At 42.1% G+C, this 144,179-nt stretch overlaps 1 protein-coding gene across 1 annotated transcript; it reads right to left on the reverse strand.

Moving 5' to 3' along the window:
* Positions 1-27,449: 27,449 nt before the first annotated feature.
* Positions 27,450-119,307, reverse strand: LOC126455708 (uncharacterized). The gene is made up of 7 exons (XM_050091476.1): positions 119,180-119,307; positions 89,771-89,834; positions 50,299-50,363; positions 47,645-47,680; positions 37,343-37,487; positions 28,190-28,254; positions 27,450-27,681 (listed from the first exon to the last, which is right to left on the reverse strand). The coding sequence occupies exons 1-7, from the start codon at positions 119,264-119,266 to the stop codon at positions 27,646-27,648; spliced, it is 498 nt and encodes a 165-aa protein (XP_049947433.1). The 5' UTR covers positions 119,267-119,307; the 3' UTR covers positions 27,450-27,645.
* Positions 119,308-144,179: the final 24,872 nt, after the last annotated feature.

The following is a 144,179-nucleotide window of genomic DNA, read 5'->3' on the forward strand; positions in this document are numbered from 1 at the left end:
AAACAACACAAAATGTGAAAGAAATACAAAACAAAATACGGTACACAGTTACATACATGCATGCAACCACCCAGATTATCCAGTATTTTCAAAAACCAAGACATAAAGATAGCCTACCAAACCAGTAATTCAATTCAGGAATATTTCCCAAAAATAACAGGAAAAACTGATATATATCAGAAATCAGGAGTATACCAACTGAATTGCAATACATGTGATGGAAGGTACATCGGTCAAACCAGGAGGACATTTGACACCAGATACAAAGGACATGTAAGAGCGTAGAGGTATAGGACAAATCATTCAACTTTTGTAGACCACTTATACCAACACCGACATAAAAATTATCATCAGAGACATGAAAATCACAAGGATATAAACAACATTAAATACCTCCTCACCTTACAACAAAAGTACCACAGTCAAAAAATTATTAAGGGAAAAGAAACAACCACCTTGGTAAACCACACACTCTTTAAACTGACGGACCACTTAATATAACATTAAATACACATGTATAACGACGGGATCCATTTCCCACTACCATCCACTCCCTGATTCTGCCCTATAATCAACATCCAGACCCATCCCCACTCCCCGCCCCCCTCCCCCCAAAAAACAAAAAAATCTTGCAGTCAACCGTTCCCCTCCCCTAACTGGTGCCAGATCTCTCCCTAACGTACAAGACTTTTTCACTAATTTACACTAACTTTCAAAGTCACAACATAAACGAAAACAAACGAACAGACTTAAACACTTTTACTGTGCAGAGTGAGAAACACACATAGCTTCAGCTCAATTTACAAAAGTGAAGTGTATATAATGCAGCGCAAGAATTACTGCAGAATGGCAAAAACTGCCAACTGTATATGTGAATCGAAGTCGTTCGACGTCACCGTTCCCATCAAGGACGAAAGTAGCAGAATATGGAAAGAAACACAGTAAGTACGTAACTTGCACAAAATCTTTAGAAACAAAACGCTGTATTTAAAATACAGCAACCAGAAATTTCCAAATATATGTATCCAATTTGCAGAATAACCACGGAAGATGCTTTATAAATAAAAGCGAACGCATCTGGTGTAATTCTCGTTAATTAAACTCCAGTAAGCTCAAGACGGAAAATCAGCAATAACTGATTTTAACAGCTGCTGCGGAAGATGGACATGCAAACATACGCATTCTGTTGTACTCAGTGTTCTAAATGAGTGGAAAGACTTTAACGTGAGCTGTTTCTTAACTCAGAAGAGATTCTTATGTCGACTATCAATATTGTAACCTCAGTAGTATTTAAATTCTTTGACTTACGATGCATGTACATAATTTTTCTCATTCTGTAACATTACGTAATCTTGAAATACTCCGTAAACGTCTTTTACCAATATTCATCACGATACGTTATCTATGTGCTAAACTGTAACGTATGTAACTCGCTCACGCAAAGGAAATTTAGTATTTATGTAACAGAAAATATGGAGGGAAGTCAACCCATAGCGAAAAGGTTTAGGCGGAAGCGAAGATGTGGAAAAGCACGAGTTTGTGTGCCTCGTCTTTCTGTGGCAAGGGGTCTGTGTTTAGCCTTCGAAGAATAAACATGCTGAGAGAAGTGTGTATTTCTAGAAAACTGAATAAACATCCCTCCGATGTGAATTAGGATTAGTCGTTGCATCATGGCAGTTATTGGATTACTCTGAAATTTTCATTTCGGACGACAAGAAGAAATATTCAGAGCGTCATGCGGCATTATTATATCGTCATGAGGGTTTGTCTCCCCATCCACTTTCAGATAATAGTCAGCCCAAACAATTGCTGCATGGACTAGTATTGGAATGAAGTTTTCACACTGTAAGTGGTTAATCTTAAATGTGTGCCACGAACCTTGATTTATCCTATATCACTTTGATAAGATCTTATTTCTATTCCAAAATATTTGCAGTTTTAAAAACATAGTAAAAGAGTCGCACTAAATTACATAAATTATTTAAAAGCATTGTTAAGGTCCATGGAGCAATAGTTTTCGGAATAGAAAGCAGGCTTTCGTGTGAAGTTCTCAACGTGGTAGTGATTATTAACTACATACTAGGCCATAAAAGATCACAGGCATGCGACGTACCTCATTATGTAACAGGTTTGTAAAAGTGCTTTTTTGTATTTATACTTATGTGTTTTTCTTGTTATTGTTTTATGGTGAAAGTGTTAGTCATGTAAGTCTTGTACGTTTCGTGGCCTGCAGCTTTTAGAAATCGTAAATATATCATCTTATCAATTAATCGTCCGACAAAACTGCCTTCTGGTAGTATTTTATTTTACCGTACTAGTTTCTGACGTTGCCCATCATCAGCTGTATCTGTTTCTTACAATAAGTTATTACAGATATATTGTAGAGTTTTATGCATCTGTGATTTTTCAGTTCATTGTAATTCTACTTCTCTTGTGTATCCCAATGAAAATATTTCGTAATATTAATGTAATAATCCTTCCCCCACCCCCCCTCCCATGAACCATGGACCTTGCCCTTGGTGGGGAGGCTTCCGTGCCTCAGAGATACAGATAGCCGTACCGTAGGTGCAACCACAACGAGGGGTATATGTTGAGAGGCCAGAAAAAAGTGTGGTTCCTGAAGAGGAGCAGCAGCCTTTACAGTAGCTGCAGGGGCAACAGTCTGGATGATTGACTGATCTCGCCTTGTAATACTAAGCAAAACAGCCTTGCAGTGCTGGTACTGCGAACGGCTGAAAGCAAGGTGAAACTTTTTTCCGAGGCATGCAGCTTTACTGAATGGTTAAATGATGATGGCGTCCTCTTGGGATCTACGGATCGAAGCGTAGAATGTCACAGCCCTTAATCGAGCAGGTAGGTTAGAAAATTTAAAAAGGGTAATGGATAGGTTAAAGTTAGATACTGTGGGAATGAGTGAAGTTCGGTGGCAGGAGGAACAAGACTTCTGGTCAGGTGAATACAGGGTTATAAATACAAAATTAGATAGGGGTAATGTAGGACTAGGTTTAATAATGAACAGGAAAATTGAAATACGGGTAAGCTAATACAAACAGCATAGTGAACGCATTATTGTGGCCGAGATAGATACGAAGCCCACGCCTACCATAGTAGTACAAGTTTATACGAAAACTACCTCCGCAGTTGACGAAGATTGATGATATGTATGATGAGATAAAAGAAATTATTCAGAGAGTGAAGGGAGACGAAAATCTAATAGTCATGGGTGATTGGAACTCGAGAGTAGGAAAAGGAAGAGAAGGAAACGTAGTAGGTGAATATGGAATGGGAGTAAGGATTGAAAGAGGGAGGCGCCTGGTAGAATTTTGCACAGAGCGTAACGTAATCATAGCTAACACTTGGTTCATGAATTATAAAAGAAGATTGTATATATGGAAGAAGCCTGGAGATACTGGAAGGTCTCAGATAGATTATGTAATGGTAAGACAGAGATTCAGGAACCAGGTTTTAAATTGTAAGACATTTCCAGGGGCATATGTGGACTCTGATCACAATCTATTAGTTATTCACTGTAGATTAAAACTGAAGAGACTGCAAAAAGGTGGGAATTTGAGATGAGACCTAGATAAACTAAAAGAACCAGAGGTTGTAGACAGCTTCAGGGAGAGCATTAGGGAACGATGGACAAGAATGGGGGAAGGAAATATAGTAGAAGAAGAATGGGTAGCTTTGAGAGATGAAATAGTGAAGGCAGCAGAGGGTCAAGTAGGTAAAAAGACGAGGGTTAATAGAAAACCTTGCGTAACAGAAGAGATTTTGAACTTAATTGATGAAAGGAGAAAATACAAAAATGCAGTAAATGAAACAGGCAAAAAGCAATACAAACGTCTCAAAAATGAGATCGACGGAAAGTGCAAAATGGCTAAGCATGGATGGCTAGAGGACAAATGTAAGGATGTAGAGGTGCATATCACTAGGGGTAAGATAGATACTGCCTACAGGAAAATCAAAGAGACCTTTGGAGAAAAGAGAACCACTTGCATGAAAATGAAGATAGAAACCCAGTTCTAAGCAAAGAAGGGAAAGCAGAAAGGTGGAAGGAATATATAGACGGTCTATACAAGGGCGATGTTCTTAAGGACAATATTGTGGAAATGGAAGAAGATGTAGATGAAGATGAAATAGGAGATAAGATAATGCGTGAAGAGTTTGACAGAGCACTGAAAGACATAAGTAGAAACAAGGCCCCGGAGTAGACAACATTCCTTTAAAACTACTGACAGCTTTGGGAGAGCCAGGCGTAACAAAACTCTACCATCTAGTGAGCAAGATGTATGAGACAGGCAAAATACCCTCAGACCTCCCAAAGAAAGCAGGTTCTGACATATATGAAAATTATCGAACTATCTATCAGTTTAATAAACCACGGCTGCAAAATACTAACACGAATTGTATACAGACGAATGGAAAAACTGGTTGAAGCTGTCCTCGGGGAAGATCAGTTTGGATTCCGTAGAAATGCTGGAACACGTGAGGCAATACTGACCCTACGACTTATCTTAGAAAATAGTTTATTGAAAGACAAGCCTACGTTTCTAGCATTTATAGACTTAGAGAAAGCTTTTGACAATGTCGACTGGAATACTCTCTTTAAAATTCTGAAGGTGGTAGGGGTAAAATACAGGGAGCGAAAGGCTATTTACAATTTGTACAGAAACCAGACGGCAGTTATAAGAGTCGAGAGGCATGGTAGGGAAGTAGTGGTCGAGAGGGCAGTAAGACAGGGTTGAAGCCTATCCCCGATGTTATTCAATCTGTATATTGAGCAAGCAGTAAAGGAAATTAAGAAAAATTCGGAGTGGGAATTAAAATCCATAAATTCGGAGTGGGAATTAAAATCCATGGAGAAGAAATGAAAACTTTGAGATTCGCAAATGATATTGTAATTCTGTCAGAGAGCAAAGGACCTGGAAGAGCAGCTGAACTAAATGGACAGTGTCTTGGAAGGAGGATGTAAGATGAACATCAACAATAGCAAAACGAGGATGATGGAATGTAGTCGAATTAAATCGGATGATGCTGTGGGAATTAGATTAGGAAATGAGACGCTTAAAGCAGTAAATCAGTTTTGCTATTTAAGGAGCAAAATAACTGATGATGGTCGAAGTAGATAGGATATAAAATGTAGACTGTCAATGGCAAGGAAAGCGGTTCTGACGAAGAGAAATTTGTTAACATCGAGTATAGATTTAAGTGTCAAGAAGTCGTTTCTGAAAGTATTTGTATGTAGTGTAGCCATGTATGTTAGTAAAACGTGGACGATAAATAGTTTAGACAAGAAGAGAATAAAAGCTTTCGAAATGTGGTACTACAGAAGAATGCTGAAGATTAGATTGGTAGATCACATAACTAATGAGGAGGTATTGAATAGAATTGTAGGGAAAAGAAATTTGTGGTACAACTTGACTAGAATAAGGGATCGGTTGGTAGGACATACTCTGAGACATCAAGGGATCACCAATTTTGTTTTGGAGAGCAGCGTGGAGGGTAAAAATCGTAGAGGGGGACCAGGAGATGAATATAATAAAGAGATTCAGAAGGATGTAGGTTGCAGTAGGTACTGGGAGATGAAGAATCTTGCACAGGATAGAGTAGCATGGAGAGCTGCATCAAACCATTCTCTGGACTGAAGACCACAACAACAACAATGTAATAATACGATTACATGAATTATATGTACATATATATAATCAGCGTAAGCATTTTTTTATGAAGTATACGCAGCTGTCATTGCATATTGCTTAAATGCAAAGATTACTTTTGTTGTACATCGTAGAATATGTAGTTTGTATTTCTCATAAGAATCGTCAAGTGCATTTTCTCTGTTCTTTCAGCAGATATTTACAACTTCGCCTTTGCGTTGTGTAGCTGGAGTCAGACCAAACAATTATTGCGCATCGCGTCAAAGGCGACGTCCAGTGTCGATGGAAAACTTTGGCTTGTTTCCCGCAACAAAGGAAATGATTTTTAAAGCGGAATTTTACGTGCCCATTCGATAGGGCATTACCAGATTGGTCTAGCGCGATATTTGTTTTATCGCTATGTACTACAGCGGCAGTAAAACGCCAAGAATAACCAAATCTCCAGCAGAGGCAGGACTACTATAGCCCGCGCTGACTGTTACCGCCAAGCATGCAGCTTTACTCAGTCGCTGCTGGACAGTTGTATTTTACTCTTGTTTTACTGCCCCTATTAGTACACAGCGGTAAAACGAATATGGTACTAGATTAATTCTGGAGCATTCAGTTGAATAGGCTCACAGAATTCTCCAAGGAAAGAAACAGACGGACTCTGTTGACAATGGTCGTCGGATGAGAGCCGTGACAAGCATTAATTGTTTGAGTTGACTCCAACTACACAATTTAAAATCAAAATGGCAAGTGTTTGCCGAAACACATGAGAAAATTTTCCTTACTACTCTTAGGAAACACACCCAGTATAAGGCTACTTCTAATATGTATTATCTGTGTTGGCGGAGCGAAGAAATATATTTTTATTAAAGTATACTTCCGAAATTTTCGACAAACTTTTTTGTTTTGAAGATCGGTCTGTTGGTTTAACATAATGTAAGGACGTTCTGTTACGTATGTGCAAATTTCTGTTGCTTCCAAAATATTTAGTAAACTTCCTCTTTCGTCAATATGTAGGACTCATAAGCAGAAAAGCGACCGAAAATAGGTTTCAGAGTACAAAATACATCACGATCACAGATTTGTTCCAACATAGAACAATCCTACAAATTTACATGTTCAGGTGTTTTCGAGTTAAAATGCCATAGCTATGGACAAATGTACTTAGAGCAAACTACATAAAATTTCAGAACAAGCTTTAAAGAACATCAGAAACTAACTGGCGCGAAACAGTCTTCGTTTAATATACACTCAAAAGAGTGAAACAAAACAGCAAGTGACATCACAATTTCTATCAGTCCTAAATGTTGCAGAAAAAGGCAGTTTACTACATATTTAGGAAAAAACAGAAATTTTCCCTTATTTTAAACGAACAAACCGATCTAAAAACAAAAGCACAAAAAATAGTGAAAAATTAGCCAGTATATTTTAATAAAAACTCAGTTTTTTGTTCTGCTAACAGAGTTAATACGAATTAGAGGTGATATTTCTTTGATTTGTACCAAGAGTAATCATTCCAAGTACAGGAACAGCCATTGACAGCCGCATATATTTCGTAAAACCTCAGTATTCCGTTTATATATATATATATATATATATATATATATATATATATATATATATATATATATATATATATAATGTAATTGTATTATTATAGGATCATTACGAAATATTGTCACTGGGATACGCTAGAAAACATTACGTATAAGGAAAATCGAATTAAAATGAAATGAAAAATCACAAATACATTAAACCCTACAATACACCCTGAAAGTAACATATTAAATGAATGTGTGTCTTTTGTATAGTATAGGTACCACTGATGACGGGTAACTCCCGAAACTAGTACGTTGAAACAAAGTACCATCACAAAATAGGTTTTACGCGAACAGTTAGTTAATAGGGTGACATACTTACAATGTCAGCCAGAGCTCGTTGTAAGACAGAACAGTTTCGGTTCCCTCCATGCTCTAGTCATTCTTTCAGTAATTCTACGGTGGAAGTTGATGCAAAGTTCAGTTAATTGTTCGTGAAATATTTGTGCTCTTAAAATTATGAGTTGCAGTATCTGAATCAAGCTATATCAGATTCACGGCCTCCATACAAAATACATGACTTGTGCAAAGCAAAGGCTTACAAACAGTCAAAATAAATTGCGTTCATGTTAGTAAAAATAAGAGCTCTCTAACGATTTCAAAATTACTGTTTAATAGTAGTGAAGTTTCATGGCCAACCCACGTCAAAGTAATTAGTACTGTTTCCTTGCTAAGTGGCACAGTGCGGGCATCATGCTCTTGTTACACATTGTGTTGATATGCGCTGCTATAATTACTTCATAACTGGTTACTTGTTGATGCGTGCTACCGTCTCTCGTGTCCTATTACTAAACAAAATCCTTATTGAAGAAAAGCTTAATGCAGCAGTTGTTTCAACTTTTGCTATACCTTTGGCTGGAATTACTTTTGCACTTTGTAGGGTGGCGACCGACTTTAGTTTGCATTACCACAAACTTATACTCAGTGATAACAAATCTTTGGTTGGAATTCCATTAGAATAATTTTTCTTTCTTTCAATAGAGAGCTCACGCAGGAAACGAAATAAAGTCCGATCACCTTTCCATTAGCACACGATCACGATCTATTTGAAATCCTGGTAAAGGGGAGCTTTATAGGCTGGTATTGCTGTATCAGTAACGCCCCTCCCCCAAAGCGTTGTTGTATTGATTGAAGAATGAAATATGTACCACTGCAAGATGATCAGACTATACCACTTTATAATGGAAAGAGAGTATGTCGGTGGTCCAGGTTATGTGGATGCACTCGTCACATGCAAAAATGATTTCCAAATTATTACAGAAGGAATGGGTTACCAGTAATCGAATTTTAATGTTTACATCATGCAATTGCTACAGACTGTACTTGGGTAAGTCGATTTTTGGGATTTTTTCAACGGAACACAACATATTTGTTAATCACTAAACCATGAGGTGTTTTTCTTTCATGTAACAAAACGGCCACACAGAAATAATCTTTGTGATATCGAGCCTGACAAATTCCAAATGGTAGCCAGTGCTGTCACACAAATGGTGTTAGAACTTCTTCGAACGTAGTACGTGTACAAGGAAAAATAACTTTCACCGGGTTCATTTTTCGTATCTTGCTGGTGGACATACGCATTAGACACTGTATTGGATGGATTCGATATGACTGACTTATTTTAATAGGTTAGTTGGTTTCTCGCTCAGTACTACGTTGTGATCAAGGTAAAAGAGACCCAGTGTTATAACGAACATGATATCTGAAGCTATTTCTTTAATGCTAGAGCGGCTCTCGATAATGTTGAGCGGCGATTTTGTTATCAGTGGTGCGTCGTCAGTCGTCGGTTTGAAGCTTGTTGTGAATATAGTTCTGGAGAATGTGTTTTTCAATTTAACTATGAGTGTTTGAAACGTTTTTTGGATGCAAATCGTTTAAAACGTTAAATGAAAAGTTGACGATAAAATATCCAGAGTCAACTGCTGCTACAAAAAGTGTTGTGCAGAAACTGATTACTAAATTTAGAGCAACAGGTTCAGTTGCTAACGCCAAATGCAACTACAAAATAAGTTTGTTCGCCTGAAAATAATGGACATGTTCATGAAATTGTAGTAAAAAGTGCGCGGAAATTAACTAGACTCGCGTCCGCGTGGCGGAACATGTTGAAGTTGTTTCATATGCGAGCATACAAAATAAGAGTATTGCAAGCATTAAAAGCTACAGATTAGGCACAACGACAACACTATTGCGAATGGTTACGAGTGTCACTGATTGTTGTCTGGATCCAAATTCTTTCTTCAGACTATGCGTGATTTCACCTTAGTGGGTACATGAACCATCAAAACGGACGCTGTTGGCCAACAGACAAACCGAGAGAACACTTTGACGTGCCTCTGTATGATCTGAAAGTAGGTATTTGTCATGCATTTTCAAGCCAACGGATTGTAGGCCTCACTTTCCTTAACAACACCGTGAACTCTTAGGCACTTGTAACGGAATTCTTGGAACCATTAATAGCGAAGCTAACGGAGGAAGGACTAGAGTATGTGCTTTTTCAGTAAGATGATGCTACGGCACATATTTCACAGTTTTCAGTGTCATACGTCCATGAAGCTTGCTGAGAAGAACGTACAGTTTCGTAGGTTTATGGCCTCCCATATCACCCGATTTGTCTACCTGTTATTTTAATTTGTGGGGTTATTCAAAGGGTTAAGCCTACAGTAACACCCCACATACAGTTGAAGAGTTGAAAACAAACATTCGCAGTGCTATTGCGGAAACCACACTATGTGAATTAAGGAAAGGTTCAAGAAACATTTTGAGACGTGGTGAATTGTGTATTGAAGTTTGTGGTGAACATTAACAGCACCTCCCGTAAACTATTGATCTACTGAACGCTGAGTACGCTATTTTCTATAATAATCATTTTCTACTTTGTATTCTGTGTTTAGAGTAAACGAGTGAATTGTCTGTATTTGTTTATAAGACACGGAGCTTCCTTTATTTTGGACACCCTGTACATGCCTGGGTCCCTTTCAGGAGTTTGACTGAGTAGCGTTGAGATTTTGGCCACCGAATGATTGTAACTGTGCATTACAACAACCATTAATAACACAATTAAATGTATGGCTTATCGACATGTAAGGATGCACTAAGAGTTTGTCATCTATCCTGATGCTTTGATGGAGTGTTCGACAGTGCCATCTGATGCACAAAATTGTTTTGTTGGATATTGGTGGCCCCTATCTTTTAGTCTGGGTTTATGCTCTTAGCAATGAGCGTACCGAGGTATTTTATATCGAGTTTGGTCCATGGTTTGCCGTAACTTGTGAATGTTAATACGGTTTAACTGCGTAACTGTTTTATACCCTATTCTTGTTGTGGTACAGTCTTCATAGATTGCGAGTAATAGAAACGCTTAAGGAGAATAAAAAAATTAGTGGTGAAGAGAGAATTATTGTATTTTATAAGTTTCTCTGAGTTCTGAGAAGGAACAAGCTAGGTAGGGGCTATCTACTCTTCAGCTTACTTTAACAGTGGTACTAACGTACCACCTTGTTTTAGATTTTCGATGTATCTGGCTACGATGTAAACATGCTTATGTATTTATTCGTTTCTCCTAAGCAAGGGAGTGTGTTAAAAAAGAAATTGTAGGCGCTATGTGCGCCATATTGAATTTGGTGCCAAAACAGAACCTGTAAATGCGTGTTCGATCACTGAACAAATTTCGCCATGTATCTGCAAATCATCTCTTAAGTTTATGAAAATTAGTTCAAAGAAGAAGTAGATAAATTTGATATAAATTTCAAAGGAACATGTAGTGTACATTGATGATGTAATTCAATCGCATTATTATGCCTGGCATCCAGTAGCTTCTTATTGAGCTGCTAACTGTAGTCTCACTTCATATTATTGGAGCAACGAATGATCACAACTGCCTGGAGCTCTCACTAGCACGTCTCCGTTCCACTTTCGTACAGTGAGGTAGATAAGTGGCAACAGGTTTCATTATCTATTGTAATAATTCAGAATTAAATGATTCTCGCCGGCCGCAGTGGCCGTGCGGTTAAAGGCGCTGCAGTCTGGAACCGCAAGACCGCTACGGTCGCTGGTTCGAATCCTGCCTCGGGCATGGATGTGTGTGATGTCCTTAGGTTAGTTAGGTTTAAGTAGTTCTAAGTTCTAGGGGACTAATGACCTCAACAGTTGAGTCCCATAGTGCTCAGAGCCATTTGAACCATTTTTTGAAATGATTCTCATTGTACGTAGTAAATCGACATTCTAATTAAAGGTCGGGGAAAATACGTTGATTATAAATTGTGGGCTCTACTACAAAGTTTATTTAATGACACCGTATGCTTTGCGGCCAGTGCTAGGGGCACTCACAACAGTGCCTTCCGCAGTAGGTCTTCGCAGAAGTCCTAAAGCATATGCAATGGAGACAGACTGGGGATACCGGCAGTGATTTTGTCGAGGGCTTATTACCGATCATCCCGTTTTTCCGCACAGAAACAGTGTTATCGACGGCATAACTGTCAACCAAAAGTTAAGAAATATGGCACATGACGTACATATATCAGAGTTCCAAATGTAGGCCCTGACTATTATCTACTTCAGAGCAAAATTATGATTTCTAAACTATTAAAAGTCATTAAAAATCGGAAGGAGCATTATAATGAGCCTGTATGTGACGAGTCAGAATATACAGCAAATAAAACATTTCACCGAATCATCATCCAAAATGCTACTCCAGGCGGATGTAAAATTTATGTGCCCAACGGAAATAATAAACGCTAGAATGAAGATTTGGTCCTGTCTGACTATCCCCTGAAGCAGATCTTAGTATCTCTCAATTCTATAAATTACAATCTAAACATAAATGAATGATGAAGGCAACTAATTCTACTAAATGATAAACGGTGTTCCTGCTTATATATTTACTGTAGGTTAAAAAAAAAACCTTTATGTCACAAAGTTTGCATTTCCGAAGTAAAATTATTAATCAATTGCCCATCTCTGCCCCTTATTATGACTGCGCGATCTAATAACAACGCGAAATGACTGATATCACCTACGTGCCAAACACTAGAAGACACTACTTGCAAAGATGATCTACGGTGGTGTGGAACCTAAGTGGAAATAAACTAACGTAATCACAGCTGCTTAACGTTATAGCTCTAAAAAGCCGCAGCAGTTTGCGATACCACCGTAATTGCTGCGACCGGTACGTCGAAGTGATGGTTCTCGTACTCGTCTGCGACGATGGAAGAACTCCAGCCACATATAAACTCCTTCACACACTAGGACGCAGAAGACGGTCCTCTGACTAGTGTACTCCAGTACTATTTTCTCCTCTCTGTGCTCTACAGACGAGAAATACGAACTACTGGCCACAAGGACGGAGTTCAGATAACGTCTCAATGTAAGTATAGGCAGAGGAAGTGCTCTCAATTACTGAACGCTGCGTACTCAACGACGACTTCCAACCCGGAGGTGAAGTCCAGAATCGTATATGTTCGAAACAGTACAGTGCCTAACTGTTCTAACTATAAACTCTCCTGAGAGCAAAGACAGCAAGTCCGTCTGTACCAACAAAGCTGATACTGCACGACCGTCTCACACGGGGTGCTCACAACGGAAAACCTCGTCTCTCCACCGCCGGCCTCCCAGCAAGGCTCAGCTCCCCTCCGTCGTAATTCCGAAAACGAATCATCTTCCCAAAACCACGGAATATTTTCCCTCTCTACAGATTCTTCCGAACGCCGACCAACCATATTTTAGTCTTTTGTCGTCCAGTGCGGAAAGTTTGCGAGGGAGAACCCATACTCGTACAATTTTACACTTCTGAGTAAAAATCCTTGGAAATAACCCAGCCTGCGTGGTTTCCGAGGTGCCGCTTCTTCGTTCCTCTCACCTGCGTCCAAGATTTCCGTAGTTTCCGAATTATAATCCTTCGGTTTGGCTACAAGACCGGCTGATTTCGACTCTATTGTGCTCCAGCGCTTGGGTGCTACGACGTCCGTCTCCTACTTCCTGTGTTTAAGCAGGACCAACACACCTGTGTGGGCCTTCCACCCAGGGCTTGTGTTCCGTCTGCCGTTTCATTTCCACTGTCGTTCCAAACTCTACTAGTATGATAATAAAGACACTCCGTCACCTTTCATGCAATAAGCGTTAATAATTATTTACAAGGCCTATGTGACAATGTCAGTCTCATTTAAATACTCATATTTACTACCTATCAAAGAATACCTAAAATGGTTGTAAATACGGCAAAGTATGTGGATGAGTGCTTGAAAGGTGCGAAATTATAGCCACCTTACAATAAAACCACATGCTCTTCTCGAACGCCGCTGAACTTTCGGGAGGGACCTTAATTTGTTTCGTACGCAAGTCGGGACGATGGTAGATAGCGGGGAACCCAGAACAAGGTCCACAAAGTTTAAGATAAAATAGGACACAAAGCTTGAAGATACTGACAAACAAGACGTTAATTGTGAAATATTTCAGAATTAACAGTGTTGTTTGTCAGTATCTTCAAGTTTTGAGTCCCATTTTATCTTAAACTTTGTGGACCTTGTTCTGGGTATTCTTAAGTGCTTGTGTTTTTCCAAGGTGGGAAGAGACGTTTTTCAATAGCAAACGAAAGTTGCTAAGAAATATTCGACTTACAATAGGAAGAATTTGAACAAAACATCGGAAAGCGCCGGAGAAGGAAGAAAAAAGACACACTGTCCGACCAAAAATTCTAAGACTAATTTTGGTCCTGGAGTATTAGCAGAGTCATAGCTGTAGCTACCGTGGCTGCTTGAACTAACTACAGTCAGCAACAGACGTGCATTCGACGAGTCAATTGTGAGCAAGCAGTGTTAAGTAGCGGATGTGCAGCCGTAGAGTGTCAGCGTTGTTGTGTCACAAATTGCAGTCCAGAAAATTGTGGAAAACAAGTGTTCAAGACATTCGCCAGAATGACTTGAAGAAGATTTTATCCAGCACACCTCGACTCTCGAAGAAAAACGACGACTCGTGGACGCCTGCTGTGACCTGATTAAAATGCAAAACGCGGACATCCGAAAGGACTTATCTGGAAGTTCCACATGACGGTATCAACATTCTGGGCACTGTCTAGTGTCTGTGGGTGGAGTAGGGTGTGTGGGGGGGGGGGGGGGGGAGGGGGGATGGAGACTATGCAGAGCACCCGAAACATTAAAACTAATATCTGGACTTTTCTCTGTCTCAAAAGTTTCTGGACTGACAGGGTACATTACGGTGCTGTGAGGCACTGCTTCTACGGCTGCTGTGGAGTTTTTCACGTTCCATAAAAAAACTCGCTCAAAACTTTTAATGCTACTGTACTTAGTCACTGATTTATTTGTGAAGAAATAAAAAAATAGGAAAATTTGTAGATGACTCATGTCGCTTATACAGAGATTTATGTCCAACAGTTATAGTGTTGTTGGGATGGTTACTATTCTGTCCTCATGTTTAAAATATTACCTCCCTTGTTTATTTTAATTTCTAACTAATCCCACAATTTTTCTCTATTCCGCGAGGTATACATATTACATTATACACGTTTCCTTAGACAGTTTACTTTTAAGCCTCCTCGTTCGCTATCGGAGAACGGCGTCAATTTTATGCCGTTAGCGCAGTGATCTGTTTGTTCTGCACCCTGGAACTTAAGAGTGACTCAAAAAGGCATTCTGTGCTATTGTGCTACCATGCTTGTTCTTCACTATAAACACTCGACTCTATGCTCTACATTCTACAGTGTAGCTTTAAGATGTTTTCACTTGCAACGTATTAATTACTCTTCCAATCTTTGGCGCATTAAGAGTTTATGAATAATGGTTGCTTATGAGCCAGTGAGTGAGTTGTAATTAAGAGTCACAGTCACTGCGAGAACAGACCCAACTAGCACCCGGAATGTTCCTTCGAGTCTGCTTAAAGAAAATTCTTTAAAATTCTAAACACATTACTCAAGACTGTTACAGCTTAGATGTTCCAGTCCTTTCTCGTAGCTAGAGAAATTAACTTAGATTCTTACCACGTTTTCTCACACATTTGGTGTCTCTAATGAGTTCAGTCTGGTCATCATTCCGCACACAAGAATGGATGTTATTCCTCAATTCCTACGCCTAGTGTTCTTATAGATATTACTTTCGTAAACGAGTAATTGCAGTTTACCACTGTATTGCACTAGCAGGAAAGCCTTGGACACTGATTCATGTCATATTAAGCATTCGTTCTAACTGCTAAGTAGCTGTCTTACTGATTTAAGTTGCTACTCATGTACCCTGTAGCCGAAATAGGCCACTTGCTTTATCGTTCAGAATAGTTGTCAACATACTGTTTTCATGCAAGCAGCGACAAGCCTTGGATAAAGCCAAAATTTTACTTAGCTGATCTCATCGTGCTCAGTCATTTGAACCATTTGAACTTAGCTGACGTAATTTATATAGTTTTCCTTGAACAGCCTTTCGTAATGATTAATTATGTACTCACTTGAAATTATGAGAGTACAACTCAATGATCGACGTGAAGTCATGTTAACACCTGCTTTGTTGTCTACCTTTGCTAGGGTTTGATGCAGCGCTACGTCCTGACTGGAAAATACTCCCATAAGCTGTGTATCGTCTATGACGAGTGAAGGTCTTCTCTGCATAGGAAGCTTTTAGATGGACAAGAAATATACAATTGACTTGGATGTCTCTACAATCACTTTTAAAGACTGAAAATTTTGTCTCGAATATTCTTCGATTAAAAAACTGAGATGATTGCGATGGATGACATTTGTTGGGGATAGGTCATTATGTTATGAGCACTAGATCTAATATGCTGACTATAAAACTCCAGGTGTTGATAAGCAGTTCAGGTCTATATAAAGAGGTAACCAAGGAAACAGACGAAGGATGCACACCTGGTATATACTGGAAACGAAGGGTACAAACCACAAAGCAGTTTTGTCCAAACGATATAAAATTACGAATGACATCTTTGTATCTGTAGTTCCCTCCGGCCCGAACTATGGAACTCGGTGCAATTGTATGGCTTGATTGTCTGAACATCACAGAGAACTGGACCGTAGATGCAACCACATTGGAGAGATGTCTCTAGACAGATCAAATTAACATATGGCTCCAGTATAGATTCAGTAGCCTTTTCTATAGCTGTAAGGACTACAGACTGTGTGACTAATATGGCCTTGTAATAAAAGGTAACTTGGCTATCTAAGCTGATATTTTGGCACGTCTGAAGCAAGAGAAATAACAGACGGTATATTTCCCTAGGAACACTCTCATAGAATGTTACATTAAGGTGGGGTAAAAAATTTGATAAGATATGTGGAAAGGATAACGTTACAGTGGGAATTAACGAAGTGCTGTGGCAGGAAGCAGAGAATGTTTGATTAGGTGAGCAGAGGTTTACAAATACAGGGTCAGATAGGGATAATGCAGCAGTAGGTTTAATAATTAACTAGAGAAGAGGGATCAGGATGAACTAAAATGAATAGCATAGCGAACGGATTAAAGCAGCGAAAATAAGACACATATCCACGGCCACTACAGAAATAATTAAAAGAAATTATTCAGAACGTTAAACAAGTCGAAAGTATACTTTTAATGGAAACTAGAACTTCGTAGCAGGATAAGGAAGAGAAGGGGGAAGCAGTATGTGAACAGTAATTGCGAATGAGAATTGAAGAAAAATCCGCCTGGTAGTTTCTTGTGCAAAGCACAATTTAATCACTGTAAACATTCCCCCGGTAATCGTTTCAGAAGGCTGTACATGTTGAAGAGATTTGTAGACATAGAATGGAGTCAGTGACTTTTAAAATCAGATTTCACACCGAAAAACATTTCCATGGGCAGATGTTAGCCATGATCATAATATACACTCCTGGAAATGGAAAAAAGAACACATTGACACCGGTGTGTCAGACCCACCATACTTGCTCCGGACACTGCGAGAGGGCTGTACAAGCAATGATCACACGCACGGCACAGCGGACACACCAGGAACCGCGGTGTTGGCCGTCGAATGGCGCTAGCTGCGCAGCATTTGTGCACCGCCGCCGTCAGTGTCAGCCAGTTTGCCGTGGCATACGGAGCTCCATCGCAGTCTTTAACACTGGTAGCATGCCGCGACAGCGTGGACGTGAACCGTATGTGCAGTTGACGGACTTTGAGCGAGGGCGTATAGTGGGCATGCGGGAGGCCGGGTGGACGTACCGCCGAATTGCTCAACACGTGGGGCGTGAGGTCTCCACAGTACATCGATGTTGTCGCCAGTGGTCGGCGGAAGGTGCACGTGCCCGTCGACCTGGGACCGGATGCACGCCAAGACCGTAGGATCCTACGCAGTGCCGTAGGGGACCGCACCGCCACTTCCCAGCAAATTAGGGACACTGTTGCTCCTGGGGTATCGGCGAGGATCATTCGCAACCGTCTCCATGAAGCTGGGCTACGGTCCCGCACACCATTAGGCCGTCTTCCGCTCACGCCCCAACATCGTGCAGCCCGCCTCCAGTGGTGTCGCGACAGGCGTGAATGGAGGGACGAATGGAGACGTGTCGTCTTCAGCGACGAGAGTCGCTTCTGCCTTGGTGCCAATGATGGTCGTATGCGTGTTTGGCGCCGTGCAGGTGAGCGCCACAATCAGGACTGCATACGACCGAGGCACACAGGGCCAACACCCGGCATCATGGTGTGGGGAGCGATCTCCTACACTGGCCGTACACCACTGGTGATCGTCGAGGGGACACTGAATAGTGCACGGTACATCCAAACCGTCATCGAACCCATCGTTCTACCATTCCTAGACCGGCAAGGGAACTTGCTGTTCCAACAGGACAATGCTCGTCCGCATGTATCCCGTGGCACCCAACGTGCTCTAGAAGGTGTAAGTCAACTACCCTGGCCAGCAAGATCTCCGGATCTGTCCCCCATTGAGCATGTTTGGGACTGGATGAAGCGTCGTCTCACGCGGTCTGCACGTCCAGCACGAACGCTGGTCCAACTGAGGCGCCAGGTGGAAATGGCATGGCAAGCCGTTCCACAGGACTACATCCAGCATCTCTACGATCGTCTCCATGGGAGAATAGCAGCCTGCATTGCTGCGAAAGGTGGATATACACTGCACTAGTGCCGACATTGTGCATGCTCTGTTGCCTGTGTCTATGTGCCTGTGGTTCTGTCAGTGTGATCATGTGATGTATCTGACCCCAGGAATGTGTCAATAAAGTTTTCCCTTCCTGGGACAATGAATTCACGGTGTTCTTATTTCAATTTCCAGGAGTGTATTAGTTGTTAAATACAGATAAAGACTGAATGAGTTCCAGAAAGTTAGGAAACTGAAGAGACGAGATCTGAATAAGGTCAGAGAACCAGTAGTTTTTGAGGAGCATTAGTTATGCCTCACTGAAATAGAAAAAACACAAGAGATGGAAGTATAGCTTTCCGAGATTAAGTAGTAGAGACAACAGATGAGAAATTATGTATAAATATGAATCCGTACAGGACTCTTTGGATAGCACAAGCGGTATAATACATAGGGTGTTACAAAAAGGTACGGCCAAACTTTGAGGAAACATTCCTCACGCACAAAGAAAGAAAATATGTTATGTGATCATGTGTCCGGAAACGCTTACTTTCCATGTTAGAGCTCATTTTATTACTTCTCTTCAAATCACATTAATCATGGAATGGAAACACACAGCAACAGAACGTACCAGCGTGACTTCAAACAATTTGTTACAGGAAATGTTCAAAATGTCCTCCGTTAGCGAGGATACATGCATCCACCCTCCGTCGCATGGAATCCCTGATGCGCTCATGCAGCCCTGGAGAATGGCGTATTGTATCACAGCCGTCCACAATACGAGCACGAAGAATCTCTACATTTGGTACCGGGGTTGCGTAGACAAGAGCTTTCAAATGCCCCCATAAATGAAAGTCAAGAGGGTTGAGGTCAGGAGAGCGTGGAGGCCATGGAATTGGTCCGCCTCTACCAATCCATCGGTCACCGAATCTGTTGTTGAGAAGCGTACGAACACTTCGACTGAAATGTGCAGGAGCTCCATCGTGCATGAACCACATGTTGTGTCGTACTCATAAAGGCACATGTTCTAGTAGCACAGGTAGAGTATCCCGTATTAAATCATGATAACGTGCTCCATTGAGCGTAGGTGGAAGAACATGGGGCCCAATCAAGACATCACCAACAATGCGTGCCCAAACATTCACAGAAAATCAGTGTTGATGACGTGATTGCACAATTGCGTGCGGATTCTCGTCAGCCCACACATGTTGATTGTGAAAATTTACAATTTGAACACGTTGGAATGAATCCTCATCCGTAAAGAGAACATTTGCACTGAAATGAGGATTGACGCATTGTTGGGTGAACCATTCGCAGAAGTGTACCCGTGGAGGCCAATCAGCTTCTGATAGTGCCTGCACACGCTGTACATGGTACGGAAACAACTGGTTCTCCCGTAGCACTCTCCATACAGTGACGTGGTCAACGTACCTTGTACAGCAGCAACTTCTCTGACGCTGACATTAGGGTTATCGTCAACTGCACGAAGAATTGCCTCGTCCATTACAGGTGTCCTCGTCGTTCTAGGTCTTCCCCAGTCGCGAGTCATAGCCTGAAATGTTCCGTGCTCCCTAAGACGCCGATCAATTGCATCGAAAGTCTTCCTGTCGGGACACCTTCGTTCTGGAAATCTGTCTCGATACAAACGTACCGCGCCACGGCTATTGCCCCGTGCTAATCCATACATCAAATGGGCATCTGCCAACTCCGCATTTGTAAACATTGCACTGACTGCAAAACCACGTTCGTGATGAACACTAACCTGTTGATCCTACGTACTGATGTGCTTGATGCTAGTACTGTAGAGCAATGAGTCGCATGTCAACACAAGCACCGAAGTCAACATTACCTTCCTTCAATTGGGCCAACTGGCGGTGAATCGAGGAAGTACAGTACATACTGACGAAACTAAAATGAGCTCTGACATGGAAATTATGCGTTTCCAGACACATGTCCACATAACATATTTTCTTTATATGTGTGTGAGGAATGTTTCCTGAAAGTTTGGCCGTACCTTTTTGTAACACCCTGTATAATGGAATAAAGGAGAAAATGCAGCAGTGTAGCAGACTAATGGGAATACAGACATCTACAAATGATAGTGACAGGGGCGGCTAAAGGGGAAACGTGAAGCTGTAGAAGCAAGAACGGTACCGGAAAATTACTGAAAACTTTAGAGAAGAGAGGACAGGTTGTCTGCATATTAAAGGCCCAGATGGCAAGCAAAGAAGTGAAGACCGAAAGGTGGAAGTCTGTATAAAGGAATGAAACTTGAAGAGAATGGTATGTAAAGCAAAGAGAAAGTGGATGAAGTGAAATGGAGGCTGTAAAACTGTGAGATGTATTAGAAATAGCACGGAGGTACGTAGTCGAAGTAAAATATCTGGAGTAGAGCTATTAAGATGCACGAGAAAACCTACGTTAACGAAACTGTTATATGAGAAATTGGAAATAGTAAGAATAACCTCAAACTCCAAGACGAATGTAATAACACAAATGGCAAAGTAGGCAGTTGCAGACAGGTGTGAGCATTAGAGATCCACCTAATTAATAATATTATAGTTGCAAAACATTACGTAAAATGAATGGCTTTGGAATACATGTAGGAGTCCTCGAAGCAATGCTGAACCCACTGCTTCTCTTAGAAGATACACTGCAGGAAGGTAAACCTACATTACAGCATTTGTAGAATTAGAGAAACCTTTTTAGATCGTTGACTGGAACATAGAATTTAAACGTTATACGCAGAGCAAGGTGTGTCAGAAACCAAGGAAATATATGGAAAGGAAACTAATGTTCAACGAGAAAAATAAAATAATTGTTCTATCATATAGTTAAGAAAAAAGATCCATCTTTTTCAAGTCAATACTTTATTTGTGTGTATCAAACACGTCTCTTCTATTCATGCTAGGCATCTTCGGTGATCTACAATATAAACGATGTTATTGAATTATACATATTTTGATAGGAGATTTTTGTGTCCTTTTCAGGTATCCATGCGTTAGTCTGCATCTAGTAGATGCACATAGTGCAAGTTTCTTGCAGTTGAAATTTCACATTTAAACATTTCACCGCACATAACTGTGGCATAGCATACAGCACATGGTTTTGCTCATATGTTGTAGGCCTGACAGAGATGGGAACTATATCGAATAAGAGTAGAGTGAAGTGAGGGAGTAGGGATGCAGGGAGGTAGGCTCAAAGAAATCTGTGATACGTGTATCTAGTATACGTAGAAGAATATATGGATACGTGATGACATAAAATGAATATAAGTATAAAGAAATCACGAACATATATATGTAAACAGCTAATTTAAATCAATTGCCAAGAATCACTATTGCTTGCCCATGAAAATACGTATAATTAAATAACTTTTCATGTGTTATAGACCACTGAATATACTTAGCATGCATTAGTCAAACATACCTGATACACACAAATAAGATATTTAGGTGCTACATACGAGATTTCTTTCTTAAATAAATGATAAAAATAATACTGACTCCGGGAAAAGGCTGCAAATATTAACAACAGAAATGAAAGACATTTATTGATGACACTGCTATAATGCAGCAACATCAAAGGACTTACAAATCAGATATCTGGAATAATTGGTGTATTTAAAGGACGTGTAAGATGAATAACAACAAACATAATGTGAAGTTAATGTGATGTAATCGAATTAGATCAGATAAGCCCCTAAATTTAGACTAGTTTTTTTTTATTTGAGCAGCAAAATCAGTGACTATAGCCGAAGCAGAGAGGATATAATAGGCCGACTGGTAATAAATGATTTTAAGAGGAAGAATGATTTCTTAACATTCATTACAAATTTAAATCTTAGGAATTTATTTCTGAAGATATCTGACTGGAGGGTAGCATTTTACAGAACTGAAACATGAACAATAAAAATTTCGGATAAGGACAGCACTTACTGAGTCCGATATTACAGGAAACAATGAATATTTGGAGAACTCGAATTACTGATGAGGAAAAACTGAACCGAAATCGAGAAAAAATAAATTTATTGCATGGGTATAGGTCAGATGGCATCAGGAAAATTAGGAAAAGGGTGCCAGATAGCAATTCTTGTGTATGTGAGTGTTATCCTTAGCCACGTGACAGAGGACATATGAAATTTCTATAAGGATTTTAACAAAAAGCATTCGCTAGGCATATTGGATGGAGCAATGAGCAGCCTGGCTATAAACAGAGTTACAGCATTAATGCTGACTTGGATGGCGTAGAAGTAGCAACTGCACATATTAGGGTGAGTGTTGTGGTGGTCTTTGGCAGCACCAGATCAGCCATGAGTCAGACACTGCTGTGAGTGTACTTCTGACTAAATCTGTCATGAGTGCAATGCATATTAGGACAACTGACAAAGGGGATGCGCTATACATGGCCTACACTTGAATAAGAGAAGAAAAAATTAAGCAATGTACGGCGAGCCAACATCACGCAAAGCAAAATTTCTGTGATTACTGTTGTCAGACACGTATCTTTTTTAGTTTTGAGACACGATACTAACATCCTGTTGTGAAATGATTGACATCCTTCGCCATTTTGAACAGCACATAACCACAGGATTAAAGAGGTTAAATATAAAGGGTTACAATAAAGCACATTAACCACGTAGAATGAAAATGGAAGTCATTTCATATACAGAGTTTGTCAGGGGGTGCATATGCTTTAAGAGGTGATGGTACCGCTGATTCTGAACAAGAAACTTCATGTGGACATATACCCTATTCCGAATGACTTCCTAAGCACAACACATTTAATGTCAGTTTTGTAAATTTTTCTCGAAGAACTTGAAAACCGCTACAGCAGAAACGTATCGCAGTATAAAATTAAACTATATTAACTTCCCAAAAAAATCCTATTCACTTTTTTCTCTAGAGGAAATAGTCTGCGCGAAGAGAGCGTGAGAAGACTGAAAGCCTCATGCGACTAGCATGCGCAGTAGCTTAGGTAGTTTCGTAGACCAATTTGAGGTAGTTGCCGGATATCATAGTCCGCAAGTGTCCCATATCAAATTGTTCGTCTCTCACTCCCCTACACTAGTGTGCTACGTTTTAATCGATGACAATGATAGAATAATACAGAAAATAGATAACAATGTAAATTGAGGGTGTTCTTTAGAAAATAGATAACAATGTACATTGAGGGTGTTCTTTATCGGAAACCATTCGGAATCACCAATATTGTCACCCCTCAAAGCATGTACCTTTTCTCTTGACTCATCATGTATAAAGACAGAACACTACCTCAGATACATTGAAAGAAGGTGATTTGGTAGAGATGAGAACATACAAACGTATGCTAGTGAATCAATATTAAAAGTATTTCATTTTTAATTGTAGCTGTTCATAGATACTCTCTGGGAAAATTAGAACTGTTAATGAGGCTTGTGAATTACTTACTATGCTGTCAGTCAGACAACAAGAAGCAATTAACAGTCTGTGGTGATTTCGGTGTATATTTTCTAAGGGATTTTGATAGATAATATTATCTCTAACGTTTATTTATCTCATACAGTTTTAAATAAGTAACTAACGTTGCGACATGAATGGATAAAGACAGCAGAATGACTGATAATATTCTCTTTGATGAAGCTCAAACCACGAAAATATACGTATACCTAGTAGCAAAGATTTCTTTCTGATCATGAGACACAGTTAGGATAAACATGATAGTGCATTAAGCTATAGATTACAGCCAGTGGAAATCGGTAAGAATACTTAATGACTCCACGCCAAAACTTCAAAAAATAGTTTATAATTTATGGCCCGGGATGAAATGCATAGCGACTCAAAGGTAGACACAAAATCTAACATATTCCATGATAAATGCATATCATTATCGGAAAAAAGCTTTCCTCATAAATAAGAAAGGATTTTCTGTGATGTATGTAAGACTATGCGCTTATCATTTGAGGAAATAATTAATGACGGTGACTGAGAGCTACCACTTTGTTTCATTAGCTTGGAAGAACAGACTAATATTAGCAGCATCGCGAAAGGAAATCTGTAAGGACAGTATTTATCATAACTCTTGAATAACGGGTAAAATTTAGCGATAAAAGTATTCGGTGTAAATCAAAGCGCACATGTGCTGCATCCGAACTGCATTTGTATCTATCAAATAAAAAATAACGAATAATGTATCTGGCAATGGACGCACCGTGTTTAAAGAAAGAACATTCGCAGAGAATACTTGTCAACGAACGTCTAGTAGGATATGTTGAATGCTAGCTTCCGTTCAGTGAATCTGAATACAAATGAGAACAATAACTGAAGCATAACAATATCATATTATCGTGAAAGATTTACATCAAACACGTTAACTACGAAACATGATTATGGTCTATGCTCCTTACTGTGCAATGACATTTAAATTTTAATATTTACTTCGATTACTTTCAGACATTAAAATTCCAGGCAATTCTTCATATTGTAGTTAATTAAATTATTAAATTAATTAAATTTTTATATCACTAGCCGTGGTTTAAGTATTTGAACACGTATCTGGTATATTACTGACCGACCTTTAGTGCTTGTACACAATGTTTTCCTTTCATTTAAATGTTCCAATAGGAAATCAAGAACAATTAATACATCTATTAACACTCAGGTTTTGTCTCATTTTAAAGTCAATTTAAAGACACCAACTCTATTTAATTTGTCGGTAGCAAAAATGCATAGGTTTAGGGTTAAAACCAACTGACATCGACGTCGTTACTAGCGGATTTCAAGGAGCGTGCACGATGTAAACGTTTGTAACGCTGCAGAGAAATCCTGGAAAATGTCATGAGCATCATCGGCCGAGGAATTATACACAAGGCCTCTCCCGTTCTGCATAAAGTTCTGCCTTTCCCCCATCCCGTCCCTTCTTTCATGGCTAAATTGATGGAGGTTTTAGAATACTTGTGTAATGACTGCATTCAGAGACAAATGTTTAAAAATGTAACTGTTTTAAATAGCGATGGCATCAGACGCCTGGGCAGTAGCCAATAATAAGCAGTCTGCTAATGTTAATATCGCTTTTTGTGAAATTCCACAAATAAATTACATACTATAGTGAAAAGAATTAAAACTACCGTACAAACTAGTAAAGAGGGTATGTTGTTGTCGGTTCTTGAAATATTCCGCCTCGATAGCTGAGTGATGCCGGCATGGTTGCTCAGCGTGTTCGGTCAGAGGGTTTGCTACCCTCTGTAATAAAAAAAACTGAGTTCACCGATTAACAACGAACTAAAACGGGTGCCTTACGACGTCCGCCCAGAGCAGATGCAACGAACGAAAGCGAACAAAATGAGATAAAAAAAAAATGTTGTCAGCACGGTAGAATGCTATGCAAAGAGCCCGGGTTCGATTCCCTACTGGGTCAGAGATTTTCACTGCTCAGGGACTGGGTGTTGTGCTGGTTTTATCATCATATCATCCCTATCGCCGAAGCGGCGTCACCTAAAAAGACTTGTACCAGTCGACCGGTCTACCTGAAGGGAGGCTCTAGCCACATGACATATGGATTTTTTTTTCTTTGCTGGCGAGTCATTAGTTGGACTACGTTGTAAAAAATGTACTAAAATTTAAATTTTATTAAAATTTTATTAAAATTTCTTGGTAGTCAGTTACTATAAATTTCTGATAGCACAGATATCGAGTATTTAGTTATCTTGGGTCTGTGAACGAGACGGGATGTGACAGCGTGTGTTACTACTTTGTTATTGTTCATTTCGTGCAGCGGAATGTTGTTCTGCTTTAGGACATATTACCATAGTTTTTTCTGCGTTACATCAAGTGCTTTGGTAGATGTCAGGAGGGCACATATAACTCTCTGATTGGTTCTCAAATTTGAAAACGTTAAGGCAGCTTTCAGCTCTGCCCATATTCAGACAGTATATTTCCATTAACAGAAACACTCCTTACGAGTAATTGAGTCAAAAGAAATATTCGACACAAGTCGTCGTGTTTCACTAATGACGTAATGTTAATGGCTGCTGTGATGTCACCTTTTGCTATAAATATTCAAAGTTTGATTGTCAGTTGGCGAAGCCAACGAATGTGAAAGCAAAAAACCAGACTGTGGTGACAGGCCGTTCTGTAGTTAAACCAGTTTCATAAAATCACCAATAACATCACGCCATAGTCGCCATGTTGTTTACGATGTTTATCACGTGTTTCCAACGTCAACAGTCAAAGCCGACTATTAGTACTGAATAATCCTCAGTCCGAGTATTTTCGTTCCATATATGTTAGGTAACGTACGTGATTAATTTGGTGAAAGACATCTCCTAAGAGTATGTCTATAACATACAGCTTGCTTCCATCTTAAAACTATATTTTAAATAGTAGGAAGCATAGGAATGGAGAATGCAATGTTTCAGACAGACCCGGCTTGAACCTGGAAACTGTTAATGACGACGATAATTATGTCCCCACTACATTAACCTATCACTGGTCTGTACATTGTTAATAGCGCTTCTGATTAAGCCTGGATATTAATATTTCCCGTAACCATAATCTCCACTGTAAGTTCGGAGTTACGCAGCGGAAAACAGATAGGAGGTGCCCCGTTGTCTTACTTAAAACATGAGTTAATAGATATTGAAATTTGTTTGAGTTTAATGGTAGGCTATATTACTTACCGGTGACGAGGGTACGACCATACCAGTTCCCGCGGTTGGTTATGAAGAAAGTTATTTCCCGATGTTATAATAAGGAAGCGTCATCTTATGAACCGGTAATTGTTTCCATCTTTTTAGTACTTGAAAATTTAACGTAGCATCGTGATCTTTGCTGTTGACTGTGCACAGATGCCGCACATGCCGAACAATCGAATCCGCTGTGAGACAGTTGAGCGTAAGAACTTAAAATTCCATGGAATTTACACGCTTGCTAAGGAATATTAATATTTCTGTTCTTACGTTATATCTGACTTTGTAGTAACTGGGTGGCTAATGATTTCACCATACAGTCTCTGTTACAAAAGCATACCGAAAATTTATATTGCATTTGTTCACTCAAGACTGACTTACACAATCCGTTCTCTGCTTTCTGTAACGGCATTTTCTTGTATGTAACTATAAGGTTAAGAAACATGCAAATATCGCCTTTAGTGGTCTCTTACGTTCATTGAAATGGAGAGTCAGAGGTAATGAAGGATTTCTGTAATAATTTAATGAAAAATACAGCATTTTACATTAAGTATAGTTTTAATAAGCTGCAGTTATTGATGGCCAAACATGTGAAACACCTTCTCAGCTGTTCCTTCGTTCTAGGATTGATCATTATATTGTACACTCATGGCGTTATCAGTTCCATGAAAACCGCTGTTGTCAGTCAAAGATATTATGATTCCTTTGTTATGTAGCGCTTCATATTATCCTGCAAGCAAACAAAGCAGATACATTAGCATATAACTGATATACGAGAGAATCTACCAGAACATTACATATCTACATTTAATTACATGAAGAACTCATGATACAATGCCTTCAGGCTTCAGTAAAGCAAGGCGATCATAGATATCATAATAGGTCTACTTGTACGCTACGGGTTTAATACGCTGTTCAAATGGCTCTGAGCACTATGGGACTTAACATCTATGGTCAGCAGAACTTAGAACTACTTAAACCTAACTAATCTAAGGACATCACACACATCCATGCCCGAGGCAGGATTCAAACCTGCGACCGTAGCGGTCACGTGGTTCCAGACTGAAGCGCCTAGAACCGCACGGCGACACCGGCCGGCTTTAATACGTCCTAGGCATCATAAAACACTTATATCTGTAGGCGTCGACATCGTACAGTACAAACGAACTGACAGTCGTACACCATAGAGAAAAAACAGTGCATCGAAAAGCAGCTTTATGTTCATGAAAGTAGCTTACCGGATTTCCTAAACTCCGCAAGCATTTCATGGTATCATGGGAGTTGATGCATTCATCGTCTTCACCTGGAAAAGATGACAAACAAACGTGTCAGTCTCAGGAATAATTGCACAACTTGGTTTTAGATGAAGTCTCTCTTGTGACAACGCCATTTAATTATTATTGGTTTGTTTTGTTCATTGATTATTATTTATTCAGGCATCGCCAACGAGGTACAATCAAATATTTAGTATTTTTGCGTCTTTTTGCATTAGCGTGCTACAGTTTTCTTTCAAATTTGGAGTCCTTTCACTAACGAAACTCCTTCCACCAGATCATGATTGAATAAAAAAACACTGACGTACGAGAGAAAAATCTCTTTTGTAACGAACGAGAGCCAAACGTAAAGCCGTTCAACGTTGTCAGTACAGCCTACAGTATAATTTCTGGTATCACTTTCTCAAGTAAATTCCTATATGCGTTTTCAGTGAGAAAATCATCACCTAACTGAGTCCAAGGAGATCGGCAATTCGTCAACGTGGTTGGCATGGTTAAACCATAAATCGGGAATCACTATTTTCACTTCATAATAATTCTTCAGTTGCTTAGATTTATTCATTTTGATTTTAAGGCACAGTCATATCTGCTAAATGTCGATATAGGAATACTGTTAAAATAGCATTGACTCTATATACATTGAAGGGAAAAATCGCAACACCAAAAAGTAATTAATGTAGAGCAAGGAAATCTCTGGAATAAATTTTTCTAGGTATCGTATGAAGTTGATTAACATTGAAGATCAGAGGTTAATGTGAGCGCGAGACAAGCTGTTGCAAATTTGAAATGCTGTTACGCTAATAACCGGTGTAACCGCCAGACTTTTGGATGGAAACATGCAGACGTGCGTGCATTGTGTTGCACGAGCGCCAGATATCACTTTCTGGGAGGGAGTTTCATGCCTGTTGCACTTGGTCGGTCAATACAGGGGCTGTAAAAGCTGTTTGTGGATGACGCTGGAGTTGTCCTCCGATGATGTCTCGTATATGCTCGATTGGAGACGGATTTGGCGATCGAGCAGGCCAAGGCAAAATGTCGTCACTCTGAAGAGCACGTTGGGCTACAACAACGGTAGGTGGGTGAGCGTTATCCTGTTGGAGAATACCACCTGGATTGCTGTTCATGAAGACGTCGAATCACCTTACTCACGTACAAATTTGCAATCTACGCGTGATAACCACTAGAGTGCCCCTGCTGTCATCTGAAATCACACTCCAGGTGTGTATCCAGTGTGTCTAGCACGAAAATAGATTGATTGCAGGCCGTCAACTAGCCTCTTTCTAACCAACAAACAACCATCACTGGCACCAAGGCAGGGACAACTTTCATCGGAAACCACAACAAACCTCTACCGTGCCATCCAATGAGCTCTCACTCGGCATAATTGAAGTCGCAAACGGCGGTGATTTGGGATCAGTGGAATTCACGGTACAGGGCGTCTGGCTCGGAGCTGTCCTTCGAGTAACCAATTAGCAGCAGTTCGTTGTTTCACTGTCGTGGCAACTGCTGTTCAAATTGCTGATACACATGCAGTACGATGCGTCAATGACATACGTCGTACATAGTGATCAACCCTCTTGTTAGCACCGTGTGACTGTCCGGAGCCCGGTCTTCTTGCGACCGTACATTCACGTGACGACAGCTGCTGGCAATCATGTACGGTGACTAAATCCCAGCCAAGTTTTGCTGCAGTGTTCTCCGAAGGAACACTCACTTTCACGTAAGCCTATTACACTGCCTCGTTTAAACTCAGTGTGGGGTATTTGTCCCCTTAAAGGCATCCTTCCCTAACATCAACTCACCATGTCCAATCTCAAAGGTAACTAACACTCACGACCGTTACAGCCTGTATTAAAAGAAAACCAGATTTGCATCCTCATTATCATGCTACTAGCGCCACCCATATACTACACTACTGGCCATTAAAATTGCTACACCAAGAAGAAATACAGATGATAAACGGGTATTTATTGGACAAATATATTATACTAGAACTGACATGTGATTACATTTTCAAGCAATTTGGGAGCACAGTTCCTGAGAAATCAGTACCCAGAACAACCACCTCTGGCCGTAATAACGGCCTTTATACGCCTGGGCATTGAGTCAGACAGAACTTGGATGGCGTGTACAGGTACAGCTGCCCATGCAGCTTGAACACAATACCACAGATTATCAAGAGTAGTGGCTGGCGTATTGTGACGAGCCATTTGCTCGGCCACCATTGACCAGACGTTTTCAGTTGGTGAGAGATCTGGATAATGTGCTGGGAAGGGCAGCAGTTGAACACTTTCTGTATCCAGAAAGGCCCGTACAGGAACTGCAACATATGGTCGTGCATTATCCTGCTGAAATTTAGGGTTTCGCAGGGATCGAATAACGGGTAGAGCCACGGGTCGTAACACATCTGAAATGTAACGTCCACTGTTCAAAGTGCCGTCAATGCGAACAAGAGGTGACCGAGACGTTTAACCAATGGCACCCCATACCATCACGCCGGGTGATACGCCAATATGGCGATGACGAACACACGCTTCCAATGTGCGTTCACCGCAATGGCGCCAAACTCCGACGCAGCCATCGTGATGCTGTAAACAGAACCTAGATTCATCCAAGAAAATGACGTTTAGCCATTCGTGCACCCAGGTTCGTCGTTGAGTACACCATCGCAGGCGCTTCTTCCTGTGATGCAGCGTCAAGGGTAACCGCAGCCATGGTCTCCGAGCTCATAGTCCATACTGCTGCAAACGTCGTCGAACTGTTCGCGCAGATGGTTTTTGTCTTGCAAACGTCTCCATCTGTTGACTCAGGAATCGAGACGTGGCTGCACGATCAGTTACAGCCATGCGGATAAGATGCCTGTCATCTCGACTGCTAGTGATACGAGGCCGTTGAGATCCAGCACGGCGTTCCGTATTACCCTCCTGAACCCACCGATTCCATATTCTGCGAACAGTCATCGGATCTCCACCAACACGGGCAGCAATGTCGCGATACGATAAACCGCAATCGCGATAGGCTACAATCCGACCTTTGTCAAAGTCGGAAACGTGATGGTATGTATTTCTCCTCCATCACGAGGTATCGCAACAACGTTTCACCAGGCAACGCCGGTCAACTGCTATTTGTGTATGAGAAATCGGTTGGAAACTTTCCTCATGTCAGCACGTTGTAGGTGTCGCCACCGGCGCCAACCTTGTGTGAATGCTCTGAAAAGCTAATCATTTTCACATCACAGCATCTTCTACCTGTCGGTTAAATTTTGCGTCTGTAGCACGTCATCTTCGTGGTGTAGCAGTTTTAATGGCCAGTAGTGTAATTGGAATAGACGTCATCTTTCGTATGTAGAATCGTGTCTCTTAGTGCTGCGATTTTTTTCTCTCTGTGTATGTGTGAGGTTAACATATTAAGTGCCCATATTATTTCTTGTTTTCCACTTATAATAAAATGTGCTCTCGAACAAGATTTCAAAACACGTTGGGCAGATGTGTCCACTTTCCCACCTACTCTTCCATAGTGTTCAAAAAGCCGCGAATATGATGGCCCTGGTTGTCGCTCGTATTTACAAAACTTCGCTCTCGGGCATGAGGTGGTTGAAGCGGGGGCAAACAAACAGTTCGCTCAAAAGTTTAAGAGCTGTTCTTTCAAAAGTCATAACTGCGTACTATCAGAAATGTGGTCCAAAATTTCGCCAGGGGTCGTTTCCTGCGGCTGATATTTTGCGCGTGTTTTTTCTCCTGAAAATGTGAGTGCTGTCTAAGGAGACAGACGCAAAATTCGGGGGAACAGCAATAACTTAAAAATTCTACGAAAATAAGTATTTCGAAACCTTTAGCTCAAGTGTAACCAAGAAATGTGTTGCATCTGAGAAAAATCCAAAGGAAAATTCAGAAAATCAGTGGAACAATAACAGGGGAGGCACAGAGTTCTAAAAACATCCGAAATTGTAACCGATAAAAAAATGTGCTTGTAACAATGTAGAAGATAGCAACGCATTATTAACAACGTCCGCCCCTGGTAGCTGAGTGGTCAGCGCGACAGACTGTCAATCCAAAGGGCCCGGGTTCGATTCCCGGCTGGGTCGGAGATTTTCTCCGCTCAGGGACTGGGTGTTGTATCGTCCTAATCATCATCATTTCATCCCCATCGACCCGCAAGTCGCCAAAGTGGCGTCAAATCGAAAGACTTGCACCAGGCGAACGGTCTACCCGACGGGAGGCACTCGTCACATGACATTTCATTGCATTTCATTATTAACAACCATATGTAAAAGTGGACCGTCGAAAACAAACATGAAACCTGCAAAGAACATGCAATCTTTCAAACTATACCAAACTCTACGGAAGAGACGGTGAATGTGTCAGCTGTTGTCAAGCTTGGAGTGAATTTCGGAAACGTGATCAGCAATATAGTTAAAGAATGTGCCAATTCTACTATAGCTAAAGAATGTGACAATTCTACTAAAAGTGAATCTGTTGTTCTCATAGCGGAATCAAACGGTATTTGTTATAATGAAATCAGTGCATTTGTAAGAAATTGGCCAATATCTTGTAGTTGCGACTACACATGTGATAGCTAGGAATGTACCTCTGAGACCAGATTTGTATGAATAACGAAATTCGACAAACGCATAAAAAATCAAGACACTCCCACTCAAAGTTTAAAGAGGAAGGGATTTTTGAAGTCAACAGTTATGAAAAATCTAGTTTCACAAAGCAGTTGTGGAAACAAACAAACCATCGCCCTAAACACTTACAAGCAGGGGAACTAGCGAAAGGGGCCAATTCCAACGGGATCTCGCCCAATAGTAACAATCCAGAACAAGTACTGAGTACACAAGTGGAAGATGACGCCAGTATTGTGATTCGCATAGGAGAATACTTTACGTAGACTGAAACTTACACGAGAATAATCTATCACTTTTTCAATATGATGTACAGGATCTAGCAAACAAAACAGATGTTTTTGAATCATTTACCAAAGTAATGGCTCCACATGTTGTTGCTCTTACACAACATCAGATTTCTAAAGATAACGTAAAACATTTAAAATCAAAAGGCTATAACCTATCAACAGTCTACCGTAGAAGTCACACTAAAGGTAGTGGTGTTGCCATTTACTCAAGAAAAATTGCTTTGTATAAAGAAGTTTTATTTATCCTTCCTTCGAACAGTGCTAGACCTGCAAGTTTCGCAGGAGAACTTCAGCGAAGTTTGTATGGTAAGAAATGAAGTATTGGAGACAGTATAGATACGAGGGCGGCCTCTGAGCCGTTCTTGAGTCGATAGAGCACTTGGTCATAAAAGCAAAGATCCCGAGTTCGAGTCTTGGTCTGGCTCACAGTGATGATCGTGCAGGAAGTTTGAAGTTCTGCGTTTATAAAGATTTCGAAACTGGAATTGTTAAATTCACGTTTTGCACTGCCCGTTTCCTTGTTGTAGGTATATACAGATCTCCTTGTGGAAATTTTTATGCTTTTCTGAAAGCACTTGATGGAGTTCTGAATGAATTAATGTCAGGTCGTAGAAATGTAAATTTCATCACACCTGGAATCAGAAAATCAACGTTTTACATAACTTTCAGAGAAGCTAAGATTTTGCAGACTGTATTCCATGAGATTAAGGACCTAGCTGGACTAGTACACAATAAAATAGATAACACACAGCCGTCCAGTAGATCATATTAAAACAAATTATGAGCACATCATCTGAGCAAACACCATAAATCGTCACTTCTCACATCATATAGGTCAGACACTAGTGCTAAAGTGTAATACCAAGTTCAAACCCAGAAAAATGGTCGAGAACGAGAGAACAACATCCGCAAACAACATTGTTAAGCTAGGACATAGTTCAACTTAGGAATCTTGGTAGTCAGTTATTATTAGCACTGGTGTCAACAATAAATGGAAAATTTCTTAGAACTTTGACTAAGCCCATAACTAGCACTTGTACCATCCAACTAAAATAGGTGAGTGCTTTAAACATACACCTATAAAATCATAAACTATGCCGTTACATATTAAAACTAAAGACCTGAAAGAAAGAATGGAAAACACGTTTATCTTGCACAGACAAACTCCGAGTTTCATAAAGAAGTCTAGAAGCAGTACACAATCAGAACCACAAAGAAGTGAGGATATTAAAAGGAGAAAGAATTGTCCAACAGATACGAAGGTCAGATAACGTGTCAATTTCCCGCTGGTCAATGTAAACAAAATCAGAATCAACACAACAGAAGCTAATTTAAATAATGTCGAATTAACGGCGAATAATAATGCCATTCCCGAGCCTCTTGCAGTTAGAAAGATTTTTCGTGATTACTTTACAGATACTGCCGAAAATTATGTCTACAAGAAGCCGGATACACAGCATACATAAGCACGAGAGACATTTTGCAGCTTATTTACAGCCTCAGAAAGACTGCCGTCTGCCAGCGCCGACCCGTCACGTGATGGGAAGGCCACCACTCCACCTCTTACCAAAATTTCACCTCTTCTTTTGACTCCGGTGTGATGGAGGTCAGAACCGCGATGCACAGTTAACATCACCCGTTTTTCTTATGCGCGGCCGAGGAAAGCATTTCGAGCACACTGTTGCTCAGTATCGACACGCATACAGGAGTCAATGAACCCACTCCTTCCCTTAGGGCAACAGTCGCACCCAATTCGCGATCGAAAACGACAGTTCGCTGTGCGATGAACAGTGGGACGACGTAACCTTTATCACTGCCAACACCCTCAGGAAGATTAAACCCTTCTCCAAGGATATCTTGTGCCTTCAAGTCCATCGAACATCAGCACAATTGTTTGGAGTGTAGCCCGACCACAATTTTGCCTCTGGTATGTTGGGTGAAACCACTGCGGACAGCTCAAAACCATTCGAAAAATCTGTACGTGGTCCGAAGCGGCAAAGGGTGCGTATGCTTTCCCAGCACTCGTGTGTCACACACTCCTGTGACATGAAAATTGGGGTGCGGGGAGCGGTGCGACATTGGGACATGAGTGAAAAAGATGACGGAGAGTCCCTCTAAGACATCTCAGTTCGGCAGCACCGTCTGTGCCAGTTGCGCACCTCTATTGAGCACTTCAAAAATCTACCACACCTGTCAGCGCTACTGTGGCAACATTATTGCAGTGCTATACTCCTTCCCCATTTGTGTCTTTTCAGGAGTGCATTTTTATGGGTGGCAATACGAGACGGCATCGAACTGTGCAGGTGGACATGCTCTTGCAAAGCAGGGTATTCGTCGAACGGGTTAGCCTGTCGGTTCCCCCACTTAAATCCCATCGTGCGCGTGTGTGGCGCGTCGTGGAGGCGTATTGCGGATCGTCCACGTGCACTGACGACCATCCAATGGTTGTCAACAGTGATTTCAAGGAAACCATTATGTACCACGGTGTCTTCAATGTAATTATTGTTTTTGAATAAAAATGCCTTTTCTGTTCGTCTTATTGTGTATTTCTTTCAGTTCCCTTGCAGTTCTTAAAATGTCCAAGTTTCATCCAGCTGCGATACTTGGCGTCGACACTCATGCGACAGCTACTTTGAAACAAGGCCCCGGGAGTAGACAACATTCCGTTAGAACTACTGACAGCCTTGGGACAGCCAGTCCTGACAAAACTCTACCATCTGGTGAGCAAGATATATGAGACAGGCGAAATACCCTCAGACTTCAAGGAGAATATAATAATTCCAATCCCAAAGAAAGGAGGTGCTGACAGATGCGAAAATTACCGAACTATCAGCTTAATAAGTCACAGCTGCAAAATACTAACGCGAATTCTTTACAGACGAATGGAAAAACTGGTAGAAGCTGACCTCGGGGAAGATCAGTTTGGATTCCGTAGAAATGTTGGAACACGTGAGGCAATACTGACCCTACGGCTTATCTTAGAAAATAGATTAAGGAAAGGCAAACATACGTTTCTAGCATTTGTAGACTTATAGAAAGCTTTTGATAATGTTGACTGGAATACTCTCTTTCTGAAGGTGGCAGGGGTAAAATACTAGGAGGGAAAGGCTATTTACAATTTGTACGGAAACCAGATGGCAGTTATAAGAGTTGAGGGGCATGAAAGGGAAGTAGTGGTTGGGAAAGGAGTGAGACAGAGTTGTAGCCTATCCGCGATGTTATTCAATCTGTATATTGAGCAAGCAGTAAAAGAAACAAAAGAAAAATTCGGATTAGGTATTAAAATCCATGGAGAAGAAATAAAAACTTTGAGGTTCGCCGATGACACTGTAATTCTGTCAGAGATAGCAAAGGACTTGGAAGAGCAGTTGAACGAAATGGACAGTGTCCTGAAAGGAGGATATAAGATGAATCTCAACAAAAGCAAAACGAGGATTATGGAATGTAATCAAGTTAACTCGTGTGATGCTGAGGGAATTAGATTAGGAAATGAGACACTTAAAGTAGTAAAGGAGCTTTGCTATTTGGGAGGCAAAATAACTGATGATGGTCGAACTAGAGAGGATATAAAATGTAGACTGGCAATGTCAAGGAAAGCGTTTCTGAAGAAGAGAAATTTCTTATGATCGAGTATTGATTTAAGTGTCAGAAAGTCGTTTTTGAAAGTATTTGTATGGAGTGTAACCATGTATGGAAGTGAAACATGGACGATAAATAGTTTCGACAAGAAGAGAATGGAAGCTTTTGATATGTGGTGCTACAGAAGAATGCTGAAGATTAGATGGGTAGATCACATAACTAATGAGGAAGTATTGAATAGGATTGGGAGAAGAGGAGTTTGTGGCACAGCTTGACTAGAAGAAGGGATCGGTTCATAGGACATGTTCTGCGGCATCAAGGGATCACCAATTTAGTATTGGAGGGCAGCGTGGAGTGTAAAAATCGTAGAGGGGCACCAAGATATGAATACAGTAAGCAGACTCAGAAGGATTTAGAGTGCAGTACGTACTGGGAGATGAAGCAGCTTGCACAGGATAAAGTAGCATGGAGAGCTGCATCAAACCAGTCTCAGGACTGAAGACCACAACAACAACAACAACAACATCCAGAGACGGACTCATAATAAGGATCAGTATGACTCAGTCTGTGGTTTTCGGTCCTTACAGCTTAAACGTGTGGCGTGAATCGACATACAGTACGTACCTTCGAATTCGCAGCCCTCGAGATCCCGCGCCACTGCGTCCGTGTCGATCGTGTATCTGTCCTCGGACCCTTCCGAAGCCATCTGAAGCGTCGATTTCAGCACCGTCACGATATTTTCCACCGCAACTCCGCCACCGTCTTTAAGCTGTTAAATAGACAGCCACATAGGCCATTAACTAGTCACTGAGAGTGTAAGCGACAGAGCTGTAGTATTTAATATACGTAGTAAATTATGTCTTAAGGTTAACTTAATGTTAAGATCTACTCATTGACTATTTGCATTGCTGTTATACGATATTTTCACTTTTTTCTCTTTTCCTAATTACAACTCTTAGCCTACTTCACAGATCTACGAACACAACAAAAGGAACACATACGTGTTTGCAAATTTACTTGTTACTTTAGCGATAAGACTGGAGCTAATCTGTAACGAAATTCTCCCTATTTTCTTACATTATTTGTTTGTTTAGTACTAGTTTATTTCATCTCTTTACCTTCAACTTGACTGAAGTCACTGGGACGTCTAATTTCCTAACAATGAATCGGTTCGCAATTTGAGAAGATCCCCAAGAAAGTAAATCTTGTCGTGAGAGAAGAACACTGAGCCGTGTATCGACTCGTGCTACACCTTGTGTTTAGATTCCATTGGTTTTCGTTTTCTTTCCCTGACATGTTTGTTTGATATGTTGTCTGTCATTAAGTGACTGCTTGGTTGTCTTTTCCCTCTGCTATCGATATATGCGTTTTTGCTTCCGGGAAACTGCTATGGAGGAAGTGAGATATTTGACCGGTTGTAACCTCGTGTGGTGGTGCGGAAGTAGGGGCGTTGCGCGCAGAGAGAGTGTGGTGGACACGGGAGGGCAGTGTGTCTCTCCAGCGCTAAGCAGGCGTGGTCGGTTGTACCGAGTCGCCACGTGATGTATGTCGGTTGTGTGTAACGAGCGGGTCGAGTTGGCGGAAGAGCTCCCCCGCGTGTTGGTTGTATACAGAATCGCCCCACGATTAGTTGCTGTTCATTTCGCCTTGGTGGGATGTTAACAAGCTTCTTTAAGTCCTCCATTTCAACACTGGAGTTTAAAAGGAGACACTTAGCATGAAGGAGCGGTCACTACCCGTCAACGTTGCAGAGAAGACGTGAACTCCGGTGACAGAGCGTGTTGTCGCGCGACCGTCGTGTGTTGGGTACGCTGGCGACGCGTGCGCGGTCTGATGTGTGGATCCTTGCAATCGAAGGTCGTGTACTGCCTGTTAGAGCATAATTGCAAGTTAAGTTGGTGGAAGGTTTAATAATTAAGTTATAATTTTGTGTAACCAGCATCTCTTCTGCCTTGTGGCCCACGGCGACCTGGTTACCTGTCCCTGACACTGGTGTAATTGAAGACAGTGATCCTTCCTCCTCCTCTCGTTACTGTCAGATGGGAGGTGTAGTTTTGGCAGTTTAATTGTTTCGCTATTTTGTCATGGGTTATGAGTAAATTCATGCTTCTTGTTCGTTGATCATGTGGTCGCTCATTAAGGACTGTGTGGTGTAATGTTTCCTTGCACGAGGTTAGCTCTAATTCTGTCAGCAAGGTAAGCCATCTTATAACAAGTTTTCGCTGGCTAAAAGTAGGTGCAGTGACTAGCCTGAGAGTGGCAATTGTGTTTACCGGTGTATTTAAATTAGTCAGTATTCTGTCTAGCCTGAGCATCCTTGAGTGGGTGATCTGTGGCCGCCTTACACAGGTTCGTGATATCAGTTATGTTCTAAAGATATTCCAGGACACTTTTGTTTAAAAAATTTTTAAATTCCTCCAAGTTTGTAAATTTTTTTATTGCCATTAATCGTGTGTTTGAGACCTGTTTAATTTTCTTTTAATGGTGGTGTTGGAAGCTTCACTACCTCACCGTACTTTATTAACAAAGTTCTGTATTTACTTTATTAGCCTGTTTACTAATGTTCTCCAAATATTTTTAAATTGTTGTATTGCTATAAATTACTTGATTGCCGTTAGTGGCGTGTTTAAAAGGCTGTTTATTGCCGTACTGCTAGTTTCTGTAAGATACGAATAAGACATTTGTGAAAATCTCAACTCGACAGTAAACTACTAGAAATTTGGCCCCGTTTCCCAATTTGTGGTGTGGCTTGTAGTAACCGTAACCACTGTGTGTGTCACACATAATATATATTTGCAAGAAAAGCGCTGTAGTAATGTTCCTTCCACAGATTCTAAGTTGAATGGTCTCATGAACGTGGGAGAAATCTGCAAAAAATTTCGCTTAAACAATAAGAACAAATTTGTCACAAAACACACATGTACTGTCTGAGGAGCATATGATGATTTTTAAGGCATCGGAGACACTCATTATCAAGCGTATAAGCAACTTACAACGTTCATTTGCACTAAGCACTTTGCTACACCGAAAATGTGTAGAAGCCAATTTTTGAAAAAGACTCACGTTACTTGATTTTACTAACAACATACACAACAATTAGTTCTCCTACGAAATTCTTTAATGGAGGAGTTCGCCTCTAACAAATCCTTAGGCTCCTATTAATATGAACTTTATTAACTGGTTCTAAACAGAAATACATTATTTATGACAAGTGTCATTAACGAATTGAGATATAGGAAATCTGACCAGTAATTCTAGTTCCCAGAACAGCCCTCAGGACTTTCTTCAATTCACATCCCAAATCATTTGTCTGCACGTTTTCCAGCCGGAAACCTTCGTTTGGTTTTGTAAGTTACCCAAATATATTATGTGCATGTGCCAGTGTTTTCGCTTGTTCGTGTGGTTGTTACACACAGATAGGACAGAAAGATTTTCCTAACGTGATGTATCTCTGAACTGCAACTTTTTTATGGAATATCCGCTAAGAGTAGCACCAACGACAGATTAAAATAATGTGGTGGTACAGGCTTCAAGCTTGAACCTTCGTGTTCTCAATTGATCCATCAAAGCAAACTTCATTGTGAGACTCAAATTTTCAGTTCAACAGTCTTTTATTTCACCGTTCCTAATCCGTGATTAAAATCTGTTCGATCCAGTTGGGAGAACTGACACTATAAGAGTAATTTAAAACCTAATCAAATTAGTTTGGTTTTTAAACATAGGGAGATGAGTTTGTGGATTCTGGAAATCCGTTCTGTTCCACTAACGGAAGCCAAGTATGGGGAGGCAATGAGACCCTTCGCAATCCTGGAGAAGATAATTATGCAGAATAGGAACATCCGTGACATCAGTATCACCAGACTGCTGCAAAGTCTTGAGCAAATTTTAACTTCGAAGTAAAAAATGTCTTTGAGAAAGACAGTTTCCGCCCGCAAATCAGCATGGATGTATAAATTATCGCTCGTTAGAAACTCAACTTTTCTGTTTCTGGTGCGACATTCTGCAAATCGTGGGTGAAAGGCAACAGGTCGGTCCAGTATTTATAGATTTCCGACAAGCGTTTGACACGAAAATTTCTCGCACCGGACCCTCACTTCCCCCCCTCCCACCCCCACCCCCCTCCTTCCCCCAGCCCCACCACTTCCATGCATTTTCGGACGTATTCAGCGTTTTCTCACTATGTCGTTCATCAATGACATCTTATTTTCACATCTCACACTTACACATACATCTTTTTGACGTGGAAACGTTTTTAAGGTTAACAATGTAATACAGTCTGAGTTATAACTCCAAAATGAATGTCAAACAGAGCGCATAACTAAAATCTGTCCACTTCTCGTTATCCGACGAGAGGAGAGCGTACGGGGAGAGACCCCCAAGAGCTAGCACAGCTCAGCGGTGTCTTGACGGTGTAGTCGGAACTTCTGTTGGAAAAAAAGTGGAAATCGTAGGACCATTGATTACATACAAATGCTTTAATTATTGACTATAGCTGTGTATCAGCCGGTGTGTCTCTAGTATATAAGCCGGCAGGGGTGGCCAAGCAGTTAAAGGCGCTACAGTCTGGAACCGCACGACCGCTACGGTCGCAGGTTCGAATCCTGCCTCGGGCATAGATGTGTGTGATGTCCTTAGGTTAGTTAGGTTTAAGTAGTTCTAAGTTCTAGGGGACTGATGACCTTAGGAGTTAAGTCCCATAGTGCTCAGAGCCATTTGATTTTGTAGTATATAAAGGAAAACCGGCTATGGTCGGATATCGAAAAGGTGATATTATCCTATCCCATAAGCCACGACCACGATTTATTCCTCAATAAAAGCAGTTTTGAAAGCAGTCATTTGTTGTAGTGAAAAGTAACAGTTAAATCAAAAATAGAGATGCTGAAACGCAGAGCGAAATACGACGAAACTGGATAATCAGCGTGTACATTGTCGATAACTTGCTTCACTTCCAAAGTGAGATTTGGTACGTATTTTCAGTGTGATTGAAAAAACTGTTTGTCGTCAAACCGAGAAAGGAAAGGGGGTGAGAGAAAACTTAAACGACGTTACAGGCGAAGCAGAAAAGAAATTTACAGGAGCGTGGCAAGAAGGGGAATATGAATTGTATTAATGACAGATCCTAGGGACAGGGAGTATTGGGGGAAGGATTTCATGTAATTTTCCACGTGTACACGTGCAATGTTTGGATTCAAAAGATTATAGCATCTGAAAGGCAGTGCCTGTCTTGCTTATTCTTTATTTGCTAAAAAGTGTTTTTCTCGGGGATGTTGCTATAGGTGTTCAAGTTTGCGGTATAGGAAAAGTTAGGCCATTCTATTCTCACATTTATTTCTATGTATTTACTATAAAGTTAAGCGCTGCTGTGGGGGCTTTCATGCTGACATAGCTAAATTTCAAGTGTTTTGTAGGTGCATGTTAGCTGAGTTGGCAACACTGTCAATGGAAGTTTTGCTATATCGAAAGACTCACCCAAGGTGACCAGCTCCATTACTTAACATGTCAATTGTTTCACAACACCGTAAAGAATTTCCAGTAAGACACCAGATTTAGTGAATGATTTCTTCCTTTGTCTTATTCTCTCACTTCTTCATGGGTGCACAACTTACATTGACTTGTTTAGTTTATCCATTTGGAATTAAAATTCAAGATTTTTTCGCCCCCAACAACCTTCCTCCCCGTGTGAAGGCGCGATTCGCCCCATACCCCGTCCACCGTCGGTTTATGGAGGTGTTTGCAAACGACGCTGAAGTTCACAGCATTGTATCACAACGCAGGGTGACAGCGATGAAATTTCTATTTGGTATGGTGAGGGGCGCCCTGCTCTAAATATCGAAAAATATAAGTTAATACAATAAGCAGGAAAAGCGTTCTGCATTGTTGGAAAACAGTATTAGTGGTGTGCAGCTTGACTCAGTCATGGCGTTGCTAAGTGATATGAAATAAAACGAGCACGTAAGGTCGGTTGTGGGTAGCCGAAAGTTCGACTACGGTAATACCTGGTGAGAAGGTGACCATCTTTTCCAAAACAGTGTTGAGATAGTTTCGAGAACGTGCATCTGCGTCTGATTTCAGAACGATCCTGCAACTACCAAAATACGTCTAGCATAAAGTCCACGAAGACAAGATTAGAGAAATCAAGGCTCGTATGAAAGCATATGGACCGCCGTTTTCTTTTTCTGGCTGCATTTGCGATTGGAAGCGGAAAGGAGATGACAAGTAGTGACACTACGCACCGTGTAATGTCTGACCACGTGTGTACCGGTATGTAGATGTGAACATACACATGCTATTTTGAACGCTATTGTCCCTGTTGATAAGGAAGGCAGCAATGGATATCATGTGATTCTTCACAGTAACTTCTGAAAGCATTGGAAGTTACTGTGAAGAATCACATATATCCATTGCAGCCTTCCTTATCACTTTTTCAGGTCAAGTAACCGCCGCCTAAAAAAAGCGGAAGAGTGCACAATGCGGAGCTTCACGCTACCAGACCGAAGTGATCTGTTACGTGAACAAATGCTTCACACCATATTTTGGAGCTTAAGGTGATCGGAGACGTGTTCACAGGACGAAGGACGCATTCAGACAATTCCGAGTAGCCTGAAAATGTACTCAAATTAATCACAGTAGCACGGATCTGATGTGTGGCAGCGATGCAGAACCAATACATCAGAGAAGATGTCGGTCGTAAAACGTAAGCAATTAACAGATCATCTTCAGCAAATGCATGATCAGCATTGATGGATTACGGTGGCTGACCATTTCCGCATAGCATCTTTGAGGGATCGTCGACTAGAGGCCAAAAAGGAGGCCCAGAAGAGAAAGTGGAAATGAAGTGATCGCACTCCAAGGGAATTCAGCGTTGAAGAAGAGAGAGAAATGAATCAAAGTGAAATAGTAATCCCAGGCTGGGAAACTGAGTCGAAAACCATTCGTGTTGTGGTGTACTATAGCAGTGGTACGTTAAACGTAACCAGCATGTAAAAGTACATAGCGTTTTGAGGGGACAGGAAGTTATACAAATTAACTGCAAATGGGGTGATGTGCACACTGTGCGAGAGATCTTGTCACGTACGTTAATTAGCGATTCTGGGCAAGTTATTTATACCAGGGTGGATTCGTTATACTTTTTCAGATCATGGAGCTAATATTCACTACTTTCATCAGTTATTTGATACAAGAGATTTCAAGCGTTACGGTCTGAAGTGACTCCAACCAAAATACTGAAAACGTTGTGGCAAAAATAGATTTAATGCGGCAGCTGCAGTAACGTAATTACAGTAAACCATAACTGCTTTTCTTTCCTTATGAGTAGCCCATTTTTGTCAACAGCTAAATTAATAGTTTACTCCTAACAGTGTTAATACTTTACTCTGAAGTATTTTAACAAAAACAATTTCCATTTTTATGTCACAAACTAATATTAAAAATAATATAAAGTACGCATTGTTTGAATAATTGTATCAAGGTCACCACCTTGAGTGTTAGTGATTAGTGCCACACTGAACAATGACACGTGAGCGTTTACCGCGGTACTTCAGTGTATAACATTACTGGGCGACGATTGGTGCTTGGTGCATTTGGTGACATGTGGCATTAAGACTGAGGGTGGAAGAAGCCAGCATCGACAGCCAGCAGAAGTTGCATCGAGCATGGAATGGACCAGGTATCTTGCAGAACTGACTGACAAATTATCATTAGTTATGTTGATGATCAAAATCTTAAAATAGCAAATTCTGAAGTGTCCAACTTTAGAAGTAGGAGCAGACTGAGTTTATTTTGGAACCAGGTATCTTCCATGGCAAACAGTAAAATTTTCGGTGGGCATGCTATTTTGTTTGATTGGCCAACTCTGGTTTTGAGTCCTGCAAAAGGTACCAAAGAATACTGTAGCTAGGAACATTCCAGTTCGTTGTTACGTTTCAATGTCTCTCTCAGAATATAGATCTCTGTGTTGAATAAGCTTGCAAATTTTCTGGTTCCTGAGCAGAGCTATGGTTCCACCATAGAAAAATGGCAGCTTGAAGGTCAATAAATGAGTGCTCACTTCCATACAAGTATAAGTTTGGGGGAGACGGGGGATGGGGGAACTTCCCTGAAACATTATCATCTGGCGAAAAATGTTGTTTTCGTGCTTTTGGGTCTCTCCTTACACAGATATACTTTACACTATTGATGTGAAACCACGCGAAGTTCATGAAATCAAAAATTTCTAGTGTTCAAATTTCAATGGTCCGCAAATAAAATCTCCATTGTACTTCAATTCTACACGTACTGTCGTCATCCACTTACCCCATGCCTTCTTTCTTCACAGCAATTACAGCTGTATTTTAAATAAACGCTGCTCTATATTTGCCTTCTGGCGTTTTCTACGATTTTTGTTACCGTATCTCACAATGTGAAACATTATATCCGATTTAACCAATAATATCAAGATGGAAAACCAATGAAAATGATGGAAATTCCGTTATATGACAACAGAACTCGTAAGAAAGTTTATGTATGTATCCATGGGAATATTCAGATCTGAGACAAATATCTAAGAAATATGTGAAAATAGTTAAATATCAATATAAGAGATGTGTTGACAAATATATCTTTGTTGTTATCATTATTATCATTCACTTCACATTTACTGATGTATGAAGAACTGCTTCAGTTATAGGCACTGCTGTTGCTGCATCTTGTTTCATGACATCATATACCCACTTCGGGTTAAGTTGGTGTTTTGGCTGCTCTTATCTGTCGATTTCCCACAGAGCTACATTTCACCATACACCCCGATTCACATGGCTAAATGTCCCTCCCACCTGCACTTCATTTTCATCACAGTCATAATTATACCTACCATTCCAACTCCCGGACCATATGAATGTTTTCCTAACCCTCCTAGAAATTTCCAACGTATGTCTCTTTGTTAGCTATATTGTAAACCTCAGTTTATAATTTGTTTTCACATAAAAAGTCCATGTCTCAGTGCCAGTAGTTGTAATTGATAAGTCACAGGTAATAAACTTTACTTTTAAGTCACATCATAAACTAATTCTGTAAACACTGTTGTTTACTACAAGCACTTAATGCCGATGTTACTCCTATTTTTATTACTCTCAATGTTCGTTCTGTTGTTGTCTTCAGCTGTCTCAAATATAAAAAAACTTATAAATTAGCACTATGATATAATTGGTTGTTTATGCTATGTTTCCAATGCGTTCACTGAAAACTGATTTAGTTTTATTGTAATTCATGTTCAGCCCTACTTTCAAGCTGGCTGTATTAAGTTGCTGTATTACTTTCTTGCTTAAATCTACCTACACTAGACTCAAACTGTGTAATGTTACCCGAAAAGGGAGGTGGGTTCTCAGTGATTCGTTTATTCCTTTGTTTGCTCAACTTTGCCTACCTTTAAAAATCTAAAGTCATCCTGATGAATTGCAGAGAATATTTTTATTGAAATGAGATCTCCTTGCGTGATTTACTCCTCTTTCGTTACTCAATATCACTATGCTTATGAAGTCTAATGAAATCTGTGACACTGTTACGTTTATATTATCAGTTACTAATATAGGTTAAATCAATGTCGTGTCACTAAAGGGCTGTTAGAACAAACTCAGTTGAAACTGATTTCGAAGCTCTACCTAAATGCTTTCTGCCCTAGTCACAGCACTAATACTCAACAATGGCTCTAATTTATGACTTCATTCACGATTTGCAAATGGGTCATTATATAGTATGCACTGAAGCCTTTTCATATGTTTCATTAAAAGCTTGTGATTTTTCTTTGCAGTTGGTTGGAATTTAAGTGAATGCCATGAACATTACAGAGGTGTTGTTTGTGTAATAATAGTTTATTAAATATAGCCTGTCTCCGTTATTATTAAGGGGAATGGTTACTCAACTATTCAACTTTTGTGGATTTTTCTACTTTCGCAAGTATTCTGAAACTACCGTTGTGTAATCCTTCTTTGTAGCTTCCTCCAGTTTATCTCTACTGCCAGACGATTATCCCCATAGGCAATTTCCTATCTCTCTATTGGAATAGCTTTACCTGTCTCTCTTGGATTTAATTTTGGAACGCTGTTATTTTCATTATTGAGGATATGTGTTTCTGATCAACTTCTTGTACAGTGCAAAATTTTGAAAGTAATGGGAAATGCTTGTAAAATTGGTTGTTAGTAACCATGGCAACTGATGTTGAATTAAGTGTGGTGTTGACCAAACATAAATCTCTTTCATTTTATTTATGATTTTGTTGTTTTAATCGTCTGTCTTCAAAATATCCAATGTACTCTCACTTATCCTACTGAAAATGTTCACAAATAATTTTAGTTTAAGTCGGCGTCTTCTACCACGTTCCTGTTACTGTTTCCTTCAGACTCTAACCACACCTTTTCTCTTCATACATGCAACATATTTCACTGTGAACATAATCACCTTTGTTAGGTACTGCAATTTTCGTGTAGATGAGTATGACCTTAATTTCCTATGACAAGGAAAACATTAAATTTAATATGGCATACTACCCTTCAATGAAATTTTGTAATATATAGTTCTCTTTATTCTAATAACAAACAGCAAAAATTAAAATTTTAGTTCCACGTGATCATTTTCGAGTTAAAGATGAACATTTGATATGTTTTTGTTTTGGATCACTTTTCAGTTTTGTGTTTTCAGTTGCTGTATATGAATTTCTCCACTGATGACATGTTCTTAATTGTATGCCCTTCTTTTGCACCAAAATCCCCTTTATTGTGAATGTTAGTATTTTCATTTCAGTCTTTAAGGTTTCAGTTCAGCTTGTTGTCACCATTATATAATGTATTAACAAAATTAACCTACAGACTTCGTCTATCAATTAACCATCCTCTGCGGCTTGTGTGAACCTTTTATATGAATTACTTACACAGTGCACACTGTGTATTAACTTACCAGTCCCATCTCTTTAGCCATGCATTCTTGAAAACACTGAAACAAAAAACGTGTCTCAGAAAACTCACGAGAAGTTAGATGAAATACTAGTTTTTATGACTCACACTATCAATTACATAGTTTAGTACAAACCAAAGAAAGAAAAGTTATACACAAACAAAACGATTTCTCTGTTTTTGCAGTCAAGTGAAAGGGAAGGATAAATAATGTATAAAGAAAATTCTTCTCTTTGGGATAAATGAATGCTGGTGGCAATGGTATTTAAAGGCATTCCAAAGCAAGGTTATTAACACCCTTACTCAACTAGTTAAATATGAATGCGTGAAAAGTATGCACCAAAGGGAAAATATAAAAAGTTATACTCAGCAACCCTGGAATACTCTCTCACACACTCATACCTTCATACAGAACACCAAAAGACGTAGGCCTCGAGGCAGTTTCAGCATTACATGTACACATCTCTCGCCACATGAGCGTACCCAATGCACCCAAGAACACTGTCGAACATGATCGTTCTAGTGATCTGGGTATTATGGTGTAGAGGTATGACATTATACGGACGTATTTACCTCCAAATCCTTAAACACGACACTGACCGGTCAACGTTATTGTGACATGGCGTTCTGTCCTCATGGGCGTTTTATCAATTTGGCTCTGATTTTTTTTTTTTTTTTTTTTTGGATGGCAATAGTTACATAAGTTGTATAGGAAGAGACTTGGCTTTTACTATCTGGTCACCATTATCTGTTGACCACAAATCATATGACGTTTGTGCGGCTGGCAAAAGAGCCAATTTACGTTCAACCTATTGAAACAATTCTGGTCTACCGATGGACACTGTACGTAAGTTATTAACGTCTAATTTAAAAACTATGAAACAAAAATTAATCCAACGGGCTCCATCTTTCTGAAAAACCCTGCATTCCATGCCGAAGTTGCTTTGACGATTCTGAATACATGGGTTGCGTAACTATAGTGATTAAACAATTAACTTTTCTTACATGGTAACACAAGATTCCTCAAAACGTTTATGTAAACATTCTATATAAATCTTATTAGGGGCTTAGTTTTTCAGTGTGATTTCAAGTTCCCCACGTTCCTGATATTGTTTAGACTCACTTCAGTCTGAAATTTCAAGGAAAACAGAAATCAGAGAACACAATATTAATATAACGGATATAATAAATATCTCCCACCCAAATATTGTAACTGCATTTGTGGCGCTTGCAGGCGCATGCAAAAGTACAGCTGAGGCGTCCATCGAGAATATAAGTGAAAGCTTGGTGTGTCAGTTAAGAGTCCCACGTAAATGGAAATACATAAATTTATGGAAACTATTGGTAAATACTTCTTACCTTATTGATGTTTCTATTCCAGTTCCGCATTTACACCCGCAAAGATATGATCAATCCGAACATTAGGTATACAAATTTTTTGTCCATCGTGAAAATTTTAACGCGATGTCTTGAAATCGTGACACTGCTATCTCACTTTTCTTTCTCTCATTGCGGTAGGCCTGAATTTTTTACACAGTTGATCGAGAATTTCACAAGTATTGCCAATTCTTGAAGTTAGAAGTCTTATCACAGATCGAATTACTCATGTAGCGTGGCTTGCTTTTATCACATTCATTTTAACGTCTTGTCTTGCAACCTGACAGTAATATGAAGTTCACTTTTGCAACAGACAAGTTAACCTTACCTACCATCACTAACGATTATTGATTTTTCATGTGTCATTGCTTCCTAATTTTATCGCCATGACTCAAGATGAGCTGCAAATGCAAGTGATTTACAAGTAACATGTCATTGAAGTTAGCTTTTAGTAGAACATAGCGGAAAGTGAAATGTGGACACACACATTCTGAACCATCGGGTGGTTTGGGGTGAAATAACTGCATGCTTTGGGTTATGTAAAACTGGAGCTTTTCGCTTATTTTTCAGGAATTGGAAATAAAATTATGAGCAAATAGAACCTCATCCACACAAAGAAACTGATAATGAAATGAAGATACACATAAACGACTAACAACTGTGAGAAGATACACATGCCATTAAGAGTCCACAGGACTATATAAAGTGCATATGAAACAGCCATCAAAATACGTTTGAACCTGCCATCAAGAAGCTGCAACCTCCCAATGTACTGATGTTTTATCGATATAATTCAAGAAGTACATTACTGAGAATACTTTTGCATACGATGTTTAAGTAATTGAGAGCAGACATTATTACTGAGAATACAAATGTTTTCCATTATAATTGGTTCTTTAATGGTAGGCATCAAACATGAACACATTTTCATCTTTAGAGGTACAAAGTCTTGTGATGTGTGATGATTAATTGCAACTCATCAATTGTGAACATTAACTCTACTATACTGCAAAGTCATTTAACAGTAAAACAGGTAAGTATTTCAATATTGTGTCGAACAAATTTATTTTATTGAACTTCTAGTTTCGTGAATTAGTTAATCCTTGGACTCTTAAGTACTAAAACTGTTTGTAAATGTAACCACAATATCGAAATCTATGGCTACCTCTAGTTATACTTTAAAAATTCGGCTCTAATTTTGATAGCATCTTAACTGATTTCCACAATCTTTTTAATAGAATAATGCATGTTTAGTCTTACGGAATTGTTAAATACACTTACCCTTTGCGCAACTGAACTCTCATCAGGTAATAAGCCTTTGTTCTTCTGCATTTCGTCAACGATTTCTGGAAAAGTGAGAGAAAATTACTGTTGAAAATAAGGTACATACGATTTTACTGTTTGTTCTACATTCTTCTATAAACATTTCATAAGAATTCATAAATTAATTCGGTAATAATGACTTACAAAGCATATTGGAGTATATTTTTCTATCATATTTTGAACAGATGGTAAGAGAACTATTCTGCTAAGACATAACGTTTGATTTTAATGCGTTTCATCAATCATTTTCAGCTGTAAAGTTTATAAATATATTATTATTCATATAATTTGCAAAGTTTATGTTATCTGTCAAAAGAAAATAAGAAAGAATAAATAAAAACGACATTACAGATATTGAATGAATCTTAGGAAGAGGGACAAAACTTACTTTCAAAATAAACAAAAGATACTGATGAAATTTTCTTGAGTTTTCAGCAGAGTTGTGGTGTCGTATTGTCACTACGTTTTGATGTGTTTTTTACCTATTGACTTCAGGCAAAGTATCTGTTTCACACCCACTTCGTTTCTTTATAGCTGCTGAACCACAAAAATGTCTTCCGAGGGCCCAACAAGTAGCCAGTGGTGGGAGGGACCCTAAAAGGGTGGTGGGAGGACCAGGTGCCAAGTCCTGTTGCTGTCTACTTATTCCTTCCACTGCTTTCACATCAAAGCGCTGCTGACTAATTTTTGCTGACCTCAGATGGAAAGTGCTGACAAGATCGTCGTATATTCTTATTTTTACTGATAGTTTTACGATCGAGTCCCAGAATCCGTGCTGCGGCACGGCAACTTTGTGTCCTCCGTTGATACTGTGCTGAGTCACTACAGACTTGTCAGTTTGACCAAAGAGAATGCTTTTCACATGTTGTAAACATCTTGCAACACTGTTCTTACATAGCCAAGAGACTGACCCATCCACCTTAACCTCGACAGAGGAGTCTGCTGTCCAGAGGCTAAAAAGGAATGAACTGAATGTGAAATCGACACTTCACATGAAGACAAGCACCACTGTTCTGACCACAAACAGGCCAATCACGTCCGACCAACTGCCGTGTCCTCCATCAGCCAATGGTACGAGGGGCGTTTGAAAAGTCCATGCAAAAATAAAAACTACATACCTGTTTGGGGTAATCTTTCTTTATTTTTCGACATTGTCTCATTTTAGACTTACACACCTCATGCAACGCTGTTGTTGATCAGTTCCGAACAATAGGAATTGTCCACGTCTGCAAAAAAAGCCATTAGTTGCTGCAATCAGCTCCTCGTTTGAATAAAACCTTTGTCCTGCCAGCCATTTCTTCAAATTGGGGAACAAACAGTAGTCTGTGGGAGCCAAGTCTGGAGAATAGATGAGATGTGAAATGAGTTGGAATCATATTTCCATTAATTTTGCGACCACAACTGCTGAGGTGTGTGCTGGTGCATTGTTGTGATGGATAAGGACTTTTTGTGGTCCAATCGCCGGTGTTTTCCTTGTAGCTCCGTTTTCAAACGGCCCAACAACGATTAATAATAGTCACCTGTAATAGTTTTACGCTTTTCCAGATAGCCAATCAGGATAATCCCTTGCGAATCCCATAAGACAGTCGCCATAACCTTTCCGACCGAAGGAATGGTCTTCGCCTTCTTTGGTGGAGATTCTCCCTTGGTAACCTATACTTCTGATTGTTGTTTAGTCTCAGAAGTACAGTATTGTACCCATGATGCATCCACATTGACGAAAAGACCCTTAAAGTCCTGCAGATATTTCCTGAACAGCTGCAAACACTTCACACGATTCAGCTTACGGTCAAGTGTGAGCAATTGCGGAACCCATCTTAAGGGTAGCTTTCTCATGTCCAAATGTTTATGCAAATTATAATGTACCATACCCGATCATTCGAGATGCCCAAAGCACTAGCAATCTCACGCACCTTAACTCTTCTGTCCTCCATCACCAGATCATAGATGTTATCAACGATTTCTTGAGTCTTAACCTCCACAGGGCGTCCAGAACGTTAAACTTCACTTGTGCCCATACGGCCAGTCCGAAAATTTTGAAACCACTAATAAACTGTTCTAATGGAAGGTGCAGAGTCACTATAATGTTTATCAAGTTTCTCTTTCGTCTCCTGAGGCGTTTTGTCTTTCATAAAGTAATGTTTAGTCACCACAAGAAATTCTTTTTCGTCCATTTTTTTCACAATCACTCGACTTCCTTGATTCACACGAATGCCAAACACAAAGAAACAGACCAATATAACAAACAGGGTGTGCGTTCTTTCCAAAGATGCTGCTAACTGAACATGACCTCGATACGCGCCGGTGGTGCCATCTCTCGGACTTTGCACGGACTTTTCAAACGCCCCTCGTATTATGCGGATGCGGTGTGGAGGCCAAACATCACAATCTCGGCCAATGTCGAGATAGAAAGCTTGATGCCGCCACCACATGGTCAAGTAGCACCTCAAATGGCATGGAGAACCTGAGTGCACTACGTTGCAGTCCACCCACCCCGAAAAATTCATAACAGCACCGAGAATCGAACCCGGCTTTTCCGAATGGCAGTCGGCTCCGCCGAACATTAACCTAAGGGAGAAGAATCGCCTGAAGATCAAGGCCAGGAAACTCGTCGAGGCGTTGCGAGAACATGATGCTTCGGCTCGACTGATAACCCGAGAAGATTTCAGCAATGAAATTCGCAGAGAAAACCTGCATTCCAAGCAGCAACAGATATACACTATTGGCCATTAAAATTGTTACACCACGAAGATGACGTGCTACAGACGCGAAATTTAACCGACAGGAAGATGCTGTGATATGCAAATAATTAGCTTTTCAGAGCATTCACACATGGTTGGCGCCGGTGGCGACACCTACAACGAGTTGACATGAGGAAAGTTTCCAATCGATTTCTTATACCCAAACAGCAGTTGACTGGCGTTGCCTGGTGAAACGTATTTGTGATGCCTCGTGTAAGGAGGAGAAATGCATACCATCACGTTTCCGACATTGATAAAGGTCGGATTGTAGCCTATCGCGATTGCGGTTTATCGTATCGCAACATTTCTGGTCTCGTCGGTCGAGATCCAATGACTGTTAGCAGAATATGGAATCGGTGGGTTCAGAAGGGTAATAGGGAACGCCGTGCTGGATCCCAACGGCCTCGTATCGCTAACAGTCGAGATGGCAGGCATCTTATCCGTATGGCTGTAACGGATCGTGCAGCCACGTCTCGATCTGAGTCAACAGATGGGGACGTTTGCAAGACAACAACCACCTGCACGAACAGTTCGACGACGTTTGCAGCAGCATGGACTATCAGCTCGGAGAGCATGGCTGCTGTTACCCTTGACGCTGCATGACAGACAAGTGCGCCTGCGATGGTGTACTCAACGACGAACCTGGGTGCACGAATGGCTAAACGTCATTTTTTCGGATGAATCTAGGTTCTGTTTACAGCATCATGATGGTCGCATCCGTGTTTGGCGACATCGCCGTGAACGCACATTGGAAGCGTGTATTCGTCGACCGAGGCCTGAATAGACAACTGTTGATTGGTAGGGGTGGAGAAACTATTCTGGACTGAGAATTAATTAGTGCTAATAAGGTGCAAGACGGCGAAATTCTGTACCGGTTCCGACTTGTTTCTTAGAACATAAAACTACGGTACCTCGGATACCAGACTTACCGCGTTCGCAAAATTCGCTTATCTTCAGTGTTCCCAACCCCTAAGCGGGTACGCTGGCTATCGCTGACCGTAACAGATTGTAGCCACAACCCCAGTTACATTGGCTGTAAGACCCTCTTCTGCCGGCAAACGTCTGCTGTGTCAGGCGTCCGAATCAACAAAAGTTGGAAGAGACTCTCAACCCGTCATGCGACTGCATTTCTTAATCGGAGCCAGTTCGTGATAGCAATAACACAGTTGTCGCCTCCATTCCTATTGTCTCTGCACGTACTTCTGTTACTTGGTAGAAACCATGGAATGAGCAGTTCGTTTTAGTACCACACATTCTCTACAGAACACTAGCGGTAATTTCGATCACGATTTCTACAGAACACTAGAGGTTATGTCGATCACGATTTCAGAGCGATACATCCAACCACGTCTCGATCGACGTGCATGGCTACTTTATCCATGCTATGCGTTAAATCAGTTACTGTTACCCCTCTCTGGGCTCTCGTTCAGACGCAGATCTCAGGCTGTTAACTATCACCCTTTGTATCACAAGTTCTATACTTCCGTAGCGACTTCCTGTTCGCATACTCTCGTCAGAGGGGTGGACAATTGTTGATATTTTAATTCTTACATTCAGTGCAGTTTTACTGCTTCACATTTGAGCTGTAGTAAGAGGTTGTGCCAGGTTATTTTTACAGTCTACACTCCAAGATGCCAATCCAAGCGTGTGTAAAATGAATACGAGCAACGGAAAATAATAACGCTAAAATGAAGATTTGGCCCTGTCTGACTACCCCCTGAAGCAGATCTTAGGATCTGTTAATTCTATAAATTACAGTCAAAACATGAATGAATAATGAAGGCAAGTAATCCCGCTAAATGATAAACGTTGTTCCTGCTTATATATTTACTTCAGATTAAAAAAAATGGATTACAAAGATCACATATCCTAAGAGAAATTAATAATCAATTGCCTAACTCTGCCCCTTATTATGACTGCACAGTCTAATATCAATAATGCGAAATAACTGACATCATCTATATACCAAACTCTAGGAGACACAACTTTCAGAGGTGATCTACGGTGGTGTGGAATCTCAGTGGAAATAAACTAACGTGATCACAGCTGTTTAGCTTTTAGAGCCCTAATAAGCCGAAGCAATTTTCGATATCACAGTATGTACTGCGTCCGGTGCGTCGAAGTGATGGTTCTCGCACTCGTCTGCGACGATGGAAGAACTCCAGCCACAATTAAACTCTTTCAAAAACTAGGACGGCAGAAGGCGTCCTCTGGCTAATATACTCTAATACTCTCTTCTCCGGTCCGTGTTCTACAGACGAGAACCGCGAATTCCTAACCACAAGGACGAAGTTCAGATGACGTCTCAACGTAAGTATAGGCAGAGGAAGTGCTCTCAATTACTGAACGCAGCGTACTCAACGACGACTTCCAACTCGGAGGTGAAGTCGAGAATCGTATAGGTTCGCAACAGCACAGTTCCTAACCTTTCTAACTATAAACTCTCCTGAGAGCAAGACAGCAAGTCCGTCTGTACCAACAGAAGCTGATGACGAGCGACCGTCACACACGAGCGCTCACAACGTATGCTCTCTTCTCTCCACCCCTAGCCTACCAGTAAGGCTCGGCTCCCCACCATCGTAATTCGGAAAACGAATCATATTCCCGAAACCACGGAGTATTCTCCCTGTCTACAGATTCTTCCGAACACCGACCACCCATATTTTAGTCTATTGTCGTTCAGCGCGGAAAGCTCACGAGGAAAAACCTATACTCGTACAATGGTACGCTTCTGAGTAAAAATTCTAGGAAATAACCCAGCCTGCGTGGTTTCCGAGGTGCCGGTTCTTCGTTCCTCTGACATGCGTCCAATATTTTCGTAGTTTCCCACTTATATCCGTCCGGTTCGGCTCCAGCGCTTAGGTGCTACAACGTCCGTCCTGCTATTTCCTGCGTTTAAGCAGGACCAACACACCTGTGTGAGCCTTCGGCCCAGGGCTTGAGTTCCGTCTGCCGTTTCATTTCCATTGTCGTTCCAACCTCTACTAGTATGATAATAAGACACTCCGTCACTTTTCATGCAATAAGCGTTAACTATTATTTACAAGGTGTATGTGACAATGTCAGTCTCCTTTAAATATTCACGTATAAGTTGTACCACCTATTAAATAAAACGTAATGTGGCTGTAGATCACGGCAAAGTATGTGGATGAGTGCTTGTAAGGTGCGAAATTATAGCTGCCATACAACACATTCGCCGTTAAGGTTTGCAGCCATTGCGCTTCATACATATTCTGCTGTCTCCGTAAAACACACTTTCGATGTATTACCGTGGCTGTAATAACTTTTGTTGTAATGGCGAATCTACAGGGTGTTCCGAAACTATTCGTTCAGCTTAATACAGGAGGTAGAGGACGTCCAAACCAATATTTTTCGATGAGGAACACATGGTCTCTGAAGCCAGTTTGCAATGTTGCGGAAACTTTTGTTAACGGTGCTGGCGTAAGCTGTTGTGTTGTCGCTGACTGGGAACGTGTACCTACATTCAGGACTGCTCTCTTTCCGGATGATTGACTCTTGAGATCTTATTGGAAACACACCGATTCATACTCATCACCGCCGCATAAAAACAACGGTGATAGACTGATTGAACAATACATTCCTCCTTTCTGAGATATCGTATCTTCGTGGACCTCTGTTGCTAGAACTGCTGGAGGACGTACCGTTTTATGTTTGATAAAGATTTCCAGATCGACAGAGCACCAGCTCATTTCAGCATTTCTGAGAGCAATCATCTGAGAGCCACTTTTGGGAATCGATGGATCAGCCGAGGTGGCCCTGTGGTCTGGATACACAGGTCGCCTGACCTCACGTGACTGGATTTCTTCCTCTGGAGGCCTTCGAAGCAGATGGCGTAAGAAACCGTTGTGGGAACAGAGGAAGACCTCGCAGCTAGAACTGGCGTCGCTACTGATATCATTGTGGACATGCCGGGGGTATTCGAATGGGCGCGACAGTCAGTGGTTCGACGGTGTGCGGCGTGCGTCCAAGGCAGTTCATGTGAGTGCCGCTGCTGTAAGTAGCGCGCCCAACTGCCTCCCGCGCAAATCGTTCCTATCATCAGAAACTGCTGTCAGGGTCCATTGGTACCATAACTAAATACAGGGTGAAGCGAAATTCGTGCACTCGGGCTTCGCAGCGCGACTCCTGATATGCCAACGAAAAAAAAAATGTCTGTCGCAAAATTTCGTCCTGTGACTGCATCCGGTAGAAAAAGGATGTCAAAGAGTGGCAATCTGCAACACTGTAACCACATATCTGGTAATTAACTTTGTTAGCAGTTGTTAGTTCTGATACACAGTTGGTGCAGAGGATAGCTTTGGGTTAGCATGCAGGAGGTCGTGGGTTCGATCGTGGGTTATGGCGTATTTTTTTATTTGCAAATTTCATTCCGACATTTCATACTGTAACATACGCAGTTTCATACGTCATATGTATCCTAAATTTACAACATTTTGTAGCTCTGAACGTAACAAATATGTGGTTAGACAAATAAGAAATAGATAGTTGAAGCAAATGATCTGTCATAGGACAGAATTACTACAAAAACAATACCAGTTTCGAGATGCTAAAGATGCTCCTGTTCCATGTAATGCGCATTACCCATTTGACAGACATTGTTCTGCATGATTCACACCGACATCGCTATTTGTGAAATGTTCCGTTCCGCATTACACTGTGTCCCTAACGGTAATAAACGTGATGTTTCCACAATCCCATCGATAGAATAATAATAATAATAATAATAATAATAATAATAATAATAATAATAATAATAATAATGCATTGAAATACGTACTAAACAGCATGCAATTACCAGACTCAGTCTAGAAAGGCATACAAATAGTAATCGAATTTGGACATAATTCGCAAAGCACGTTGGTAGTCCTACTGGTAACATCCGATCCTAACGAAATGTACGGACCTGAAAGAGGCAAGAATAATAGTTGCTACTGATCTCTGAGACCATTGGAGGAGGATACAAATAAAACAGATATCGCATCTAGTGGATGAGGTAACTGTGAAATTCCATGACATGAAAAAGGCTTCTTTCAAAGCTGACCAATTTTCCATTTCTACGATTGCAGTATGTAACTGCAAGTGTTTCCTAGAGGACCCGCTGCAACCCCTGTTGGCGATTAAGATGCCAGATACCGTACCACTTGCACTACATTTACCAAATAAAAAACATAGGCCTCAACGCAGGATCGAACCATCGGCCTGCTGCATGCTAACCCAAAACTACAGCCACTGCACCAACCGTACAGCACCAGTTGTAGGTGCTGACACAGGTAGTTACCTTACACGTGGTTGCAGTGTTGCCAGATTGCCACTCTTTAACTTCCTTTTTCTGTCGGATGTACTCGAAGGGCGAAATTTTGTGAGAGACATTTTTTTTGTTGCTGGCATGTGAGGAGTTGCACTGCGAAGCCAGAGTGCGCGAATTTCGTTTCACCCTGTATATTTGTTTTGATGCTCTCTACCTCCTGCATTAATGTGGAAGGGTAGTTTCGGAACAATCTGTGGAGAACGTTTACCTGTACAACATTTCAAGTCAGTAAAACACAAAAACCGGAAAAAAATGCGAGCAGGAGTCGAGCCCTGACAGTTGTGCACAACTTAATTTTGTGTACACGTAATTCATCTGCAGGGTTTGACGAGTGGTTTATCGGGTATCGAAATCTGTAACACACTAAACCGCATCTTTTTATTGTATTGATTTAGAAGCTTAATTATTTTACTTCGATAAATTTCAACTTAATACCTCTCCCGTTCCTGAGAACAAGGAACCTTAATAGACAAGAAAGTGATCCTATAGGGGTTCACTTTTTAATAATAGAGGTACGGAACACGAAACACTGATGAGGATCTGTTTTATATTGATACGCCATCAAATTTGACAGAAAGGAATATAGAAGAGTTACAAATTTAAACAATTTAGTCCTTGTGCCCATGGAAGTGTGTCAATACAAGCCATTACTGCACTAGTTACTCATATGCTACAATGTATTATACAGTAAAGGCGAAATGATTTTATCTACCTGTGTACTACTATGATTACAGTGTGACGCCTGTTTGGAAATGTGTTAATTTTACACTAATACCATAACATGTTCTCGAACAACAGGTAACGCGAAATATGATGCCACATCGAACAACAAGATATTTGCTTCACATAGAAGGTAAGTATTTGTGGACTTACAAAAGTCTACTTCACGATTTTCGTGAGAATTATTGCTATCCATTGCTTCCATATTAATTTGCTGTAAAAACGATCATCAGGGATTCGTCTTGAGTATCACTTTTACACCAAATCTAACATGACTCTAGACACTCGTTCAAAATTACGTAAGTCACAGTAGTTACATTTAAGAATGTAATGCCGCAAGAGTATTCTATTCTATCCCCATGTTTGGAATCGTTGCAAGGACTCACAAATGAGACATGCTGATATTAGCCTCTCTGGGATTGAAAAACAGTAGTAATACTTATAGCGAACAAGGCACCAGAACCAGACGGATTTCAGTTGGATTTTATATTGAATACTTCGCGAAATTAGCTCCTACCTTAGAATACATACATCGAGAGTCTCTTCCGTAATGGAAATCACATGTGACACGTAAAGAGCGCAGGACATCCTTTTTTTACAAAAGGGCTAAAAATCGGTTGCACAGATTTACTGAGCATTGCTGGTAACCTGTGTCAGTTACTTAATCCTAGAGCTCATTCTGAGCTCAAACTTTATGACGTTCCTGGATTGAAGCAGGATTCTCTCCAAGAATCAGAGGAATTCAGGAAAAAACACTTGTACGAAACACAGCTTGCCTTTTTAATGTTCGACATCTTGCAAACAACTGGTGAACAGGTAGCTTCCACCTTCCCAGGTTTCCAAAGGGCATTCTGCAATGCAACACTTCATCGGCTACTAATCAAGATATGATCGAATGGAGTGTCTTCGCAGATACGTGACTGACTCAAAGAATGTTTGACTAGTAGACTGCAGGATATTATACTGGACAGCGGATGTTACACAGAAATGGGAAAATATTTTTGGTGTGTTCCAAGGATTGGAGCTTTAATGTTTTCAACGATTTATCAGACAGGGCCATGTTACGTGACTACTTTTTCCAAAACTGTTTCATAACGTATATAAAATCAGAGTAGAATGACCAATAGGTCGTCTCAACAATTAGAGCGTCTAATTTTTGTCAGATTACAGGACCAGTTTACACACCCCCGCTTTAAAAGACGGGCTGTACGCTTACAACCAGCCTTGCTGACTATTCTATTATGTAGAGTTAACAATCGTGCTGAACGATCATAAGGAATTACAGAGCGACTTGAACGCTCTCTTTAAACGTTAGTAAATGTAAGACAACTCCTATAACGAACAGAAAATACTGGGTAGTATCTGACTACAAGATGAGAGGTGGAAACCTTTAGCACATCACATTGTGTAAGTGTACAGTATAGTACTAAGAAAATATATCAAATGGGAGGATCAGATGAAACACAAGAGGCAGACTTGTTGAAAGGCATATGGGAAACTGTATTACATCTGTATAGTAAATATCATACAACAAGCTGATACGCATAATTTTATTGTTGCAATGTTTGGAATCCTTATAAATTAGGCGTGACAACAGACATAGCACGAGTACAGAGGCCTGCTGCTCGGATCGTAATAAGCCGGGTCAGAATTTGCGAAAGTGTAGCAGAAATGCTCGGGGAACTTAACTGATAATCTTTGGCAGACAGACAATGTAGCTCTCGCGATACCAGCTAGGGTAAATTCAGAGAACCTGCATTCGAATAAAATCGTGCAACCGTTATGCTGCCACCACCGTACACCAATACCCTGCGAGAGTTCACGAGACGAATATACATTACGTTATGTCGATTCTAGAGCTATACAGATAATCATTATTCCCTCGCCCGATATACGATAGCAATCGGACATGACATTGATAACATTAGCAAGAACTACTCTCCACTTTGCCCTGTGGAGTATACTCTTATATGTAGATGGAAATGGAGAATCATGCTGCAAGACATACGTTATTTCCACGTACCAGTCGGTATTCATTACGATGAAAATTTCTGCAACAGTACCTCACAAATTATGCTAGTCAAAGCAGCCATAGTGCACATAAAAAAGTAGCATCTTGAGCTCCTAGACAGATCAGAGGTGACGCCATTGGTGATTACTGTCTTTCAATATATGTATTGTAAAAGATGTAAGGATGTCAGGCGTGCAGTGAGCCGTATGGTGGAGTTACCACTCAGTGACTGGTAACACCTACATCTTGGTGCTTACACTTCCTGTTTCTTTGTTTTCGTTTTGCTACACCTATCTTCACTTTACATGTACACATAATCTTCTGCTATTTTTACATATTAGTGTACCATATAAAGTTTATTTAAAGACGTCTGAACAGTATATCAAACTGTTTCTCTGTTTACATTCTTTTATTCCACTTGGGTACGATTGGAAGCAGAATTAAGTGTCTGAGAAGGTGGAAGTGTGACGGTTTTTGAGACTTCTTTTGGCAGTAGTCGTTATTTATTATTCGCCGACGGAAAAGGAAACAGCGACATAAACGAAAGTCGGTATGCGTGCTTCTACATCTGAAAGACGATGTCTATTCATGTTTGACTCCAGTCGCATAAGGGTGGAGCTAGTAGTTCCACTATGAGGACGCAAACAACGTTTGCTTAAAACATACGCTTTAACGGTCTTGAGCGTTAATTAGCTTTGATATTGGAAAAGCGAGTTCGTGTTAGTGATGGAGGGCTTTAAGATCAATAAGACGCCATTATCGGCACCTCAGTGTGCTTGAGAGAGAATATGTAGCAGGAATACGAGAAGTTGGATGTTCCTTCTGCGATAATGCAGACAAGCTCGGCAGGAATGTAGCCACTGTCCATGATCTCTGGCAGCGTGGGTCACAGGAATGTACGGTCATAAGATCGGGCGCCGAACGGCCACGTGGCACTATCGAGAGGGGAGACACCCCGTGTCCTGCGTATGGTTCTGGTGCATCGTACAGCAGTAATCTGAGCAGTGCTTGATACAATGATACAACTGTTACAAATAAAGCTTCGAGCTTATATTCCACTGACCCTAAACCACAACCATTTTTGACTTCGGTGGTGCCAAGTGATAGCCCACTGGAGGACATGATGGTCTGCTGTGCTTTCTAATGAAAGCTGGTTCTACCTCTATGCCAGTGATGGCCGTGTGTTGGTTAGAAAGAGGCTAGTTGAGGACCTGGACCCAACACGTCTGCATGCTAGACAAACTGAACCTACACTTACAGTTATCGTGTGGTGTGCGATTTCCTATGACAGCAGCAGCACTCTCGTGGTTATCCCTCGCACTCTGACAGCAAAATTTGGTGATTAGATCTGTTGTACTGCCATTCATGAACAGCATTCCAGGGGGTGTTTTCCAACAGGATAACGCTCGCCCGTCTGCCATTATTGTAGCCCAACACGCTCTACAGACTGTCGACATGTTGCCTTGGTTTGTTCAGTCAACAGATTCATCTCCGATTGTGCACATATGGAAAATCATCGGACGACAACTCCAGTATCCTCCAGAAACAGCGTTAACCGCCCCTGTATTGACAGACCAAGTGCAACGGGCATGGAGCTCCATCCCACAAAGTGACATCCGACACCTGTACAACACAATGTATGGAAGCTTGCGTACTTACATTCAACAGTCTATCGGTTACACCGGTTTTTAGTGTACCAGCACTTAACATTTCCTGCGGCTTATCTCGAGTTTACATTAACATGTGATCTTGTAATGTTAAATACTTAGGTATGTTACATAGACCAATTTTTCCGGAAATTTAATTACTCTACATTAATTATTTGGTGCTGCGATATTTTTGTCGGCGTCTAGAGCAATTTAATGCGTGTTTTATGTGCATTACGAAAAGCTGTTGGGGAGGGCTATTTCATTGGCCTCGACAACAACCACTGTACGAAACAGAATCATATTTGATCTAGGTGGAAATAAATCTTATGAATTTATTAAACCCACATTTTTTAGGCAGTTTCTCAAAGTTAAGCTTGTATTTTGAGTGCTTAGGTGACTGAACAAGACGAGGAAAAATTTGTCAACTTGTTTTTCCGTCTACATCCCATTCGTTTTGTTGAACTGCATTATTACATTAGGAAACAAGAGAAAATTAACTAAAAAAACATTATTAAAAATGTCATGGAGTGGATAGTCTTACAATAGTGATATACAGTGTATTTTGATAAGCCATCGAAAATCGTCATCTGTCAAACTATGGCACCAGAGAACCGACGAAAACAGTGTTGTGGTTAACGTCTGTTTGAGTGATACAGGATGTCCTAGAGGTATGCTAAGTATTCCGTGATTCGAAGCAAAACAGTTAGTAACATGGGCTTCAAAACGCATAACTTATGAGCTATGAGCACTTTTCAATCTCCGATACAGTGAAAAAAATCTTTTCTGCTGGAAGTTGTTCGCTTCCCACATTTTGAGGTGGTAGTTTAACTCAAAACAAGGAAAAAATTACCGTAAACGTTGGCTCTAATGTTCATATCTTAAGAACGTTAACTATTTGTTCACCTTCGCTACCGCGAAACACATCTCATCTGCTGAACAAATGCTCATAAGTAATCTGATATTCGTTTTAGAGACTATGTAAACTAGATCCCTTTGCTTCGACTAATAATTCCTGTCATATCCCTGAATACTGATCATTCCTCCTGGAAGACCTTGTGGAGTTACGAGGTGAGTGATCTAAGTCCACGTACGACCATCGAGATTAACATTTCCTATAGCTCTCCTAAATTGCTTAATGCGAATTCCGGAGTGAATCCTCGGGCAAGGGCATGTTCGATGTCTATCCATACGTGTGTAGTCCGACTTATGCTCAGTCTCTAATGGTTCATTCATCTACATGATTTTGAACCCCAGTAGATGGTTCAAATGGCTCTGAGCACTATGTGACTTAACTTATGAGGTCATCAGTCGCCTAGAACTTAGAACTAATTAAACCTGACTAACCTAAGGACATCACACACATCCCTGCCCGAGGCAGGATTCGAACCTGCGGCCGTATCGGTCGCTCGGCTCCACACTGTAGCGCCTAGAACCGCACGGCCACTCCGGCCAGCGAACCCCAGTAGAGCACTGAAGGACGTCCCAGAAGTGGAATCGAAACGTCGATCAGTGAAGTTTCTGGGGGAATATCACGCAGCCAAACAACTTAGAGGATTTTTCTCATTTAAAATCTCGAGTAGGTCTGCTATCAGATGATTACAAAAAGAGTTACTTTCCGCTTCACACACATCACACAAGTACAGAAATGAGAAAGAATGAGCACAAACAGAAAGGAGCAGTCAGTAGCTTCACCAGGTAGCATTCTTGAATAGAATACAAATATTCTGCACAACTTTCCTTTCAATATATGCTGCACTCGGTGTCCGGCTGATAAATGTGAATGGGACTTGATCGTGTCGTCTTCAGTGCGAACGACAAACCTACTGCGACCTATTTGTGAGGACGAGTCTTTATCAGCGTGGGAAGGACGTTCTTCTTCGCCATAGCTGGTGTGACCCAGATTCGTGCTTCCATGTCAGCACCCCTCCATCGGGTACTGTGCAGGGGTGGGGGAAACTTGGGACACGTCCTCCCTCGGGCAGAAGCGCAGTTGCAGCTTCAACTTCTCACGAATTTTGTTGCCTGCGAGCAACTTTCCTCGGCGTGCGATTCCCACATTCAGGACAGGGAACTACATGTCATGCACTCCGTTCAGACTCAGCTTTCTCATGGTACATACAATTCGAATATTCGAAAAAGGTGACGAGCTTGCAGTTCGGCTTAAATGTTTTCTGTAAGATAAACGGTCATTCATTTTCTGTCATTAAATTTTCCTTTACAACGGAAACAGTAGTTTCTTAAAACTTGAAACATACTTTTCCTGCAAATGAGTAACTGCCAGAAAGTATTTAATTATACTTTGCTATTTCCCACTACACGAGGTAGAGAGTGCCCAAAGTAACTTGGCCTATACCTGTGCGCTTGAGGCTCTAGGGGTGGGAACAGTGATGGTGGTGGAGATGCCGTTGTAAGCGGCCACTGGGCGGTAGGGGAGGTTCTATCACACAGTTGAAGGCGTCGCACAAACGAATATCTCAATTTGTATGCTACTGTTAGCAAGCTTGCAAGCAATCGTGTTAACAGGGTATGTCAGTACGACCAATAATTCGACAAATGTACGAGAGACTTCTTAGATACGGGTTATTTTAATCTTCTGAGCCCTTATCTCCTTGAGTCTATCCTGTATTTTCTTTGTAACGATTACTTTCATGTAACAAGGTAGTAGGAAAGTCGTAAACACGGTCTCCAGCTATTCGTAACATCGTGATATTATTAGTTATTGTTAGCTGAAAAGGGTACCTTAAGACATTTGCATTCCATATTCAAGGAGTGCGGGAACGCATATTTTGTACGTAACCAATCAAAGTGCTGATTCCGCGCAATGCATTCTACATTTTGCTACTGTTGCTAAGCCTATTCTACGCTTCACTTTTTCTGTTATATTTTTCCTTCAGTTTCCTTGTTAAAATTGTTAATCATTAATATCATAAGTGCTTATAATTTTTTTTTTCGAAAGTAGCTTGTTACTTGGGGTACTAGCTTTGTTTGTGACAGTGTATTTCTCTCCTTACATTAAATATTAAGACGAAGTTTATGTAATTTGTAACGAAGATTGTTTCATAAATTATGTGTATTAAGTCGAAGCACTTGAAATCCCTTGGGCCCAGTCGTACCTATAAACCGTTCTGGCCGCTTAAGGGGGTGCAGTTTCCCATTTAAGCTGATAGCGGAGCGTGGTGTGCTCTGGTGATGGAGGAGATTTTATTTTATTTGAGTCCAGATACCTTCATTCATTGGTGGCTGCTTCCCAATATTAGCTGTTAAGAATTGTGCTGTTGCAGGTAAGCACACATCTACCATGGAAGCTTGGACGTGCCCAGGAATAGCGATTCTTCGCCATGATCAGCTGGAATATGAAAGTTCATGGTAAATCAACCGAGGAAAATGTGTGTTATTGGCAATTGGCTTATGTTTTGCTGTTGAGCGTCTTGTTAACGCCGTTCCTGACAGTATTGGTGAGGTAAGTCCGGCAATCAATCGTTACTCTTCAGCTCTTGTAGAACTGACTCAACATATGCCATTTTTTAAGGATAGTCAGCCTGCCCGTGGCAGCTGTGTTGCGTGCAAGAGCAACTTGCGCATTGGGGAAACCGAGTCTCTTATTTAAAATGACTACAGTTAATTGTGAATCACTTTAGTTTGGTTGACGGTTTCTTAATCAAGTCAAAAAGTTGTTAGTGTCAGTGTCGGTGGGTTGGAACAGGGTAGAGCTATTATTCAGTATCAGGTTGGAGTTACTAGATAGATTTCGAAATACACCATTGGAGTGGGAAAGTTCTCAGCAAGTAGGGTTGTCGGCGAAGAGTATGCTGAACTGCCTAACCGCCTAGTTTCTTTATTGCGTGAAGTTTCTGATATTTCTGTTGAACGAGCTGCCCCAAGTCGACAGCTTTTTGTGGTTAACAGTTCGCTCTGAATATCATGCAGACGCATTACGGATTTCGCAAAGAGTCATTATGGAATTACGACACCTATTACCTGCCCCCCCCCCCCCCCCCCCATTGTTAAATACGATTTTTTGGAAGTATTGTTCAATCAAGGTTCCTGAGTGACTGGTGGAAGCGATTAATACAGCTTAAATTGCCTTCTCGTATTAAATGGGAGCTTCAGCACAAGCATTTTTGGCTTATAAAATCGACCTGCGAAAATTTTGTTGACTATATTGAGAGGTTTCACGCTGGTGTGGCTGCCCCGGAGCTTCAGGTCACTTAGATGTTGTTCAGAATATTTTGGGGGGCATGATACGAACGTCCTATTTTCTAATAAGCCTACTTACATGGTGGAACTGGATGAACTAGTAATTTATAATGAGGTGCTGAGGATTGCCGATGAAAGCCATAAGGAAACCAATAATCCTGTCCCTCATGCTTATGAGGATGTCAGGCATTCAGCATGTGTCCCGCCCTTTCAGCCTAAAGCTAGGCGATATTATCGCTGTTGTGATGAAGGGCATTTGCCGGCCGCTGAGGCCGAGCGGTTCCAGGCGCTTCAGTCCGGAACCACGCTGCCGCTACAATCGCAGATTCGAATCCTGCCTCGGCCATGTATGTGTGTGATATCCTCAGGTTAGTTAGGTTTAAGTAATTCTAAGTCTATGGGACTAATGACCTCAGATGTTAAGCCCCATAGTGCTTAGGGCCATTTTAACCATTTTGGAGGGCATCTGATGCCAGCTTGCCCAATGAAGCGAGGTCCCCGTCTGAACAGCTGACGTCGGGATAGGAGTAGTGTGGGTAGTGCTTCGAAACCATCTAGACGTTGTGCTCATATTAGACCTGCCGTAGATGGGACACTGCCTTACGCTTGTCCACAGCTGAATCAGGAGTCTGTCTGTGCACCACTTGATTCAGGTAGTATGTTTTCACTTCTTGATTATCAATGGTACCTTGAATTTTGGGATTTTCGTCAGTTGCTCTTCTCTTTCCTTACGTGCTTCCGATCAGAGATGACGTGCGGCGAATGGGCATAGTTCGCCTCTGATGGGTGAAGTGTGGGACAAATTGAGTATCCTACGGTTTTTGTGGCCGATTAATTTGTTGGTGGTTGAGGATCTTACTGTTAAATTATTGCTGGACTGTGAGTTAGTATGATATACAGATCTTGTTCTAAACTATGGAGGTAACACTTTCTTTCCGAGTATACTTATTGCTCCCTGTTCCTGTTCAGTATGGTGGGGCGGGGCGGGGGGGGGGGCAAAGTAATTTTGTTAGGCGTCCACCTCTCACTGTGTCTCTCCAGTTTTCTTGGTTCCTAAAATGCAGGGAGGAGATTACCAAGCGGTTATTGACTACAGGGACTTGAATGAGAATATCTTAGAATCTGTTTTACGTAGTTTTCTGGAGCTTGTTACTTTACGGTCCTAGATAGCAAGCTTGTTATCTTCGACAGAGGATTGCTAATATCTTACTGCCTTCTGTACCCATTGGAACCTTTATTACATTAAGAGGGTTCCTTTCGGCCTTTCTACAGGGTTGCGGTAATGTTCATGGAGATATCAAATTTTGATGATGTTGTCGCTTATAGCAGAACTTTTGACGAGCACTTGAGTCATCTGGAACAAGTTTTGCTTCGCTTTAGATGCGCTGGATTGACGGTTAAACCATCTAAAATTAACTTATTCCGCACTCAGATTTCCTCTTTGGGCCATTCAGTGCTAGCTGATACATTTAGAATTGATCAAGAACGTACGTGTGATTTGCATTGGTTTCCCCCTCCCAAGCACAAGAAAGGGGTGGCCATTCTTTACTGGTATAGCACTCAGATTTCCTCGCCATTTGGTGTAAGCTGATAGGGTTAGAATTGATCAAGAACGTATGTTGATTTGTGTAGGTTTCACCCCACAAAAGGAGAAGAAACGGGTGGCTAGGCTTATGGCAAACTTTTTTCAGCAAACTCGTATCGAATATTGCGCAGTTAGCAGCTTCTCGTGATAAGTTGCCAAAAATGTGGAGTCCTTTAACTAGGGTGAGAGCCAACAAGCGGCCTTTGAAGTTCTTAAGGAAGCACTAGCTAACTGTCCCGTTTTGGGAATCGCTAATTCTGAACTTCCGTTTCTTGTGCAAACGGCCGTCTCTAATTCAGAAATTACTGCAGTCCCTCTGCAAGAGCCTGAGGGGCAAAGACGTCCTATAACCAAACCCCCCACGAGGAGGTTATCTCTAGCCAAACTAAAATACTCTGTGTACGAGTGGGAAGTCCTTGCCATGCTCTTTACATTAGAAAAGTTCAAATTTTATTTGGAGCATAGGGAGTTTCAGCTCGAGATGGTCGATTAAGCTTTGAGTGGGTTGTAGGGCGCCCAAGGAAAACAGGAAGAATTGCCCTTTGGGTGGTCTGTATATCTACATTCAAGTTAATGTTGGAAAAATTAAAGTTACTGACAACCAAGTTGCCGACGCCCTCAATCGAATGTTTCAAAAGGATGACTAGCTCTGAGGAGGGTTTTTTGCTTCATAGGTGCAGACTGTAGTCTCAGAGTTATTTTCTGATTTACTACATAAGCAACATGAAGACCCAAGTATTTCCTCGATTAAGTGTCATTTACAAACGGGTGAAGAACTCGATGATTATATCTTGACCAAAGGGCTTTATGGATGGTCGGGGTCGTGGGTTAAAAATTGGCCTTCCTAGACTCTGATACCTACTGTATTCCATTTTTTCACAATTCTGTAGTTGGGGGTAGTCGGAATTTCACAAAACCCTTCCTAAAATTAGGGAACATCTTACGTGGCCTTCCCTGTACAAGGACGTCCGGCGCTTGGTGGGGGAGTGCGAGAAATGTAAAATAGCCAAATCCAACACACACTACCGAAAAGGCATTTTGCATTCCATTCGTGAAGATCATTCTATGGACTAACCCTATATCGATTGTGTCGGACATCTGCCCAGTACCAGAAATGGAAGTACGTATATTCTTGTTTTAGAGGATGCAGTTTCGCGCTTTACTTGGTTGGTTCCCAGCCAGGCGGCCACTGCAGCTTTGATCATTCAACATACACGGTGAGTCACTAACTAGTGCCACCTAGAATAACTCAGAAAGTATGATATTAGCTGAAACGTTTGCCAGACAAATGTTGCATGGGACAACGGGGGCCATAATACGACGTTGGCTTTTTGTTGCTTGGTGGGGTCGCGTTGGAGATATGAAGGTCAACTTTATTTTTTTTAAATGGGATGCTACAGTTTGTTACTTATTTTCTGATAGCGGCTATCGAGACGAATTCAATTCTGTGTAACGGTAAGGTGTTTGAAGGTCAACGAAGGTCAAAAAGGTGGCATGAACGTCCATTTACAGAAGGTGTTCGAAAGTGATGACCATTTTTATCAAGCTATAGTTACACAGTCCCTCACCCTTTACGTACACATCAGCAACAGGCATTGGACTTTGGTTACCTTAATTAATTCAGTCAACATATGTAAGAACTCATCATCTATTTTTGTATTTGTATCAGTTCTCCGTTGATCATACAACAATATTACATTCAGAAACACACTTTACCGAAAGGTATATCTTATTTCTTTGGCATTCAGGTCTAAATCTTTTATTTCGACAATAATTGCTTTCTGTTTGTTTTCTTTTTTCGAGAATATATATACATAGTGGAGCGTCGATTATCCGAACGTCGGTCAACCGAACGACCGCTTAACCGAACTGTGTACTCGCTCGCACCTGTTACTCTCCCACCCTACCGTCCATCATCCCCCTCACTCCCAAACCAAGGTTCCCACAGTAGTCGCCGCACTGTGCCACAGCTGGCGGAACATTGCTTCTAATAGGGCCTTCACAAGGCGCTGCTGACCGGCCAAGCCGCCAGTCGCTGTGTTTCAACAATCAGCACACTTCTGTCGGCTTGGCACTGGCAGTAGAAGTAGCGGCAGTATCAAAGCTGTTCACAGCAACAGCTGCGCCAGCTTGGAGTTAAGGCGTGCCGCTCCGCGCAGTTTGAAGGATTGCGCGCCACCAAGAAGAGCTTCTCACGGTGCGAACAGTCACCTTCTGTTCTCTGTTACGACCACTTGTGTGCTGCTGCGTGAAGAAGTGAACTTGACGATACAAAATGCTAAACGTAAACGTGTTGTCCCTTCTATGAGGGACAAGAACGAGATTATTAAAAGGTTAGAAGAAGGTGAATCTGCAACCACTTTATCCAATGAGTACAAGGTGGGGGAAGTCGGCAATTACGGATACAAAAAACAAAAGACGAGCATAGCAAATTCTATAGCTATGCTTGATTCTACTGATGGATCAACAAGCCGTAAAACTATGAAGCTCGCCACTAACACAGATCTGGATGATGCTGTTTACAAGTGGTTTACACAAAAGAGATCGGAAGGAGAACCTATCTCAGGTCCCATTCTGTGTGAGAAGGCAATGCACTTCAACGAAAAACTTGGAGGGCCCTCGAACTTTAAAGCGAGCACGGGCTAGTTAAAACACTTCAAGTCAAGACATGGCATTCGTGAGCTTACAATACAGGGAGAAAAACTGTCGGCTGATTCTTCAGCAGCTGATTCTTACAAAGTCAAACTAAGGGACGTATTAAGGGAAGAAGATTATGCTCTCGAAAACGTTTACAATGCTGACTAAACTGGACTTAACTCCAAAGCTTTACCGAGAAAAACTCTTGTTTCACGTCATGAATTAGCAGCACTTGGTCCTAAAACAAGCAAGGTATGTTCCCTGCCGCCGTTGGATAAGCAGCTTCCAGCAGAAAGTCGTATACTCCTAGATCACTCATTTGTTACATAGTTTAATTCTTAATTTCTTTTCGTGTTTTTGGTACTTGCATTGTTTAAATTCATAAATTTCGGGCGTATTATAGTATTTGAGAGTTGTAGCATCGCGTTTTAGTACCCGAATAGTGTAAAATCGCGTAGTCTCGTTCCGCCGCCAAGCAGTGTGTCAGCAGTGCGCAAGTAGCAGCATTACTGCACTTATTAGGCAATCTTGTATTTTAATAACCGTTTAAATTTTGTGTTGATTTGTTTGTGCTCTCTGTAGATTAGTTCAGACGTTCTTTGCACAACAGTATTTAGCATGGATAGGGAATGCAACTGCTGTGTTCGGATGCAGGCTGAGTTGGCATCCCTTCGCTCCCAGCTTCAGGCAGTGTTGGCTTCGGTCACACAGCTTGAAGCTGTTGCCAATGGGCATCTATGTGGGGGTCCGGATGGGGGTGTGTTGGGGACGGCCAGCTCGTCCCACGCATCCCCCGATCGGACTAAGACTGTGGCTGCCCGGGATACTGCCCACATTGAGGCTGATCCCTCACTTGTGGTAGAGTGGGAGGTCATCTCGAGTTGTGGCAGGGGGCGAAATACATTCCGGGGGGCTGAACGGAAGGCCTCTCCAGTTTGTCTGACGAACCGGTTTCAGGCTCTGTCTCAGGCTGATACTGATGTTCGGCCGGAGATAGCTGCTTGTCCTGTTCCAGAGGTTGCCCCTCAGTCTGCAAGATCCGGGCGGTCGCAGAGGGTGAGCTTACTGGTAGTTGGGAGCTCCAACGTCAGGCGCGTAATGGGGCCCCTTAGGGAAATGGCAGCAAGAGAGGGGAAGAAAACCAATGTGCACTCCGTGTGCATACCGGGGGAGTCATTCCAGATGTGGAAAGGGTCCTTCCAGATGCCATGAAGGGTACAGGGTGCACCCATCTGCAGGTGGTCGCTCATGTCGATACCAATGATGTGTGTCGCTATGAATCGGAGGAAATCCTCTCTGGCTTCCGGCGGCTATTTGATTTGGTGAAGACTGCCAGTCTCGCTAGCGGGATGAAAGCAGAGCTCACCATCTGCAGCATCGTCGACAGGACTGACTGCGGACCTTTGGTACAGAGCCGAGTGGAGGGTCTGAATCAGAGGCTGAGACGGTTCTGCGACCGTGTGGGCTGCAGATTCCTCGACTTGCGCCATAGGGTGGTCGGGTTTCGGGTTCCGCTGGATAGGTCAGGAGTCCTCTACACGCAGCAAGCGGCTACACGGGTAGCAGGGGTTGTGTGGCGTGGACTGGGCGGTTTTTTAGGTTAGATGGCCTCGGGCAGGTACAGAAAGGGCAACAGCCTCAAAGGGTGTGGGGCAAAGTCAGGACATGCGGGGACCAAGCAGCAATCGGTATTGTAATTGTAAACTGTCGAAGCTGAGTTGGTAAAGTACCGGAACTTCAAGCGCTGATAGAAAGCACCGAAGCTGAAATTGTTATAGGTACAGGAAGCTGGCTGAAGCCAGAGAAAAATTCTGCCGAAATTTTTACAAAGGTACAGACGGTGTTTAGAAAGGATAGATTGCATGCAACCGGTGGTGGCGTGTCTGTCGCTGTTAGTAGTAGTTTATCCTGTAGTGTAGTAGAAGTGGATAGTTCCTGTGAAATATTATGGGTGGAGGTTGCACTCAACAACCGAGCTAGGTTAATAATTGGCTCCTTTTACCGACCTCCCGACTCAGCAGCATTAGTTGCAGAACAACTGAGAGAAAATTTGGAATACACTGCACATAAATTTTCTCAGCATATTATAGTCTTAGGTGGAGATTTCAATTTACCAGATATAGACTGGGACACTCAGATGTTTAGGACGGGTGGTAGGGACAGAGCATCGAGTGACATTATACTGAGTGCACTATCCGAAAATTACCTCGAGCAATTAAACAGAAAGCCGACTCATGGAGATAACATCTTGAACCTGCAGATAACAAACAGACCCGAACTTTTCGACTCTGTAAGTGCAGAACAGGGAATCAGTGATCATAAGGCCGTTGCAGCATCCCTGAATATGGAAGTTAATAGGAATATAAAAAAAGGCAGGAAGGTTTATCTGTTTAGCAAGAGTAATAGAAGGCAGATTTCAGGCTACCTAACAGATCAAAACGAAAATTTCTGTTGCGACACTGACAATGTTGAGTGTTCATGGAAAAAGTTCAAGGCAATTGTAAAATGTGTTTTAGACAGGTAAGTGCCGAGTAAAACTGTGAGGGACGGGAAAAACCCACCGTGGTTCAACAACAAAGTTAGGAAGCTACTGCGAAAGCAAAGAGAGCTTCACTCCAAGTTTAAACGCAGCCAAAACCTCTCAGACAAACAGAACCTAAACGATGTCAAAGTCAGCGTAACGAGGGCTATGCGTGAAGCGTTCAGTGAATTCGAAAGTAAAATTCTATGTACCGACTTAACAGAAAATCCTAGGACGTTCTGGTCTTACGTTAAATCAGTAAGTGGCTCGAAACAGCATATCCAGACACTCCGGGATGATGATGGCATTGAAACAGAGGATGACACGCGTAAAGCTGAAATACTAAACACCTTTTTCCAAAGCTGTTTCACAGAGGAAGACCGCACTGCAGTTCCTTCTCTAAATCCTCGCACAAACGAAAAAATGGCTGACATCGAAATAAGTGTCCAAGGAATAGAAAAGCAACTGGACTCACTCAACAGAGGAAAGTCCACTGGACCTGACGGGATACAAATTCATTTCTACACAGAGTACGCGAAAGAACTTGCCCCCCTTCTGACAGCCGTGTACCGCAAGTCTCTAGAGGAACGGAAGGTTCCAAATGATTGGAAAAGAACACAGGTAGTCCCAGTCTTCAAGAAGGGTCGTCGAGCAGATACGCAAAACTATAGACCTATATCTCTGACGTCGATCTGTTGTAGAATTTTAGAACCCAGAATCTACTCTGTAGGAATCAACATGGATTCCGGAAACAGCGATCGTGTGAGACCCAACTCGCTTTATTTGTTCATGAGACCCAGAAAATATTAGATACAGGCTCCCAGGTAGATGCTGTTTTTCTTGACTTCCGGAAGGTGTTCGATACAGTTCCGCACTGTCGCCTGATAAACAAAGTAAGAGCCTACGGAATATCAGACCAGCTGTGTGGCTGGATTGAAGAGTTTTTAGCAAACAGAACACAGCATGTTGTTCTCAATGGAGAGACGTCTACAGACGTTAAAGTAACCTCTGGCGTGCCACAGGGGAGTGTTATGGGACCATTGCTTTTCACAATATATATAAATGACCTAGTAGATAGTGTCGGAAGTTCCATGTGGCTTTTCGCGGATGATGCTGTAGTATACAGAGAAGTTGCAGCATTAGAAAATTGTAGCGAAATGCAGGAAGATCTGCAGCGGATAGGCACTTGGTGCAGGGAGTGGCAACTGACCCTTAACATAGACAAATGTAATGTGTTGCGAATACTTAGAAAGAAGGATCCTTTATTGTATGATTATATGATAGCGGAACAAACACTGGTAGCAGTTACTTCTGTAAAATATCTGGGAGTATGCATGCGGAACGATTTGAAGTGGAATAATCATATAAAATTAATTGTTGGTAAGGCGGGTACCAGGTTGAGATTCATTGGGAGAGTCCTTAGAAAATGTAGTCCATCAACAAAGGAGGTGGCTTACAAAACACTCGTTCGACCTATACTTGAGTATTGCTCATCAGTGTGGGATCCGTACCAGATCGGGTTGACGGAGGAGATAGAGAAGATCCAAAGAAGAGCGGCGCGTTTCGTCACAGGGTTATTTGGTAATCGTGATAGCGTTACGGAGATGTTTAGCAAACTCAAGTGGCAGACTCTGCAAGAGAGGCGCTCTGCATCGCGGCGTAGCTTGCTGTCCAGGTTTCGAGAGGGTGCGTTTCTGGATGAGGTATCGAATATATTGCTTCCCCCTAATTATACCTCCCGAGGAGATCACGAATGTAAAATTAGAGAGATTCGAGCGCGCTCGGAGGCTTTCAGACAGTCTTTCTTCCCGCGAACCATACGCGACTGGAACAGAAAAGGGAGCTAATGACAGTGGCACGTAAAGTGCCCTCCGCTACACACCGTTGGGTGGCTTGCGGAATATAAATGTAGATGTAGATATGTAGAAGGACCGTATTACAGCTTTGGCTTGTGCTAATGCTACTGGAAGTTACCGACTGCCTATGTTCGTCATTGGTAAAAGTAAAAAACCGCGTTGTTTGAAGCACGTTAATATGTCAGCCTTGCACGTTGTGTACACCTCACAAAAGAGTGTCTGGATGGATAGTACGATTTTTATGAAGAGGTTTCTGGACGTTTTCGTACCCTATGTAAAAGCTCATCAGCTAAAGAATGGGAAGAGGGAGAAAACACTACTTCTCCTTGACAATGCACCAACTCATCCGTCATGTGATATTTTAAACGAAAAAGACGAGTTCATAAAAGTTCATAAATAAGTAATAAAAGCACTGAAGAACAAGAAAGCAGCAGGACCTGATAATATATATAATGAACATACAAAAGATGCAAAAGAGGCCCTCCAACACATATGGACCAAACTGTTTAATAAATGCCTGGAACTTGGAAGAATTCCGACACAATGGAGACACTCGACAATAAAAGTTCTCTACAAAGGTAGAGGAGACCCAATGGACCCAAACAAGTACAGAGGCATAGCCCTGGAAAATACTCAATTCAAGATGTTTTCAAAGATAATAACACAAAAAATCCAAGCCTCTGTGGACAGTCATCTCCCAGAACGACAAATGGGTTTCAGATCTGGAAGATCAACACTTACGGCAGTCAGGCTTTTTCTAAACAACATCGATGAAGCGCTACAAAAGAAACAAATGTTCTACACAGTGTTCATAGACTTTACCAAAGCCTTTGACCTATTGGAAAGGGAGCTCATAGTCCGAAAACTGGAAAACACAATGGGAGAAGATAGCGTATGGGCAAGAATAATCAAGTCAATCCTCGAATACAACTTAATTCCAATATCAGACAACCTCTCTTTTTCGAAGCCCATTCTGCAATCGAACGGAATCTTACAGGGTGACCTAATGAGCCCTTTGCTGTACATTCTTGCAACTGAAGAAGTACTCCGAATTGGAGAAAATGAAGAAGACGTGTATGTATATGCATACGCTGACGAGATAGCCGTAGGTTCAACAGATATACCGAAGCTGCAGAGAATCATTGAGAAAATAGACAGATGGTGCAGTGAACACGAACTACACATAAACATAACAAAGACAGAAATGGTAATTTTCAGAAAAGGAGGCAAAACATCCAAGAATGCGGAAATCAGTATCACAGGACAAAAAATAAAAATCTCATCAAACTTTAAATACCTAGGAGTGACATTGCAACCAACAGCCAAATGCTTCACAAAACATACAACAGAACGTGCAGCCCAAGCAATAATAGCAATACAGGACATTAAAAACATCCGCCTACTCAGTCTAGAAACAGCCATGAAATTATTCAACACAAAAATATTGCCAATCCTGGCCTATGGGATGGAGGTTATATGGGACCACCTGACAGAAAAAAATCTAGAAACACTAGAAAAGGTAAAATCGACCTATCTAAAATGAGCACTAGGTCTCTCAAAGACAACAAGAACAAGACTAGTGTACCTGTTAGCGAGAGAGACATTCCTAATTGAAGACATCAGACTTCGATATATGATGCCACACACCAGGGCTTCCAGAAAGCAACTGAAGATCATGGAGAACAAACGAGAAAAATATGACCGGAGTTTTATAGCACCGAAGCAATGACGAACCGCTCATGGACAGCACCAAACTTCGGACAGCGACATGTCGTAACTAGACTTTCTATTCACGGCTTTCATCATCTAATCTGCAAAAACAAAACTTATCACGACCCAACCGCAACATGTGTATGAAAACTGTGTAACGAAGCCTGTGAACGATATCACATAGAACTGTGCAGTAAAAGAGTGAAATCGATAAATGAATATGCAAAAATGTAAAATGTAAATGTAAAATGTTAAGCAAAGTAACTGTATATGGCCATTTGGCTGCAATTTTATTAAATAAAAAAAAGTAATATTTCTTCCACCTAACGTAACCTCCTTATTACAGCCCATGGATCAAGGCGTTATAGAGACTCTCAAACGATATTACAGGAAAGAATTGTTGCGTAAGTTGTTGTTAGAAAGAGAACAGGATGGAGAAGAAAGTCTCTTAAGAAATCATAAGAATATTGACTTGAAAGACGCGTCCTACATGATCAGCGCAGCATGGAATAGTGTAAAGGAAGAGAATTTGAAGAAAGCCTGGAATCAAATTTTGGACACAGAAGAAAATTCACAAGGTATGTTTGAAAATGACGAACAGAACGATGTCCGAAATTCTCGGTATGCTAAAAGAAATAGATTGCCACGAATGTGATGAAGAAGACGTTCAGAATGGATGAATATCGATGATGCAGATCCAGGGCACCAAATCATGCAGGACAGCGAGATTGTAAACGTCGTCACTTATAAAGATGACGCCGCCAGCATCTCATCAATCAGTGCTCCAGAAGTGAAGATGAAAGTATACCAACAGTTTCTGAGATGTTCACTTGTTTAGATACTGCCTTGCGATGGTTTGAAGCCCAAGATGAAAGTGACCAGTTTCATATATCTGTAATGAAAAAAGTACGTGACTTATCTGCTCGTAAGCTTAGATGGTATGGGGTGCCATTGGTTACACGTCTCGGTCACTTTGCATTGACGGCACTTGGAACAGTGGACGTTACATTTCAGATGTGTTACGACTCGTGGCTCTACCCTTCAATCGATCCCTGCGAAACCCTACATTTCAGCAGGATAATGCACGACCGCATGTTGCAGATCCTGTACGGGCCTTTCTGGATAAAGAAAATGTTCGACTGCTGCCCTGGCCAGCACATTCTCCAGATCTCTCACCAATTGAAAACGTCTGGTCAGTGGTGGACGAGCAACTGGCTCGTCACAATACTCCAGTCACTACTCTTGTTGAACTGTGGTACCGGGTTGAAGCTGCATGGGAAGCTGTACCTGTACACGCCATCCAAGCTCTGTTTGACTCAATGCCCAGTCGTGTACTGATTTCTCAGGATCTATGCACCCAAATTGCGTGTAAATGCAATCACATGTCAGTTGTAGTATAATATATGTGTCCAATGAATACCCGTTTATCATCTGCATTTCTTCTTGGTGTAGCAATTTTAATGGTCAGTAGTGCACTTTTAAGGGGTCGAATCGTGATAGCAGATATTACCGAAATCTCCAGATGAGATTACAGGAGGCAGACAAGACGTATCGTTGTGGAAAGCTGTCCAAGGGGACGTTTTTGCTTCACGGCAGCATCCTTATTCATTCTGCACTGGACACTTTCACGCATATTGGCTCTTTGGGTTAGTAAATTTCAGTGGTGGTCCTTATCATGTGCCAATGTGCTACAGCTGGTTGTACATATCACACTAAAACTATATCATTTATCTTCAAATGCGAGTCAGAAGTCGCACTAATATTACGCTATTTCTCTTCGAATGCGATCCAGAAATCGCGCTAAAATTACATGTTTCTCTTCAAATGTGCGCTGGTATGCAAATAAAACGTACGGAAGCATCTTCCTTGGTACTCTCGCCGCTATAACTAGAATTCAGTGTCGCGTGCTTCAATGACGGGCAGCCTCGCTACAGTCAACTCAGAGAGGAGACACAGCTGTCTGTTTTCGACTGCGCATGTTCTGATGTGTCGTCGTCCCTTCAAACACCACGAGTGCTACATTAATCATAGCGGGTCAGTATTTTTCTTTGAAACTGCTTGTAGCACACTGTGCAAGTGTCGAATATGAGGAATTTTTGAGGAGCCATTGTCTTGACGGCGCAATGGCAGAGCGATCGAGCACATGGACTGTCAGTTCATGAATTTGGTTTCAATTCCTGTTGATATTAACTTTTCTTTTCATTTTATACTATTCCTCTCAATGTTAAGGAATTAGTTATAAATTTAAATGTATTTAAAGAGTTCAGTTTGTATAAAAAAATTAATATATTTAATTTAGTTACAATTGCTACCCATATAAGTGAAAAGGTTGCGGGGCACCACATTGTAGCACACTGGTGAACTTTTACATGAGGCACTATTGTGAAATGTACCTCATACCCCACATTCTTCTAAAATAATACCCGGTGACTTCTACCCCTTTCTTCGATGAAGAAATCATAGCATGGCAAGCATTTCCAGAAAGACGACAAGGTGATTTTCGAGTTGAAACGATTCTTCAACAACTCATCCATAGTTCGGGAACAACGTGTCAGGTTGAAGGGTGGATATTTCAGAGACTAACGCCGTCAGCAGCTACATGACCGCAGTTTGATTCTTTTTCGGTAATAATGAAAACCTTATGAATAGCTTTCATACATGGGTCAGTGTAAAAAGACGCATAAATACGGTAATATTTTTCTACGTAGATAAATATTTTACCATCCTACTGTTATTTTTAGAGTTCTTATAATGCCTTGTAGCCACGAGTCGAGAAATCCAATTGCAGTCGTTTCGCTTTGTTGCCGCAGAGAAAACTGTGACCCGTATCCTTTGCTACGTGAGGCGCACAGCACTCAGCAGCGGGCCACCTACTTCCAGTCAGTGCACACCCTAGATTAAAGCTCCTCTGTAGAGGCAGTTGACCATTTAATGGGGGACGCCTTTTGTGTGCCTTGCCACGGCCGCTGGCAGCTTTTGTGCAGCCGATGGTCGCCAGCCGATAGCCCATGGCACGTAGCGCCGGGCTCGTTTACTCCCCCTCCCCCTCCCCCAAACTCACCCCGCGCTCTCCCAGTCGCCATCCTCCGAATCACAAGCCTCTGCATGACACTGGAGTAACGAGATATCTGTACCATCAATTTGTCGTGGGAGCTCGCCCATTGGATGCGAACGCTACCAAGCAATAACAACTACAGTTAATTAATACATAATAAGCTTATTTGAACTCTCCATACTGATGAGTTTCGAGAGATGAGAATCAGAGGGAGCCAAGTCGGAGCTCTGTGGTGGGTGATCAAACATTTCCCGCCGAAAACACTGCAGTAGCAGCCGTTGGCAATAAAGTGTGTGGCTGAGAACATTTATGAAGAAGGAAATGCATGACAGTTACGTTATGTGGGGCTGCCCGAAATCAGGAGAAATCTCAGGATAAACACCCATACTTGGCGAGAGACATTATTTTCGACAACCACTCAGCCACCGTACCGGACGTGGAATGAACCACTGATGCTGATAACTTGATAACTCGCATTTTTAAGAATTGCCACCTGCTAGGATACTTCCCATCTGATTGGCACTTAGCACTACTACCAAAGCTGAGGAAGGGCCATGCTCCAAGTCCTCCCTCGGGCATGGGTATGTGTGTTTGTCCTTAGGATAATTTAGGTTAAGTAGTGTGTAAGCTTAGGGACTGATGACCTTGGCAGTTAAGTCCCATAAGATTTCACACACATTTGAACATTTTGAACATTTGAAGGACCATGGCCAACTGTGATACTATCGTCCCATCAGTTTCCTGGCAACACTCTTCTAAGTACTTGAACGGATCATTCTCCAGCGACTTCACTCAGAAATCACCGAAGGGGATGCGATACGCCCAGACCAGTTCACCCTCCAGTCACGCCTGTCGACCAAGCTCCAGCTCCTATGGCTTACAGGGTATACAGCATATAATACGAACCGTGAGAACCATCTTCTTTCGATGTTGGAAAAGCATACGGTCGAGTACGGAAAAATAAGCAGCTTACCAAACTGCATGACGTCCCCACCATTCCAGACTACTGCACGAAGATTGACAGCTATCTTCAGAACAGGCGCTGCTTTATCCGAACTCATGATCAGCGGTCCAGCATTCAAAAACAGCCGGAAGGCATCCCTCAGGGCTCCGTTCTGTCCTTGATTCTATTCGTCTCGTACGTGAATGACCGGCTATTGCTTCCACAAGTCGCCCTTGCGCAAATTGCTGACGATACGGTGATCCTTAGCAGCTGCCGCAGTGTCGATGCGGCGATAAGGTGCCTACAAAGTCAGCTTGGACTTATTCTCCTAGGACAGCAGCTAACTGCGTTACCCTGAATACGGAGAAGACTCAGGCCATTGTGTTTATTCGACGTCGGCCCTAACTCAGAGACCGTCTCACACCGCACAACATGGCACTCCCTTGGATACATCAGGTGAAATGCCTGGGAGTGATACTGGGCCGGAATCTCCTCTTCAGGGACGATGTTCAGGGAAAACGCAACAGCACTATGCACCTGTTTCACCAATCGTACCCTGTCGTGTCAATATCTGAACGTGAAGACAAAACAAAGCCTTTGCCTAACAACACTCCCGCCGTCAATCTGATATGGATGCTCCTCCTGGGGGATAAACTGTAACAGCAATCTCAAACTGCTGCAAACCCTGGGTCAGTATCTCGTCCCCAGCTTGCTAGTCTGTCTCTTGTCCGCATTTGTTAGGCAGTTAGCGTCTGTCGGTCGTTCGGAGTGCTAATATGTCTGTCGTTCAGATCAATCTTTCAAGCCGGCAAAATGAGAGTCTTTCCACTCCGCCAGCGAGTGGTCGCCCGGACGGCGCTTAGTTCCTGCATCTGAGTCTGCGCGTTAGGCCGCGAGTCTGCTCGAGTTTGCTCAGGCAATGGTCATTGGCGGTTGGATCGATCGGTTGGTCGGTTACGCACTGAGACACAAGATGACTTGTCCGTCTTGAGCGTCGGCGCATGTGAGGTCGCCACGTGAGTCCAGAGGGCCGCGGCGTATAGCGAGGGGTAGTGACTTCGCGGTCGACACGAGAGCAACAGGAGTCAACCCACAACTTCAGTCTGGCCGGTGCGAGCTGTGACGCCGTGAGAAGGGAGATCGGCGTGCCTCCCTGCGTCCGTTGAAGCGCCTGGCAGCGGACGGTTCGGAAGAACGATTTGGGGGTGCTGCGCCAGGTCTTCTCGAGAAATCGCAGTTTCTTAGAAGTTACGTGATTGGTGATATGTTGTTTGATTTACTCTTGTTAAATTCTACTCGTTTTCTTGGTGAGGTCACCAGCCGTTTTGCTTTGGGGTCGTCCCACCATTCTTCTCCGTTTGCTCACCCACGGGAAGGTGGTTGGTTATAAACTGGGTGGTCCGTTTTTCCCTTGTGGAGTAGGGACGGGTTAGAGCAACCTGCGGTTCGGGTTGTTCGGTAATCTCCCTATCAATCGACCGTACGTTAGTATCTGCCTCTGTCATGTTTGTCGGATTTGGTGTGTTAACGAATTTATTGCTTGGAGTGTAACGACCTAATACCTGAAACATGTTTTGATCTTTGGAAACTTTGATATTATTGCCTATGATATTGAGGGGCGGTATCTGTGTACTGTAGAGCATCTTAACTATTGTTTGGCCAACCTTGTAGAATTTTATATAAGATTGCATTTCATTGGCTTATATTTAAATGATCATTTTAGTATATAAAGTTGCCACCCTTTCAGCGTAAGACTTTTCTTAGAAGTTAAAATCAAGTTGCACCTTCGGTGGCATGGTTAATATTTTAATTGTTAGTGTTTTGTACCATCTCCATCCCTCCTACGGGAGGTGCATAGTTTGTGTGCTTGTGTAAATTGTTAAAACTCTTTAAAGTTATCTGGTGTGTTGAAGATTTGCACCAGTGTAGTCTTTCAGAGACTGTTGTGAGCGGTCGTAACTACGGCCGTGTCAAAAGGGAGCGGCGAGGTTCTCTGCCCGAAAGCTCATACAATAAAAACTTGTTTGTTTCTGCCTCTCAATAAATTGTAACTTTGATTTTTAGAGGATGCATTCTGATTATAATTTTAAATCTGTTTCTTTTAAAAAATGCTTTTAGGCACTATTAAAGTGAATAAAATTCCCATTTGTTAAAAGGAATTTGGTTATGATTTCATCAGTTACTCCCTGGCAACTGCTTCCATGCTTACATAGTGTGATCAAATGTGTTAATGTTCTTGATGAATCGCTAGTAAATAAAATAATTCTTAAGAGTATTCTTTGAAGATAAATCATGGTTCAGAATGTTTATAAACAAAAAAGGAGAGAAAGTAATGTAACGTCTTGTGATAGAAATTTAAAGTCCAATGAACAATGTGTAGCATTAGGAAAATTAATGGAATAACCAACAACTTAGGAGGGCCAAAAAACCTAGTCCCCGACGTCCTTCTCATGCTGAAATAAAGAGAAAATTAGCCCTTCACCCCTTACGCCTTGGAAGTCCAGCGACGAAGTGGCTGTACTTCTGTGAAACCTACGAAATTGCATTGTTTTCTAAGCGTCTTTACACGCTCACTGTACGCTCAGAACTGAGCAAAGAGACATGACGCTATCTACTGGCCTATTAGCTACACTGCCCAACATATATGTACAAAGCTTCATCGGATTTTCACTGTGGCTTCCATTTCGCGTCCGATCGTTCCTTACATGCCGATTATCCCCCGTAGAATACAGACATCAGTCAGCAATGCAATTAACATTTATTACATATACAGTCTAAATTGAATGAAAATGAAGAGTATTTCGCATAGAATATCAGAGTTCAAAAGTGGCGTAGTAGTTAACAGGTTTGGCTCACAATTTGTGAATAATTAGCGACAATAATGAACAGCTCACACAATCTGTTCTACGTTAACTGAATGTGTGAACTGTTTTTGACACGGCTTGCTGATCGCACGCCCATCCGTACCGCATCCAACGAGTCACTGGCGGAGCACGACAGGGCAGCCGGTAAGTACCCTTGGATGGAAAATAATTTTTTGTCCCGAGATATTACCTGCAATGACCTAAAACTACTCTGTGTTATAAACAGTTTTCTAACATAGTAATAAAGGATGTAGAAATATTCAGGAGTAAGCTCAACTTACCTGAAACTGGCAGCTCAGATGATCAAATAAAAAATGCTAGTGCTGTTGAAGAGACAGGGAACATTATTAAAGGCAAATCCTGTGTTAAAAATATTTTAATGACTAATTCTTTAAAGTAGGTGATAAAAGCTCATACGCAAAGAAGACTTAACATTGATGAAGAGACGCAAAGAAAATTTAGTCAACAATGTCTCTTACATCTCCCAGCAAAATTAGGAAAATCATAGGGGCTCTGAAAACAAAGTGTTCTCACATGATTACTGATAGTTATTATTCGGCCGTGCAACACGGCGATTCCATAATTACGTTTTTAATGCGGTACAGATAAATTAAAATCTTTGGTAATTAGACATCGGTGTAAGAAAGGTGACTCCAAAGACGCCACACTGTACATTTCAGTCTCACTCTTGCAATTTCGATAACTTGTTGAGAGGATAACATACCCAGGGGTTTGCACTCCCCTGTGTAATTGTGAGATATTTGCCAGTCACTATTTGCATTTCGAAAGGACCTCTCCACTGAACCACGTTCACTAAGCACATAAGTAATTGAGTACTATCACTTGGGATCTACTGAAAGTGAAAGCATTTGACTGGCTCAGTAAATATATTCTATTAGAGGAATTATATTTCTAGTTTATACATGGTTCAGCACATGCGTCGTTTAGACAATATTTACGAAGAAAGATACGTAGAGTTACAACAGCACATCATCTGCGTAAGGAGAAATTAAAATCTACATCACGCAAAGTTATATCATAGGTCTACTGCCTCTATTACTTTGCGTATTTTAATATTCCATTTTATGTGACTCGAGGAACAAAATTTCGATCTACAGATGGTAAATGTATTATTGTGAACGGAGCAAGAAAGCGTCGTAGTAGGAAACGAAAATTGATTTTTTGTGTGGATTACGTACATGTTTTGCGCATCACAAACTGAATAGTTTTCCAATGTCAAATAGATCTCGTTTGTCCAGAAGTGCTAAGTTATTGTCTGTGTACACTGATGAAAAAAACCCTTCGCGCTACATCCATTAAGACTTTCAGAAATAGATACATATATAAGAGGAAGTGAGATGAAAATGAGACACATGGTAGTAATGTAACTGTTCGTTATTTCAAAAGTTGTCACCATAACATTTGATACAGTTACCCCACTGTGAGACAAGACGGTCAGTGTTTTCGAGGAAAAATGTTTGCAGTTCTACATCTACATCTACATTTATACTCCGCAAGCCACCCAACGGTGTGCGGCGGAGGGCACTTTACGTGCCACTGTCATTACCTCCCTTTCCTGTTCCAGTCGCGTATGGTTCGCGGGAAGAACGACTGTCTGAAAGCCTCCGTGCGCGCTCTAATCTCTCTAATTTTACATTCGTGATCTCCTCGGGAGGTATAAGTAGGGGGAAGCAATATATTCGATACCTCATCCAGAAACGCACCCTCTCGAAACCTGGCGAGCAAGCTACACCGCGATGCAGAGCGCCTCTCTTGCAGAGTCTGCCACTTGAGTTTATTAAACATCTCCGTAACGCTATCACGGTTACCAAATAACCCTGTGACGAAACGCGCCGCTCTTCTTTGGATCTTCTCTATCTCCTCCGTCAGACCGATCTGGTACGGGTCCCACACTGATGAGCAATACTCAAGTATAGGTCGAACGAGTGTTTTGTAAGCCACCTCCTTTGTTGATGGACTACATTTTCTAAGCGCTCTCCCAATGAATCTCAACCTGGTACCCGCCTTACCAACAATTAATTTTATATGATCATTCCACTTCAAATCGTTCCGCACGCATACTCCCAGATATTTTACAGAAGTAACTGCTACCAGTGTTTGTTCCGCTATCATATAATCATGCAATAAAGGATCCTTCTTTCTATGTATTCGCAATACATTACATTTGCCTATGTTAAGGGTCAGTTGCCACTCCCTGCACCAAGTGCCTATCCGCTGCAGATCTTCCTGCATTTCGCTACAATTTTCTAATGCTGCAACTTCTCTGTATACTACAGCAGTTGCCTACAGAACCACGATTGTACTCATGATTGTAGCCGAAACAAATCGGCGGCAACCTTTGTCTTTCTTCAGGGCTCCAACAACATGGAAATCACGTGAGGAGAGATCTGGAGTTATGTAGGACGTGTAAGGACTTCCAGGGAAACTTCAGCAGCGTGGCCGACACGATATGGACAACACATGGCTTCGATTTCGTCTCCCGTGAATTCCGTATGTTTGGGGTCCTGAAGAAAGACAATGGTTGCCGTCGATTTGTTTCGGGTACAAATCATGAGTACAATCGTGGTTCTGTAGGCAACCACAAAACATTTTTCCACGCAAGCACTGACCGTCTTGTCTCACAGAGGGATAAATATATTCACAAAAAAATGGCTCTGAGCACTATGGGACTTAACATCTGAGGTCATCAGTCCCCTAGAACTTAGAACTACTTAAACCTAACTAACCTAAGGACATCACACACACCCATACCCGAGGCAGGATTCGAACCTGCGACCGTAGCGGTCGCGCGGTTCCAGACTCAAGCGGCTAGAACCGCTCGGCCACTAGCGGCCGGCTAAACGTATTAACTGTTAGAGCAATTACATTTGTAATGACATATCGTTTACTTAGCGTTTGTCCCTCTGTTTTGTTTTCATTCGACTGCCGTATTTACAAAATGGTGTTTCTATATTTATTAAAATCATATACGACTATAGTTTTGGGAAACTCATCAGTCATTCGAAACGTATTCATTGTGTGAAAATCAGTAGATTTACGTGTGAGATTTACGTATGTAAATATAGTAAACATATAATAAAGAAGTAATTGCCTAGTACACTGGATCGCCAATGAAAGTTTCCGTCAATAATCCATTTTAGTTTGATGGTTACAAAAATATTCTTAGATTCTACTCAAGAACGAAGAATAAACTGGACTGTCTTCACATAAGGAAGAGTGAAAAAAGAAACTACCTGAATGCTCTCAGCGCAACCACGGAAATGAAATCTCTAGCCGACAGTAAAGCTTGTTATTTGCCGCGCGGGATTAGCCGAGCGGTCTGAGGCGCTGCAGTCCTGGGCTGTGCGGCTGGTCCCTGCGGAGGTTCGAGTCCTCCCTCGGGCATGGGTGTGTGTGTTTGTCCTTAGGATAATTTAGATTAAGTAGTGTGTAAGCTTAGGGACTGATGACCTTAGATTTCACACACACTTGAACATTTGAAAGCCTGTTATATTCAGTTTCAAGTAAAAGTCTACAATTCTTTTATTTTATTTTATTTTTTTTTTTTTAGCTGGCGCATAACATGTAGCAATGTTCATCATGACTATGATCAGCAAGAAAAGGAAGTAATTGTCTAAAAGGTAATTCGCGTCAGTCAGGAGTTGCATAAGTGGTATAAATGTACTCAGATGTGGCTGTAAAATAAAGGGGCTGATGCCGTCACACAGCACGCAAGTGCCAAAGATGAACGCCCGGTATCTGTGAAACGTGAAGCCTGCTTGACTGCGGCATCTCTGGTTTCTGTAGAGAAATCATTGTGGCATAGGGTTTCGTTTCTGTAAGAGCTGTTAATTTGTTTTGCCGGGATAATGATAAATGAATTGTCATGAATTTTCACGTGATGGCGAAGACTGTTTATCGCGTACGCGAGTCTATGAGTGGTTCAAGCGTTTTCAAGAAATACGTTGAAGAGGACTCATGCGCAGGATGCTCTTCAAAATTCAAAAACGTATGAAAATATCGGAAAAGTAGGTAATGTGATCCGATATGACCGCCAATTGAGTATTCGATCGATTGCTGAAACTGCTGGAATTGACAAAGAATGGGAGGAAAATCTTACGCAATCTATTTAACATGAGAAAAGTGTGTGCAAAACTAATGTCGAAAATTCCCATTTTCGTACAGAAAGAAGATCGTCAAAATATTTGTACAGACACTTTCAATATCATTGAAAATAATCCTAATTTTTTGGAAAGAGTGCTGACATGTGACGAAACTTGTTTTTCAACTTGTGGCTGCCTCACCGAGAGCGAGAAAAAGCCCGAATGAGCAAATCAAGGTTCAAAGCGATGACAATTGTTTTCTCCGATATTCACGGAATTATCTCTCTTCACTGTGTTCCTGAAGGTCAAATTATTAATTAACATTAGTATCTTGAGGTTGTCGCTCAACTCTGTCAAAGAATAAGAAAACAAACGACCCGAATTGTGGAAGAACAAGTCATGGTTTGAGCATCAAGATAAGCACCGGCTTACACTACGTAGCCTTTTAAGAGGTTTGAAGTGAAATACAGCTTCCCAGTCACCGCGTTTACATGGGGCTCCCAAAGCCGGGTTTCGTAAACCGATATCCCATACCGCTTCGGTTCTGCAAGTCCGCTTCCAATTGCGCAATGGATTTCGGCTCCCATGTAAACGTGCTTCAGCTGTCAGGTTTCATCTTGTTATTAAAAATTTTCCGGTTATTATGGACTGAGTGGCTCTTTTTTTTTTACAGTGAAGGATAAGTAAAAATGTTAGACTGAAGAAGTTTTCATCTCGTCTAATTGAAAAGAAATAGTGTTTGTGTTGACTAAACCTTAAACTGTGTCGGCTGTTTTCCAGGCGACCTATTTAACTGCGCTAGGAAATCCGTTTCAGACCTTAACATGTAAACATTATAGCGAAAATCGGTTCCCGAAATTCGATTTTCGTCTTACGGAAGACGTATCGCATGTAAACGTGGTGAATGTTAGACCATGCTCCACATGCGGCTAATCTAGTATCATGTGGCTTATCTATTCCCCAAGATCAAATCTGCATTAAGAGGAACATTTCGGTCTGTTGAAGTAGTGCAAGATAGACGGTACGGGTTTTCAAGCGGCTCACAGAGGATTACATTCAACACTGTACCCATAAATGTGAAATTTGTAGGGATAGAGGAGTGGACTATATGTAGAATGACAATAACTAAGCCACGCTTCGTACGTCTTGCTTTTTTTCTTTGTCTCCTTCAGCATCTGTTACTGCCCCTCCCACCCTTCCTCCCTCTCCCTGTGTCACTCCCTCTCTCTTCCTCTCTCCGTCTCTGTCGCCCTCTCTCACCTATCGTCTGTGTGTGTGTGTGTGTGTGTGTGTGAGAGAGAGAGAGAGAGAGAGAGAGAGAGAGAGAGAGAGAGAGAGAGAAATAGAGAGAGAGAGAGAGAGAGAGACAGAGACAGAGACAGAGACAGAGAGAGCGCGCGGCAGAGTATTCTACCTTTTAGTTTGTATGTGTTTTGGACGTAAGTGAAGTATCGCTTCATTCACGCAGGTTCGCCATTAATAACACTACATGAAATAATATATTCTTACCTTGTGATATCTCCGACTTCTCTTGACATTTGCTCACCATTTCTTTCGTGAACGCGAAAGCTGCCTGAAACAAAAAAGATATTCTAGGACTGCGCATGTCATCAGGTGCTATTTCATTGGTAATACTTTACGAGTAATGTACATCAGTACACGTTGTGAGATGACTACACGTAAGGGTTGTCTTTCGTGGTAGTTCCTCAAGCCATATAAGGACTGTGAGAAAGATAATTTGAAGTGGAAATTGTTTTCAAATATGATAAAACGGTTCCCCTTGTGAGTGCACAGTGGCACACAATTCGTCGCCATACCTTGAATTTGTCAGTTTGTAATGAATGCTCTAAGGGCAGCCTCTGAAACTATTAACCGAAAGGTCGTGGATCACAGGTTGGCTTCTTGCCACTGCTTACATACTGGATAAAATCACGGTAATGTCGGGCTAATACCTCCGGTATAACGAGTCACACTAATTGTACCAACTGCCTTTCCAACGAGGGCGGAGGACTGGATAGAGCTTCTGTGTAGCTTCTTACTCATCAGGTGGGAAACCGGCTCTAAAGATGGAGGAATCACCTTTGATTAACGGACAAAAAGGTTGCGTAAACTACTGGAAATCACTGCATTAAAGACTTGTAATGTGTATCCACAGAAAATATGGGATATATACATAAATGTGTTACGAATATACTCCATTTTAAACGAATACGGATTAGTTCGCCATTCGGATCTTCAGGAGAGGACTTTCTAGGATTGAATGACCATGAGAAAAAGAAAGATAAGCAATGAAAGTCTAACAGCCGGAGCGTGGAACGCCGTAAGTCTGAATGTGATAGGGATACTATAAAATACGAAGCCTGAAATGCAGAGACTGTATCCAGACGTAGTAGTGGACAGAGAAGTAATATGGCGAGAAGATAATCACTGATCAGGAGAATACAAGGTAATATGAGTAAACGCCAGGTAATGATAGTCACTAAAGAAGAAGGATAATTCGAAGAGACCAGGAGACACAGGATTACTCCAGTTTCATTACGTCATGGTAAGACAGAGATTTAGAGATAAGATGTTCAGTAACAGATATAGACTCTGATAACAACATAGAATTGATTACGAATAGGTTAAAGTTTACGAGGAAGAATTAAAGTATAAGAAAGTGGTATAATAACGTGTTCTGGAATAGTGTGTTCAGTGTTCCCTAGCCATGTAGATAGTAAATATCAGAATAACTGGTACGATTGATTCCGTAATTAATATCGATAACAAGAGTACTTACGAGTGTTGAACAGAGAAATTTATATATAACAAAGATGAAGAGAGAAAACAGTGGTAACATAATAAACAATTCAGCTGGGCGAAAGCAGGAAACGTAATAATATTTAGGGAACGAAACGAATGCAAACACATTATAAAAATGTATGTATGTATGGCTATGTGAACGTTCCACATATCCTCCTAAACCGACAAGTCGACTTCAACCCTACTTGGTACACATATCAGTAACTGTCAGACAACAATCACCGTTGCACTAAGAATCACCTCCATATCATAGTTCAGGAGATATGACGTTAAACAATGAGATGCGTAAAAATCTGCCGCATCATGTATGACGTTTAAATTTATTACTTCTGTGATGCTAACTCTATTCACAATAAATTTCACATACAGTATCTACATACGCCGTTAAATGCACCTAGAAAATTATATTACCGTACGACACGTAGTTTGACGTCATACACAATGAGATGCGTGAAAAATTGTCGCAATGTGCATTACGTTTAAATTTGTTACTTCTTTGATACTAACTCTAATCGCAACACATTTTGCACACAGTGTCCACATATGGCGATGAATTTACCTACATAATTATGCCATGGTAACACACATAGTTCAAGAGAAATAATGCCATGAACTGAGATGCATGAAAAAATGCAGCATCATGGATGAAATCTTAATACATTTATTCCTTGTTACTAAGACAGTGCTTCAGTGAAGCCATATTAAGGAAATCCATGGCACTTTTTGAGTGCTTTTGTCAGCTTTCCACTGCGAAGCGCAAATGGCTTAGTCAAAAACAATAGCCGTGTACAGAGCTTCGAACAGGCACTGCCATAGAGATATTCACGAAAACGCGTTGTAGACACGCGAAACAGCTGCACCGGGCATACAGAAACTGTCCGTTTGTGACAGAAAATTGGCAAAATAAATGTTCGGACAATACCGGATTTATTAGCTAGTAAAACGTACATCAGTTAGAAATGAACTCAATATCAAGTTCACTGGATTTGAAGAGAAATGCGTACACGAAATAAGTGAAAAAATTTGTGGTGCATGTCGGTTGAAATGCTCAAAAAAAAAAAAAGTACATACGCTGGAGAGAAAGTTGGATAACTGGGTAACGTACATTATTTGTGAGGACTAAAATTTAACAATAGGAATGGATGAGCCGAAAATAAGTGCTCGGGCCACAAGGTAGGCAAGAAGGATTCAAGACCGAAAACCTAACCCCCTTAAGCAAGGGATGCAGTATTTCAAATTCAATTGGCTCTGAACACTATGGGACTTAACATCTGAGGTCATCAGTCTCCTATAACTTAGAACTACTTAAACCAACGAACATCAAACACATCCATGTCCGAGGCAGGATTCGAACCTGCGACTATAGCAGTCGCGCCGTTCCGGACGGAAGCGCCTAGAACCGCTCGGGCACAGCGGCCGGCGATGCAGTCTTTGTTCTGTTCGACTTGTATATCGAAGATTTAATAAAGATTTAACAAGAAAAAAAGCTTTAGGAGTGTGACTAACGTTCACGGCGAAGGGATATCAATTATATGTTTCTCTACTGACATCGCTAGCTAAATGGGCTTTTGAAAGGAATTAACAGTCTACTGAGCGTGAAAATAAAGCGTGAACCAATGAAAGACGTAAGTTTTGAGGCCCACAAAAAATTAGTCAACCGACTAGCTTAATATCAGAACTGGGAACCGTGAGATACAGACGAAACAAGGAGGACATAAGATACAGACTATGAAAGAAAAGTCAATATTTCTCGCCAAATAAATAAAACGTGCTCCTACATATCAGAAATAAATGTATAGGAATTTTCATATGGAGCACAGCGTTGTACAGAACGCAATCATACGCTGTGGGAAAATCGGAAAAGAAGAGAATGGAATAGTTAGAGAGATAGCGTTAGAGAAGGAGCTGAAAATTAACGCTATTGAATAAGAAATGAGAAAGTTCCCTTCAACATAGATGGCGATACAATAACCAAAAAAGTAATGACAGATTGTTAGGGTTTACGTCAAGTCGACGACAAGATCAACAGAGACTGAGCACATGGTGACATTAGGAATAAACAATGAAGGAAATCGACAGTGGCCATTCAAGAGAAACATCCCGGCATTCGCCTTAACCGACCTTGGGAGATAACAGAAAATATAAATGAGACTTTATTGATGGAGATTTGAACTACCCATCTTCCACAATAAGGAACACAGATCAGCAAAAGCCCGAAAGGACAGGGGAGGTGCTAAAACATCAGAGAAAAACTGATGTGAACTGGAGGTAAAGGTAGTGGTGAACGAGGAAGGCGAATGAGGAAATTGCACCTACACATGCAACAAATAATTGTGGTTATTTGTGTAAGTGCTACTCAGTGATGAAGTGGATGGAACACGAAAGTAAATTTTGACGAGCCGCATAGAAGAAGTTAAAATATTGATGAACAAACATATCTGAACAAGGTGGTCAGAAATAATCTGAACAGTTTGTAAAGGTTTTTGCTGGGTGGGTCGTGCTCAGAAATTATTGTTACGAAAAAAAAAATTCGTTAAGTTGCGCCGTTTGCGAGGTAAATAGCATTCAAGTAAGCCAGTCAAGCTGTTGAGCGTTTGAATTCAAGCAGTCAGCCATAGAAGTTGTCGTCAAACGTGTGCGTTCCTAAAACCGAGTAAGAGAACGATACAGACATTGGGCACGGGACGGTAGTAAGGATCGGATCCAAGCAAAACAATGAGCAGTCCCGTGCACTATCATCTACTCTTTGAGAATGACTCACACTAATTTTACGGTGTGGTCGAGCGGTTCTAGGCGCTTCAGTCTGGAACCGCGAGACCACTACGGTCGCAGGTTCGAATCCTGCGTCGGGCATGGATGTGTGTGATGTCCTTACGTTAGTTAGGTTTAAGTAGGTCTCAGTTCTAGGGGACTGATGACCTCAGATGTTAAGTCCCATAGTGCTCAGAGCAATTTGAACCACTAATTATATTTGGATTTCAACATCCCATCGAAGAAAAAAACGATTAGAGATGAAGGACAGGTAGTATAGGGCAAGAGCGGTGAAGGAAATCATCCAAATATCTCGAATGAGTGATAGAGGAACACCATGGAAAAACCTTAATATGGGCAGATAGATGGGGATATAATTCTGCTCACCGAGAAAGCGAATCTAGTTTCTTGTCCAGCCCATCACCTATTTCAGTATGATGCTTCATTAAGAAAGCTAAATTACATTGGATATCACATAACACTAAAAGTGGAACAAGATGATCAACTGCGATAAGAACAAAGTACTAGTTTAGTTAAGTATCTGAAGTATGTATCTAAGCCCACGTGTATAATAATATCCATGAATATTTCTTATCAATTTGTGTTTCTCATAACAAAGGACTGGGTCGCATACATTGCTAGGTTCCAGTGTATAGCGCCACAGAATAATTACCCCGTATTCCGGAATCATGAAACATTGAACATGGCTGAAGCAGTAACTGGTTGCTGTAATGTGCGAACAGGAGACAAGGAAAAAAAGCATTCCTGCACATTTCATTTGATGGTCCCTTTTAGTTCCAGGTGCTGCGACTGTTCGATTTCATTCTAATGTACGAGTATTTAACTAACAGTATATTCCGAAAGCATACTAGTTTTAGCACATACAGTTCCTGACTATCAAACTAATTTATGTATATTCTGCTTATAGAATATACACTACTGGCCATTAAAATTGCTACACCAAGAAGAAATGCAAATGATAAACTGATACTCATTGGACATATATATTATACGAGAACTGACATGTGATTACATTTTCAGACAATGTTGGTGCATAGATCCTGAGAAATCAGTACCCAGAACAACCACCTATGGACGTAATAACGGCCTTGATACGCCTGGGCATTGAGTCAAACAGAGCTTGGATGGTGTGTACAGGTACAGCTGCCCATGCAGCTTCAACACGATACCACAGTTCATCAAGAGTAGTGACTGGTGTATTGTGACGAGCCAGTTGCTCGCCCACCATTAACCAAACGTTTTCAATTGGTGAGAAATCTGGAGAATGTGCTGGCCAGGGCAGCAGTTGAACATTTTCTGTATCCAGAAAGGCCCGTACAGGATCTGCAACATGCGGTCGTGCATTATCCTGCTGAAATGTAGAGTTTCGCAGGGATCGAATGAAAGGTCGTAACACATCTGAAATGTAACGTCCACTGTTCAATGTACCGTCAATGCCAACACGAGGTTACCGAGTCGTGTAACGAATGGCACCACATACCATCACACCGGGTGATACGCCAGTATGGCGATGACGAATACACGCTTCCAATGTGCGTTCACCGCGATGTCGCCAAACACGGATGCGACCATCATGATGCTGTAAACAGAACCTAGATTCATCCGAAAAAATGACGTTTAGCCATTCGTGCACCCAGGTTCGTCGTTGAGTACACCATCGGAGGCGCTCTTGTCTGTGATGCAGCGTCAAGGGTAACAGTAGCTATGGTCTCCCGAGCTGATTGTCCATGCTGCTGCAAACGTCGTCGAACTGTTCGTGCAGATGGTTGTTGGTTTGCAAACGCCACCATCTGTTGACTCAGGGATCGAGACGTGGCTGCACGATTCGATACAACCGTACTGATAAGATGCCTGTCATCTCGACTGCTAGTGATACGAGGCCGTTGGGATCCAGCACGGCGTTCCGTATTACCCTCCTGAATCCACCGATTCCATATTCTGCTAACAGTCATTGGATCTCGACCAACGCGAGCAGCAATGTCGCGATACGATAAACCGCAATCGCGATAGGCTACAATCCTACCTTTATCAAAGTCGGAAACGTAATGGTACGCATTTCTCCTCCTTACACGAGGCATCACAACAACGCTTCACCAGGCAACGCCGGTCAACTGCTGTTTGTGTATGAGAAATCGGTTGGAAACATTCCTCATGTCAGCACGTTGTAGGTGTCGCCACCGGCGCCAACCTTGTGTGAATGCTCTGAAAAGCTAATCAAAAAATGGATCAAATGGCTCTGAGCACTATGGGACTCAACTGCTGAGGTCATTAGTCCCCTAGAACTTAGAACTAGTTAAACCTAACTAACCTAAGGACATCACAAATATCCATGCCCGAGGCAGGATTCGAACCTGCGAGCGTAGCGGTCTTGCGGTTCCAGACTGCAGCGCCTTTAACCGCACGGCCACTTCGGCCGGCAACAGCTAATCATTTGCATACCACAGCATCTTCTTTCTGTCGTTTAAATTTCGCGTCTGTAGCACGTCATCTTCGTGGTGTAGTAATTTCAATGGCCAGTAGTGTATAAAATACTCAGTTTGAAGGAATCTTGCTAATTTTTACACGTAATGATTTAGGAAATCGTGGTAACTTCAGTAAAGGCCTTCACTCGCTTTGGCATTAGTCTACTGTTTCCGTGTCTGCGCCATCGATCGACGTACATGAGGTTATTCCAGTGCAGTCGTTTCGAATCTTGTTAGTGAACGAATTGTACATTTGTGTGACGTGAAGGAATGTGGGTGCACACAACCCTCTTAACATTAGAATATGCGCGCGTATACTGGTTTTGATTGCAGTCAATTCCGCAGTGTCTTATGGACTGAATCCACGCGAGCGGTCCAATGGACAGCGGCCTCCTTTCTGCTGCTGATGTGGGGCACACAGCCGCGCTGGCACAGAGGTCGCCCTCTTCCCTGAACTCCATGTACGACATTAGCTCAAACATCGCACAACTTCATATATGTATTTGTCACCCGCAACTGCACTCCAAGGCGTAGAGTTCTGAGTCCAATTTTGGTGGCCAATTTATGTGAGTATATGTATTTGTTCGTTTTCCAAAATAAGAAATATTAGAGTTCTCTGTCCCATTGAGTTTGGCGTAGATGAAAACGGAGAGCACGACTTCGTATTGAAATGATGTTAGTCGTGATGTCGTGTAAGGTACTGTTCCAGTATTTGCCTACAGTGATAAGGAAAAGCCTTTTCCACTATGGCCGGATGGTACAATGAGCCTCACTCTTCCCGAATACGGATTAATGTATTAAACACTGTGAAGCCAACGCTATTGCATCCGATGCATGCTTGTATATATATATATATATATATATATATATATATATATATATATATATATATATATATATATATATATATATATATATAATGTCCGCAGCTCGTGGTCGTGCGGTAGAGTTCTCGCTTCCCACGCCCGGGGTCAGGGATTTTCTCTGCCTCGTGATGACTGGGTGTTGTGTGCTGTCCTTAGGTTAGTTAGGTTTAAGTAGTTCTAAGGTCTAGGAGACCGATGATCATAGATGTTAAGTCCCATAGTGCTCAGAGCCATTTTTGTGTGTATCTGTCTATCTCTGTGCGAAATAAGACGAAAATAGGTGGACTCTAACGAAATGCAACTCACGTAATGCATCATTAGATGCAATAGCAAAGGGGAATGGTATTACTCGTATTTGCAGAGATGATTCGACCATGTCGCCAGAATCATGCATTTCCAATCAGGCAATACTGCGTACGTCGAATGACATGGAATAAGCACTGAAAAAATTCACAAACGAGACATTTTGTACATGGCAGAAGCCGCATGTTCAGGAGATAGGTAGTAAACTCTGATTCGGTAAAGTCTAGACACGGTTACAAGATGCTGACCAAGAAATTTTCATATTTTTATTCACATTTTCATCTCCATCGGCTGAGGCGCAGTAATGTACATGTGGAATATGACACACGCAATTACTCATGATCACCGAGAATGCTTCCGTGCGTTAAGAGTAACATTGTTCGCATGTGATTCCTCGGGCTCTTCAAGAGCATACGCTGAACAGTCATCAAATGTTGCAAAATTGCTATGAATTTAAAGGAAGTTTTAATAACTCGATAGTTGTGTAACTTTGTACAACCTCTTCTAAAGATAATATTTACGACAACACGATTTCCAGGTTTGGCCTGAAGTAACTTACGGTGCACAAAACAATTACCTAAAACACAGAATTTATCACTCTTCTTGATAAATTTACGACACGTTAATGTGATTTTGTAGAGAAGTGAAGAATGTTAACGATATATTTGATCCTCAATTAAGTGCTGTGTCCTATAGCTAGTGCGCCGACTGTAACACTTAAATCTTGATAACCTGACATTGTGGCGGTAGCAACCGATTAAACAACTGCGCCAGACACTTGTCTCATATACGCGTAGCCGACCGCAGCGCCGTGTTCTTTCTGTTTATATATCTATGTATTTGAATACAATTGCCTATACCAGTTTCTTTCCCGCTTGAGTGTAAATTTGGAGATATCCTTTTCATTTCCATAATGAGGTTTTCATTCTGCAGCGGGGTGTGCGCTGATATGAAACTTCCTAGCAGATTAAAACTGTGTGCCGGACCGAGACTCGAACTCGGGACCTTTGCCTTTCGCGGGCAAGTGCTCTACCAACTGAGCTACCCAAGCAATACTCACGCTGCGTCCTCACAGTTTTACTTCTGCCAGTACCTCGTCTCCTACCTTCCAAACTTTACAGAAGGTTCGCAGGAGAGCTTCTGTAAAGTTTGGAAGGTAGGAGACGAGGTACTGGCCGAAGTAAAGCTGTGATGACGGGGCGTGATTCGTGCTTGGGTTGCTCAGTTGGTAGAGCACTTGCCCGCGGAAGTCAAAGGTCCCGAGTTCGAGTGTCGGTCCGGCACACAGTTTTAATCTGCCAGGAAGTTTCATCTTTTTCATTTGTTTTGTTGTCCAAGTGGATATGAGAATATGTAAAAAATGAATCACTGAAACTGTGAGTCAGAGTCGGAATCAAACTGCGTAATCTTGATAAGGGAGAAAAATTATAATTGTAAAGCCAGCGGTTTTCGGTATTTCAGAAATGTAAAACGTACCTCTGTCCTTCAGACGTTTAATAATGGGGTCAACTCGCTTTTATCTGATGTTTGCGGTTGGATTCTTTCTTAATTTGAAGTAAATTGATTTCGGAGCGGGGATTAGTCCAAAGGAGGACACTATTACGTTAAATGAATTGCGATATGAAACTGACTGACTACTGTGTTGAGACAAGAGATACTTTGCGTCTTTTGGTACTTGTAGAGGAATTTCCTTGGTCGGCCTCTGTGATAAGAGGTCACGTAAAGTAGACCTCACTTTTTACTGTGATTGAGGCTTTCTTTCAGAGGGTACAATTTCAACGTGGTGTACTGTATAGTCGTTATCATGAACTTTCACAGTGCAAAAGTGATGCTCTGCATTGAGCATTCGAAACTATCAAACACCGTACGTTTTTTCTCAACTGTTTATTAATAGGTGAAAAATAGGGTGTAATACGAAGGGGAAACAAGAAGAGGAATAGTTCCGGATGGTGAAATTGGATTGCTACAGCATGATGCCACAGGCAGACGTAAATCACATGACAGAAGAGACAGCATAGCCGCAGGCGGCAGGAGCTGCAAATTTTACAAAGCCTAGCGTGGAACTGACGCGTGGTATAGCGGGCGAAGCGCAGTGTTTAGGCATCGCTCGGCATGATCTTCAGACTCGCAGTGACGACACTTCGCATTTGCCACAGACAATGAAGGACCAGTTCGACTTATTTCGTTTGATGCCTACTTGTGTTACAAGAATTATTAGCATGGAAATGAATGATGATTTACGAGGTGCATTCAAGTTCTAAGGCCTCCGATTTTTTTTCTCCGGACTGGAAAGAGATAGAAACATGCGCATTGTTTTAAAATGAGGCCGCGTTCATTGTCAATACGTCCTAGAAATGGCAGCATCGTACGGCAGATAGAATTTTACCGCCAGCGGCGAGAATGAGAACTGTTTTAAATACTTAAAATGGCGACGTTTTCCTTACTTGAACAGCGTGCAGTCATTCGTTTTCTGAATTTGCGTGGTGTGAAACCAATTGAAATTCATCGACAGTTGAAGGAGACATGTGGTGATGGAGTTATGGATGTGTCGAAAATGCGTTCGTGGGTGCGACAGTTTAATGAAGGCAGAACATCGTGTGACAACAAACCGAAACAACCTCGGGCTCGCAAAAGCCAGTCTGACGACATGATCGAGAAAGTGGAGAGAATTGTTTTGGGGGATCGCCGAATGACTGTTGGACAGATCGCCTCCAGAGTTTGCATTTCTGTAGGTTCTGTGCACACAATCCTGCATGACGACCTGAAAATGCGAAAATTGTCATCTAGGTGGGTGCCACGAATGCTGACCGACGACCACATGGCTGCCCGTGTGGCATGTTGCCAAACGATGTTGACGCGCAATGACAGCATGAATGGGACTTTCTTTTCGTCGGTTGTGACAATGGATGAGACGTGGATGCCATTTTTCAATCCAGAAACAAAGCGCCAGTCAGCTCAATGGAAGCACACAGATTCACCGCCACCAAAAAAATTTCGGGTAACCGCCAGTGCTGAAAAAATGGTGTCCATGTTCTGGGACAGCGAAGGCATAATCCTCACCCATTGCGTTCCAAAGGGCACTACGGTAACAGATGCATCCTACGAATATGTTTTGAAGAACAAATTCATTCCTGCACTGCAACAAAAACGTCCGGGAAGGGCTGCGCGTGTGCTGTTTCACCAAGACAACACACCCAGACATCGAGCTAACGTTACGCAACAGTTTCTTCGTGATAACAACTTTGAAGTGATTCCTCATGCTCCCTACTCACCTGACCTGGCTCCTAGTGACTTTTGGCTTTTTCCAACAATGAAAGTCACGCTCCGTGGCCGCACATTCACCAGCCGTGCTGCTATTGCCTCAGCGATTTTCCAGTGGTCAAAACAGACTCCTAAAGAAGCCTTCGCCGCTGCCATGGAATCATGGCGTCAGCATTGTGAAAAATGTGTACGTCTGCAGGGTGATTACGTCGAGAAGTAACGCCAGTTTCATCGATTTCGGGTGAGTAGTTAATTAGAAAAAAAATCGGAGGCCTTAGAACTTGAATGCACCTCGTAGTATTTGTGTAGGAAGTTGATGCGGTACGTTTCAGTGTGGGTGCATGTCAAATTAACACCCAAGAACAAAGATAGGAAGCAGAAATAGAAAGTAATGATGTTTTTACTGAAAATGTACAGCAGTTACCTCCAACTGCGGAGGTAAAATTCGAGCAGAATTCGTTGGTGGGTGTCGCTTTTGGCGGACGTGTTCAATTTAGAGAACAGTCGATCGATTGAATAACTTTAACCATTCTAATTTGGTTTACACTAATCAGGGTGATGTAAATGAACAGAATGCAATGGAAGCTGATGTAAAATCTGTAGTGTTTCCTATAAGGCAAATTAAACAGGAATTTGTGAATGAGTAAAATAAAACAGAAAACGAGCAAGAAATACTTGCAACTTCAGTGTTTACAATGAACCAAATTGTTTATGATGTTAAGAAAAATGTCAGTCTACAAACTGAATAACAGCCTAACAATAGTAATATTTTGGCTTGTGAATTCGGTAATAAAACCTACCTACACTCTGGTAACGTAAGTAATTTGGCACGTGAGCTGAAAAATCAATCATTCAGCATCAGCATTTAGGCTGGTGAAATTAAAACTTTAAGAAGTTTTTTGGCATGGCCATCATCCGCAACATGTACATAAATATGCATATTATAAATTCAAACGACTTTTCTAACTGCTACCTATATTTGTGTGCCAGAAGCATTTCGCATTGTACAATGCGGCATTTTGAGAGGGTTTTCTCTGGAATAATACAGTTTTATTTTTGTTCGTAAATACGGTTCTTTCAGATCGGATAACAGTTCACATCAAAATTTTTACGTTAATAAATTATTATTTGCAAGTTTTTGTTTTTAAGGTCGAAATATGCATTTAGTATCACAGTGGCATTTCAGTTATAAAACATCGACATGTTGTCACATTACGATATTTTTGCTTTCAAGTTTACAGACTTTAAGATGATTGGTGTGGTTTGGAACAATACTGGTCTGACACTAACTGCAAAGTTTTCTTACGATTATTGTGCGTGATTTCTGTCGATATTGTACGTTCACTTGATGCCTCTTTTCTTATTTTTTTTTCGTAATATTGCCCAACAAACGAAGCAAATATTGCCAAACAAACGACTGTTCATTTCTGTTTCTCTCTCTCCACCCATCCATCCATCTATCTATCTATCTATCTATCTGTCTATCCCTATCTCTCTCTCTGTCTCTGCGTAAAAGGTCAGAATTAAAGCCTTAAACTGACTGCTATAGAGAGTGTGCTGTAAGTGTGAAATGAATAGTGAGATCTGTTCTTAATTTGGTTCCTTTATTTTTGAAACTGCGTACTGGAATGAGAGTAGTAGCAAATACGCGTACACCAAGTGCTAATGCAGAGGAGATGTTCTACAACAAGCACTTTCCTTCTTTTAAAAGCTACTGTCAGATCTGACAAAATTAGCTCACTTAAACAGTGTAATGCAGTTAAATCAGTTACATACATCTATGCACTCTCTTGACATGTGTGGTGCAACTGCGTTTTTGCAGCTTTTCTCAGCTGAGGATCATTATGCTTCTAGGTAGGCCGTGCATCTGAAGAGCTCACTATGGTGAATACTTCCTACTTTAGGAGGAAAGTAGAAGAAAACCATGCCGCCGCCCACTTTTATAAAATTTAAGTAAGATGATGCTGCTGATGATGAGTGCTTGCTCCTTCGAAACGCGTCAGTTTTAGTCACGTAAAACATTTTAACGTACAGTGTATTTATTATTTTTCCAGATACTTATAGCACAGAGATTTTTTTTTTTTAAATTGAACATTATCTTTTGTCATTTACCTGATATTTGTAAACTGTGTTGAAATCAATTTAAATCCAAATTTCTATCAATTTTCGTTATATAGCAAGAAACGTACGAGTTCTCAGTGGTGGGTCCAACGCGCCTTACATAATTAACTATTTTCTTCTGGGTGTTTCGTAAATTAATTCTTTCACATTTAGTGTTCAGTGATGATACTATATTCCATTTAAGTGAAAAAGTGAGCGGTCAGAGCGTAATAATGAAGAGAACACAGCAACGATGGGAGACGCTCTACTAAGCATCATGAGTTTGCGCATTTTCAAGTGGTAAGATTTACGCTGAATTCTTTTTTATAGAAAACATGATGCCATTTCCCGAAAATGAGGGAATATGCCAAAAATGCAATTTTTCAACTGGCTCGAACAGCACCAGTCTGAGATCTACCTATAAGAGCATTTACGAAGTGTGTGTGAATCGTTCGATGAATGATCTCACAAAACAAAGGAAACAGGTGTCCAAGAGTTGCGCACAAACTACATTTGCTGCTCTTCAAATTGATCGTCATTAACTACAACATACTTCCGAATCCGATTATAAAGCCGCAGGAAACTATCAGAAAACGATTGTTGTGGAACTGCTCGAAGTATTGTGGACACTCGCAGCGTCTGTGAAGCCTAGGCCTTTTAGGGCTAAATTAAGGTGGGGGAATCTGCTGGAGCAAATCTGGACAATAAGTAGGGCGTAGGTAGAAGAACAGTCACCTTGCTTTGGGCGAGAACATTAAGCACGCAAGCGTTGTGGGTATGCAACAACGAGCGACCAATTTCCAACTACTTCATAACCGATGTTAGAAGTGTGTTGTCGCTAATGGCAATTATTTTGACGACCTATAAAATTATTTTAACTCTTTCTCTATTTACTTTGAGACCATTCACCGAAGTTTTCAGACGCACCTTTTATTAACAATGAACTGCCTCAGTGGTGGATAGTTGCTATTTCATCAACTTGAGGTCGAATGCAACGCCGCGTAGAAACTTTATTGAATGCAAAACTCCAGATGTGATCACAAAAGTTTGTACCGAGCTAATGAGCTAGCCATAACATGAGAACCCTACCGGCCATCACATGGGTCTGAGACTCAGAACGGGCACACAGATTAAGTTTAGCTTCGATGCTAAAGCAAAAATTGACTCTAAGGTCCTTTTTTCAAACACAACTTGCACTGAGGTGACAGGCGTTATAGGGTAACGATATGCAGATATACTGATGGCGGTAGCATCGCGTACACAAGGTGTAAAAGGACAGTGCATTGGTGGAGCTGTCATTTGAACTCAGGTAAATATAAATCTCGTGTGACTAGGACCTCCCGTCGGGTAGACCATTAGCCGGGTGCAAGTCTTTCGATTTGACTCCACTTCGGTGACTTTCACGTCGATGGGGATCAAATGATGATGCTTAGGACAACAAAACACAGTCCCTGAGCAGAGAAAATCTCCGACCCAGCCGGGAATCGAGCCGTGGTTAGGATTCACATTCTGTCGCTTTGACCACTCAGCTACCGAGGTGGGACTGAACACGGGTGATTCATGTGACAAAATTGCCGACGTGATCACGGCCGCAAGACGGAAGTTATGAGACCTCGAACACGGAATGGTAGTGGGAGCTAGACGCATGGGACATTCCATTTCAGAAACCGTTAGGCAATTCAATATTCCGAGATCCACAGCGTCAAGATTGTGCCGAGAATACCGAATTTCAGTCTTACCTCTCACCACAGCAACGCAGTGGCCGATGGTCTTCACTTAACGACCGAGGGGCAGTGGCGTTTCCATAGAGTTCTCAGTGCTAGTAGAGAAGTAACGCAGCGTTAAATGACCGCAGAAATCAATGTGGTACGTACGACGAACGTAAACGTTAGGACAGTGCGGCGAAATTTGGCATTAATGGGCTATGGCAGAAGATGACGGACGCCATTGCCTTTCCTAACTGCAGGACATCGCTTGCATAGCCTCTCCTGGGCTCTTGGCCACATCGCTTGGACCCTAGACGACTGGAAAACCGTGACCTGGTCAGATGAGTCCCGATTTCAGCCGTTAAGAGCTGATGATAGTGTTCAAGTGTGGCGCAGCACCCAGGAAGCCATAGTCCCAAGTCGTCTACAAAACATTGTACAAGCTCCTTTTGGGCTGTCTTCATATGAAATGGACTGGATTATGTGGTTCAACTGAATCGACCATTGTCTGGAAACAATTATGTTTGGCTACTTGGAGACCAATTGCATACGTTGATAGACTTCATGTTGCCAAACAACGATCGAATTTTTATGAGTGACAATGCGCTATGTTATCGGGCCACAATTGTTCGCGACTGGTTTAAAGAACATTCTGGACGATTTGACCAAATGATTGGGCCAACCAGATCGACTGATATGAATCTTATCGAAAATTTATGGGACATAATCAATAGGTCAGTTCATGCAGAAAAGACTGCACCAACATTATTCTCGCAATTATGGACGGCTACAGAGACAACATGGCTCAATACGAGTATCTCTGCAGAGGGCTCCAACGATTTGTGGAGTCCTTGCCACGTCGAGTTGCACCAACTACACTGTGCAAGAGAAGATTTTTTTTTTTTTTTTTTTTTGTCATCAGTCTACTGACTGGTTTGATGCGGCCCGCCACGAATTCCTTTCCTGTGCTAACCTCTTCAACTCAGAGTAGCACTTGCAATCTACGTCCTCAATTATTTGCTTTACGTATCTCTGTCTTCCTCTACAGTTTTTGCCCTCTACAGCTCCCTCTAGTACAATGGAAGTCATTCCCTCATGTCTTAGCAGATGTCCTATCATCCTGTCCCTTCTCCTTGTCAGTGTTTTCCACATATTCCTTTCCTCTCCGATTCTGCGTAGAACCTCCTCATTCCTTACCTTATCAGTCCACCTAATTTTCAACATTCGTCTATAGCACCACATCTCAAATGCTTCGATTCTCTTCTGTTCTGGTTTTCCCACAGTCCATGTTTCACTACCATACAACGCTGTACTCCAAACGTACATCCTCAGAAATTTCTTCCTCAAATTAAGGCCGGTATTTGATATTAGTAAACTTCTCTTGGCCAGAAATGCCTCTTTTGCCATAGCGAGTCTGCTTTTGATGTCCTCCTTGCTACGTCCGTCATTGGTTATTTTACTGCCTAGGTAGCAGAATTCCTTAACTACATTGACTTCGTGACCATCAATCCTGATAAGTTTCTCGCTGTTCTCATTTCTACTACTTCTCATTACCTTCGTCTTTCTGCGATTTACTCTCAAACCATACTGTGTACTCATTAGACTGTTCATTCCGTTCAGCAGATGATTTAATTCTTCTTCACTTTCACTCAGGATAGCAATGTCATCAGCGAATCGTATCATTGATATCCTATCACCTTGTATAATAATTCCACTCCTGAACCTTTCTTTTATTTCCATCATTGCTTCCTCGATGTACAGATTGAAGAGTAGGGGTGAAAGGCTACAGCCTTGTCTTACACCCTTCTTAATACGAGCTCTTCCCCCCTGCGGGTCCGGGGTAAGAATAGGCCCGAGGTATTCCTGCCTGTCGTAGGAGGCATAAGCGCGTGACTGCGTGTGAGGTCATCTATTTTTAGGTTTCAAATATATATTTTAACTGTTTTTGTGATAATATTTACTATATAAGTGACTTATTAGTGGTTTCTTCATTCACCTCTGCATTTCTTGTGTTGTGGCCTTATATTTGTGAGTGTTTCGTGTCGAGCAATTTAACCTCTTACCCGTGTTTACATTCCGCGCTGACCAGTTGCAGCTGTAGCGGCGCATCGAAAGCTAAGTACTAATTAATTGTTTGTGTATAGTAGTTTATTTACGAACTTTAGTAGTCTTCAACCGGTGTTCTTGGTGTTTTCCGGTGAAATAACTTCAGAAGAAATTTTTGCGAACTGCTTTCAGTTTCGTTACTGTCATTAGACGTTTGATTTTCTTTCTGTGTTAGTATTTTGTTATATTCTCATTTGTTGTTGATTAATACTGTCAATAATAATAGTTACTTCCCTTGTAGAGCAAGTTTGTGATTATTGTAGTCAGTTTTTAACATCTTCTTATTGTCGTAGCGGAACTTAGATAAAGGGGTTTTCTTGTTTCAATAACTGTAAAATTTTACCATGAGTGAGAAGTGTGGGCTTTGCCGTAGGTTCGTGAGTAGTGGATTGCGGTGTGAGACTTGTTCGAAGTATTTTCACTGGGGGGAATGCAGTGGGGAAGCCAGTGGGCATTCTGGTGAGATCCTCTCCTGGAACTGCAGGTTATGTAGCAAGAGTAAGTTGATAGAGGAGCAGGAGCGTAAGATCTGTGCCCTTCAGGTGCAGTTGAAAAACGCACAGGAGGAGCTAGATAGGATGAGGAGGGAGAAGGGGGTTGGTGAATGGGATCTGGCTGTTCGCAAGAGATCTGCTAGGAGAAGGAGATTTTCAGATAGTTTTACTATTGGTGTTTGTAATAGATATGACCAACTGTCAGAGTCTAGTGGAGAGGAATCTCTAGTAGCTGTAGATGTAGGAAGTATGCAGCAGACCTCAGCAGTTACGGTGGCTAGGACAGTTGCAAAGTCTAAGAGAAAAAAGAAGGTTCTGCTGTTAGGTAGTTCTCATGGTAGAGGTGTAGGCCAGCAGTTGCAGGAAGTTTTGGGGAGTGAGTACCAGGTCACCAGCATTGTGAAGCCTAATGCAGGATTGGCTCAGGTAACTTTTAACATAGGGGGGTTATGTAGGGATTTTACTAAAGAGGATCAGGTAGTGATTGTGGGTGGGGCTGGTAATAGTATTGATAGGGATGGGGAGTATGACATAGATGGTGACCTGGAAAATTCGTGGAACTGTTTCAGCGTCACGATCGGCCTCATCTTAATACAGCCGTCAGGCGTAATAACATGAGACTTGGGGGTGCGCTGATGACAGAAGGCATGAGTCACATTTCAGTGGTGTCGGTGGAGTCTATCAGCAGGACGGGTTTCACTAGACATGGCCTGCACCTCAACAGGTATGGGAAGGGGAGGTTGGCAAAACTTATAGGTGACAGCATAGGTGGGGGTGGTGGGATCACTCATGGGAAAATTCCGGTAGTTGTGGGTGTTGGAGCTGTACCTTTTTTAGATTGAAGTCAGCTGATAGGTATTCCTGCTTAAGGGAAGTCTCTCTAACAAAGAAACCACTTTCTACAAAGCTTGGGTATCCGATTAATGAGGGAATTAGTATATTTCATCAAAATATACAAGGTATTAGAGATAAAGTTAGTGAACTGCTTATAGATGTTGACTCTGAAATTATTGGTATATCTGAACACTTCTTGAATAAGGAGATAATTCAGAGGCTTCCTTTACCAGGATACAGGTTGGCTGGCAGCTTTTCTAGGAGCTCTTTGCGGTGTGGGGGAGTAGCCATGTATGTGAAAAACGGTATCCCATTTGAGTCAATTGATGTTTCAAAGTACTGCATTGAAAAGGTGTTTGAATGTTGTGCAGGTGTGGTTAAATTTAGTGGAGCAAAACTTCTTACTGTTGTTATTTATAGATCCCCAGACTCCGATTTCACAACATTTTTGCTAAAGCTAGAGGAGGTTCTTGGTTCACTTTATAGGAAATACAAAAAGTTAGTTATATGTGGTGACTTCAATATTAATTGTATAAGTGATTGTGCAAGGAAAAGGATGCTGATAGACCTCCTTAATTCATATAATCTTATGCAAACCGTATTCTTTCCAACGATAGTGCAAGGGAACAGTAGAACAACCATAGACAATATTTTTGTTCATTCGTCATTATTGGAAGGGCATTCTGTTAGCAAAAAGGTGAATGGCCTTTCAGATCATGATGCGCAAATTTTAAGTCTAAAAGATTTTTGTGCTGCAACACATGTTAAATATAGTTACCAACTTTTTAGGAAAGTTGATCCAGTTGCTGTACAGACTTTTGTAAACCTTATCAAGGAAAAAGAGTGGCAAGATGTTTATAGTGCTGATACAGTAGACGATAAATATAATGCTTTCCTCAAGACTTTTCTCGTGCTCTTTGAAAGTTGCTTTCCGTTAGAACGTTCAAAACTGGGTACTAGCACAAACAGGCAGCCTGGGTGGCTGACAAAAGGGATAAGAATATCTTGTAGAACAAAGTGGCAATTATATCAAAACGTTAGAAACAGTCAAAATCTAAATGCAGCAGCCCATTACAAACAGTATTGTAAGGTGCTTAAAAAATTTATTAGGAAGGCAAAAAGTATGTGGTATGCAGATAGAATAGCTAAGTCTCAGGATAAAATTAAAACCATATGGTCAGTCGTAAAGGAAGTGGCTGGTCTGCAGAGACAGGTCGAGAATATAGAATCAGTGCGTAGTGGGGATGTCCGTGTTACTGATAAGTCGCATGTATGTACAGTACTTAATAATCACTTTCAGAATATAGCAGGTGAACTAAATAGAAACCTAGTCCCAACAGGGAATCACATAGCGCTCTTAGAAAAAAGTGCTCCAAGACTGTTACCTGAAATGCTCCTCCATGATACTGACAAGAGGGAGATTGAGTTAATAATTAAATCACTAAAGACCAAGAACTCTCATGGATATGACGGGGTATCTAGCAGAATACTGAAGTATTGTTCCACGTATGTTAGCTCAGTACTTAGCCATATCTGTAACTTTTCCTTTAGGAGTGGTCGGTTTCCTGACCGATTAAAGTACTCGGTAGTGAAGCCACTTTATAAAAAGGGAGACAGGGATAATGTTGACAATTATAGACCTATTTCTATGCCATCGGTGTTTGCTAAAGTTATCGAGAGGGTTGTATATACAAGGTTACTGCAGCATTTAAATTCACATAATTTGCTGTCAAATGTACAGTTTGGTTTTAGAAATGGCTTAAGAACTGAAAATGCTATAGTCTCTTTTCTCTGTGAGGTTTTGGACGGATTAAATAAAAGGTGGCGAACGTTAGGTGTTTTCTTTGATTTAACGAAGGCTTTTGACTGTGTTGACCACAAAATATTACTGCAGAAGTTGGAACATTATGGAGTAAGAGGAGTAGCTTACAATTGGTTCGCCTCCTACTTTAAGAACAGAAAGCGGAAGGTAATCCTCCGCAATATTGAGAGTGGTAATGATGTTCAGTCCCAATGGGGCACTGTTAAATGGGGCGTTCCCCAAGGGTCGGTGCTGGGGCCACTGCTGTTTCTTATTTATATAAATGATATGCCTTCTAGTATTACAGGTGATTCAAAAATAATTCTGTTTGCTGATGACACCACCTTGGTAGTGAAGGATCTTGTGTGTAATATTGAAACATTATCAAATAATGTAGTTCATGATATAAGTTCGTGGCTTGTGGAAAATAATTTGATGCTAAATCACAGTAAGACTCAGTTTTTACAGTTTCTAACTCACAATTCAACAAGAACTGACATTTTAATCAGACAGAATGGGCATGTTATAAGCGAGACAGAACAGTTCAAGTTCCTAGGCGTACGGATAGATAGTAAGCTGTTGTGGAAAGCCCATGTTCAGGATCTTGTTCAGAAACTAAATGCCGCTTTATTTACCATTAGAACAGTATCTGAAATAAGTGACATTTCAACACGAAAAGTAGTACACTTCGCATATTTTCATACGCTTATGTCATATGGTATTATTTTTTGGGGTAGTTCTTCTGATTCAAAAAGGGTATTTTTGGCTCAAAAACGGGCTGTTCGAGCTATGTATGGTGTAAGTTCGAAAACCTCTTGTCGACCCCTATTCAATAGTCTGGGAATTTTGACATTGCCCTCACAGTATGTATTTTCTTTAATGTCGTTTGTTGTTAGCAATATTAGCTTATTCCCAAGAGTTAGCAGCTTTCACTCAGTTAATACTAGGCAGAAATCAAATCTGCATGCGGAATGCACTTCCTTGACTCTTGTGCAGAAAGGAGTACAGTATTCTGCTGCATTCATTTTCAATAAGCTACCACAAGAACTCAAAAATCTTAGCAGTAGCCCAAACTCTTTTAAGTCTAAACTGAAGAGTTTCCTCATGGCTCACTCCTTCTATTCTGTCGACGAGCTCCTGGAAGAAATAAAAAATTAAGCAAATTCCAGTGTTACATTCTTGATTTTCTTTATTTAAACTAACGACTTGTCGCCTGAATATGTTTCTTATACACTTCCGGAAATGGAAAAAAAGAACACATTGACACCAGTGTGCCACACCCACCATACTTGCTCCGGGCACTGCGAGAGGGCTGTACAAGCAATGATCACACGCACGGCACAGCGGACACACCAGGAACCGTGGTGTTGGCCGTCGAATGGCGCTAGCTGCGCAGCATTTGTGCACCGCCGCCGTCAGTGTCAGCCAGTTTGCCGTGGCATACGGAGCTCCATCGCAGTCTTTAACACTGGTAGCATGCCGCGACAGCGTGGACGTGAACCGTATGTGCAGTTGACGGACTTTGAGCGAGGGCGTATAGCGGGCATGCGGGAGGCCGGGTGGACGTACCACCGAATTGCTCAACACGTGGGGCGTGAGGTCTCCACAGTACATCGATGTTGTCGCCAGTGGTCGGCGGAAGGTGCACGTGCCCGTCGACCTGGGACCGGACCGCAGCGATGCACAGATGCACGCCAAGACCGTAGGATCCTACGCAGTACCGTAGGGCACCGCACCGCCACTTCCCAGCAAATTAGGGACACTGTTGCTCCTGGGGTATCGGCGAGGACCATTCGCAACCGTCTCCATGAAGCTGGGCTACGGTCCCGCACACCGTTAGGGCGTCTTCCGCTCACGCCCCAACATCGTGCAGCCCGCCTCCAGTGGTGTCGCGACAGGCGTGAATGGAGGGACGAATGGAGTCGTGTCGTCTTCAGCGATGAGAGTCGCTCCTGCCTTGGTGCCAATGATGGTCGTATGCGCGTTTGGCGCCGTGCAGGTGAGCGCCACAATCAGGACTGCATACGACCGAGGCACACAGGGCCAACACCCGGCATCATGGTGTGGGGAGCGATCTCCTACACTGGCCGTACACCACTGGTGATCGTCGAGGGGACACTGAATAGTGCACGGTACATCCAAACCGTCATCGAACCCATCGTTCTACCATTCCTAGACCGGCAAGGGAACTTGCTGTTCCAACAGGACAATGCACGTCCGCATGTATCCCGTGCCACCCAACGTGCTCTAGAAGGTGTAAGTCAACTACCCTGGCCAGCAAGATCTCCGGATCTGTCCCCCATTGAGCATGTTTGGGACTGGATGAAGCGTCGTCTCACGCGGTCTGCACGTCCAGCACGAACGCTGGTCCAACTGAGGCGCCAGGTGGAAATGGCATGGCAAGCCGTTCCACAGGACTACATCCAGCATCTCTACGATCGTCTCCATGGGAGAATAGCAGCCTGCATTGCTGCGAAAGGTGGATATACACTGTACTAGTGCCGACATTGTGCATGCTCTGTTGCCTGTGTCTATGTGCCTGTGGTTCTGTCAGTGTGATCATGTGATGTATCTGACCCCAGGAATGTGTCAATAAAGTTTCCCCTTCCTGGGACAATGAATTCACGGTGTTCTTATTTCAATTTCCAGGAGTGTATTTCATTTTATCAGTTTCTACAATCGTGTTAAAATTTCATGTATTGACTCGTTCCATGACCATGGAGACTTGTCCTAAATGTGGTCCCACGGAACAATAAATAAATAAATAAATAAAAAAAAGGAGTTTCAACCGTTTCGGCATTCCATGTGATGGTCCCCCTTGGGGTTTGACCTCCTTTTTTCAAAATTCTACAGAAGTATGAGCCTTTTGGGGAAGGATGCCTTACGTGGTGTATCATTGGTCCTCAGTGCACGAAGACCTTGGCACTCAGCATTGTAACGGCGTTGTACCCACACCCACTATTCCTCAAATTGGGCCTAAATGCCTGATGGGTTGCACAAGTTACGCCCATAGTGTGTCCCCATCTGCACCTACGATCATGATGGACTTTCCATGGCACCCGAAATCCAGCACGGTAGCCAGCCCGTTGTGGTGGGGTCGTCATGTACCCTCTAGGTTGTAGCTCCCTGACAACACAGGGATCGTACTGCCGATACCTGAGCTGCACCCTCCCCACGTCGGCCAAGGAGTAGACGCCCGTCACCTTGGGGCATCGGGACTCCTGACAACAGTCATCCTGCCAGGTGGCCCTTGCTGAGGCTGGGTGGCGCCCATGTGGAGAGCCCCTGGTCGGAGTGGGTGGTATCGGGACGGACGTTTCGTAGATGAAACGTCAACATGTATCAGGTCGCTCTGCGGCCGAGTCTTTTAAAAAGAAAGGTACTGTCTCTGGTTCTGGTTCTCCTGCCCTTTCCCCCTTGGCCACTTCATGGGAGGAAGGACAGGCCCGCCGGCTTGGGGCGAAGCACTTCCCCTGCTATTTAGTCTGTTCTCGGACCTATGGGGGGACGTTCGCCACCTCCAAGCCCATGTTCTTTGTCCAGCATATCGAGGACATCTTCGGGGAAATCGAGGCTCTCAGTAAAATGCGTTCGGGGTCAGTTCTTATAAAGACCGCCTCCGCCACACAGTTGGCGGCGCTCCAGGCGTGCGACCGACTAGGGGACATCCCAGTGTCTCTTGTCCCGCATCTGGCACTGAATAGGACGCAGGGGGTTATTTTTCATCGGGACCTCCTGCTGTAATCTGATGAGGAGCTCAGGGCCAACCTGGAGTGCCGAGGCATGCATTTCGTCTGGCGAGCTCAGTGCGGCCCCAAAGACCGTCGCATCGACACCAGAGCCTTTATCCTCGCCTTCGGGGGGGATGTTCACCCGGAGGAGGTAAAGGTGATGTGCTACCGGTGCGACGTGCGACCTTATGTCCCGCCTCCTATTCGCTGCTTTCGGTGTTTGCGCTTTGGGCACATGTCGTCACGGTGGGAGGCTGAGCCCCTTTGTGGCGATTACGGATGTCCTCTTCGTGAGGAACATACATGCACCCCACCACCTCGGTGCATCAATTGTCCTGGCATCCACTCACCTAGATCTTTAGACTGCCCCGCGTATCAGAGGGAGAAGAAGATTCAAGAATTAAAAACTTTGGATCGTCTCTCTTATTCTGAGGCCAGGAAGAAGTATGACCGCCTCCATCCCGTGACGTTGACAACTTCGTTTGCCTCAGTCGTGTCCACTCCTTCCACAGTATCCTCACCCCTATCCTGTCCCCCCTCCACCTCCTCATCCCATCCGGGGTCTATGCCTCCACCTCCCAAATCCCTCCCTTCCAAATCCTCCTCCATCGCGGCCCCTGCCCCCTCTGCCCCAGGGGCCACCCTTCCTCCTCCTCCCCCTCTGCCGCCTGAGAAGTGATCCTCTTCTCAGGTGTCCATCGGGGAAATGTTACGGACCCCGGCTTCCGAGGTCTGGCATTCCAAAACGGACCCCGCACGTGAGGACCTTCTTCGGGTCCAGCCCACCATCCACGTGCCTCATCGGCCTTCTAAGAAGGCCTCCAAGAAGAAATCTTTATCTCCCTCTCCACCCCGGCGCGTTTCATCTGACGCTCCATCCATGAGTTGCTGCTCCCGGCCGTCCTCAGTTTCGCCGGGACGCTCTGCTGCCAGGCACTCAGCTGGCCTCTCGTCGGCGAATGATGCTGCCCCTCCTACGCAATCCGGGAAAGCGGCCGCCGCTGGCGACGACTCGATGGAACAGGATCCGCCTCCCGCCGGTTGTAGCGTTGTTCCCTCGACACCTAGCCCTCTGCGACCGTCGAGGTGACCAGCTCTTCACCCATTTCATTCCCCCTCTTTTCTGACTAGCGATGGCTTTGTTACATTGGAACATAAGAGGTATTCGATCTAATCGGGAGGAATTACAACTGCTCCTCCGCCTGCACTGTCCGCTCGTCCTTGGTATCCAGGAAACCAAGTTGCGCCCAACTGACCATATTGCTTTTACCCACTATACCTCAGAGCAGTCTGACCTCCCCCCTGTGGACGGTATTCCAGCTCATGGTGGAGTCATGTTGCTCGTTCGGGACGATGTCTATTACCATCCCCTCCCATTGACCACCCCACTCCAAGCAATAGCTGTCCGTATTACTCTTTCTGCCTTTACTTTTTCTGTTTGTACCGTCTACACTACATTGTCATCCACAGTTAGTCGGGCTGACATGATGCACCTGATTGTTCAGCTTCCTCCGCTGTTTTTATCGTTTGGCGACTTCAATGCCCATCATCCCCTTTGGGGCTCTCCTGCATCCTGTCAGAGAGGTTCCCTCTTGGCGGATGTCTTCAACCATCTCAATCTTGTCTGCCTCAATACTGGCGCCCCGACTTTCCTCTCAGACTCTACTGATACCTACTCCCACTTGGACCTCTCGATCTGCTCTACCACTCTTGCCCATCGGTTCGAGTGGTATGTCCTTTCTGACACCTATTCGAGCGACCACTTCCCCTGTGTCGTTCGTCTCCTGCACCACACCCCGTCCCCACGTCCTTCGAGCTGGAACATACTGAAAGCTGACTGGGGACTTTACTCCTCCCTGGCGACCTTTCCGGACCACGATTTTCTCAGTTGTGACAGTCAGGTCGAATACCTCACGGCTGTTATCATCAATGCTGCCGAACGTTCCATTCCTTGTACTGCCTCTTCTTCACATCGCGTTTCCGTCCTCTGGTGGAATGAGGCTTGTTGAGATGCTATCCGTGCTCGACGACGTGCTTAACGCACCTTTCGCCGCCATCCTACGTTGGCGAATTGTATTGGATACAAACGACTCCGATGACAATGCCGTAGAGTCATCAAAGACAGCAAAAATGCTTGTTGGGCCTCTTTCACCAACTCCTTTAACAGTTTTACTCCCTCTTCTGTCGTCTGGGGTGGCCTGCGCCGGCTGTCGGGCATTAAGGCCCACTCCTCTGTACCTGGCCTGACTTCAGGTGATGAGGTCCTTGTTGATCCTGTGGATATCTCCAACGCCTTCGGCCGCTTTTTCGCGGAGGTTTCAAGCTCTGCCCATTACCACCTTGTCTTCCTTCCCAGGAAAGAGGCAGAAGAGACTCGGCGACCTTCCTTCCACTCGCTGAATCTGGAAAATTATAATGCCCCCTTTACTATGCGGGAACTTCAACGTGCACTTGCACTGTCTCGGTCCTCTGCTCCGGGGCCAGATGCCATTCTGGCACACCTTTCTCTGGAGGCAAAAGCTTCCTTCTTTGTACCTACAATCGCGTCTGGACCGAAGGTCAAGTCCCCATGCGTTGGCGTGACGCTGTCGTTGTTCCTATACCCAAACCCGGGAAGGATAGACACCTTCGTTATAGTTACCACCCCATTTGTCTTACAAGCTGTGTCTGTAAGGTGATGGAGCGCATGGTTAACGCTTGGTTAGTTTGGATTCTTGAATCTCGACGGCTACTTACCAATGTTCAATGCGGCTTTCGTCGCCGCCGCTCCGCTGTTGCACCTTGTGACCTTGTCGACATTCATCATGAACAACTTTTTGCGAAAGAGCCAAACGGTCGCCTTGTTCTTCGATTTGGAGAAGGCTTATGATACCTGTTGGAGAGGAGGTATCCTCCGCACTATGCACTGGCGGGGTCTACGCGGTCGCCCGCCCCGTTTTATTGATTCCTTTTTAACAGATCGAAAGTTTAGGGTACGTGTGGGTTCCGTATTGTCCGACGTCTTCCTCCAGGAGAACGGAGTGCCTCAGAGCTCCGTCTTGAGCGTAGCCCTTTTTGACATAGCGATCAATCCAATTATGGATTGCATTCCACCTAATGTCTCAGGCTCTCTTTTTGTCGATGACTTCGCGATCTACTGCAGGGCCCAGCGAACATGCCTCCTGGAGCGCTGCCTTCAGCGTTGTCTAGACAGCCTATACTCATGGAGTGTGGCAAATGGCTTCCGGTTCTCTGAAGAGAAGACGGTTTGCATTAACTTTTGGCGATATAAAGCGTTCCTTCCGCCATCCTTACATCTCGGTCCCGTTGTTCTCCCATTCGTGGAAACAACTAAGTTTCTAGGGTTCACACTGGACAGGAAACTTTGTTGGTCTCCGTACGTCTCTTATTTGGCTGCTCATTGTACACGTTCCCTTAATGTCCTCAGAGTTCTTAGTGGTTCATCTTGGGGAGCGGATCGTACTGTCCTGCTTCGCTTGTTTCGGTCCATAGTCCGATCAAAGCTGGATTATGGGAGCCTCGTCTACTCGTCTGCTCGGCCATCCCTCTTACGCCGTCTCAACTCCATCCACCATAGGGGGTTACGTCTTGCGACCGGAGCTTTCTACACTAGTCCCGTCGAGAGTCTTTATGCTGAAGCTGCCGAATTACCATTGACCTACCGGCGCGACGTCCTGCTTTGTCGGTATGCCTGCCGGCTGTTGTCAATGCCCGATCACCCCTCTTATCAGTCCTTCTTCGCCGATTCTCTCGACCGTCAGTATGGGTTGTATGTGTCTGCCCTGCTGCCCCCTGGAGTCCGCTTTCGTCGCCTGCTTCGACAATTTGATTTTTCCGTCCCTACCACCTTCAGAGAGGGTGAGAGCCCGACACCACCTTGGCTCCAGGCTCTGGTTCATGCTTATCTCGACCTCAGCTCGCTCCTGAAGGAGGGTGCTCCGGCTGCAGTGTATTGTTCACGGTTTGTCGAACTTCGTGCGCGACTTGCCTGTCACACCTTTATTTCCACTGATGGCTCCAAAACTAACGATGGTGTCGGCTGTGCCTTTGTCGTCGGGGCTGTCACCTTTAAATACCGGCTCCTCGACCAATGTTCCAGCTTTACAGCCGAGCTTTTTGCTCTTCATCAGGCCGTTCAGTATGCCCGCCGCCACCGCCATTCATCGTATGTACTCTGCTCTGATTCACTCAGTGCTCTTCAGAGCCTTGGAGCTCCATATCCGGTCCATCCCTTGGTGCAATGGATCCAGCAGTCCCTCCATTCCTTCACTGAGGGTGGCTCTCCTGTCAGCTTTCTGGGGGTTCCCGGCCGTATGGGGGTGCCTGGGAATGAGGCTGCTGATGCTGCAGCCAAGGCTGCAGTCCTCCTGCCTCGGCCAGCCTCCCATTGTGTCCCGTCATCTGACGTTAGTGGGGTTGTTTGTAAGAGGCTTGTGTCCTTGTGGTGGGATACTTGATCCTCACTTCAAGGAAACAAGCTCCGGGCAGTTAAACCATTCCCAACTGCTTGGACAACCTCCTCCCGACCATCTCGGCGAGAAGAGGTCCTTCTGACCAGGTTGCGGATTGGGCATTGCCGGTTTAGCCACCGCTACCTGCTCTCCGGTGACCCAGCCCCACAGTGCCCTTGTGGTCATGCATTAACAGTGCGCCCTGTTTTATTGTCGTGTCCCCGTTTTAGTCAATCTCGTGTTGTCCTGTCTCTGCCATCTACTTTACAGGATATTTTAGCGGATGACGCTCGAGCAGCTGCTCGTATTCTGCGTTTCATTACTCTGACTGGATTGTCCAAAGACATCTAACTCTTTCACTTATTTTATCTGCCTCTTTGTAAGAACTTTCTGGTCTCCCCCCCCCCCCCTTGAGTTTTACTTTCCATGTGCTCTAACAACTGTGACTGGGAGCAAATGACCTCAGTAGTTGAGCGCCCTTAAACCCCAAACAAAAAAAAAAAAAAAAAAAAATACGAGCTCTTCGTTCTTGATCGTCCACTCTTATTATTCCCTCTTGGTTGTTGTACATATTGTATATGACCCGTCTCTCCTTATAGCTTATCCCTGCTTTTTTCGGAATCTCGAAGAGCTTGCACCATTTTATATTGTCGAACGCTTTTTCCAGGTCGACCAATCCTATGAAAGTGTCTTGATTTTTCTTTAGCCTTGCTTCCATAATTAGCCGTAACGTCAGAATTGCCTCTCTCGTCCCTTTACTTTTCCTAATGCCAAACTGATCGTCACCTAGCGCATTCTCAATTTTCTTTTCCATTCTTCTGTATATTATTCTTGTAAGCAGCTTCGATGCATGAGCTGTTAAGCTGATTGTGCGATAATTCTCGCACTTGTCAGCTCTTGCCGTCTTCGGAATTGTGTGGATGATGCTTTTCCGAAAGTCAGATGGTATATCGCCAGACTCATATATTCTACACACCAACGTGAATAGTCGTTTTGTTGCCACTCCCCCCAATGATTTTAGAAATTCTGATGGAATGTTATCTACCCCTTCTGCCCGACCGTAAGTCCTCCAACGCTCTTTTAAATTCCGATTCTAATACTGGATCCCCTATCTCTTCTAAATCGACTCCCGGAGATACGACATGATATTAGGAGTTATCATATAACTTTCGTCACCTCAGTGTGTTGTAGCAGACATAAGAACAGTGAAAAAATGTGTAAGTAGCTACCATATGCGGCGAAGACTCGGCGACCACTGCGGCAAAGGCAGCAGCGACAACCACGGCGGCTACGGTGGCGTGGCAGTGGCTGGCCATGTTGCGCGACTGTAGGCTGCAGAGTGACTGGACGCTGTGGACAGCGGACTCACACAGTGGCAGCAGCTCGATTTTCCCCCGGCGCTTCCGGAGATGGCGATCGGTGGCTTTGTCCCCGGCAGGAAGCCATGTCGTTCTCAGCTACACGCAGCTAGTGGCTCGCTAACTGCCATAACTGCTCTGTCCTTGTCCGGGCAAATTCGGGATCGCTGCCAGATAATGGCTTTGTTTTCAAAACTGTGAAGCATCAGCTTCGCCAACAATGCTACAGTTCCGTTGCTGCTGTACTACGTTCTCTGCGACACCCACTGCCTCCACATTAAACCGCACCCTGTTTAATTTTGTCTCCGTTAATTTGTTTTATCTCAGTATTATCCGAACCATTGTGCACACAGTGACACACTTCCTGCTCCACGTGCAGTGGACGATTATAATCAGCTGTTGATTCTCGCTCAGATCGTTTCCGTAAAATCGGGAACCTGAAAGGGCACTGAATGTGCTAAATACGCAGCGATACTGGCAATTGACGATAATCACGCTGTGTGAAATATTAGGCTGCACCGCTACATATTTTGTTTGATGTCTCTATTCCTACGATACTTACAGCAGATTCTACTCCTCTCCCAGTGATGAATCGTAATCGACTCAAAATACAGATGGAAATTCTCCATCTGCAGTGGAATGTGCGCTGATCAGAAACTTCTGCGTGTCGGACTGTGGCTTGAACTCGGGACGTTTGCCTTTCACGAGCAAGTGCTTTACCGACCGTGTTTAGAGTACTACTTCCGGCAGTTCCGCAGGAGTACGTCTGTTAAGTTTAGAAGGTAGAGGATGAAATGCTGGTAGAAGTAAATCGTGAATCATGCTTGGGTAGCTCAGTCGGTAAAACACTTTCCCGCGAAGGGTAAAGGTCCCGAGTTCGAGTCACATTTCGTCGCACAGTCTTAATCTACCAGAAAGTTTCGGCTCGAAAGACTGTTGATAGCTGATATGAGAACTGAACTTACTTTATATGATATTTAAAAATGCCGCGTCCTACTTCATAGCCCTGTAGTTAGCGGGTCTGGCTTGTGTGTCGACGCCCCGGTTTCGACTTCCGGTAATGCCAGCGTTCGGGAGCATGGCAAATTAAACTCCCATTCACGAATTCAGATTCTCGTTTATTCATAAATGTCAGTCTTGGTCATTATATACTATGCAAATCACAATTACCGGTTCTGGCTTACTGCCGTCATCAGCTCATCAAAAATGATCTAATACAACAGTGTGAACACCAAACAATCACTTGATATGTATCTACATGTACCGACTTCTCGGTATTGAAACTTGTATAGAACAGCTTTAATGGTCTGATGAAGGCTGTAGGCCAAAATCGGTCTTTGTGAATTGTACAATACATGTAATGAAGACGTATGTTTATGAATAAAGAGCCAAAAATGATAGTAGTCTCGTTTACAGACTGCCTTCAGTTGATAGATTTAAGTTTCCGTGTTTTCCCTATATCTCTTAATACGAATGCTTCAAATATTATTTGTATTAGAAAACGGCCTGTTTACTTTCAATTTATTCTCTTGTGATTTGAGTGAAATGACCGATTGTCGACTCGACGCTACCAAAAAACGCCCTTAATTCAAAGACCGAACTAGCTGGCGCAGTGCTTACCACGCTGGACTCGTGTTCGCGAGGACGACTGTTCAAGTCATTGTCCGGCCATCCTGACTTAGGTTTTCCGTGATATTCCTACATCGCTTAAGGCAAATGTCGGGACGTTTCCTTTGAATGGGTACGGCCCAATTACTTCCCCGCCCTTCCTTAATCCGAGCTTGTACTACGTCTCCAACGACTTCGATGTCGAAAGAGACATTAAACACCATGCATCCGTCCTAATTTGTTCAAAGAAAACGGAAAACATTTCAATGTATCCATAGAGTATCGGTGTAATCTAACCTTCGCTGGAAACAGAGTGCGGTATCATGTTGGAATTTTAATGATACAGCGAAAATAGTGAGACCTTTTCTTTCGTGGTGGAATCCTCGGAAGTCGTGAAGGAGATCAGACACATTCTGTGGTCTCGCCAATAAGGTATGGGTGCCAAAGTGTTCTTTCAAGGCTTTAGTAATAGTTACGTCACGCAGTGAACGCCGTTTGACAGACCAGTACAACGTCGATAAAGAGTAGCCGTCTCACAACTGAATCGGTATGGTCCTTTGTCTCTATGACCAAACGCACCAACGTCTGATATAGGGAGCTGGCAACAGCCTCGAGGATTGGGTCAGCTTACCTCCAAATAACGTATCGGAAGCTCCTAGCAGCTGGTTACCTCCGCCATTGGGTGTTTCACTCTCGTCAGTGAGAAATATCTAAATCACAGGCTGAAGGAATGAAGGAATATGGTCTGAGCAGATAAATGCCGCTTCAATTTGCGCTCTGCTTTATTCACCTGGAAGAATAGTGTTCTAGGTACAATAATAGGAATAACGTGTAATATTTCGTCTGTTCAGACAGATTAACGTTGATCTCGTTGCTTTGGGTGACTCTGAGGTCAGACTTACTCACAGAGGGGAATGGCTCAGAGAGGCCAATCGATTCGGCTCAATCTGGCAAGTCGCTTATGTGCAGCCTATGAAATTTTGGCTCAACATCCAACCCCCTCCCTCCTTTTTGAGAAAACTACCCCTACAGCGCATGACAAGCAATATACTCAGAACTGACGGGATCGATGGCTGATAGAAAGCTGAGCGTTTTTCGTCAACACATAAGGGGTCCCACAAAAGCATTTTTTTTTTCTGATGCTGCAAAATCGTCCCCCCTTCTTTCAGGAAAGTTCCCTGTTGTATTACCTACTGAGATATTAGTAATTCTCCAATTATTTCAGGCAACGACGTTGCCAACCGAAACATTTGACGGTGACTTGACAGTATCAGAAGCCCGTGCAACATTTTGAATTATGCACAACCACTTCCGTGACATATTGCAATTTTTTTACTGAACAATGTAATTGCGGCAAAGACAACTAATCCTTGTTCTAGGCCAGTTTCGTTGAAAAAATGCAGAAGATGTTGTGGGACATCGTGGAATATTCCTGCTTCGGGCCGTGTATTTTCATGAAATTTCGACATGTGGCGGCGCTATATGTAGCATTCAAAGTAGCTTACAGTACGCTTGTTCGCCCACTGCTTGAATACTGCTCAGCAGTGTGGGATCCGTACCAGATAGGGTTGATAGAAGATATAGAGAAGATCCAACGGAGAGCAGCGCGCTTCGTTACAGGATCATTTAGTAATCGCGAAAGCGTTCCGGAGATGATAGATAAACTCCAGTGGAAGACTCTGAAGGAGAGACGCTCAGTAGCTCGGTACGGGCTTTTGTCAAAGTTTCGAGAACATACCTTCACCGAAGAGTCAAGCAGTATATTGCTCCCTCCTACGTATATCTCGCTAAGAGACCATGGGGATAAAATCAGAGAGATTAGAGCCCACACAGAGGCATACCGACAATCCTTCTTGCCACGAACAATACGTGACTGGAATAGAAGGGAGAACCGATAGAGGTACTCAAGGTACCCTCTGCCACACACCGTCAGGTGGCTTGCGGAGTGTGAATGTAGATGTAGACATGGTGCACAGATGATAATAGCCGAAAAATTACAGCTTAAAATTCTGGAAGCCAAATGAATATACAATCATACCCAAAACATGTTATTACACGAGAACTTCGGTGTACGTGGCATCATATACTGGACAGGTATAATACGGCGAAGGTTCAATAAGTAATATAACTAATCCTTGTTCTAGGCCAGTTTCGTTGAAAAAATGCAGAAGATGTTGTGGGACATCGTGGAATATTCCTGCTTCGGGCCGTGTATTTTCATGAAGTTTCGACATGTGGCGGCGCTATATGTAGCATTCAAAGTAGCTTACAGTACGCTTGTTCGCCCACTGCTTGAATACTGCTCAGCAGTGTGGGATCCGTACCAGATAGGGTTGATAGAAGATATAGAGAAGATCCAACGGAGAGCAGCGCGCTTCGTTACAGGATCATTTAGTAATCGCGAAAGCGTTCCGGAGATGATAGATAAACTCCAGTGGAAGACTCTGAAGGAGAGACGCTCAGTAGCTCGGTACGGGCTTTTGTCAAAGTTTCGAGAACATACCTTCACCGAAGAGTCAAGCAGTATATTGCTCCCTCCTACGTATATCTCGCTAAGAGACCATGGGGATAAAATCAGAGAGATTAGAGCCCACACAGAGGCATACCGACAATCCTTCTTGCCACGAACAATACGTGACTGGAACAGAAGGGAGAACCGATAGAGGTACTCAAGGTACCCTCTGCCACACACCGTCAGGTGGCTTGCGGAGTGTGAATGTAGATGTAGACATGGTGCACAGATGATAATAGCCGAAAAATTACAGCTTAAAATTCTGGAAGCCAAATGAATATACAATCATACCCAAAACATGTTATTACACGAGAACTTCGGTGTACGTGGCATCATATACTGGACAGGTATAATACGGCGAAGGTTCAATAAGTAATGTAACTAATCCTTGTTCTAGGCCAGTTTCGTTGAAAAAATGCAGAAGATGTTGTGGGACATCGTGGAATATTCCTGCTTCGGGCCGTGTATTTTCATGAAGTTTCGACATGTGGCGGCGCTATGTGTAGCATTCAAAATGGCGTCTGTGGAGGAGATGCGTTCCAAGCAGAGGTATCACTGAATTTGTTTTGCTGGGAAACCAGAGCATCTCAGATATTCATAGGCGCTTTCAAAATATTTATGAAGACCTGGCAGTAGCCAGCCGGAGTGGCCGAGCGGTTCTAGGCGCTACAGTCTGGAGTCGCGCGACCGCTACGGTCGCAGGGTCGAATCCTGCGTCGGTCATGGATGTGTGTGGTGTCCTTAGGTTGGTTAGGTTTAAGTAGTTCTAAGTTCTAGGGGACTGGTGACCTCAGATGTTAAGTCCCATAGTGCTCAGAGCCATTTGAAACAATCCTGCGCGATCTCAGTGGCACCATTTAAACCAATCCTGTGAGATCTCAGCGTGCCGCCGGCCGCACACTGCTGCGACCCACGTAATGTTGGAATGTGCGGACGATCTCATTCGAGGGGCTCGACGTTTCACAATCAAACATCTCGCTGGACGTCTCTGGTGGTAGTGCTGACGCTCTCGCCCGCCAGTTAGGGTACTCGAAGATTTGTGCCCGTTGGGTTCCTCGCTGCCTAACAGAGGACCGTGATGAATAACTGTTTGGCCCAATGAAAGATGCAACCTGTGGGAAGCAGTAAGTGGATGATGATTACGTTATTGATGCAGCAGAACGTTGACTTCGATGTCGACCTGTAGGGTAGTGTAGTGCTGACAAGCAGGCCCTCCCAGTAAGGTGTAGTAAGACCGTCGCATTGAACGGACATTATGTTGAAAAACATGGTTTTTTATCCAAAAGAGTGGGGAATAACTTGGTCTATTGGAATCCCGAATAAAACCAATGTGCTTTCAGAAAAAAAATGTGTTGCATTAATTATTGACTGTCTCTCGTAATCAACAACACCACTCAAAAACATCACAGCAGAATCCATTGGAAGGAATCAGTATTGTGTTCAGAAAGTGGCGAAATACGTTTACAGTGGGCCTTTATCGATGCCGATAATAAAAATCTCTAACTCTATCTGCAATGAACATTTTCCTGTTATTCAATTATTTCTATCTGGTAAAAGCTTGAGAGATATTATTGCCGCACTCAGGAATGAGTCACACGGATGTAATAGTAACTGTTAAGGGTTCATCGCAAATCTGAAATGTCCGATAAGTAATCATTTCTCGACTGTTAAAACTCTACAGTCCTGCAACCACTGTGGAATTCAATCATATATATATCTATGCTGAAACTTCCTGGCAGATTAAAATTGTGTGCCCGACCGAGACTCGAACTCGGGACCTTTGCCTTTCGCGGGCAAGTGCATGGTAGAGCACTTGCCCGCGAAAGGCAAAGGTCCCGAGTTCTAGTCTCGGTCGGGCACACAGTTTTAATCTGCCAGGAAGTTTCATATCAGCGCACACTCCGCTGCAGAGTGAAAATCTCTTCTGGATATTTCTATGCTGTTCCTCTGTACACTAGACCAATTTTGTTAAAACAAGTATCATTGAAACTTTTAAAATATGTGCTTTACCTTAACTGTACAGCAGACTTTCAGTTACACAACCCACACTTGTATTCAATTCAACTTGATTTCTTCATCTTATTCGCAAATAACACTGACCCAGTAGGTCTCGTACCGGAAGGAAATGTTGATAGTATTAATGGTTATCCGTACCATTGAATGATGGCGTTAATATTGGCAGGTACATTGGCGATGTATATATGTATGTATGTATGAAGTAGCCTATGTGCCGTCATCGTGTTTCATCCTCACCCTTTCTGTCATTTTCATAATCGTTGCCAGCAAAACGAGCGGGAAGCTACACTACATATACTCTCTCCATAGTCATACATACCATAAACAGTTGCAATAGACAATGTCGATGAAACAAGGTGAGCGTATCAATATGTGCCATAAACACCAATGGATATAAGGCACAGAAGTGACTGAGTTATAACTGATATGTAGAGGCCACGTTTGTATTCGAAAGAGTGGTTCAAGAACACACCATTAAAAAAGGTTATTCTGACTACCATCTTTGTAAGAAATCGGAAATGTTCTGCGAAATTTCTTGAGAGTTTCCAACGGCACTTGAGGAAGTCGTGCAATTGCTTACGCACTGTACTCTCGTTCGAGTGAAACGGGATTCGCTTCCCAGTTCTGTGACAGAACTTTGGGTTTTCCGTAGCTCTTCCAAATTGCAAAGGGCAGATTTTACGAAGACGTGTCTATTTTTTGTTACATAATTGTTTAATTCTAGATACCACGGCATAGCTCATTGTCTCGTCGCGTCGATGACAGGCTACAGTTTTTCATTTCTTCTTCTTCCCCTCCAGTTTAATATTTCACACGCAGAGTTAATAGAGGGGTCATGCCGAACATTACGCAAACACAAGCGGTAAAACATTAGTCACCCCTTAACCCCAAATCCTGAATTATTTTAAAAACACAAAAAAATACTGTTGTACTTTTTGAAGTCTACGTGGATCTATTTATAGTATATTAAAGGAAAACAGAAATTTGTCAAATTTGGTTTAAAAAATTAAAAATTGTCCAATAATTTGTACATCGGATCTGGGAGACAGTTGAGGATGCGAAATAAGATGTCAACACTTAAACATTTTACAGCCTTATTTAAGGTGAAAATGTATATGGAAGTGGAATTTTTACATAATACAAGAATCAATACATAGTATCGGTAATTTCAAGAAATGTCATCAAATACAAAACAATAAGCAAGTTAAACATACACAGAAAAAAATTATTTGCATTTCGTATGAAAAGCCACAAAGTAATTTGCATCCTTTTTAGGCAAAGGTTAACACAATCTGAACATATTATTTTTTATCTCCCTTGGTAGGGGGTGTTTTTAAATCTACGTCAACCGTTGCATTGATGTACCGTTGGGAGATAGTTTCACCTTCAAGGTCATCGTCATGAAATGAAGTTTCCTCTACTGAAACGCCAGTGAATGTCTTCTGTGTGATTAACATATCCTTTTTGGTTGTCATTTTTCCAGGTACTGTCTTTGTACCTTGACAAATAGTAGCTGGAATGTTTTCAAGATTGTCTCCATCGTCTGACGTATCAACATCAGTATCACAAACACACCGTTCTAATAAGTTCAGAATCTCCTTGACTTGATCTGGATTTGTTATATCATACAACTGAATTCTAAAACACTGCCTCATATGTCACTGATGAAAATGTCGTAAAATACAGCACTAATTATAGGACAATTAAAAGAATTTATAAGTTCCTGTTCTATGTTATGAAACAAGAGGCTAATGAGACGTTACTTGAATGTATGCAACGAGAGAGTATGGGACTGATTCCAGTGGTTATCTCATAGCCTTCACTGCACCTTATGAGAGAGAACAAAAATTCTACTGAGTCGCCGGCCGGTGTGGCCGAGCGGTTCTAGGCGCTACAGTCTGGAACCGCCCGACCACTACTGTCGCAGGTTCGAATCCTGCCTCGGGCATGGATGTGTGTGATGTCCTTAGGTTAGTTAGGTTTAAGTAGTTCTAAGTTCTAGGGGACTGATGACCTCAGAAGTTAAGTCTCATAGTGCTCAGAGCCATTTTTTCTACTGAGTCCTAATACCCAGAATTTCGGACAACGACATTTATTGTCACAACAGCTTGAGTATATTATTAGTCTTATGCTCCTACCATTAACTCAGTCTTTACAGATGGCTCTATCTCGATATATTTTTTGAGCACCAAGAAGTGTACATACTGCAGTAATTAATGCTTAAATACGACTTTTCTATAGCAGTGGGGAATGGTGCAATCTTCACTGTTTTTCGGTGTAGTATATCAGTCAGGTGACAGAACTCAGCAAGATGCACGAATCTAAAACCGACCGATGTCCAGTAAAGAGAGCACTGGGACTCAAAGACGAACGAAATAATTTACTGTTACAAAACCTATAAAAAGTCGGAATCCAATATATAGGACACCTAGTCTGAAAGGGTTAAAACAGCGCACGGATCGCCTGGTATCAATGTAAATGTGGTGGAACGATGTGACGCTCGACTGCTGATATAAGTGATGGCTGTGAAGTGGAGTGTATGTGAAAGGCAGGCAGTAAGGGGTGTCGACGTGGAAAGGTAACATTTTAAATAAACGATTTTGTATTCCACTTACTAGAACTAACTGGTAAGACCTGCGAGACTTACCATGTGACCTGAAGAGTGCTTCCCTCGCGCCTAACGAAGAAAATGTTCAACATAACTACCGCGTTTAAATGTGTCCATAGCCCTACGGCGTATTAAGTTTCCCGAATGGTTGGTACATCAGGGTAAACTGTCCAACGTGTGTGCGAAGAATGAATTACCACTTGCAGCCATGTAACACAGCATAAAACAGTGGTCCTGAAGAGATACTAACCGACAAGAGACTGGAGGCCAATGTCACGCCTTGTTAAAGACTTGTAAAATTCCTACATAGGTCCTGGACTTAGAGAAGCTATCAAAATAGGTTTTTCGGTCTTCAGAACCGAACAACAGAGTGGCGTTCACGGCTTAGTGAATTCTTTAACTAGCCATCAAGTGAACTGTTGTAGCAATCACTGCCCTAAGTAAGGGTGAAGTTAGTAACTTTGTTTACTAAAATGTACCCACATTGTGCCGAGGTAGTTTTATTTCACCAACTACATCGTGTCTGCTACTTAGTCGATTGTCAGAAATTTAGTAGAACACTAATCGGAAAATACGACGAGTTTGTGGGCATCCCATTGGCAACAACACTGCCAACGGCCTCTAAAATCACTCATAGACTTCGTTTTACACGAACTGTGTGAATAGGGAAGGGGGCAAGGTTGCTGCTGGCCAACTAAATCAACCGATTTTAATTTCATAAGAAATTTCTGGAACTATTTGAAGAAGAGGGGGAAGCGTAGCAGTAAACATCCACGCAATCTGGTAGCTCTACAAGATCTAATTATCAATAAGAAGCTTAAGTTGGACGTGGTACAAAAACGGTTCAAATGGCTCTGAACACTATGGGGCTTAACAGCTGAGGTCATCAGACCACTATAACGTAGAACTACTTAAACCTAACTAATCTAAGGGCATCACACACATCCATGCCCGAGGCAGGATTCGAAACTGCGACCGTAGCGGTCACGCGGTTCCAGACTGAAGCGCCTAGAACCGCTCGGCCACAACGGTCGGCGACATGGTACAGCTGAAGCAGCTCCTAGGCTTCCTTCCTCACCGAAATGAGGCCATTGTCAATTCTAGAGGTGGTGTTACAACGTATTAGTGTGGTGTTTCCAGTTAATGACTGGCTTATTGTCTAGTCTGCTTAATTTATGATAAGGGTTTTAAATGCGCAATGATTTACAACCTAAAATACTGAAGTTTCCGTTAAATTGCTTCGGTCATTTTGTAGAGCACCAGTTGCTGCGGACTAAACACGAATAACGTTCCTCTAACAAGCCCGCTCGTTACCGGTTCCTTGCTAATTATTCCGCAGGTGGTCCCGGTTGCACTTCGCAGCAAGCCTCTACTCAGCCGTCACATTGCAAGGCGAAGCCGCAGCGCAGCACTCCTCGCTGTGCAATGGCGCTACCTGCCCATAATAGTAGTGCGATTGCGGCTTGGTTTGTACTTTCTCATATCAAATGATTTAAAGCTTGGCACACAAGTGTGATGATCTCCCTTTGCAAACATATGGCGCCTCCGGTTCGCTCTCCATTAAGCCCATACGATGATCTCACATAGCACTCACATTATACACACTGTAGTCAGAAGCAATCTGAAAAGCTGATAAAATTGTTGTAGAGTAGGTTGCGCTGGGAAATAAATGTTAAGAAAAAAACTCTATACGTTTTCCGATTCATGTGATAAAATCCAGATCGCTGCTGTAGTTGTTTAATGACGTATCTACTGTGATGGATCAATTTCGGCTAGAATTCCATCTTCAGACCATCTGCGAAAGTTACGCACTTTTTATTTTGTTATAATTTTGGATCTAAATTTTATACATGGCTGAAGCAGCAATCATAAATCATCTTCACGGTAAATGATAACAGCCAAACAGTTTCAGAATAAAGATTCATTGAAATCCTTGACCACGGTTTCGGTATGTCCAGATATACCTTCATCAGAAGCAAAAATACACCTGAACAGGAAGACACGTTCATTAGCAAAAAACTTAGCAACAAACTGAGCTAGAAGAAAAAAAATTTTTTCTTTTATTGTCATTTACATTCCCCATCAGAGGGGGCTGTGAGCAACTTAAGCGCTGCACTTCATCCAGGAGACATAAATAGACAGGAAAACATTTAAAAATAATATAACGGAGATAACACGACGAAATATAGAAACAGAAAAGGCGGAACAGAAGCAAATAAGACATACAAAGCGGTGACTGTAAATCGAAGATAAAAATCTAAAAAAGCATGTTGCACAAAAGAAACAGACACACTACATTAAAAGGCACCAGGCAAAATACGGCCGGAACATAAAAGTCCGTAGAACAAGTAAAACAGTCACATGACGGATGACGGACGGCGTAGCAAGGAACTGTCATGGACAATAAACACGTTGGAGCACACAATTAAAACCCACGTCACTAGATGACACTGTAGAACGGCAGAGAAACACAACACTAACGTAGCAGACTGATACCGAATAAAAACCTGGGATGGGGGGGGGGGGAGGGGGGAGAAGGGAAATGGGAAGAATGGGAAGGAGGGGAAGGAGGCGAGAGAAAGAGGGATGAGGTGGGGCGGCGCGCCGAAGGAGGGCTGGGAAGGGAAGGGGCGGAAGAGGAAGAAGAAAAAAAAACACTTATAGCTTTAAGTAACCATGAAAATTACCAAAGTATTACAAGCACAAAAACATTTTGTCACTTACAAAAAACACACACTCCAGTAGAGACGCATCAAACTATCGTGCCAAAGGCGTCGTCAGTAGTTAAAATTAAAATGTCACCTTCATCTGTACAACATAAAGAGATGGTCGATACGAACACGGCATACTATCAGTACTTAGCCTGTGAACTAGCGTGAAGAGGGTGTGGAAACACTAGGGCAGACAATTTCACCGAAAAAAATGGTTCAAATGGCTCTGAGCACTATGGGACTTAACATCTGAGGTCATCAGTCCCCTAGAACTTAGAACTACTTAAACCTAACTAACCTAAGGACATCACACACATCCATGCCCGAGGCAGGACTCGGCCACACTGGCCGGCACAATTTCACCGAGATATGGCACTTGTGGTATGCGCGAGACACTCGCACACCTTAAAACACCGAGATATATACTCATGCGCATCCAAGTTTTAAAGGTTGAGCTAATTTAAACCCTCTCTCTTAATAAATAAAACATAACAGAACCATTTAAAACACTCGTATACAATAGAAAATATGAACACCAATTTGCCTGTGTCCTAGTGTCAAGCAGGTGAAGCTTGCGCAAAGGAACATATCCCACGGGAGAGGGCTCTAGTGTTATACGTGAGAATATCGCGGAAATTAAAGGCTAGGATGCGTACTAGCGAAAACGAACTAAATGTTGTAAATCGAAACCATCTGTCGTCATGAATAAAAGACATAACAGAATCATTTAATCCAAACATATACATCGAAAACCGCGAACAACAATCATCAAAAATACATAGTTTTTTTTTCTTCTATCTCAGTTTGTTGCTAAGTTTTTTGCTAATGAAGGTATCTTCATGTTCAGGTGTATTTTTGCTTCTGATGAAGGTATATTTAGATATACCGAAACCGTGGTCAAGGATTTCAATAAATCTTTATTCTGCAACTGTTTGGTTGGTTGGTTGGTTGGTTTGGGGAAGGAGACCAGACAGCGTGGTCATCGGTCTCATCGGATTAGGGAATGATGGGGAAGGAAGTCGGCCGTGCCCTTTCAGAGGAACCATGCCGGCATTTGCCTGGAGTGATTTAGGGAAATCACGGAAAACCTAAATCAGGATGGCCGGACGCGGGATTGAACCGTCGTCCTCCCGAATGCGAGTCCAGTGTCTAACCACTGCGCCACCTCGCTCGGTGCAACTGTTTGGCTATTATCATTTACCGTGAAGAATTTTGGATCATATCTTCGGATATACATATTTGGTACTTAGGTCCATGTATCATCACTGGTCACTGTCACTCTGTACTGTATTCCAGCGTGGCGTAGGTTTAGGACACTAACGTTATAAGCCGCTTTGTGGTTTGTACTTGTTGTTCACCATCCTCTCTTGTCATTTTTATAATCTGTGGTTATATCATCAGGTTTGACGGACTGACAGACGTGACAGTAGGCCAGAAACGCTACATGATTACAGTTCCTGTGGTGTGTTGATATCATCATTTCGGGCTGTATGTCTGGTATTTGTAATCGATGTGTCAGTGGGTAGTCGTCTCTGTTTGTCCGTTATCTGCGATTGGGAATTCAACGAAATTTTATTCGGAATTTTTGTTTTTTGAATTCGTTTGGTCATTTGAAACGTCACCAGGACATTGCACTTAAATGTGTGGCGGCTCCAGCCGCACTAGATGGTTTAAACACTAGCAGCTGGTGACATATTGAACGAACATTCGGATTTAAAACAAAGAATTCACACATAATTTTATCACATTGCTAGCAAAAGATAACGGGTAGACAAAAATACTACCCACACACACGCCGATTACAAGGATCATGCATACAGCTCGAATAGCAACGTCAACACTCGACAGTAACTGTAGCCACATAGCATCGCTGGCCAACTGTCAAAACTTTTGAGTGTGTCACATCTGACGGTAAAACGGCAAATTATAAACATTACAGGACAGGATCATTAACAACAGGAGCAATCCACAAAACAGCTTATACCATAGTCCTAAACCTTCGTCACGTTGTAATAAAATGCATTAACGATAGGAGCAAACCGCAAAGCAGCTTATGGCATGAGAGTCCTAAATCTACAACACGCTGTAATACAATACACAGTGATAGCGACCACTGATGATACGTGGACATGGACGACAAAAATTGCAAATCCGAAAATATGATTAACAAACATTATAATAAAACAAAAAAATGTTATCTAACTTTAGCATATGGTCTGAAGATGGGAATCGAGCCGAATTAGATCCATCACAATAAATGCGTCATTAAATTACTACAGCAGCAAACTGGATTTTATTACATATCGTCTCTAAGAGATATATTCTACCCTGCGGGCCCATTGTATCATAGATTTTTCGATTTAACTGGCGTTATCACTTTCACGCGCTAAAATGCGGTAATGCACTGACGTCCGTAGGTCGGTGAGTTACCACTTGTTGGAATGCTGCTTACCAGTTAAACTGTGTCTTTTTCGGAAGCGATAGGTTTAAGCCAGGTGGGGAAAACCAACGTATGTTCCGTCTGAGGAAACCAAAAGAAGAACAAGTTTGGCGACACTGTCTCTGGAAGGTTACTTGAATTTGCGCGCGTAACGACCTGACTGGCTGACTTTAATACTTATCGTCATCGTTTCATCCCCATCGACTCGGAAGTCGCCGAAGTGGCGTCAAATCGAAACCCGGCAAACGGTCTACCTGACGAGAGGCCCTAGTAACAGTTGTATTTTTCCAGGCCACTTGCCTACCATGTTCGGTGGAAACATTGTTTCAGTATCTAGAACTGGTTACTAAATACGCAAGGTATCCACCTTATGGGGTTTACTCTGTATTTACCTATCCGTGTACGAAGGCATTTCCTTTATATATTCCCCTACAATGATAAGAACCCAACAAAATTACCGGTTTCTTCTATATTCTTCATGGGGTTTGTGGTTACGAAGTTTTCGCTATCTACCATCCTTGCAAACAAAATTTTAAATTGTTGTCATTCTTCGAATTACATAGAAACGTCAAGATCATCTAAACTTTAGTTAACTACGGGCATTTCTGGCATTCAGCTTGCAACATCTTGGTTCACACTGAACTGGAAGAAAGTGTAGAAGCCGACGAGAGCAGCTACGGGTTTCGAGTAAAAACAATAACAAAGTGGATCGCACACAAGGAATAATTATGGACATCATTCGCGCTCGGAATACCATACACTGTGAAGAAAGAGCCACTCAGCTGGCAGGTGTGCGCAAATCGTTACGTCGTGAAGTACGTAGGTATCAGAAAAAAATTAGTAGGTGATATCCGAGTTTTATGATTTTCTGGACGCCGAATCCGTATCTGATCTTCGTGGCTTTGTTATAAAATACAAAACGAATAAAACGCACGTCACTGAAATAAAAAGTAATTTAAGTTCGCAATAAAAACAGACACGTTATTGAAGTATAAACAGGAAAAAAAACCTTCATTACTTTCGGACCGTATTTAAACTGGCTTCCTATTTCTTCTCTTCTCTCCTTACAGCATCCAATATAGATTTTCACTCAAATGCCGGTTTAACTGAGCAACAGTAGTCTGCCATCATATTGTTATTCTGGAGGGCCCGACAAAAGCGCTCACTTATGTCGCACTGACATCACTGCAATTATAAGAAAAGATCAACGATAGTGTTTAATATTGATATATTACTCTTGGTACTCACCAAACAGGCTAACTTTCTGAAATTTTCTAGGATGTTGTCTTCAACACAATAACAATGTGTGTCAATGTGCTGGCTAAGAATATAGTTACCATTTCCATGAATTACACCCCAGTCTCCGTCTCACTTACCGTCATTTTTTAAACAAAGATGAAACAGAACAACATTTTTCGAATATCAAGGTCCAACAAACATGCCTTCTTTCAATTTCGCTTCTCATAGGTGAGGAAACTTTTTGCAGAGTGTAAGCTCCATCCCACTTCTGTGTCGAAATACCACAGTTCATTTAATTCCAAGGCTATCGAACCTGTCGAAGATAAACACCTTACAAACGGATCACGGCTTGTAAATGTTGAAACCGTAAGCCTGCTACCCGCGACGTGCCGTAACTATCATATGATTGGTGATGTTAAATATCCTCTGAGAAGGCTATGTCTACTGAATCAGTTTATTAAACTTCAGACAGTAGTAAACTCCTTTGCGCTTCTAATTCACACTGATATGATTCACAATCCAGAGGAAGTCACAGACTGTTCTTGCTCTGCCAGTATGAATAAGGCTGTAATTAGAATCAGATCGGATGTACAGTATACTAAGTGCCACTGTCTACACAAATACCGAGTATTCAAACAAACAGAATATGCTGACGTGTGGTTTAGCAAATTTACTTTTTCTCAATGCGAAAAGTTGACCTATTCCTATCTTACATTTTACCTTTATATGTGAAATACGTCTCGGCATAGTCGCTTCAATACCTCTCAGATTAATGTCACGTGAGTATTTCCCTCGACACTGTCTCCTAGACGTTAACTCAATCGACCTCAATTTCTGCTCCAATATCAGTGCTGACAGCCGATACTCGCAACTACATGCACTGTCGACGCGACTCGACAATAAAACACGCTTAACAACAGAAAATACTTGAAGGAAAGACTACAGCCTTACTCATCATATGCCAGAGAGTACAAATGTCAAAGACAATGTGCTCTTATGTTATGTTAACCGGGGACCTAGAAACAACGGGGAGGCTCCGTTCCCGCCGCAGCCGCAGTGGTCCGCAAACCCACGACGACTACCGCAGTCAACTTCACCCCTCCGCCGCCCCACACCCAACCCAGGGTTATAGTGCGGTTCGGCCCTTGGTGGACCCCCCCAGGGAACGTCTCACACCAGACGAGTGTAACCCCTATCTTTGCGTGGTAGAGTAATGGTGGTGTACGCGTACTTGGAGAACTTGTTTGCGCAGCAATCGCCAACATAGTGTAGCTGAGGCGGAATAAGGAGAACAAGACCGAATTTGCCGAGGCAGATGGAAAACCGCCTAAAAACCATCCACTGGGTGGCCGGCTCACCGGACCTCGACTCAAATCCCTTCCCGTCCGGAAAGCCGGGCCAACGGGCAACCGCGTGTGCTCAATGTGCTCTTACAAGAAATTCTTGGAACATAATCCAGCTTTGCGTAAGGCTTTGATAAACTATTTAATTAGGTCCAACTTAATATGTAGAAACTGGAACAGAGTTATTTTCGTATCACAAAGTTCTTACGCAAGAAAAGAACGAAAGATCTGGTGAAAGTAGTTAAGATGTACACTAATGAATTCCATCGACATTTTAACTCCATATAATAATTAACTGAAACTATATATGAAATATATGTCACAGAAATTGGTAAAATGCATTTGTTTCGAAATATATTGAGCATTAAGAACAATAATAACGGGGCGTAAAAGGCATTTTATTGTCATATTAGGATTCACCACATTAACTACTGGCGTAAGACATTTTTTATTTCATTAAGTCTGCATGGTTTGTACCCTGTTTAGCCATCTAAAGCACACGTTTACATTGTCCATGGTACTTAATTCTAAGGAAAAAGCACGGAAATACGGCTCTGCAGAATTAAAAGCTCAAGCCCTCACCATTTATTCCAAAGTATATTTTAACGCAATCGCATGGCAAGGAAATTAGACCTTTAACAAATCACACTATTTCTTGTATTTAAACATAAGCGATACAGACATATGAAAATATGAATACTATTAAAAACTACAGATCTCACCCTAATTAAGGAAATTAACCGTCATTTTATCCATGTAAATGTCTTTAGTAAACAAAATAGAGGAATCTCATAAAGGAATTGATATTGCTTGCGAACATATTCCAGTAATACATCCAATGTACACTGAGATGACAAAGTAATACGATAGCGATATAAAGTTCCATGGTTCAAATGGCTCTGAGCACTATGCGACTTAACTTCTGAGGTCATCAGTCGCCTAGAACTTAGAACTAATTAAACCTAACTAACCTAAGGACATCATACACATCCATGCCCGAGGCAGGAGTCGAACCTGCGACCGTAGCGGTCGCTCGGTTCCAGACTGTAGCGCCTAGAACCGCACGGCCATTCCGGCCGGCCGATATAAAGTTGTACTAACGACGATAGTATGGCGTATACTAGGTATGAAAGGGAATTGCATTTGCGAAGCTGTCATTTATCCCTCATTCGTTCATGTGAAAAGTTTTCAGAAGTGGCTGTGGCTATATAACGGTAATTGCATGGGACACACCATTGCGGAAATAGTTAGGAAATTTAATATTCCGCTATCCATAGTGTCAAGAGTGTGCCAAAATATTGTCTCTCAGCACGAACAACGCATTGCACGAAGACCTTCACTTAACGACCGAAAGCAGCGGCGTTTGTGTAGCGTTGTGAGAGCTAACAAATAGGCAATACTGCGTGAAATAACCGCAGTAATCAACGTGGGACGTGTCACGAACGTATCCGTCACGACAAAGCGTCGAAATTTGGCGTTAAAGGGCTATGGCTGCAGACCACCGGCGCGAGCGTCTTTGCAACAGCACGGCATCGCCTGTCCCGTTTCTCCTGTGCTCGTGATCGTGTCAATTGGACCCTAGACTATTGGAAAACCGTGGGCTGGTCAGAAGAGTCTAGGTTCAAGTTGGTAAGAGTTCGATTGTGGCACCGACTTCATGAAGCCATGGGCACTGTGCAAGCTGGTGGTGGCCCCTTAATGGTGTGGTTACATGGAGCCGATCGTTGACTAGAAATGCTTATGTTTTGATCATTTACAACCATTGATGGACTTTGAGCTCCCAAACAACGGTAGAATTTTTATGGATGACAATGCTCCATGCCACCGGCCCACAACTATTCGCAGTTGATTTGAAGAATATTCTGGACAATTCAAGCAAATGATTTGGAGACCCAGATCGACCGACATGAATCCCATCGAACATTTATGAGGCATAATTGAGAGGTCAGTTCGTGCACAACACTCTGCACCGGAAACGTTTTCGTAATTACGGACGGTTATAGAGCCAGAGTGGCTCAATATTTCTGCAAGGCACTTCCAACGACTTGTTGGGGTCAAGCCACGTCGGGCTGCTGCACTATGCCAGACAAAAGGGGTCCGACACCATATTACGATGTATCCTATGACTTTTGTCCCATCAGCGTATAATGATCGGTTAGTTTCTTTTTTTTTCATTTCCGGTTTTGAATACTTTTAACGACGTTCTAGGGGTCGAACACTATTAATACCTTTAAGAAGGGAGTTGAAGATACACACTTCAGTGTTTCCAAAATTACCACTGTCTCCACAGCAGAAACTGAAGCTTTTCTAGGTAGTCTGAAGGCCTTACGACTTAGATCTGAGGGCATAGAAAGGAACATCCAATTTACTCTTCTTAAGGAATTATGGATCTATGTGTATATAAACAAATAAAAGCAGGTCACTGAGAAGACTAAATACTTAAGTTCTATTTTTTCCGTTTTCGTTACGTTATAGTAATAGACGGGAATCTGGCAGCCGAGTGTATCAAGATGATGTCCAAATAAAGAAAAATGCGAAAATTGTAGAATATGAGTTAGGAGACAAAATGTTATAGCTGGTACAAATGTCCGGGATTTTATTTCGTCTGTTTGAGGCAGTCTGTAATTACTAACTGCAGTCTCTGTTTTCATACACAAGACTATCCACGAATGCCATAACTTAAATGAAAATTTTATGTAACAGCACCTGACGTCTGACGTTCAATCGTATCTCTCCTGCCTCCACTAAAAGGGCGTTTGAGTGGGCAATTTACGTTTAACCCTTCTTCGCACATGTTAAAAATATTGTACGTGAAGCACCTAGCTTAGCTGAGATGTAGAAGTCGTTCATTGTTGCTCTGCGCAACGGGATATGACACGAAGATCCGTCACGGAATAGACGGCTTTAACACGACTCCCATTCGGCGGAAGAACTGGTATAACTAACAGAATATGCAAACATTTCTTCTTTCCCCTTGTTATCGGCCCATCGCCATTGCGACTTGCCATGAAATAGTGTGGGTTATTTCGTCTTTGTTGATTTCACATATTACAAATGGGGGAACACGCGCTAATGGCTCTCAAGAGCTCTCAGGCGACTTCCTCTTGTGACGTCAGTTGCGTGTAACAAGTTACTACACACCTCAGCAAAGGTTTGGAATGTCATTGAGTTTACTATCGATTCTTATAGTACATCCACTGAGTTTTGTACAAAACCTTATTAACAATATAAACCCAATTCCTTCTGGAAACGACCGGCCGGAGTGACCGAGCGGTTCTAGGTGCTTCAGTCTGGAACCGCGCATCGCTACGGTCGCAGGTTGGAATCCTGCCTCGGGCATGGATGTGTGTGATATCCTTAGGTTAGTTAGGATTAAGTAGTTCTAAGTTCTAGGGGACTGATGACCTCAGATGTTAAGTCCCATAGTGCTCAGGGCTATTTGAACCATTTGAACCTTCTGGAAATAAGAACTAATTTTATTAGTTACAAAAAATCATTACAATATGAAGCAGGCTTTCTCGTAAGTGTATATCTCGAAAAAAAGAAACAGTGAAAATCTTTATCTCATGACGATGATTGAGTATTTAGTAGTGAGTATGTCCTCCCCGCACATTGATGAGTTCTTCCAATACGCGAGGTATGCTCTGGATGAGACCATCAATTTTATCTTGGGGTATGAGGTCACACTCCTCAATGGCAGCTTCAGTGACGTCCTGAAGATAGTCAGGAGGATTCGGCGCTGTGCAATGGGTGCCTTCAAGAGGTCCCATGCATGCTCAATGGCATTCATGTCTGGGGACTGTGATGGCCAATGCATTCGGTTGATGTTGCACCTTTGAAGATACCGAGACCCTGCTAGAGTACGGTGAGATCTTGTATTTCCATCACCCAGTATGAAGTGTCACCGACTTCACGTCTTCAGGGCCTTACAATCGTTTGTAGGATGTGTGTGTGTGTGTGTGGGTGTGGGTGTGTGTGTGAATTTGAATTTCTGAGGGACCAAACTGCTGAGGTCATGGGTCCCTAGACTTACACACTACTTAAACTAAACGACACACACTCATGCCCAAGGGAGGACTCGAACCTCCGGCGGGAGGGGCCGAGCAATCCCTGATATGGTTTCAAACAGCGCGGCCACTTTGTAGGATCTCAACTACACACATGAGGCGGCTACACGGGTAGCAGGGGCTGTGTGGCGTGGACTGGGCAGTTTTTTAGGTTATACAGTCTCGGGAAAGATAAAAAAGATCTCCAGTCTCAAAGGGTACAGGGCGAAGAAACGAAGAGAATCGACCAAGCAACGGTCGGTACTCTAGCTGTAAATTGTCGTAGATGTGTTGGAAAAGTACCAGAGCTTCACGCGCTGATAGAAAGCACTGAAGCTGAAATCGTCATAGGAACAGAAAGCTGGCTAAAGCCGGAGATAAATTCTGTCGAAATTTTTACAGAGGCGCAAACCGTTTCAGAAAGAATAGATTAAATAAAGTAGCTAGTGATGTATTTGTGTCTGTTGGTAGTAGTTTGTCTTGTAGTGAAGTTGAAATAGATAGTTCCTGCGAATTACTATGGGTACAGGTTATACTGAACAGCCATACCAAAATAAAAATTCGCTCCTTCTACCGAGCTCCCGACTCAGATTATATAATAGCTTAACGGTTCAAAGAAAACTTGAATCTCATTACTAATAAGTACCCCACTCATATGGTTATAATTGGTGGATACTTCAATCTACCCTCGATTTGTTGGCGAAAATACATGTTCAAAGTCGGTGGTATACAGAAAACATTTTCCGAAATAGTACTAAATGCTTTCTCTGAGAATTACTTTGAACAATTATTTCACGAGCCCACACGAATTGTAAATGGTTGCGAAAACACATTTGACATCTTAGCAACAAATAATCCTGATCTAATAGAGAGCGTCATGACGGATACAGGGATTAGTGAACACAAGGTCATTGTAGCGAGTCTCAAAACAATATCAACCAAAACCACTAAAAATAAACGTGAAATATATCTATTTAGAACAGCAGACAAAAATTCGCTTGATGCCTTCCTAAGAGAGAGTCTCCATTCCTTCCAAGCTAATTATGTAAGTTCAGACCAGATATTGCTCGAATTCAAAGATACAGTATCGACAGCAATAGATAGATTCATACCGCATAAAGTTAATAAGAGACGGGACTGACCCACCATGGTACACAAAACACGTCAGAACACTGATGCAGAAGCAACGAAAAAAGTATGCCAAATTCAGAAAAACGCAAAACCCCCGAGACTGACTAAGTTTCACGGAAGCTCGAAATTTAGTGCGGGTGTCAATGCGAGATGCTTTTAATAGTTTTCACAATGAGACACTGTCTCAAAATATAGTAGAAAACTCAAAGACATTTTGGTCATACGTAAAGTACACCAGTGGCAAAAAAAGACAGTTAATACCGTCACTGCGCGATAGCAATGGAAATGTTACGGATGATGGTGCCACTAAAGCGGAGTTACTAAATACAGTTTTCCGTAACTACTTCACGAAAGAAGACGAAGTAAATATTCCAGAATTCGAAAGCAGGAAGCTGTAAGGTTGAGGGACATAAAAGTAGATATCTTAGGTGTTGTTAATCAACTCAAATCACTTAAAAAAGGCAAGTCTTCCGGTCCAGATGGTATATCAATATTTATTCCTTAATGAAATCAATATTTATTCCTTAATGAAATTTGTCATTAAAAATATATCACTTTTTCAAACCAACAGCTCAATTCATGGAATCAATACTAGAAATAAGAATAATCTTCACAAGGATTTAAAGTCACTTAGTCTTGTACAAAAAGGTGTGCATTATTCAGGAACACACATTTTCAATAACTTGCCAGCGGCCATAAAAAACTTAACAACCAATGAAATTCAGTTTAAGAGAAGCCTAAAGGATTTATTGGTGGCCAACTCCTTCTACTCCATTGATGAATTTCTGAGGAAAACCAACTGATTTGTATATAAGTACAACATAACTTCTGCACAATTTCAGTGCAGTAATGTGTTCACTGAAAATTTGTGTGTGTGTGTGTATGTGTGTGTGTGTAAGTATAATCTAACTTCTGCACCATTTCAGTGCAGTAATGTGTTCATTGTAAATAAGTATTACACTAGTTGTATTACATGTTTCTTACCTTATAAATAAATAAAAAACTTTTTTATTTTAAATTCAGTGCAATAGTATTTGTAAAATGACTCTTAGTGTTCATTAAAAAATGACGATCATTCCACTTGGGACCTGTGGAATGGTACATTAGCTTACTTGTTTTAGTTTAAATATTTGTCATGTATTGTTGTTTTTCTGACATGTTCCACATCCTGGAGGACCTCCTCACTACGGATCAATTGGAATGAAAGTAAATCTAATCTAATCTAATCAGGTTATTTCAGAGTATGCAAACACATAGCGCCTTTCTTAGCAATCATACACAACCGCTCACTTGACGAAAGGTCTGTTCCTAAGGACTGGAAAGTAGCACAGGTCACACCAGTGTTCAAGAAAGGAAATAGGAGTAACCCATTGAATTACAGACCCATATCACTGACCTCAATTTGCAGTAGGAATTTGGAGCATATACTGTACCCGAACGTTATGACTCACATTGAAGAAAATGACTTATTTATACATAACCAACACCGATTCAGAAAGTATCGTCCCCATGAAGTAATTAGTGAATGAGTGTGTAACAACAACAACGCTGTACATATAATATTTTTTTCTTCTGATTTTCGATAAATTAGTGTAATCGATGTTCTGATTTCATATCTTTATTGTTTCATGCCATTAAGTTAAGGAAACTGTAAACAATTTTCAATGTGAATATTAATGTTTATGTCAAATTTCAAGCAATATTGTAATAGAATTGAAGTGTAACAAATGTTGAGACTGTTGTAAGATGTTAAAGTTGTAATTGTGCGTCTGGTCCATACGTAGGCAATGTATTAGGATATGTAGAATGCAAAACCTCGGGTGAATACCCTGTCTGTAAGGGAGTGGTAGAAGGTGGATGGCAGGCGAGCGCGAGAAAATGCACACGGGCGCTGTACGGCATAACGGGCTCAGCAGTAGTAGTTGGAGTTTGGCATTGGTCTGAGCAACACGTTCTGGATCGAGGAGGTTCTCCTGGAAGACGTGGTTTCATTGAGCCTCGGATATGCCGTTCCACCGCCTATACAGCATGGCAAAATTCCATAGGCACTAAATGGAAAAGTATTGCGACGCTATGAAGAAGTAAAGTGCAGATACATCAAGAGCCATAGCTGTGGTTGTATGTGTGCTCTGCGCCTCGCCATCTAGCCGCCCGCCAACCGCCGCATCGATATGGACAGGTTAAAAACTTTTAGTACTGTATTCGTGTGGACCAGTGTTACTTTTGTTCCATACTGTTCAATAACAACTTAAATTTTACCAGAACTTAATTGTCCTTACATCTAACCTAGTCAGGGTCTTTTCCAAATGTTGTGCAATCCAAGTGTCCCGAAATGAAGAATTAAAGTTTAGATTAATAATAATTACCTGCAGACCTAGCTATGTTAAAATGATGTTTAAGGAACTGTTTTGTTAATGAACTATTTAATGAATAACGGAGGACTGACAAAGTTGGAACATAATTTTGATATTCATTTAGTAATGAAGTTTAATTATTTCGAGACAGATATAATGGTATTTAAATGAGCAGAAAAAAATATGAAAAGAGTAGTAACTCATATATTGGAAATCTTGAGCACATAATGATTTCAGTAATCAAATTTTTTAATACAGTGACCATAACAGTTTTAGGGTCCCCCCCCCCCCCTCTTTTTTTATTCATTTGAATTCGGAAGTGTTCTAAACTGATTTGACCAGCAAAGTTAAAGTCAATATAAAAGCCAAAATTTATCAGTGTTTTATCTTTATTAAAACTGACATTTTGTTTGTGGCTCGAAATTACTATTTCTAGGGTAACCTATGCCCGATTTTAATCAGATCAATAGACAATACGAAGTTTAGTAGTAAACCTTAAAGTGTGGTGTTATGTATTTATGGTTCATCCATATCAGTACAGAAAGTGAAATTAACAGTTCAGTAGATTTTCTGGTTCTAAAATTTACCATATTATGCAGTGTTACTACGTGTTGTTTTGCATGAACGTACATCGACTTGTACAGGGAAGAAAATCAGTTAATGCCTAATTAGGCTGGCGACGGTATTATTAACAAATTGGTAGCATCTGCTGTGTTGTTTCTTGTCCGTCCTGACGTGCAGTTGCATTTCAAACTTGCTTGACGTATCATTGTTATTACAGAGTGGGTGTAAGTCTAATTTCCCTCCACTCAGGTACACGCGGTCAATATCAATACGAAAATCCTTTCTCATAAGGTGAAGCC

This window comes from Schistocerca serialis, chromosome 2 (assembly GCF_023864345.2).
Source record: "Schistocerca serialis cubense isolate TAMUIC-IGC-003099 chromosome 2, iqSchSeri2.2, whole genome shotgun sequence".
In the NCBI taxonomy this organism is placed as follows: domain Eukaryota; kingdom Metazoa; phylum Arthropoda; class Insecta; order Orthoptera; family Acrididae; genus Schistocerca; species Schistocerca serialis.

Coding starts and splice junctions, on each gene's coding strand:
- LOC126455708 (XM_050091476.1), bottom strand. CDS start 119,266: ATGGCCAGCCACTGCCACGCCACCGTAGCCGCCGTGGTTGTCGCTGCT. Junction 28,255..37,342: donor CGAGGGCTGCGAATTCGAAG/GTACGTACTGTA, acceptor CATCTTTTCCAG/GTGAAGACGATGAATGCATC. Junction 27,682..28,189: donor TGCGGAGTTTAGGAAATCCG/GTAAGCTACTTT, acceptor GTTTGCTTGCAG/GATAATATGAAGCGCTACAT.